The sequence below is a fragment of the Prionailurus bengalensis genome, chromosome B4, assembly GCF_016509475.1.
Source record: "Prionailurus bengalensis isolate Pbe53 chromosome B4, Fcat_Pben_1.1_paternal_pri, whole genome shotgun sequence".
Classification (NCBI taxonomy): domain Eukaryota; kingdom Metazoa; phylum Chordata; class Mammalia; order Carnivora; family Felidae; genus Prionailurus; species Prionailurus bengalensis.
The window spans coordinates 132,986,551-133,125,623 of NC_057358.1; the positions used below are offsets into that span (position 1 = coordinate 132,986,551).

General features: G+C 57.8%; 1 protein-coding gene across 1 annotated transcript; it reads left to right on the forward strand.

Annotated features, from left to right (window-relative positions):
* Positions 1–2,926: 2,926 nt before the first annotated feature.
* CACNA1I (calcium voltage-gated channel subunit alpha1 I) lies at positions 2,927–118,650 on the forward strand. The gene is made up of 37 exons (XM_043562660.1): positions 2,927–3,127; positions 13,368–13,627; positions 33,199–33,310; positions 34,998–35,131; positions 52,206–52,303; positions 65,244–65,403; positions 71,318–71,633; positions 73,206–73,298; positions 76,632–76,944; positions 79,525–79,946; positions 87,623–87,774; positions 88,431–88,616; positions 88,902–89,019; positions 89,752–89,907; positions 90,377–90,470; positions 91,238–91,440; positions 92,105–92,575; positions 92,882–92,982; positions 93,718–93,841; positions 94,125–94,193; positions 94,725–94,909; positions 95,337–95,463; positions 96,768–96,893; positions 99,318–99,407; positions 99,972–100,164; positions 100,742–100,893; positions 102,627–102,736; positions 103,387–103,520; positions 104,407–104,477; positions 107,503–107,581; positions 108,206–108,327; positions 108,834–109,172; positions 109,442–109,588; positions 109,964–110,086; positions 111,907–112,072; positions 113,590–113,789; positions 114,736–118,650. Exons 2-37 carry the CDS (start codon positions 13,389–13,391, stop codon positions 115,363–115,365), a joined length of 6,555 nt encoding a protein of 2,184 aa, XP_043418595.1. The 5' UTR covers positions 2,927–3,127; positions 13,368–13,388; the 3' UTR covers positions 115,366–118,650.
* The last annotated feature ends 20,423 nt before the right edge of the window (positions 118,651–139,073 follow it).

Sequence of the window (139,073 nt, forward strand, 5' to 3'; positions counted from 1 at the left end):
CTCCGGGCCAGGGTGCATCTCACCTCCTGGTAGGCCCCCGTTCCCAGGGCATGGCAGGGCCTAATGACTGTGTGCGGCTGCTGCAGCCTTCTGCAAATACCAGGCACAATATAAATAGCAATAATGAATAAATGAAGCTCCCGCAGCCAGCGAGGGCCTCTGGGAGGGACTGCCGCAGCCTTGCCTCTTGCTGAGACCTGGAGTTGCAACCCCATCCCCCAGTAGGTTCAAGGGTCGCCCCGTATCCCCACTTCTTCTATGACCCTCTGCGGCCTCCCTGTGCACAGAGCCCACCCCTGTGCTTAGGGCAGAAGAAAGGAAGAATGGGTAATGAAAGCATAAAGTATTGAGGGTGGACATAAACAGTACCTCTCGCCAGTGTGGATGCTTGAGGGTGGCTGGGGAGGGGGTAATTAGTCCTGCTGGGATGGGGAATGCACTAGAACCGTGGAGGGAGGCAAATTTCTGCTTACGTATGAAAAAGAACTTTGAATGATCAGAGATGCTCAGAGGGCAAAACAGCAGCCCAGAGGAGTGGTGAGGTCGGCGTCACCCCAGGGATGCAAGCAGGGGCCGGGCGGCCGCTTTGGAGCCGAAAAGACCCAGTGCTGAGAATTCGCTATCTGGTGGCTTCTCAAGGTCCTGTCCAGTCTTTTTTTTTTTTTTTTTTTTTTTTTTTTTTTTTTACAGTGTCTCTATATTTTATTTTATTTTATTTTATTTATTTATTTATTTATTTATTTATTTATTTATTTATTTATTTATGAAATTTATTGACAAATTGGTTTCCATACAACACCCAGTGCTCATCCCAAAACTGTCCAGTCTTTTGAACTTCATGAAAATGTTGCCAGAGGACACCGGAGAGAAAGTGAGCAGTGTCTGGTGGCTTCTCCCTGACTTCCTGTCTGATTGCTGTCACTCTCCTGGGCCTGGGGCTTTCCAGCTGAGCCCGCAGCCGGTCAGGGCATGGAGTGCCTGCCCCAGCCACCTTATTTCTGCCTTCATGCCTTGGCTTATGTCCTGTCTTCCTCCTCGAGGCCATTTCTCCACCCATCACCTCTCCTCTTATCTCAATCCCACAGGAGCATTTAAAGCGAGGTGCGGGCCTCTTGCCTCTGGTGAGCCCGTCCGTTGAAAACTCCTGATCTGAAGCCCGCTCCCTTCTGAAATAAACCCCCTCCACAAATGGACACCTGGTGGCCGGCTTACTTCATATCTCGAGATACCTCCTAGCCTAGGTGTGCTTACATGACCTTTCATTGTGGTCTGGTGACAAAGGTTTGTCTTGTCTCCCTGGACAGATTTTTTTTTTAAATTTAATGTTTATTTATTTTTGAGAGAGAGAGAGACAGAACATGAGCAGGGGAGGGGCAGAGAGACAGACAGAGAGAGAGAGGGAGACACAGAATCTGAAGCAGCTCCAGGCTCTGAGTTGTCAGCACAGAGCCGGACGCGGGACTTGAACTCTTGAACCACGGGATCGTGACCTGAGCCGAAGGCGGATGCTTAAGCGACTGAGCCACCCAGGTGCCCCTCCCTGGACAGATTTAAGGGTAGGAAGGGTTGAATATTTGTTGAGCACCTACTATTTGCCAGGCACGATGGTGCTAAGCCCTTTCTAGACTGTTCTCATTCTGCAAGGTGTGAACTTTTATTTCCATTTCACAGATGAGGAATCTGAGGCTCAGAGACTTTAAAGGACTTGCCCAGGGTCCTCAGGCTGGAAGCCACAGAACCAGGATCAAACATGAGTGCTCCTTCCTCCACAGCTCTGCCCATCTGCAGAGCAGATGGCCCCAGAACAGACCTCAGTATCCGCAACCATCCCCAGGCTCAGCCCAGTGCAGGAACCATCTCCCCTCCCTGAGCCCCCATTTTCCAAGGAGAGGAGGTAGGGGTGGAGAGGGCTGAGTTGAGAGCCTCTCATTCCTCAGGCTCCTGTGGCCCAGGCTGCCCAGGGGAAGTGGAGAGGCTAGGGGCATTGGTAGCTGGAGAAAGAAGCGTCTGTTCTACTTCGGAGCCCTCTCAGAAGCCTTCCTGGAGGCGGTGGCCTTTCAGTCAAGCCCTGAAGGTTGGAAGGAAGCACGGATGTGGATGAGAAGCGGGAAGCTGGCCGGGCAGAGGAGCCACCTTTGGAGTTGAATCGTCGCCTGCTCCACCATTTAAGAACCGGTGGCTTCAGATGGGCAGCGCCTCTCTTGGGCGGTGGGGGCGCCCCTCTCCCCCAATCTCCCAGTATCTCGGTGAGAATCCGAAGTGTTACGTGGCCAAGCAGGCACCTGGGACACGAGGGTGGTCAGTAATGGGGTCCCTCCCTTTTTACGCATGACGCAGCCCCCATGATAGGACCCTCCCCCCAGGCACGACCCCGAATTTTAAGGGGGTGGCCGCCAGGCTCGGGGCGTCCTGCCCCTCCGGGGAGGGGTGGGAGCTCACCGAGCCGCCGCCGGGAGTCTGTCTGTCGCCTCCACGCCTCCCCCCTCCAGCGTCCCGCGCCTGCAGCTTTCCCCGAAGACATTTGGTGTCAGTATAAGGACGGCTTTGCCTCGCACGCGGCGCGGCTCGGTCTCGCCGCCGCCGCACGTCCCCGCACCGCCGGGCGCTCGGGCTCCTCCGCAGCCCCCGCCGCGCGCAGACCCCGCGCCTGGAGCCCGGGGCCGGGGGCGCGAGCCGAGCCGAAGCGGGCGAGGGACGAGCCCGGACCCCGCGCCGCCGCCGCCGCCGCCGCCGCGATCCTCCCCGGGCACTTGCCCGCCGCTCGGTCCCCGCGGCGCCCCCGCCCCCGGCCCCGGCCCCGGGGCGCCGCGCTCTCGCCCGCCCCGCCGCCCGCCGCGCGCTCCAACTCCGGCGCGGTCCGCCGCTCGTCCGCGCTGCCGGCTCTTCGCCGCCCCTCCCGCCGCGCGCCGTCTCCTCCCGCCATGGCCCGGGCCCCGGGGCCCGCCGCCCACCGCCCGCCGCCCCTCGCGCCCCAGGGGCTCAGCTGATCCTGAATTGGCGGGGTGGGGGGGGGGAGCGGCTGGCGGGGCCGGGGGTCCCCCTCGAATTCCGGCTTCGGGGGGGCACGCGGCGTCCCCGCGCCTCTAACCTGGACGACCCCCCGCTGCCCTGCCAAGTCCATGCCAAGGTAGGTGGCGGTGGGGGGAAGGGAGGGAGGGCTCCGCTCCGAGGCCAGTTTCTTGGCGCGTCGGGTGCTTTCTTTACTGAGGCGTTTGTTTATTTCTGGGGACCGGTCCCCCCCCCCCATCCCCGGACACACGCGTGCCCATCAGGTCGGCCCCCATCCCGTGCTTTTGGGCAGGTGCCTTGGGAGGAAGGACGGGAAACTTTGACCGGTTCCTTCTCCAAGGCCACGAAAGTTCTCTCGGTGCCAATGCTGAAGCCGGCTGAGCCAGCGCTGCAGAAATTTATTCAACAAGTCAGGCTGCCGGCCGCGGGGTTGGGGGTGGGGGGTGGCGGCGGTCTGTGTCTGTCTGTCCCGCGGCCCCTCGGTCGCTGCGGCTCTGCAACCAGCTGGACCAGAGCTGGTGTCAGTGTCCAGAGGGCTGAGCTGGGAGTATTGGCAGAGGGAGAGGAGCAGGAGGGGGATTGAGTGGGGGAATCCCAGGCAGGCGTTAACTTTCCTGGAGGCCAAGGTGGTAGTGGGCCCCCTCCCAGGGCAGCACCCCCCCAGGGGGCTACTCAAGGCTTCATTGCATGAAGCCAGGCCAGGGGTTGGAGCGGGGACTCTTGGGGGTAAAAGGAATCCTCAGCAGGTTGGGGCTGGTTATATAATGAGTGTTTATGATGATTGGGTTTTAATTGTCTGCTGGCTGGTGTGTGTGGAGGATGTGGGGGCCAAGAGGCCTTGGCAGGGGGTGGGAAGGCCTCCTGGGGGGGCATGATGCCTGGGGGAGGGGGCTTTCGGATGGGCCCAGGCTGAGGCATCATCACAACACAGCTTGTGTCTTTCTCTTCCTTCAGGGTCCTGGGGGTTCTGAGCTGTGGGTTAGATTGGCATGTGGGGAGACCCCTGAGCTAGATTCTGGCCCTGGGAGTCTGGGTTCTGGGTCTAGGTGTGTGTGTGTGTGTGTGTGTGTGTGTGTGTGAGAGAGAGAGAGAGAGAGAGAGAGAGAGAGAGAGAGAGATTGAGAGAGAGCGAGAAAGCTTGCTTGCGTCTCTTGCCTCTATGGTGTGATGGGGTCTGACACGCCATGTGAGGAATGTCCTAAGGCTGGAGTGCTCAGGGTGGCCTGAGCAGGGACCCAGTCTATCCTTCCGTCTCCCACCGCCCTGAGGATTTGCCGGGCAGATAACGGCCACCACCTGGGAGCTAGGATGCCGTGCAGACGGGGATGTGGTGTCCATGGGCTGGGCCCGTGGGAAAGGGTCTGGCTGAGGAGATCAGGCCTGCTTCCCAAGACTGCAGTCCTCGTGCCCTGCTCACGCTGTCAGGTCACCTCTTGGATCAGTATTTCCCCTCAGCACCAAGGACTGGCTCTGGAAACTCTTGTCCACCCTTCAGGATAAACTTTTTGTTCAGACTCCAGGACCTGGGCTGGGCTGGGGACAGGGTGGGGAGTCTAGCTACCTCCCTTGCTGCCTCTACCGTCAAGGCTGAGCCAGAGGGAGGGGGTGCCCGTGGGTGACAGGGTAGGGCGACACTGAGTGGGGACCAATTCTGAGGCTGCAGTGGGGGGGGGGGGTGGGGAGGAAAGGGAGGAGGGAGGAGCACGACCTGGGGGGGTGGGGCTGAGCTGGTCTGACACCAAATTCATGAAGCCCCGTGCGCCCTGGCGGTGCTGCCCTCCCTCCCCAGCTGCTCAGAGCAACCCGGCCCTGCCCCTGGGCACCAGGAGGGTCAGCTCTGGGGAGGGGCTGCAGGCCTGGCAGAGGTACCACCCCCCCAATCCCTTTCCTGTCCACCTCATTCGGGGTGCTTCTGAGAGGGTGTCTTCTAGGCCCACCAGGGGGCATCACGCAGCAGTTCCTGAGTCCCTGTGCCCTGACTCCCCTTGACCTTGGGTGCGGAGGTGGGGGCAGAGGTTGCTGTGAGAACGGCTCTCCTCTCACTGTCGCCGGCGCCAGATGGCCTCCCCCGGACAGCCCACGGCCAAGCCGTCTTAGGGACCGCTGTGATCGTAGCTCCTCCGTGTCCTGGACCCAGCGCCACACCCTCAGCGCTGGGCGTCGCTACCTGTGACTCTCCCCGTCCCCTTCGTCATGCCCCCTGCGCTGCCGTTTCTGCCACCCTCACCTCGCACCCCAGGTGGGACTCCCCTGGGCCTCAGCCCTCCCAGGAAAGTCTGTTTCTGGATACCACTCGGCTCTCCCCCACCCTGGAAGGGCTCCCGCCCCCAGGCGGCTTCTGAGTGCTTTCCAAGGTAACAAACAGGCTCTTGTGAGGCTCCCCTCCGCTGCCTTGTTCTCTGAGTGCCCAGCCCCCAGCTCAGGGTGCTCAAACGCCACGTCTGGAAAGATGGGATGCCAGGCTGGGTGTGGGGGTCCAGGGAGACCCCACCGGGCTGCACGGTCCTCCTTCCCTCCTCTCCATCTCTTGTCCTCCTTCCTGTTTCCTTTCTCCCCCACTGTTTCCTCCCTCCCCCACTGCTCCTTTCAGACCCCTTCCCTCCCTCCACTTCTTTTCTGCAGAATGTTTTCTTCCACACACATGTTCCCAAGATCTGCTCTTGCCTTGTGCCCTCAACCCTTGCGCCCACCGTCCAGGGAGGTGTGGGTGTGTGGTCTGTGTTCATGCTCCGTGATCCGTGGTCTATGGATCTCGGTAACTGCGTGTGTGTGTGGGTCTGTGGGGCTGTAGGTCCATGGGTCCGAGGATCCGTAAACCTGTGGGTGTATGTGTCTGTGAATCTGTGGATATGTGGATTTTTGGACTCGTGGGTCTGTAGGTCCGTGGGCCTGTGGATCCTGATATCCAGGAAGATGTGGGCTGAGTCTCTCTTCCTCACGGCTGCCAGTGTAAGGCAGGAAGAAAACAAATCGGATTTCCTTTTCTCTCTTGTATTTATTAAGCACCTACTATGTGCCAAACCCTGTTCTGGTTACTGGGGGACCTAGCAGTGAACAAAAGGGAGCAGACAAAACCTGCCCTCTTGGAGCTTCTGTGCCCCTGAGAGGGGGCCTGGGGCCTCCCCTGTGCCAGGTGCTGTGTGGGCATATGGCTACAGGGCCTGGTTTTCTCTTGTGCCCTTGGAGGGGAGAACGAGGCTGTGTTTGGTACGTAGGCGGTGCAGATTGTGGAGGGCTTGAAAGCACAAGGTGTTTGGATGTCCTTGAACAAGTGTGGGGGGCTTCAGAGGCTCGTTGGGCAGGAGAGGATAAGAGGGAAGTAGTTTCTCCAGGTTGGAGGCCATGGTCTTTTGGGGCTGGAATTTGGCACAGACCTGAACCTGCCTCACGGACCTTCTCCCTTCATCGCAGATGCCCTGCCTCTGCCAGCTCCCGCTTTTCCTGCACTCTGGCCATGATGGTCTCACTGATGATGCATTTGTTAAAGTTTATTTATTTTGAGAGAGAGAGAGAGAGAGAGCGAGAGCACACGCAGTGGAGGGGCAGAGAGAGAGGGAGAAAGAGAATCCCAAGCAGGCTCCACGCTGTCAGTGCAGAGCCCGACGTGGGGCTCGACCTCACGAACCGTGAGATCACGACAAGATCAAGAGTTGGACGCTTAATCGACCGAGCCACCCAGGCGTCTCCACTGATGGTGATGCATTTTAAGAAGAATGTCAGGCTTTTCTCTCTCCTTGCCACTGACTGCTGACCCTGATGAGCAGTGAGGGCCATAGGCAGCTCTCTGTCGGTCCAGGGACTTAGGCCTCCTCCCCGGATCACTCGGCTCTTGTCCTCGGGTGGGGGCGGGCACGAAGGGGGAGAGACACGAGCAAGTTCACAGTCATGGGGTTGGCCCAGAGGGGCAAGGCACTTAGCATCACGGGGGAATCAGCTTCTTGTACAAGTGGGACAGTACCTATCACCTTAAAGGGTTTTTGTGGGGCTTAGGAGTGTCTCTGCTGTGCCTAGCGTGGGGCCACACGCTGTCCTCCTTCCCCATTTGCTGTCCCTTTAGTGAGGTAGAGAAGGAATCACGTTTTGCAGTTTATACAAGAGGAAATGAAGCTTGGGGAGACTGTGTGTTGTAACAAGAGTAGAGCTGGGACCCGAGCCTGGGTCCTGAGACTCCTGATCTAGTGCTCTTCCTACTAGAACAGCCTCCCTGTCTCCAGGGACCACATTCACCCTCGTTTTTTTAGCTGAAGTAAGACCCAAGGCCCTAATTACTGCAGAAGGAGTAAAAAATGATCAGCAGAGTCGCCTGCTGGGAAATGTTCAAACACACGGATGGAGATTCAAATACAGCTTCACTTGCTGGCACTTGCCATAAGGCTGATAGCTGACAAACAAGTGACAGTGTCTAGTGACAGACGTGTGGACAGGTAGTGGGGGGGGGGGCGTTGGCGGGCTGCCATGTCCTGTCCACTGCCTGGCCTGCCTGGATGACCTTTTACTGGTAACATGGATTTGGGCCTTCCAGATCCAAATCCTAGCTCTTTCACTCAGTAGCTCTTGACCCTGGGGACATCCCTTAAACTCTGTGCCTCAGTTTCCTTACTAGCTAGTGGAGAGAACAAAAACACTTACCTCGCTGGATCGTAACCGGGTGCCTGGCATACAGTAAGTGCTCAACAAACAACGTTGGCTACGACTCTTGTTAGCTGCCCACGGGAGGGCGGTCTGATTCAGTTCATTGAACGCCACAGAGCTAAGAGGCCCAGCTGTTGATTTTGGTGACGGGACCAACATGATTGCGGCGTGCGCAGGCTCAGCTGGCCAGACCAGAGCAAGTTCCGTGTCAGGTCGTGCACTTGGGGGCCATCCTGGAGCCATTCGTCTTTAGGCTAGAGGAGACTTGCCTTGGCCGCGGTTCCCCTGAAGAAGATCTGAGGAGACCAGTGGACCACATGCGCCAGAGATGCCCCCGTCTGACTGGGTTGCCAGTCAGGCTCTGGGGCTCCCAGGCTGCATCGAGAGAGGGCCCCACTGCAGGATCAGGCAGGTGCCCTCTCTGCTCTACTCTGGGTTTTTTGGTTCGGCCCTTGCAGGGGAAAGTGGGCAGACATAAGTCTGACGGGGGATGGGTCCCAAGGAGCAGATGATCTGGAAATTGTCGCCCAGGGAGTGGTTGAGGGAGCTGGTGACAAGAGGCCTGGGGCAGATGAGGCTCCGGGGTGGGCGGGCTGTCGTCTCTCATCTGCAGGGCTGTGGTGCGGAAGAAGGAGCAGACAGAGGTTCCAGGGGCTCTGGGATGTTGGCTGGAAGATTCTGGGAGGCAGCCTCGCAGGGACTTTTCTACAGGCCTCCAGATGGAGGCTCTGCATCGGCGCGCGCGCGTGCTCGTGTGTGAGTGTGTGTCTGTGTGAATCCGGTGAGTGTGTGAAGTCCACGTTTGGGTTGGTGTGAGTAAACGCTAAGCGTGTGTGAGTAAATGCTGTGCGTGAGTGTGAGAGTACATGCCTGGTTGTGCACGGCTGTGTGTGTGTGCGAATGTTGCGCGTGTGGTCTTTGGGCTGCTGAGCATGTGGTGACCGACTAGGCCCCTTTGGGGTTCCCGCTCTTTTCAGGGACTCGCCGTGTGGGGGTCTGGGGCCCATACGAGTCTAAATCCAGGCACTGCGTCCCTGGGGCTCGTAAGTCCCAGGGTTCTGGAATTGCACGGCCGAGGGCTCGAACAAGCACGGGAGACTGTTGCGGGGCCCCTGTGGGCCGGCCCAGTGTCCAGTGGTGTGGCCGGGGGCTCCCGTGTGCCGCCCCAGTGCATCCCCCGTCCTTCTCGCAGTCGTGCCACGGGACTGTTGTCACCCTCATTTTACAGCTGGGTCACCGAGGGCCACTGCCGGGCTGAGCGGTGCCACGGTGGATTGGTGTCCGAGCGGGGACTCCAGCCTGGGTCCTGGCTTCCAGCCCGTGCTCTGAAACATCTTGCTAGAGAATCTGAGGTTATTGTAGTTAATACCTTGGGCCCCGAAGGTTCTGGGTGATTCTAAGATACTCTGAGTCTGAGATTCCTAGATTCTAGTATTCCCAGAATGAAGTCGCTGCTTATTCTTTTAGCTGCGACATCAGCTGATGTGTGTGGTTGTCGATAAAGGGGTAAACAAATGGTCTGCCTGTGTGTGCCTGTGAATACACAAACACACGCATGCATACGTACACACACACACACACGTGCACGCGGCCTGGGGTGACCAGGCTAGGCCTCAAGGCTTTTTCCACCAGGGCTCTGAGCTCTGTAGATACAAGGCCTCTCCCCAGCATGCTCCAAGGGCTCTGGAGTGCCAGTTGGAAGACGCTGGGAGGCAGGCTTCCCCATGGACTTGGGAAGACTTGGAGGGTCTGTCTACACTGGGGGTCTTGGTTGCAGCAGCAGGTATATCGGCACTGTCTGGTGACTCAGGTGGGAGCGAGGACCTGGTCCCAGGCTGCTTTTCCCTGTCCCAGGGTGGTGTCCGTTATGGTTCGGTGCTTGGGCTGTGGAGCGGCAGACCTGAACTGGGACCCCGACTCTGCCTTGTACCAGCCGAGTGACCAGGGGCGCCGCTTGACTTCTCTGGGCCCCGGTTTCTTTCTCCATAAAGAAGAAATATGGGTGGTCTCTGCCGTCCGTCAAGGGGCGTCGTAGAAATCGACATAAACGATGCACAGAAAGCCCCTTGCTCGTTGCCTGGCGCAGAAGCAGGCTCAGAGCCTCCGTGATGCTGTGGTGGTGATGGTGGGATGGTGGCGATGGCAGAGAGAGGACTGGGGCGGCAGCCCCTGGGGATGGCACAGCTGGCCTCATGCATGCTTGGACACCCACCTTCACGGGGCTTAGAGAGCCTTCCCGTCCACATCACGTGAGGCCTGCTGAGGCAGGCAGGAGGAGGGCTGATCTTTACAGAAAGGCCGAGGCCCCGAGAGGCTGGTGGAGTCGCGAGTGGGGGTGGGTGTGTGTGTTCCAGACACAGTGGACTTCTTCTCTTGCCACTGTGCTTGCCCACAGAGGCCAGTCCAGTTACCGTACCGCTGCCTGGCGGGCCTACCCTGGGAGTACTTTGAGGGAGGAGTCTCAGGATATGGAGGCAGCCCGAGCTCTGGGGCCAGAGGGACTGGAGTTTGAATCCACCAGGGTTGTCACCGGAAGCCAGTTCTGTCATGTCTGTGAGGCTCAGTCCGCGGACAGGTTGGAGCTCGGAGGCGGGGTGGGGGCGGAGGGGGACAGCTGCCAAACCCTCAAGAGCTTCTAGCAATAGGCGAATAGGCAGCCGGGGACAGGAGCAGACCTTCAGGCACAGGGCAGAAGGGACTGGGACTATACGGAGCAGGTCACAGGGTGGCACCCTGAATGGGCACTGGAGAGCAGGTCAGAGGGTGGAGGCTGGGTGGGCACTGGAGAGCAGGTCAGAGGGTGGAGGCTGGGTGGGCATTGGGAGTGGGTCAGAGGGTGGAGGCTGGGTGGGCATTGGGAGTGGGTTGGGGGTGACAGGTCAGAGGGTAGAGGCTGGTGGGCCCTGGAGAGCAGGTCAGAGGGTAGAGGCTGGGTGGGCATTGGGAGTGGGTTGGGGGTGACAGGTCAGAGGGCAGAGGCTGGTGGGCCCTGGAGAGCAGGTCAGAGGGTGGAGGCTGGGTGGGCATTGGGAGTGGGTTGGGGGTGATGGCCTTGAGAGTAGTGGTCTCTGGGAGTCCCATGGTGAGGTGGGAGAGGTGTGAGGAAAAAAGACTGTGACAGTGTGACAGTCTTAAGCAGGACCAAGTGAGGCAAAAAGCAAGTCAGGACAAAGTGGACAGAGCTGAGAGCGAGGAGGTGGGAGGGGGGAGTCACATGTGGTTCCCGAGGCCACGGCGGCTCTTTGCACCTATGTGGTTGTGGGAGGGGTTTGGGCGGTGCTGGGTAGGGTGGCATCGGGGCCGGAGCACGGCCAGGCTTTTCTGCCTCTAAAATATGTCTCAAATCCACCGCTCTCTTCCCACCTTCACCAGCATCCCAGGCCAGGCCAGTGCATCCTTCCTGCCTCTTCTTGGCCCTCCCTGCCCCACCCCTGCTCTTCCACTCTCCCTTCGGCCCTCAGAGGGATGGCTTAAAAACACAGACCTGAGCACACTACTCCCTGCGTACAACCCTCCGTGGCTTCCTGTTGCACTTGGAATAGAACGCAAGCTCCTTGCCTGGGCTCACAGTGGGTCCCTGCCAAACACTCAATTTCATCCCCCCCCCGCCCCCCCGCCCTCGGCTGGGCCACACTGGCCTCATTTCTCTTCCCTAAACACACTGAGCTCATTCCAGCCTCCCAGCCTCTGCACATGCTGTTCCTTCTACCTGGACTGCTCGTCCCACAGATCACACGCCCGCACGCCGGTGCCTTCCGGTTCCTGTTTTTAATCTTCGATGTCTCTTCCCTTAGGCAAAGCACTTTCCCCACTCCCACCTTCTCCCCCCCCCCCCGTGTGTTTACTTCCCCGCACATTCTATTCATTTATTCAACGAGTATTTACTGAGCACCTAGTATGTTCCAGGCACTGTTCTAGGTACTGGGTGGGGCGGGGGTGGGGGAAGGATACAGCAGTGAACGAGACAGACTGTGGTGCCGGGTGCTCTTACAGCCTTCTTTCAGGTTGGGCAGACAGGCACTAAATCATAAAGTTATAAATTCATAAATGATACGGTATGTTTGGTGGCGATAAGAGCTCTGGAGCCCAGAGGGAGAGAAATTAATGGACTCGTGTGTCTCCTTTGCTGAAGTGTCTGCGGAATGGAGGCTGGTGCCAGATCTGGCTTACTCACTGGCAGGGCTGCAGAGCCTGTGAGGTGCCTGCACGTAGTAGGTGCTCGGGAAACATTTATTGGACAGATCCGTGCATCGTCAGGACCTGGGGGACAGGGGATGGGAGTTGGAGGAGAGGGTGTTCTAGGGACAGGGAACCGTGTGAGCAGAGGTCTGGAGGAGGCAGCCGGTGCTCTAGGACCCGAGGAGGGAGGTCCGATGTGGCAGAAGCAAGGGGCCAGCAGGGGGTGGTGGGCGCTGTGGTGGGCAGACCTGGAGCCACCCCTTGGGGGGATGTTTTTCAGCCCAGTGGTTGACACGTGGCAGGCCGGGTTGCCTGAAAGCTTATGTAAGGCCCATGGCTGTTTTCCTGGAACTAAGAGCAGAGCCTGGAGCTTGGGAGAAGACTCTGCCTCCCTGACCAGCCGGGCAAAGGGCCGGGAGGTGCCAACTCCCGCCTGTTGCCCCTGGGAGCCAGAGAAATGTCCAAACGCATCAGCCGTGAGCAGCTCAGCGGCCGTGGTCAGTAGTCCGGTGAGCACCACGAGCTCAGTTAGGCTCCAGCTCCCACTGCCCAGCCCGGCACCGTCAGGGTCCTGGGGCCCGGGAGACCCCAGTGCACGAGGATTCAGGGACTGGTGGCCTCTCAGAGCAGGTGGTGAGGGGGCAAGCCTGTTCTTCCTCCTTCGCCATTGGCCAAGCAAGGCCATGGTCAGTCATGGCTAAATCTGGAGCACGGGTGCTGGGACTCTGGCGTCTCAGCGTGCCTGCTTCCACACTTGGGTCCGCGTGTAGCCTTGTGTGCCCTTCCTTCTCTGGGTCTCAGTTCCTCCGTCTGCACGGTAGTGCCCCTGGGTTGTTGTCGACGTCAGACGAGACCACGACGTGGGAGTGCCCCTGAGCCGACGTCGGGAGCGGCTATGTAATTTGCAGACCTCATTGCAGAACGAAAAGGCGGGGGCTCCCGGCCAACCATTATTAAGAATTTCAACTCGGTGACAGCGGAGCATTAAACCAAGAGCCCTTCTGAGCTCCCCTGTACGTCTCAGGGGAGGTGTCGTTGCCTCAGGGAAGCCTGCCCTGATTCCCTCCCGGCTTGCCCAACTCCCTTGGTGTCTGGCCCTGTAACACTCCAGCCTGTCCTTAGTCAACACGTGTCATCCTGGCACTAATGTCTGACTTTTCACCAACATCCCTTTTTTCCTGGCAGATTTTCTTTGTTTTCGACGATGCCATAAGTCTATAGCTCTAGTCTCATAAAAAGCCCCACAAAAACCCCAACAGTATCGCAATTACATTCGAGGAAGGTTTTATTCTTCTTACTTTCCATCGCCCCAAACTGGGGCTGAGCAAAGTTGACCAGACTTGTCTCAGGACCACTCACTGGGAGTGGATTCTGACTTGGGTGCATCTGGGCCCTCAGCTTTTTCCTAATCCTCGTGGCAGAGTGAGGACAAGGGGCCTACGGACCTGAGGCTGCTCTGTCTGGGCTGCGTCCCCCGTGAGGGAAGGCGGGGTGGGGAGTGGGTGCCAGGCACCCCCTGCCACTTGCCACGTCTCTTCCTCCCCCAGGGCTCCTGGTTCGGCGCCAACATGGCCGAGAGCTCCTCGCCGCCCTCCTCGTCTGCCGCAGCCGCAGCCCCAGCAGCTGAGCTGGGAGTCACAGAGCAGCCGGGGCCCCAGAGCCCCCCTCCCTCCCCTCCAGGCCTGGAGGAGCCCCTGGATGGAGCCGATCCTGAAGTCCCTCACCCGGACCTGGCACCTGTTGCCTTCTTCTGCCTACGACAGACCACCAGCCCCCGGAACTGGTGCATCAAGATGGTGTGTAACCCATATCCTTTGTGTGACGGGGCCGAGCTGTTCCCTGATGGGGCCCTGCCTGCCACACCTTCCTCTGGATAGGAGGCCGTGGTGGTGGTGAGCGAGCTCAGATGGCGGGTCTGGGGGAATGTCGGGGGAGGGCGGACCGATGAGGACCTGGCGTCCTGCTGATGCGAACGTTCTGGAAGTCGTTGATGACCTGGGGGTTGGTTCAGTGCCCGGCTGGCTCAGAGAGTCGTCCGGTGTGAGCCCCGGGTCTACGCTGGGACTGGGGAGGCCGTGTTAAGTGAGACCCTGGCCCATGGCTCAGCTCCCGGTGACTGAGCCATGTGGTTGATGGAGGCCACATGATGCGAGTCCGAAGGGGACCCTGTGGGCGTGGACCCCGAGGCAGCAGAAGGCACTTGCTGCCCCTGGTCTGCCCGTGTGGCCCCTGTTATGACCGTTTGCTATTTCCCACTGCCCTGGAGGAGTAGAGCAAAGTCCTCCCCCAGCCCACCAGGGGCCACCTTTCTGCTCCCCCTGCGTTCTTCTAGGCCTCAGGGCCTTCCCACGTGCTCCTCCTTGTGAAACGCTTTTCCCTTCCCTCTCCACCTGGCACAATCCTTCACTGCGTCCTTCCGACCGTGGCTTAAGTGTCACCCGCTCAGGGCAGTGTGCCCCGATTCCCCCTTGGCCTCTCCGTTTGTTGTCACTCTCTAGTTGTGGCATTCCGAAGCTACCGTCTGCCTCCTCCAGGGAACCGTCAGGTGAGCGGCTCACGGACCGGGCGTGTCTTGTTTGCCGCTGGACCCCAGCACCCAGCGCCCAGCACGGTGCCTGGCGCGCCACGGGCTCGCTCTCCTTCGGTGTTCGCCGGGCGCGTTTTGGCGGCGTCTGAGCTGGGTCTCCAGTAATGAGCGGCGTTGGGTGGACAGGGTGGTGGGGAGGAGGCTACCTCAGGAACAAAGGCCAGGAGAAGAGAGGGACGAGGGAGTGAGGGACAGTGGGGAGAGAGGAGGCGGAGGGGGGAGAGGGAGGCTTGCAGGGGGCTGAGTGAGGAGCTGGCCTGTGGTCTCAGGGCAGCGGGACCAGGGCGAGTTTACAGCAGGGTGTGATAGGGAGACATCAGTGTGTTAGAAGAATGGCTCGGTGCCGTGTGGAAATGGGTCGTGGGGTGAGCCCAGGAGGAGGAGGAGGCTTTGGAACCCAGACATGGTGGCCTCTGGCTTTTGGGGCCCACCAAGCAGCACAGAATCTCTGCCAGGGCTTGAGGCCACCCAGGGTAGGGTCTGAGCCCAGCTCTGGACACCTGGGATACCCGGGATGCAGGCTGGGGTGACGAGGGGGCCCCCAGAAAGGCTGGGGGAGGCAGCCATGCTGAGCCCAGGACTGCTGGCCTCCCTGCTGTGTCAGGGGCTGGGTGATGACCTTGGAAGCCCGAGGCTCTCTGCTGGCGTGGGTGGAGTGTGGATCCGGGTGCCCCTAGCAGGGCGGAGGGCCAAAAGCCTTCACGGTCCTTCTGTGGGACAGCTCAGGAGGTCTCAGCCATGTTTAGAGGGTCTATTCAATAACTCTGTTCACCCAGTGCTCTCTGACATCAGCCCTGGGATCGTGGAGGACAGAGAAACATAGCTAGCTGGTCTGCCCTGAGGAGCTCCCGGGGGCAGGGGACACAGGCACCATCCATGGGAACACTTTTAGTACAGTATGTTGGGGGAACCTTAGGAGCCTGCAGCATGTAAGCTGGGGGGTGGCCAGGCCAGGAAAAGGGGGACCACAGGAGCTTTGGGCCTTTGAGGGAGAGAAAGGCTCCCTGGAAGACTGGGGAGACAGTGGAATCGTGTCACAGGGACCTTGCCTGGGTGGGACAGAGGTTGATTCTGGCTCTGCCATTGGCTGCTGTGTGACCTCGGGAAAGTTGCTGTACCTTTCTGAGCCTCATAGGGTCCAGACAGTTAAGACTGGGCTGGGCTGGGCTGGGCTGGAGGCATGGCTCAGATTAACTTGGCCTGGGAGTGTGACCTAAAAACAAGGGTCTGGATGACACGGCCTTCTCTAGCTCTGGGAACCGCCTGGGGTGCCAGTCATAGTTGCCCACACCCTTGACCTCAGGCCGTGATCACTGAGCAGCCCACAGAGACCCTTCCAGGTTGCCACATTTCTGGCCTGTCGGGCAGACAGAGCCCCTGGGGTCCTCTGGCCTTTGTCCTCACCAACGCCCTGGGCTCCACACTGTGTACCTGTGGGAGGCTGGGGTTGGGAGCGCCAATGAGGCCAGCCTCGGGAGGGGAGGGGAGGGGAGGGAAGGAGACCTGCCCCTGGGCAGAGCTGGGCTTGGTCCCCTGTCTCAGGGAGAGCCCTGGGTCCCAGCGTGTGGAAGCCGCGTGGGGGAGGAGGGCTGTCAGATTCAGCCCCCTCCTTGGGGAGGGACTCCCCGACACTGGGAGCTGCTCAGGGCACATTGGGCTCCCCGGGCCCCGTGACAGAGCTTCTGAGGCTGGGTCGAAAGATGAAGGGTCTCTGCCTGAACCGGCTGCCTCGCTTCCGAGTTCCCTCCTAGACCAAAGATCTGATGACTCTGCACTGGAGCAGCTTCAGAAGTGTCAGGTTCTGGGACTCTCCTACTGGAAGCTTCTGTGATTAAGTCTAAGCGTTCAGAGTTTAGATTTAAGGCTCAGGGCCATTAACATTCTAAGCCTCTGCCATTCAAAGCCTGTAAAGTTCCGTGTTTCAAAGAGGGCACGAGTCTGAGATTTGGTGGCTGTGGGTGCCCGTCATATGTGTTTGGAAGTCTGAGGACCTGAGATTCTAGGCTTTGTGAACACGATGGTTCGGTGCTAAGATTTCATAGCCTGAATCGGATCGGTGGGAGAGAGGCTGAGGCAGGTTTTTGCAAGTGCAGGCCCACATGACCTTGGTGTCCACAGGGGCGCTGGAGCAGAGACTTGACGGGGGCGGGGGGTGGTGGTGCTCAGGCTGGGCTTTAGGGTCCTGGTGTGTGTGTGGGGGGGTGTCTTTGATCAGGTGATGCAGGCTCTTGGATTCTTCCCTGGCCAGAAACCTCCCTTCCTCCCCTCCTCCTTGGGAGAGAGCTCAGGGAGGGGGCAGTGCTTAACCAGGGGGCTCCTCAGTGGGGACACCGTTGGCATCTTGGGTGTGACAGCATTTTGTGGTCCAGGCTGTCTGGCAAATTACAGGACATTTGGTGTTTTTGTCCCTAAATATTAGTAGGTAGTGCCCCCCAATCATTGTGACATCCATAAATGATCGTCCACACTTCCAGACTCTGCACGGCTCTGCTTCCCATCAAGAATCCAAAGGAATGATGGACGTGTAGGCCTCAGGGTCAGGCTGGCGGGAGCAGCTATCAGGCCCGGCGGGCCAGGGTCGGGGCAGGGCAGGCTGGCAGGGTCTGCCCAGAAAGACTGTCCCCAGTGCTGACGTCCGTGGTTCATGAGGGGCCCTGGCTCAGAGCCAGCTGCCCTGTGGAACCTGGTGCTCCCTGACTCAGCCCCTCACCCAGCCCAGAGCTCGGCCCTGAGTCACCACCTGACTCACTGGAGAGTCAGAAGGCTGCCGGGACCCTCCCTGAGCTGGCGAGCCGGGGTGGGAAAGGGCCGCTCACCCAAATGTCAGCACCACCGTCTGCCTGGCCTGGGCCTCGAGCGTGCACCGTCGGCCAGGGTTTCAGCCGGGAGGTCTCTGGGTCTGAAATGTCAGGGGATTGATTGCGCGGCTTGACTCATGGGTAGCTGGCATGTGGAAAATGCTGGGGCCCTGAGTCAGACAGACCCAGGGGCTCCTGCCACCTCTGATTTGCTGTGTGACCATGGGCCAGTTTTTCCCACCTCTATGAGCCCTGTTTTCCCACCGTCAAATGGGGGTAGTACCCTCCCCCCCTTCACAGCAGTGCACGATGACCTATGTGCAAATGGAGTTCTGCAGACTAGAAAAACTGCCACATGTGTAGGGGCGCCCGGGTGGCTCAGTCGGTTAAGCGTCCGACTTCGGCTCAGGTCATGATCTAACGGTTTGTGAGTTCAAGCCCCACGTTGGGTTCTGTGCTGACAGCTCAGAGCCTGGAGCCTGCTTCGGATTCTGCGTCTCCCTCTCTCTCTGCTCCTCCTGCACTCATGCTCTGTCTCTCTCTCTCTCCCTCTCTCTCCTTCAAAAATAAATAAAACCATTAAAAAAGAGAAAAAGATAAACTGCCACACATGTGGTTATCACTCTTCCTATCCGAGCTCAGAGGCGAACAGGGCCCTCACGTATCACCGGGCAAGCGCTCTGCTTGCCTCCGCAAGATGTTAGGCATCGAGCCCTTCGGTGGAACATACGCCTCCAGAGGACATTGTTTCCAGGGAAAATCAGACTCGATCTCTGTCATTTAGGTAAGTTTGTGCCAGTCACGCTGCCGGTAGTCACGGCCTCGTCCATGTGAGCGCTGCTGGTCAGCATAGCCCCCTCTTGCCGGGCGCCTCTGGGAGCAGGACCCATCAGCTGGAAACCCACCGATTTTCTACCCTGGATGAGACTGTGAGAACCCTTCTTCAGCCAGGATGTAGTAGAGCTGGGATGAAAACCTCGATTTCTCTGAATCCCCAGCCTCAGCATTTATTCAGGACGCAGCGGCCACCTGCAGAGTCTGGAGAAGTGCCCGGTCCTCCTCCCAGGGCAGGGAGGTTTGCTTCACAGTGGGGAGGGTCTCCCTGGGTTTCAGCATCTACATTCGGAGGGCGCCTCTGGGGCCTGCCTGGGGCCATCCCCCGGAGGGCTGTGCAGCCCCCTTCCCTTTGGACACACTCTGGGGCCGCTGCCTCCCCCGCCCCAGCACTAAGCCAGCGCCTCTGCTGCGGTGCAAAGCAGCCATGCATGGTGGGAAGCCAGTCGGCTGTGAAGGCCGCCTCTCTGCAGGGTGGCGGGGGGGGGGTAGGGCGCCAGCCCGGGCTGGGAGGACAGAGATGCCAGCTGCCGGTGACCTTGGATATGTCACCCCCCACCCCCACCCCGTGCTGGCCCTCGGTCTCCCTGTCTGCAGGATGGGAGGGTTGGACGATGAGGTTGGAAAGGGACTGGTGGGGAACCCCCTTCCGGCCCTGCTCAGGGAGCATCTCAGTGGTGTCTGTATGGACCACGAGGAGCCGTGTTCCTTGTGAGCGGGTTCCCTCGCTCTGTGCTTGTGGCTGGGGTCCTGGCTCTCATCTGTGCCCCCGGCCCCCTTCTGTCTGCTTCTGGGCTCCCGCCTGGCTCCAGCCTTCTGCTTGCTCTTGCTTGGAGGTCCACCTGGTCGAGACCCCAGCTGTGCAGACCCTCTGACTTTGCCAGTCACTGGGCAGGAAGGGGGCAGGGCCCACGGTCTCATCACAGCTCAAGCCTCGTGCTGTTCATTGTGGGGGTTCGGCACGTTTCTTGGAGGTGCACGGGCTCTCGTTCATCTTTCACCCATTCGTGAGACCATTCGACAAGCCTCTACCGAGAGCGTGCCATGCCCCAGGCGTGCACAGAGGACAGCTATGACCGTTTTGGGCGGGGGAAGGTGCCTCTGGCTCCCTGGGAGAGACGTCAGTCGGGAGCCCATCCAGAGCGGGCACCTGCGGGGTGGCGATGAGGAATGACAGTGGCCCAGCGTGCTGGCGGGGAGAGACCGGCCTTGGGGTTGGTGTTGGGAGAGGGCTCAGGTGACCCCAGGGACCGTGGCTTGCGTGAGTGTGAAGGAAGAGCAGCTCTTGGCTTCCTGGCCAAGAGGCCTTTGCCTTTTCTGAGCCTTTGTTCGCTCATCTGTGACCTGAGGCTGCGGCAGCCCCTGGCTGGGAATGTCAGGGGGTCCGGTGGGAATTCAGGGCAAGCACTGGCTGGGCTCCTACAGCATTAAGGGCCGAGCGGCAGCTGTGAGCACACTGGGGCCAGTGGGGTAGCTGTGGGGAGCCATCTGGGGTGGCTCAGGACAAGGGTCCTGCAGGCGGTGGCACCTGGGCCCCAAGTCTTTGATGACCTGAGAAACCTATGGGCCGGGCTACTAGGGAGAGAGACTGTCGGTGATGGGACGTGCTGGCTCCTGCGGGTGGGAGGGCCTGAAGGCTGGACAGTGGGAGGAGGAGAAAGCCTGGGGAGCCCCAAATGTGGTAGAGGAGAAGAGGGGGTGTCACCTGCAGGAAGACTCCCCCCCATCGCCCTGCTATGCCTGGTCTTTGGGCCATCCCCTGTCTCTGAGCATGCTACCTCTCCGTTCTGCTGCACCAGATAGGGCCTCTGGCCACTGGATAAAGGCCTGGAGGAAACTTCTGAAGGTTTTAAACTGTCAGGAAGTCCTCCCGTAATCTAACCTCCATCTCTTCTGTCCTGACCCCTTTCCCTATGGCTGGGCTGTTGGGAACATCTGGGGTTGAGTTTTTCCATCTCCTTCTGTCTAAACAGACGACTGCTGGGATCTCACCCCTCCTGCCCCACTGACAAGGTGGCAGGCCCTCCCTCCCCTCCCCTGCATGGCGAAGAGAGCACCGGCCGGGAGTTGTGCAACCATGGGCGATCAGCTCTGCCCTGACCCGGTCTCTTCCCACTACCTCAGCTTCTCTTCAGGGGCTCCTGGGGCTCCCTTGTGTGGAAGGGGGTTTGTCATCTGTAGAGAGCTGCGTGCCCAGGGAGGGCTGTTGTCTCCCTCCCTCCCTGCCTCCTTTTATTTGTTTACTCATTCCTTCCTCGCTCAAGAACCTTCCATGGCTCCCGATCACCCCCAGAACAGTCTCACTTAGCCTGGATTTGAGTCCTTGCGCGGTCCACCTGGGCTGTCCTCCAGCTACCTTTCTGCTGCTTCCCTTCGTGCTTTCTGTTCTGGAGCCCCAAACAAGTGCTGATGTTCTCTGACACCCCCTGCCTCCTTGCCTTTGCTTATGCTGGGTCTGCCCCCTGAGATGCCCTCTCCATGCCTCCGTGGCCACAAATCCCACCAGTCCCCCCGGCCCAGCTTCCTGGCCACCACCTGCGGGAAGTGTTCCTGGATCTCCAGCTTTCTTCCTCTCTTGACCCTCCAGCTCTTTTTTTTCCTTTTAATGTTTATTTATTTTTGAGAGAGAGACCCAGCATGAGCGGGGGAGGGGCAGAGAGAGAGGGAGACCCAGAATCCGAAGCAGGCTCCAGGCTCTGAGCTGTCAGCACCGAGCCCGACGCGGGGCTCGAACTCAGGAACTGTGAGATCATGACCTGAGCCGAAGCTGGACGCTTAACCGACTGAGCCGCCCAGGTGCCCTGACCCTCCAGCTCTTTATCAGTCCTTCTTTGTGCTACAGCTTTCCTCTCCGCCTCAGGGGGATGGTCTGTGGCTTGCTTTGTCTCCTCCATCTTGCCCAGCGCGGGCCTGGCACTGATGGGCTTGTGCCTCACCTTCTAGTTCATACGGTACTGTCCCGCCCCGCCATGGCCTCTCAGGTTCTCTCAGCACCTCCTGTGAGGTGGCAGGGCCAGGAGTTTGCTAGCCCCATTCTACAGCTGGGGAGACTGAGGCCCAAGAAAAAAGGGAGGCTGACTTGCCCAAGGGCACATGTTGAGTAATCAGAAAGCCAGGGCAGACTGGAGCCCAGCACTCTAGACTCTGAGGCCAATGCTGCACCTGCCTGGCCGGCTTATGGCTGGGGAAGGGGTTCTTTACGGGAGGGTATCCCCTCTTCCTGCAGCCCCGGGCTAATGGGAATGCCTGGGCGGGTGGCCCCTGTTGCTGGAAGGAGCAACACATATCTGGGAAATGGCCCGTTGCCCTCCATCTGGTATAGAGAGGGTTGGCTTTTCTCAGATGCAAAAGTCAGCATCAAGCTGTGCCCTAGGGACGCTTCTGGTGGCCAGACTGGATGCGGTGCTCTCGGTTGGTCAGCAGGGTGGGCTGGACTCTGGTACCATCACGTGGCCATTTCTGTGTGCAACCAGAGCTGCAGGTGAGGAAGCTGCCCCCGATCCGTCCTGGGGGGCCTTGGTGAAGCCTGCCTGGAGGAGGGGGCATTTGGCCTGGGTCTTGCTGCGTGAGTAGGAGTTTTCCCGAAGAACAGTTGAGGGATAGTGTTCCAGGCAGAGAGAAGAGTATAAAGAACAGTGACTGGAATCATACCCCTGTGATGCAAAGTGGGATAAAGGCTGGGCAGAGGGACCCTCAGGGAGCCGTGGCCACCGGGAGGAGGATGGAGTGGCCGGTCGGTCAGGCCTGCATGGGATGCCGCAGGAGCTGTTTGATGAAGGAGGAGACCCCCAAGCCAGGGCAAGAGAGTCTCTGATGGGTGAGAGGTGGAGGGCGTGGGGGTGGCATCCCAGCTGAGGAAAGTGCCTAGTCAGATGCCCGAGCTGAGCTGGGGTCACCCCGGATGTTTTGTTAACAGCATGGCGTGTGCACTGGGTGAGGGCAGGAGTGAGAGCTGAGCATCGAAGGACATTTGGGGTCCGGATCTGGAGGGCACAGGGAGACACTGCCCCGGGAGGGCACTGGCGTTCACTAAGGACCACCCGTGCGCGGGGAGCATTTCATCTTCCCCGGCAGCTCAGGCGGCTCTAGAGAGGCCCATTTGTCAGGGGGGCCCAGAGAGGTGGAGTGCTTGTCCAGGGCGGCAGTGGCCCCGTGGGGCTTGGGCCGGAGCCCAGGACGTGTGCAGCCCTGTGAGACCTGACTGTAAGGCTAGTGGTAATTGATAGCGAGCAGGAGAATTAGAAAGAGGGCTGGTTGGCTAATGAAGTGTCAGCCCCCTCCTGGGGCATTTAAAACATGATTGGATTTGGATTCGTCCATCTTGCCTGGGTGTCTGTGTCAGGAGCCAGCTTTGACCCGCCACCTCCCTCAGACTGTCCTGTTGGGAGACAAACGGCCCCGTTTGTTTCTCTCCGAGAGAAATCGATCCGTCTTTTTAATCAGCCGGAATGTCTTTCCGCCAGTCTCTCTCTGGCTCTCCTGTGGGGCTGCCTTCCACCTTTCTGGCCCCGTCTGCCCTGTGGAGCTGTGCTCTGGTCTCCCTTTTCTCTCCCCAAGTGCAGATCCTGACGCTGGTGCTTACTGCTGAGTACCAGTACCACCTGACGCTGGTGCTTACTGCTGGTGATGCTGAGCAAACAGCTCGACCTCTCTGGATGGCAGTTTCTTTCTATATGAGAAAGCAGGAGGAGGAGGCGTGGCTGACTGTGAGGTGCTATATGGGAATGGGAGGGCTTGGAGCGCTATGGGAGGGCTGGGGGTGGGGGTGGGGGCGGCGGGTAGAGGTGCAGACAGCAGGGTGTTCAAGGTCTGCACCTGGCTTCTCCCACAGAGCTGGGGCGGTGGGGAGGCTCTCACCTGCACCTCTGTGTCAAGTGAGGAGATGACTGAGGATTGACTGTCCCCCGAGGTCCAGTCTGGGGTCTGCCGAGTGCGAGCTTCGTGACCTCAGGCAGGTCACTCCTTCTATCTGGGTCTCAGTTTCCTCATCCATCAAATAGTGGTGTGGGGGAGGTTAGGCTGTATCGGTGATTTTCAGGGACGATTTTGCCCCCAGAGGACATTTGGCAATGTCTGGAGGCCTTTGGGGCTGTCACAACTTGGGGAGGGTGTGCTACTGGTTTCTAGTGGGTAAAAACTTACGACACACAGGACAGTTGCCCACGACAAAGAACAATCAGGTCCTAAACGTCAGTAGTGCCCAGGCTGAGAAACCCTGGCCCAGGTGGTCCCTGGGGTCTTGGGGAGCTCTGAAAGTGTGGGCACAGCAGGGAAGGGGGTGTAGAGTGAGAGAGGGAATCTCTGAAGGGGGAAGAGAGGACAGTGCTGAGTCCCAACCTGAAGGGTTCCTGTGGTCATGTAAACTTGGGGTCGAATTTTGGAGCTGCCATTTACTAGAGTGTCCTATTTCCAACCACCTCCCATACACCCACCTGTCCTTGTCCCCACTCATTGTTCTTTACTCCATCCATCCATCCATCCACCCATCCATCTATCCATCCATCCATCCATCCATCTTTCCATCTCTTCCTCCATTCATCTGCCCATTGACCCATCCACCTTCCTTAACCTTTACATTCATGCACTTACCCCCCCACCCCCGTCACCTTCACAACCATCTACCCATTCAATCATCCATTGACCCAAAGGCCCCACCCCATGCTCCTGTCTGTCCATCTATCAGCCCATTTACTCACTGATCCATTCCCTTCTTTGGCGGATACTTGTTGATCAACACACTTCCCCCAATCTCTCATCCACCTGTTACCTGCTCAACGCCCAGTCAAGCCCTCTTCTTGTACCATATGTAAGGCCTTTTGTATCTGACTTATTCTCCTCACCTTCTCCTAGACTGTGAGTAACTTGAGGACAGGCTCCATGATCCATTAGTGCCTGCCTCTTCTTTAGGCCTTGGCCCTCAGCCCTGCACATAGTAGATGCGCAGCAAAGCTTTCAATGAAGTGCATCCTAGCAAGCAAGGTTGGAGGTGGAGGTTGTGTGGACAGAGAGGAGGCTGGCCAAGAGCACTTAGACAATGGGCCTTGGATGCCAAGCCAAGGAGTTTGGAAACTCTCTGGAAGGCCGTGGGGAGCCGTGGAAGGCTTTTGGTTTTGGAGGAACCCACTGGCTGCATGTAGAGGCTTTGCAGAAAAGGCAAGGCTGAAGGAAGAGACTGTTCAGAGTGAGGAGTGGGGAGTGCAGCCTGCCTGGGGCAGTGGGGGTGCAGATTTGTGGGTGGAGGGGAGAGATTTAGGTGGTGAAATGGACAGGTCTCTGAAAGGGACAATGGGATGAGCGGGAGGGAGCCTCTGGAGGGTCCTCATCTGGACAACTTCCAGCACTGGTGGTGGCTGGGGGACCTCATTCATTGGGGGAGGGAAGTGCAGAGAACTTGGCAGTCTGGGAGAATATGACCTACCCCATTATGATGGATTTGAGGTTCCTAGAGACAACCTAGGGCACGTCTGGGAGGTCTGTTGGTCAGGAATGGAGTGAGCCTGGGGCTGGGACAGATTGCAGACCTGGTCAGCTTGCTGACCACCAGAGTTGAGGCCTTGCGAGGGGGTGTGGGATCAAGGAGAGGAGAGGGGAGACCAGAGGCTGGGGAGCCTGAGAAAGGCCAACATATGAGGGTCGGAGCCCATGAAGTAGGAGAAGGCCCAGGTGTCCCCAGGGCCCGAGGGGGAGAGAGTTTCTAGAACAAGATCTTAGCCTGGGGTTCTTTTCTTCTCTTTTTTTATTATTTTAGGAAAGAGGTGGGGGTGGAGAGAGAGAACGAGGTGGGGAGAGGGGCACAAAGAGAGAGAGAGAGAATCTTAAGCAGGCTCTGCACTTAGCTCGGAGCCTGACTGAGGGCTTGATCCCATGACCTTGGGATCATGACCTGAGCCGAAATAAAAGAGTTGACGCTTACCCAGTGGAGACATCCAGGCGCCCCTGGGGTTCTTGAACCTGGATGGGGTCAAGTCGCACGTTTGTTTTCACTGATGTCAGACCGAAATGGAGCCTTTCTATTATGAACGGAGGTAACAAAGCACGGTGTGATTACTGGCAGTTTCTGTGGCTCACTAGTAGCAATCGCTGATGTCTCCCTGTCCCATTGTGGTGCTTGTGGACTTCATCACTGCTTTACCGTCACAGTATCAGACCTGCCACTGGCCCTGGCTCTTCATTGTGTTGATAATGAATCTGGAGTGGTTCTCCTTCCTCCTGAGTTTGTTTGTTTGTTTTTTTTTTTGAATGTGTTGACAACTCTTTTAACATAACTGGCTTCCTTCCTTTCTAATTCTGGGCATTAGGAAAACGTATGCATTAAAAACATTATCCTGAGAAGGGGCTCATGAACTTCCCCAGGGGGTACGGAGAAGCCAAGAGCTATGTTTGCAGGAGAGCCCATCGGGTGTGCCCAGGGCTGCGGGCCAGATGGGCGAGGAGGAGGGTGTGCACGCGTGTCAGCATGTGCAGGTGCTGGAAGGGCTGCGGGGCTCTGTGGGAGTGCATACGTGAATGTGTGTGTGTGTGTGTGTGTGTGTGTGTGTGTGGTCGCTGGCAGGCAGGGGAGATGTGTGGCGGAGGACTGGTCCCCAGGAGGCCGAGGGAGAGTGTCATCACCCTCTGTCCAGCCCTCACCCTCTGTCTGTGTCCCCGCCAAGTGTCTGCTTGTGGTTTCTGGAGGGCAGGGACCACATCTTCTTCATTTGGGGTTCCCAGACCACTGTGGGCCAACAAAGGGGGTCTCAGCGAGGGGGTGCCGAATAATGGCATAGTGAGTGATGGATGTTAGAAAGGAGAAGGGGGAGTTCAGGGTGGGAAGGGAGGCTACAAATCCCTGCAGCACAGAAATGCCTCCTTAGACTCCTCGATGCCTCCAAGTGATGGGGACCTCACTCTTTTCTGAGGCTGTGGATGCCCCGAGCAGCTGCTCCAGGTAGGGCTCTGGGCACAGAGAGGGATCGATACCCTCTGCCCTTTGGAGAGCACAGCCTGGTTGGGTGAGAAGAAGCCAGAACAGACCACACTCAGTTTGATAGCTGATATAAGTGGGGGACATTCAGGCCATCGTGAAGGCTTGGGGGAGGCATCTCTTCCCCCTGCCTAGGACTCCAGGAGGCTTCCCCGAAGGCACACCTCCTTTGTGGGTGGGATCTTGAGGCTGGGTCAGCCCACAGACAGTGGGGCTCTGGTCCCCAGGGCCTTGCCCTGCCCTCCCCTTTTCTTCGGCAGTGGCTGAAGCCTCCTTGGCTGGAGTTTCTATCCCATGGACTATCCGCCCTGGGGTTTTCTTCCAAGCGAGCAGCCCCTGTTTCCTCACCTCCCCCACTCCGGCTGTCTACACCGGGCACTGAGACTTGCTGGGCCTCTGGGAATCAGAAATGTTGGCCAAATTCAATAGGTTCTCCAATTATGGGGCCTCTAAGACGTGGACCTCATCTCACCCCGCAGGAGTTCTCAGCCCACTGACACCCGGAAGCGTATAAGCAGAATCAATCAGCCCGGGCAGGGCAGTGTGTCACATGGGGAGCTCCCCACTGCTGGAGGCATGTAAGCAGAGAGGCCTAGGACCATCTGCCCAGCAGGTCTGTCCACTTTAAAGAGCAGTTTTCTGTTCCACCTCAACCACCCTATCACCTTGGGCAAGTATCTGGACCTTCATTTTTGCATCTGTAAAGTGGGTGTAATAATGTCTGCCGTGCCTGTATCCCGAGGCTGCAGCGGGCAGGGGAGGAACGAATCCTTAAACAAACAGAAGACAGGATGGTGTGAAATTCAAATCCCTCGGTCTCGGCAAACCTGTCACACCCTCCCTTGCAGGGCTGTGGTGACGTTTCCCGTGGTGGGGAGGAGCGGGGGTCTGGGACAGTGGCCACCCCAGCAGGTGCTTGTGTGGTTTTAATTGTTGCATTTGATTTTTCCTTGTCCCAGTTGCCCTTCATAATTTTTTTGTTGGCCCTTTTATTGAGGTAAGATATACATGCAGTAGAGCTCACAAACTGTCTTGTCCAGCTCAAGGCATTTTTCCGTATAAATACACTACTGTGACCGCACTCGGGCCAACAAGAGCATCTCCTAAAGATGGAGAGAGCCCTGGGAGCTCCCTTGTCCCCCACCCCCAACAGGTGCTCGCCTGAAGTCACCGCGGCTCTGACCTCCCTCACTGCAGGGTTAGCTCTGGCTGATTTTTCACTTTGTAAAATTGAATTCACATACTCTTTGCTCTCGGGTGTCCAGCTGTTACCCGGCATTATGCCCGTGAGCTCCGTCTCTGCTGTCGTGTGTATCAGTAAGCTTGCCCTTTTTCGTTGCTGGGGAGTATTCCATCGAATGGATGTGCCGCGGGCGTTTCTCAGCCTTGGCACTGTTCACAGGTGGGGCTGGATAATTCTTTGTGGCGGGGCCGTCCCGTGCATTCTAGGACGTTCAGCAGCATCCCCGGTCTCTACCCGTTAGATGCCAGTGTCCTGTCTCCCCATATCGTGACAATCAAAAATGTCTCTGCACATGGCCGCATGTCCCCTGGGGGCTGCCTGCCTCATTCTCCTGGTGAGGGACACCTGGCTCGTTCCCAGGTTGGGGCCATCGTGAATAACACAGCTACGAGCATTCTGGTTTTTGTGGACTTCAGTCAGAATTACTCCAGGGTATCCACCCAGGAGCGGCACTCCTGGACCCTAACGTGGGCCTCCGTTTTGCTTTACTAGAGGCCAAGCAGCTTTCCAGAGGATTTTGCTCATAAAGACACGCCCAATGAATAAATTAACGAAGTAGGGAATGGATGTCCTCTTCAAAGCCCAAGGGTCTACAGCATGCTTGACATTCAGAATGGTAACCACACATTGCAGCTGGCTTCCAGAACAGGGATGTGCTCTAGGTACATCCAGGGTGGGAGTAAGCCTCGTTCGTCTCAGTGCACTGATGCACAGGCCATGTATACAACAGGTGCTGCATGGGTGCTTGTGGACCCAGCCTTGTAGAAGCTGGGATCCAGGATCTGGAACCTCAGGCCCCAGCCTTTGGAGACCAGAGTCCTGAGCCTCTGTCCTTGGACTCATTGAGGACCAGTAGGGGAAGGGCCCCCCGCATAGGGGCCTGGCCCATCTTCCCGGCCTCTCTGGCCCAGGGGGGATGCAGCTTCCGGCTTCTTCCTCCACTTGATTTATTTAGACAACTGAGGTGCACCCTGGGAAATGGATCAGATTATAGATTTGACAAAAATAAAAACAAATTTGGCTGGCTCAGCCAGACCCGGCACTCCTGCCCCCACCCACCCTCCCAGAACCCTCCGAATTACTGTCATCCGGGCCTGCAGGATGGAGGGTGGTGGTCACCATGGTAACCGTGCTGGCCTCTGGCTCTGGCTCCCAGAGAAGAGGCCGCCCAGAGGGGCCTGCTGGGGTATCGAGCGCTGCCCCTCCATCCGGTCCCTCTTCTCTCTGGGAAGTGGCAGGTTCGAGGAAGCCCCCAGCCCGGTGGCTTCCCCAGCGACCCTGTCCCTCCAGTTTTCAAGACAGCCGTTGGGTGGAGTTACGACTCTGGTCCTGCTTGATTTCTTACCGACAAGGGGGGGCCTTGAGACCATCAGCCTCCCCTTGCCAGCATCCCCCACCCCATTAGCTCCTCCTGGTGGGATAGTCATCCTTCCCGGCCACGCGAGGGTGGAATGTCATCCTTCCTGACTCCATGACCCAGACCCAGACCGGAGGAGACAATGTAGGCAAGAAGGAAAAAGCAAATATTCCACTGGGCCCATGCCAGTCGAGGGTCTCTCGTGTTCCAGGCTCTGTGCCTGGGGGCAGCAGAACACGGGGCTGAGAACATGGGGGGCGGGGTTAGTCGTCAGCAGGGGGCAGATTCAAATCCTGCCATAACAGCTGTGTGACCCTCAGTGCTTCGGTTTCCTTATCTGTAAAATGTGGATAACAGTAATACCTGCCGGTTTTAGGGAACTTTGCTGTGGGTCTGGGACAACCCTGCATTGCTAGGTCTAAACCCATTGATTTTTTTTTTTTTTAATGTTTAGTTTTGGGAGGGGGCGGGGAGGGGCAGAGACAGAGGGAGAGGCAGAATCCGAAGCAGTTCCAGGCTCTGAGCTGTCAGCACAGAGCCCGACGCGGGGCTCGAACCCACGAAGCGTGTGAGAACACGACCTGAGCTGACGTCGGACCCTCAACCGAATGAGCCACCCAGGCTTTGATTCTTCTTGAAAGGTTGTCAGCGAAGATTCAGCACTTGGGAGGCCAACACGGGTCCGAAGGGCTATGATAGTTCTCTTGTTCTCTCCCCGAGGGGACGGATACTAAATAGTCAGCACAGAGCATCAGCCGGGGATTTCAGTCCTCTGCTGGTGAGGTGGCTTTTCTCCCCGCAAAGCCAAAGAATGGCAGCCCCTGGGACCTGTTACCGGAGAGGCTGGCAAAGCGGGCTTTCACTGCTGCACAGCGCATGACAAGCTCTGGTCCCAGGTCCACAGCTACACAGGCTCTGCATTCCGCGGCATCTGGGCTCCCTGCCTCGTGTGCTTGCTGTCGGGTTTAAATGAGATAGTACGTGCTGTTTGATTGGAAAGCTCCTTGGCAAACAAACACTCCAGAGCACTTGGGAAACGTTTGCCGTTTTTACCATCATCACTGCTGCTAACCCGGGGCCTGGCACACAGCGGATACTCCGTATATGCTCATCAATTCACTGCTGGGCTGTTAGGCCCGGGGTTCCGAGGACCCCGGGAGGCACGGTCAGCAGAGCAGGGGGAACAGGATGGGAGCCAGGACACAAAGTGGGGGCTGGCTGGAGGTGGGGCTGAGTCTCACGCTGGGGCTGGGGTGGTGGTGGGGTGGTTCTACAGCCCCCAAGGACCCTGTGTTTTCTTCTCCCCCAGCTGGGTGGGTGTCTGGGAAGGTTTCGTCTGCCAGGGAAACTCGGTTGGGTCGCCGCTGGTCTGTTCCCCCGTCCCTGTTCCTCAAAGGTGCCCTTGGCTGCCCATCCGGGATCTGTGCTGAGCAGGTGCCACACGGGCAGAGCCTGGACATTTGGGGAAACATGGGGTTTTGACGTTTGTTTGAAATCCAGCCATGGCTCAGGGACCCCCGTGGGTGGGGAGTCTGTTGTCTGAGGGTCCCTTCTGCTCCTGCTCGCTGGGTTGCTAGGATGGCTCTCTGTCTCTCTGTTTCCCGTCTGCATGATGGGGGATTGGATTAGTTGCTTTTTGAGGGCCTTGATGGAGTTGTTCTGTGACAGAGGTTACCCTGACAGGAGTGAGGGTCTGGGCAATGAAGCAGACAAGGCGACAGGGTCCCCACTGCACGATCTCAGGTGCCAGGCAGGCGGCTTTGAGTTTGCTGTTCGAGGCAGTGGGAGCCATCGAAGACTCCCTGCCCTTGTGGAGCCAGCACTCAAGTCTTGGCCTGCCCTATTACCTAGAAATCCTCACCACCCTCTTGGGGCCTCTGTCCTCCTTCGAACTGTCCCAGAACCCCAGAGTCATGTGCTCTCAGAGCTCCCCACTGCTTGTGGCTAATGGTGGAAACATTAGGCATTGGGCCAGGTAGCCCGGAGACCTTGACTCCCTCTGACAATCTCCTTCCCCACGCTGCACGGTCTGGTTCCGCTTCAAGGAGGGCTGGTGCCTTTGATCCCTGAGCCAGTGGGGAGCATGTCACAACTGTGGGCACCAGTGCCAGCTCTGGCCTGACTTCTAAGCCTCCCGGGCTCCTGGAAAGAACCCAGACTCTGCCATCTGGGATTTCCCCGAGTGCCTCGGGGGGAGGGCCGAGACCGTCCACCTCTGAATGTCTGAAGCTGAGCCATCTAGAGGTGAAAGCCACTCCATCTGCCTCACCGAGGGACTCAGTACAGTGGGTAACAGCAGAAGCACCCCCACACAGGGGCTCTGGGCACCACTGAGTCAGGTCACTCGGGCTGCTTACTGGCCTGTTTCCCCATCTGCCCCCCAGCCCGGTGAGCTGTGTTGAGAGTCAGGGCCATGTCCCTAGGGACTTGGCACACGGCAGTTATGGTTACTGCCAAGTTCGTTACCGCGGTACAAGCTAGATCAGGGGGACAGGGAGCACTTCCGGAGAGGAGACTGAGCCACCACCTTGTGAATGGGGAAGGGTGCTTCAAGGGAAGTTTCAAGAAGAAGGGACAGATGGACGGGGCTGTGAAGGATGAGTAGGAGTTTGACCTGGTAGAGACAGTAGGAGGTGGATGCAAAGGGTATGCCTGGGGACAGCAAGAAGTTCAGCGCATGCCGAGGCCAATCGGAGAGAAAGGCAGAATTCACTGAGTTCACAGTGTAGGCAGCCTTGGATGTCAGGCTGAGGACGATGACGGAGCCAGGAGCCACGGAGGGTTTTGAATAGGGAAAGGCGTAATCAGAGCTGTGTTTCAGGCAGATTAACCCGGCAGTGGCAAAATGGTTTGGAGGCAAAGCAAAGCACGCTCGGGTTTTGTCTCTCAGCTCTGCTTCCAGCTGGTGACCTTGGGCAAATCACGTTCCCCTCCGCGGCTCCGCTTCCTCGTCTTGTCGGCGGGCCTGGCGATAGCGCTCAGAGAATTAAACGAGGTGACGCTCAAAGCGCTCTGATGGCGCTGGGCACACCGCGCTGGCCTGGTGATTTGCGTGGGGCAGATTGGAGGGGCAGAGGCCACAGCTGGAGGCTACCGGGGAGGCTGAGTCAGGGCCCAGGTGAGAGACAGTGAGCCTCATTTTCCTCCTCTGGAAAATGGGCCTGCTGACCCCCGTCGCTCAGGGCCCTGATGAGGAAGAGGGGGGGTGGGTTCCAGGCTTCCGGGAGATACCTGCTAAGTGCACTTTGAACTGGAAGCTGGCAGGGAGGGCAGAGGGAGCAGAGGAGGCAGCTGGAAGGAGAGAAAGCATGGCAGGAAAGGGGAAGAAAAAAACCAGGGGGATGAGGGATGTTCACTGGTAATTAGAACGCTTGAACTTCAAAAAGTTAATTAATGATGAAGCTGCTGCTGGAGCAGTGCTCAGGCTAGAAGGGGGCCCTAGCAGTGACTGCAATTAATTACAGGCTGTGGCGGGAGAGTGGCAGCGGGGTGGGGGGTGGGGGAGGAAGGAGCAGGGCTGGGCGAGGAGGGTCTGAAGGGGAGGTGGGAAGGCAGGCGGCATCCCAGGGTGAGCGAGACCCGGGGATGAGAGGGAGGCCGTTGCCAGGGAAACCAGGTCGTCTCCCATCAGGCAAGAGGTGTTCGCCCCCGCTGGGTGGGGTCTGGCCAGTGTGGCTACATCCAGCTTAGAGCAAGGGGCCAGGGTTTTCGTTCGGAGACATTCCAGAATCGCTGGATGTCAGAGCTGGCAGGGCCCACAGAGATTTAACTTATTCGTGTAACGGAGCTCCACCTAGATGCCCGTCACTGTTAGAGGTATGAATGCAAGACCCCTGTCCCCTTGGAATGGAGGTTCCAGCTGTGAATGGAGACAGCAAGCATGCCCACAAAACGACTTTGGGGGCCCTGCCCAAAGCTGGTGGCTGCAGAGTTTCTGCCCCCGGCCTGCCTGTGAAGGCTGAGCTCCACCCTCCTCGGTGCCGAGGCTGGGGAGGACCAACGCTCAGATATTCCAGAAACTGGTGATGAGTTCTAACCCCGCCCCTGGAAGAGGAGAGGACAGGACAGGGGTGTCCGGCCCATCTCAGCCACACTGGACAGGCCCTTTGGCCCCTCCAGTTCCAGGGCTAGTGGTAGATGTGGAGGAGCCATAGGTCAGGGGAGGGGACAGGTGGTCACAGGAGGGAGGCAATGACAGTCAGAGAGAGGTGGTTAGAGGTGGAGAGGCAGGGATAATCCAGAGATGGCCTGCCAGCTGGGCCCTTGTGGACTTCTCCTTTCCTGGTCCTGAGGCGGACGCTCAGGCTGGGGCAAGGAAGTCGGGGAGGGGTCTCTCAAGCAGTAGGGTTGGTAGGGGTCGAGTTCTTTGATGGGTCTGGCACCAGCAGCCGTGTCTGTTGTGAGGTATGCAGACTGGTCTTTGGTCTCCGAGGTCTTTAAAAAAGTGGGCATTGACCCACTCAGAGGAGGCATCTGGAGGGGGAATGGGGTGTATGCGAGCGTTTGTGGTGGGTGGGGGTATTAAGTTCCAGGGTGCATTCAGCCTTCCCGTGGCTACAGTCTTGCCGACCGTTTTTTCCTTGACTCGGTGTGTACATGGTTTGAATGTGTCAGCATGCTGGTGATCCTGCTGAACTGCGTGACACTTGGCATGTACCAGCCCTGCGACGACATGGACTGCCTGTCGGACCGCTGCAAGATCCTGCAGGTGAGGCCGGCCAGCCCTGCCTGGCTTGCTCTGCCCCGCCCCCCCCACGCGGCCCCGCCCCCACCAGCCATGCCCCGCCCACGCACCCCGCCCCTTCCCTGCCATGCCCCGCCCACCCGCCATACCCCACCCTGTCTGTCATGCTCAGTGGCCTGCCCTCCCTTAACTGGCTGTTTTCTTCATCACTCCCAACTGGTCTTACCCATGCCCCTTCTTGATCCTCTTTCCCCTCCGTCCCCTCCGTCCCCTACTCTACATTTTGGAGCCTCTGCCCTACTCTAGGCTCCCATCTTCCCCCATCTAGGTGCCTCCCCAAGCCTTCTCCTGCTCTTCCCCACCCCAGACTGACCATACTGTCCCATGCCAGTAGAGCACAAGTGGCCCTGACACATTGCTCCCCAGTGCTGTTGGGATAAAGGCCAAGTTCCATAACTCTCTCAGTGGCCCTCAGGAGCCGGCCTCCAGTGGCTCCCCTGTTTTCATCTCCGAGGGCCCGGGTGGGGGGCCTTATCTTTGGTACCTGCCATGACTCTATTCGGAACTTGTCTACCTGTAGTGCAGGGTGTTAGGGTTATACCATTTTACAGATGGGTCTGACCATCTGTCATCATTTGTAATCATCATCCCGTGGCCTCTCCCTGGGAAAGCCAGATTCCTCCTGGGAGGAATTCCTCCTGTGTTTCCACAGGACTCAGCAGTTTCGGAGCAGCCCAGGGTCTCAGAATGCCTTGGGGCACTTGTTAAGAATCCAGACCTGGCCCATCCCAAATCTGCAGATTCAGAATCTCTGGGGTGGATCTTGGGTCTGAGTGGGTGACAGGCTCCTCATGCAGCCTCAGGCCCCTGGGTGGGGTTACAAGGGGTTACAAGGGATGAGCCTCAGGCTGACTTCCCGACCAGGTGGTGAGTTCACTAAGGACCCCTTTCTATGTCGGTGACTCCCAGCCTACTTCCCAGCGCACAGTGAGTGGGCTCGTTTGTTGAAGTGAATTGACTACAGCCCTCATTGATCCTGGAAAGAGGAATTCTACCCAGACCGTGTCCTCAGGAAACATATACTCACCTGAGCCCACGCTGAGGGACACATTTGGGGGCTCCTTTCTGAACAGAGCAAGGAGCGCTGAAACCTCTCTGGAGGAAGGTGTCAAGTCTGTTTTGAGAAACCTCCTTCCCCGTGGGCTTTGGAGTCAGATTGATCTGAATGTCAGTTCTGGTTCTGCCACTTACCTTCCGCGTGACCTGGGGCAAGTCGCGGAACCTCCCTGAGTCGGTTTCCTCACCTGTAAGATGGGGCTCTCTGTGGGGTTGCTGTGAGAATTAGAAACGAGAATGAAAGTCAGCTGTCTAGCCCGGTGGTTGGCAGTTATTATTAGGGGGAGCCCTTTGCCCTGCCCTCCTCTGGGTCCCTTGTCAGTGTGCCTGACTTTAGGGAAAAAAGAGTGGGCTGTGTGACCTTGGGCAAGTTTATTCCCCTCTCTGGGCCTTTGTGGCCTCATGTGTGAAATGGCCCCATTGGGCCAGGACCTCTGAGGTTCTCTTCCTGCCCAAGAGGAGACGTGTCCAGGTCTCTTCCAGGCCTCTCGTGTCCATGCCTGGGTCCCCGCCTCATACTGTGGCTCCAACCCTGTGGTCCTGCTCCACAGCCTCATCCTGTCCCTTGCTTCTCGCCTTCCTCCTGCCCCTGCAGGTCTTTGATGACTTTATCTTCGTCTTCTTTGCCATGGAGATGGTGCTGAAAATGGTGGCCCTGGGCATTTTTGGCAAGAAGTGCTACCTTGGGGACACATGGAACCGACTGGACTTCTTCATTGTCATGGCAGGGTAGGTAGCGTACCTCAGACAGCTCTTCGCCTCCGGTGCACACCAGACATAATTGAAATATTCTGTGGGGCTTCTTGGTGACAGTAATGATGCCACATCATGTAGGGCCTTCCCGGACCCCTGGGGTGGGAGGAATGATGGCCCTTTGCCGGATGGCCTGGACAGACACTCCTTCCTCCCCTCTCTGGTAAGTTGTATGTCCTCGGCATCGTCAGCTGGTACTGGGTCTGTTTTACCGCTAACTGTATGACCTTGAGAAGGCTACTTAACCTCTCTAAGCCTCAGTTTCCTCATCTGTGAAGGAGAGACAATAATTACAGCGACAGCAAAGTGAGCGGGCCGATCAGCGTTAGCTATTATTTTTCTTACCCTAGATCGCTCAGCAACTCAGAGACAGAGCACAGACTCGGGAAATATGTGACTCCAAACCATGGTTGCTTCTGTCAGGACACAGGCCGTGGTCAGAGAGAAGCCAGGTTGCAGCTTAGCCCACTTGGGAGCATCTTGGACTCCGCTTTGGGCCTTGTTCCTGCTTTCTTGGGTCAGACCGGGCTGGTGGCTATTTGTGCATTCACCCAGCGGCCAGGGGTTGGATGAGCTCCTACTAAGTGTCAGCACCATCCTAGGTATGGGGTATGAAGGACAGCAAACACAGAATAGGCCTTGTCCTTCCCAACGACTGTCTGGGGAGAGGCATCCAACAGCCGTGCACTGGTCACACACACCGGGATAAGGCCCCTGGGAAGAGCGTTGGGGTTTTCTGAGAGCACCTCTGAGCCGTGTTGGGGGCTTGGGGGCTTCAGGACTTTCCTGAGGAGCCGACACACAAGAGCTGAAGGACAAACAGGTGTTAACCGTGCCCAGTAATGGGTCATAGAGCACAACTGAGAAGCGGGAGAGACAGGAGGAGGAGAGAAGGCTGGAGGCCTGTGCGTGCGTGTCAGTGGAGGTGACAGTGCGTGTATTCGTGTATGTGTGTGTGTCAGCGTGCATGCCTGCGTGCGGCTGTGTGAGATGCCATTGAGAAGGGGCAGGGAAGGAGGGCAGGCACATGGCCGAGATGGGAAGTCAGTGCCACCAAGAATATGCTAGGTGCCACAGGGATGCTCTGAGATGAAACGATTTGTCCACTAGTGTTTTAAAAAATGTTACGCATCGTCTAAACACCCTTCCCTGAGAACAGAATTCAAATGTCACAGCCACCCTGTCACTTATTTAGGTCTTGCTGGCAGCTCTGTGGGGCTCATATGGGTTCTCGTGGACCACGCCACCCCTCTGTCAAGAACTTCATTCTCCTCATTTTGGTCTGGCTGGAGGACCAGAATGCTTAAGGAGGTTTTTTTCTGAAAGACAAGGTGTTTGGACAGCATCATTTTTCAGTCTTGCCTGTCCAAACATAGGTTCCTTTGATCTTCCTGTGTGAAGGATAGTTTTTGTCTGTTCTGGAGTCCTAATTTCTCTCCCCAGAGCCCTGCATGTGGTCCACTCAAATCCACAAGCTAGTATTGCAGGTGAGTCTAGTTCAAGTCTATTTCTTTTTCCCGGCTTTCCCCTGCCGGAAGCTTATAGGGTGTTCTCCTTACCTTCAGAATTCAGACAGTCCACTAGGGCAAGTCTAGGTGTAGGATTGCTCCCTGCAGGGCCTTCTAGAACTGGTATTTTCCTTCCAGTCCGAAAAAAAATTTCTTTTAGGGGTGTCTGAGTGGTCAGTGGGTTGAGGGTCTGACTTCGGCTCAGGTCATGATCTCATGGTTCTTGAGTTCCAGCCCTGCATCGGGCTCTGTGCTGACAGCTCGGAGCCTGGAGCCTGCTTCAGATTCTGTGTCTCCTTCTCTCTCTGCCCCTCCCCTGCACTCTGTCTCTTTCTCTCTCTCTGTCTCAAAAATAAATACACATTAAAAAAATTTAAAAAAGAAAAGAAAAGGGGCGCCTGGGTGGCTCAGTCGGTTGAGCGTCCGATTTCGGTTCCAGTCATGATCTCGCAGTCTGTGAGTTCAAGCCCCACGTTGGGCTCTGTGCTGATGGCTCAGAGCCTGGAGCCTGCTTTGATTCTGTGTCTCCCTCTCTCTCTGACCCTCCCCCGTTAATGTTCTGTCTCTCTCTGTCTCAAAAATAAATAAACAGTAAAAAAAAAAAATTAAAAAGAAAAAGAAAAAAATTTCTTTTATTGTTTCTTTGGTTATTGCCCATTCTTCTCTGCAGCCTCCTGGATTTCCCATTAACTGGATATTTCCCCACTCTATCTTCTCTGCATTCTCTCCCCTTTCTCTCGAAGATTTCCTCTGTACTAGAAGAGAATTCCTTGACTTGTCTTCTGAATCACTAACGGTGTCCTTTCCTCCAGTTACTGCCCCGTCTGGAATTGTTCCTTTCCTCTGCATCTTGTTAATTCCCAAGATCATTTCTCGTTTTGGGTTTCTCATTTTTCAGAGCAGCTGAGACCTGTTCTTGTTTTATGGATGCCATAGTCACTCGACTCTCCTTATGGATATTAATTAGGCTTCTTAACAGTCCTTTCCTGATCGTGAAGTCAAAGTGTAATTTCCAAAGAGTTAAACAAAAAATGACTCGCACACAAATCTTAAAAGGCACGTGATTGGGGCGCCTGGGTGGCGCAGTCGGTTAAGCGTCCGACTTCAGCCAGGTCACGATCTCGTGGTCCGTGAGTTCGAGCCCCGCGTCAGGCTCTGGGCTGATGGCTCGGAGCCTGGAGCCTGTTTCCGATTCTGTGTCTCCCTCTCTCTCTGTCCCTCCCCCGTTCATGCTTTGTCTCTCTCTGTCCCAAAAAAACAAAACAAAACAAAAAAAAACCAGAAAAGGCACGTGATTGACTCATCTCATTAATGAGGAACCAGTAGGATGGTAATCGGCAGAATTAGGAAAATAGGCATTGGAGAGAGAAGGTGGGGATAAGAGAATTAGGTCAGAAGCAAAGCTGGTTAACAGGCTACAGGGTCATAAAGCCATAACTTTGGGGGTTATCCTTTCTAATGCACAGAAATCACTTACGAAAATCTGCAGGTTAACATGTAATTTCACAACAGCAAGACCTTTAGTTAACAGTAAATAGTGACTCAAACAAAGGTATCTTCCCCTGGATCATGAAATAATCCTTAGATGGGTCTGTTAAGTAACGCTCCAAAATGACATTGTGAGAAATATTGCCCTCCCGCTGCCTTATTTCCAAGTTTTAGGACAATTTTTCTTTTCTTTAAAAAAATTTTTTTCCCAATGTTTATTTATTTTTGAGAGACAGAGCGTGAGCGGGAGAGGGGCAGAGAGAGGGGGAGACACAGAATCCGAAGCAGGCTCCAGGCTCCAAGCGGTCAGCACAGAGCCCGATGCGGGGCTCGAACTCACGAACCGTGAGATCATGACCTGAGCCGAAGTCGGACACTTAACTGACGGAGCCACCCAGGCGCCCCAGGACAGTTTTTCTTGACTCGTGTTTCGGGGAAGTCCTTTGTTTTGCTGGTTCCGTTCACTGCCAACTATGAGCACCCCCACCCTGCCCTTTTGACTCGAAGAGTCTCTGTTGCCTACCGCTTCCCCCGTCTGCTCATATTTATAAATTAAGACAACGAAGGTCGAGCACAGTGAGGAGCGCCAAGGTCTGTTTGGTATCTTCTCGTGATCCTTGGGTGAGGTTCACAGGCCAGCCCCCTCCTGGGGGCAAGGGACAGCGGTGCGCATGTGCAGTCCCATAGGGCCCCGTGCCTGGTTTCATGCTCTGTTCTCACCGTTTTGAAATCCTCAACAAGTTCCGAATGAGGCCCTGCATTTACATTTAGCACTGGGACCCACAAATTATGTAGCTGGTCCTGGCTCGGGGGCAGGTTCAATGGGAGACTTCTTTGCTAGGGTCATGAACACATTCAGGTGACTCAGACCTGTCTTATTCTCGAGGTCCTCCTTGTCCTTTGTGCCTAGGGATGGTGTGGGTGCAGAGGGCAGGATGGGAAGCCACGACCTGAGGCTCCAGAGCCCAGCCCCCCAGCCCCAGCCCCAGCCCAGCCTGGGGCTATAAATGTTCTGTTTCCCAAGTAACAAGCCTGACATCCCAAAGACTTTTTCTTCCTTCCTGCTCCTCCCCTTCCCCAAATTACTGCCTCCTTTTTCAAGCTGTGGAGGAGACAGAATCCACGCTGGAAGGTTCCTTGGAGGTCAGAGCCTTCATCTCCATATCCAATCAGCCTCTGCTTGCATGCTGCCGCCGTGGGGAACTCACATGGCAGCCGATCCCAAATAGCGATCTAGCACGCCTGATGTGCTAGAAAATTCTTTCTTTCCCTGAACTGAATTTGTCTTCCTGTAGCTCCCATCTGATGAGAACATTCATTCACTTATTCCTTTACAGAAATTAGCATTTATTGAGCACCTACTGTATGCCAGGCCTTGTGCTGGGCAGTGGGGGCCACGAGATGAACGAGATATGCCATTGTGATCTCATGGTTTAGAAAACAGATATAAACCCAAGAATGCAATATAAATCCTAAATTGGGATCGATGCTGCTGCAAAGAAGTGTAGAGAACCATGCGGTCATGGAGCAGGGACCTGATTTACGCAGGGGTCAGCGTATGCCTTCCTGAAGAAGAGAGGCCTGGGCAGTGAGTAAGAGCTGAACATGGGGCGCCTGGGTGGCGCAGTCGGTTGAGCGTCTGACTTCAGCCAGGTCACAATCTCGCGGTCCGGGAGTTCGAGCCCTGCGTCGGGCTCTGGGCTGATGGCTCGGAGCCTGGAGCCTGTTTCCGATTCTGTGTCTCCCTCTCTCTCTGCCCCTCCCCTGTTCATGCTCTGTCTCTCTCTGTCCCAAAAATAAATAAACGTTGAAAAAAAATTAAAAAAAAAGAGCTGAACAGGCGGAGGATGGGGGAAGGGTATCTTGGGTAGAGGGAACAGCATGCAGAGGGCCTCGGGCTGTTGGGGAAGGGGCGTGAGGGGGGATGTTGGAGCCTAGGGCTCCTGGGGGGGAGGTGGGTGCTGGAAGATGAGGGCAGAGAGGGGGGCAGGGGCCCGATCGCACAGGGGTCCCAGAGCCTGCGGGCAGGGGCATCTCTGTCATGACAGTCCTGCAGAATTTGGAAGGCAGCTCCTTTCCCCCTCGAGTCTCACTTTCCTTCATGTGAAATGTGCCCAACACCTGCCACCATTTGTCAAAGAACAGGTGAGGCAGCTTCACCTGCTGGCATCATACCAGGCTGTCGTGGTGCCCGGGGGTGGGGGTGGGGGAGCAGGTCCTCAACCTCCCAGCGATGACTCATGGGGCGGAGAGAATGGGCTGCCCTTGTCCCAGTGCCATGTGGTGACCCGTTGAGCGGCTGTGCTCCCTGCCACCCCCTGGTTGTGTTCACTTTCCGAGCCAGGTCTCTCTCACCCGGGAACTAAAAACAGGTTTTTGTTTTTGTTTTTTTAAGTTTGTTTATTTGTTTATTTTGAGAGAGAGCACGCGCGCGTGTGCACGAGAGCAGGGGAGGGGCACAGAGAAAGAGAGAGAACCCCAAGCGATGGTGCAGAGCCGGAGGCAGGGCTCGTTGCCCCCACTGCGAGATCATGACCTGAGCCGAAGTCAAGAGTCGGACGCTCAACCAACTGAACCACCCGGGCACCCCACAGTTGACCTTTTTTTAACCCAAGTACCAAACTTTGCATTTATTGCTATTACTTTTATCTTGCAATGATCTCTTGGAGTCCTGATTCGGTTGCTCCTTATATTTGCTTCCTGTGCTTGGTCAGCCCTGGGCAGCGGGGTCCTGTAGCACCTCGCTGGAGACTCTTTCAGCGTGAGAAACCTCCAGTAACCATTGGATAAAGTTTAACCCTCCTCACCGTCTTATTTAAACTACGCTCTTCTGCTTCTGTCCATTAGGAGGTCGTGAAATATTCAATGGCGTTTTGTTGAACTTGAGAGATCGTCTATCTCCCTTGGTGTATTATGCTGGTAATTTTGCCTCCTCCCCTGACATGAGTGGCCACTGCCAGCTGTGGGGAAGGGCCTGAGCACTTCTGTTAAAGGCTTCCCCGAGAATTCTGATGATGATTCTCTTAGGTGAAGCAGGGCCAGAGGACTGGGCCACAGCGACCTCTCTGAGGCTGAGCCAGAGCCTTGCCAAGGGCACGGCTGGGTGGCTGATGTGGGCCCCGCCTTGCATGAGTGCAGGGAACAGGAGCCGCCTTGAGCCTGAAAGCCCTTGAAAGCTTCTAACTATGACGGCCTCTCTCCCAGAGAGAGCCTCGGTGTGGAAAATGGAGCCGCTAAGGGATGAGGAGGAACGCACCAGGAAGGGGCGACCTCCCCACTCCTCAGACACGTGCACAGCCTTGCGCCCCTTCTCAGTGTTCCTCAAAATTCAAGGGGCAACAGGATCTCTGGGAGTACATGTTAAAATGCAGATTCCTGCGGGACGCCTGGGTGGCTCAGTCGCTTAAGCCTCCAGCTTCAGCTCCGGTCACGATCTCGCAGTCCATGAGTTTGAGCCCCGTGTCGGGTTCTGTGCTGACAGCTCAGAGCCTGGAGCCCGCTTCGGATTCTGTGCCTCCCTCTCTCTCTGCCCCTCCCCCGCTCATGCTCTGTCTTTCTCTCTCTAAAATATATAAACATTAAAAAAATTCACATTCCTGGGCCTCACCCTGGGGATCCAGACCCAGGAATATGGGGGGCCTAGGAATTCGCATTTTGGCTAAATGCCCAGGTGGCCCTGAGGCAGGTGCTCTCGTTATGTGACCCTCAAGATGCTCTTGATTGGACACCCTCCAGGTGGAGAGGACAGTTCCCAGTTCTGGGAGCCATAGGAAGGGGAAGAAGCACAAGAGAGCCAGGATCTGAAATAATTCTCATGACAAGTAGACGTACTTCATGAACAGGACCATGAGGACTCCCCCTCAGAATTTCTGTCATCAGTAAAAACACCAACACAAATAGCAATAATGTCAGTCATTCAGCACCTCAGCCAGGGAGTGAGGAGAGGCTGGCTCGGAGTCTATCATACCCTGGGAACCTCTTCTCTTGAGTGAGTGAGCACAGCACGGGGAACAGCTTCCCCACCCTGACTTTTACGGGCCCTTGGGAAACAAAACGTCAATAAGAATTGTTCCTCAACCCCGGACTAGAGCTTTCTAAAAAGAGCAGGCAGGCGCGTCCCCTCTGCAGTTGCTCGCTGAGAGTTCCTTTTGTCCAAAGTGCCTGTCGGTGGTTCTGTAGAAAGCAAAGGGAATGGAATCCTTCTAGACTTCATCCAGGGGTGTGAGAAAAAATAAAAGCATCTGCTGTTTGCTGAGTACTCACTGGGGGCCCAAGCTGTGCATGATCTGGTTTACTCTTCACACTAGCTCTCTGAGCAGCAGAGTGTGGTCAGTTCCATTTCGCAGATGAGGCACGGTAACAGGGAGTGACCTCCTCAAGGTCGCAAGCTGGTAAGGGGAAGAGCCAGGAGGTGAACCCAGGGAGCTTGGCTCCACGGGCTGGGATTGAGTCCTGGCTCTGCGTGGCTTGCCGGGATGCATTTGACTGCACGTAGCAGAAAAGTCGACCAGCCGTGGCTTGAGCAAGTCCTGGGGTGTTTTTTCCAACGTGACACGAAGTTCTGAGGTCGGTGGGTGCTGATGGCGGCTCTGTGATGTGGGGGCTGACGTCCGTGATTTTCCGGGCCTTTCTTTCATGGGCGCAAGGCAGCTGCTGAGGCTGTGAACCTCGTGTCTGCGCTGAAGGAGGGAAGGGTGAAGGGAGACAAGGCTATGTCGGCCACGCCTGTCCACTTGGATCAGGAAGATAACATTTTCTTCCCTAGATCTTTCCCCCGTGCAGGCATGCTTGATCAGAACCGGGTCTCGTGGCCATCCTTCGCTGCGGGGGAAGCTAGGAAAATAGAAAACATCGCTGAATTTGGCTCAGGCAACCAAGAATTGTTCCCTGGGGCCGGGCAGGATTGGAAGAAGAGAGAAAGCACATTATGTGGGCAACTTTCAGAGCATACCGCATTCCTCAACTAGGGCCCGAGTTTCTTTGTTTGCTCTTGGCTCTAAAGTCAAATACCAACCCCATGCAAGCTGTGCAGAGGCCTGTCCCCGCTAGCAGATCGGGCTGTGGTTATGGGTGTCAGAATGTCATCATTGTGTCTGTTCCCTCCTCCATGACTCTATGCGCATCATCTGTGAGTCAGGGAAGCAGTCCATGTGTCGGCAGGGCCAGGGCACATCTTTACATCCTGATTTATCCTGGGCTCTACAGGTCTGTCTGCTCCCAGCACTGGGTGCTCTGAGGGCAAGGCTGAGGCTGACTCATCATCGCGGAGTCCCCAGAGCCTGGCTCTGGGCCAGCGTGGAGGGGGAGTCTCCATGACATGTTTGTTTGGAATCTGTCGTGCCCAGGCACCGTGGAGCTGGGGGCGAGGGTATCCGGGGCCACTTTTGTGAAGCTGAACTGGCGTCGGGTAGGCGTGGATCTGAGAAGATTCCAGTGGGAACCTCGGGGTGGATGGTTTTCTTATTTGCTTGTGGAGTAGAGTGGACGAGAGCCATGATCACCACGCAGGTTCGTTTCCATGGAAACAGGATGCTACATGCTATGAGGGGTGAGGGGTAGAGAGATTCTCTGGCTACCGGCTGACAAGCCAGACGCCAGTCAGTCATGAATCAGGAAGGGTTCTGTCAGTTATATGGGGCAGGAACCTGCCGATCCTGGTTTAAGGGAGTTTATCATTTCCTTTACTCAAAGCCCAGGGGTCTCTGGCTTCAGGGCCCATTTGATCCAGAATCCTGGAAGATGTCACTAGACAGTGTGTCCTCCCATCCTACGGCTCTGCTCGTTATTCTGTGCCGACATATATCCCGGCAGCCTTCCTCCTGGGTTGCGGGTGGCAGAGGTCAGCCCAGGGCTCACAGCCTACTCTCTTGGGAGTCACTGGAAAGACCCCTGCCCTTTCACAGCCACTCCCCAATGAGTGCGGAACGTAGCTTCCGTGGCTTGGATTGGCTGGCGTGGGTCATGTGCTCATCCCTGAGCCAATCATTGCGGCCGGAACGGGGCTGTGCTCTGATTGGCCAGACCTAGGTCTGGGCGTACCCCTGGCGTGAATGCGAGTTTAGGGTCTTCCGTGGCGTGTGGCCCGAGGTTGGAGAGGTTAGATGTGCAAAATGCGGGGCCTGTTACCGTAAGAGCAGAGGAGAGCAGAGAAGGGAGACGGGCAGGAGCAGAAATCGGCACTGGTCACTAATTTTCCAGAACTAATATTTACTGACGGTGCTGTGCTCTCTTACATCCTCACAATCCCGAGAAATTGATGATGGTGGTTAGGGGCGTGGTGGTGGTGGTGAACCCCCGGTTGCAGATATGGGCGTGGAGGTTCAGAGAGATCAGCAGCCTGTCCCACGTCACACAGCTTACATGGGCCAGATCTGGCATGTGCTCACCTACGGCCGGCCCCAGAACCCACGCTGACTCACAGCATGAGGAGTTTTACGTTTTCAGAGGCCAAAATATTCCAGTTGGTCCGCCCCTGGGGACCTGGACAACGTCACCAGCCCTCAGAAGGCCGCCGGGTGAGTCCTCTGAGAGGGACATGTACCCCCCAAACTCTGGTAGAGCCCAGTGTCTCTTCCCAGCAGCCGTGTCCACCTGTCACGGTGCCCAGACAGGTGTAGCTGTGCTAAATTTCATGAAGCAGACGTCATGAGGCGTATTTGGGACCTATACTTAAACGTGATGTGTTATTGTTTATCTGAACTTCAAATCGACTGAGAATCCTGTGTTTATCTGACACCTTCACCCAGAGATGAAGTCACTGGAGTGTTGTCACCTGAGTGGAGCCTTGTCAAGCGAAGACCTGGGGTCTCCTGCTGCTGCAGTCCCCAGAGTTGCCCTGAATCCCACCCTCCTGGGGTGTCTCTGCAGCCTTTCCTCTGACTTTGTGGCCCCAGATCTTTCCTTTTGTTCTGAACTCGGCCCGAGTTGGTTTCAGAGCATCAGTTTCTTTTTTTTTTTTTTTTTTAATTTTTTTTCAACGTTTATTTATTTTTGGGACAGAGAGAGACAGAGCATGAACGGGGGAGGGGCAGAGAGAGAGGGAGACATAGAATCGGAAACAGGCTCCAGGCTCTGAGCCATCAGCCCAGAGCCCGACGCGGGGTTCGAACTCCCGGACCGCGAGATCGTGACCTGGCTGAAGTCGGACGCTTAACCGACTGCGCCACCCAGGCGCCCCAGAGCATCAGTTTCTTTAACAGTCAAATGGGCTTAATAACCCCTGTACTTCTGGTTCCATAGGATGTGTGTGAGGATTTATGGGTGACGGTGACCCATAAATCAGAAAGTGCTGGTCAAGGTCAAGGGCTAATGTTATCGCTCCTCAATTCCCTCTTTCCGGTATCTCCTCCCTCCCTGCCTCCGCTGAACACCTACTATGTGCTAGGTGGTGGGGTTGTGGCGTAGGCCGGCCGTCGAGTTACCCACTAGTACAAGCCTGAATCATCACAGAGCTGCCTCCTGACAGATGAGCTGCCATTTCCGGCATCTCAGTTTCCTTCCCATTAGCTACATCCTAAATTACATTTTAAGAAAGCCCCCGTGGGTCCCTTCCAAAGATTGAGGAAACACCCTATTTTTATCAGCGGCACACAGAAACCATCTTCTGGGAGGGGTTATTTCCTGGAAAGACATTACGTCTCAGTCATTTCATGTTGCTTCTTGTCAGCTCCAAGCCTTTTTTTTTTTTCTTTTTTTTCTTTTTTCTGATCTTGTCCCTCAAGTTATTCGTTTGACAAGCTGGTATAGAGAGCCCGCCTCTAAGCCGGGCCCTGGGCTGGACACTGGGGACGCAGCTGGGACTCCGATCCAGCCCCTGCCCCGAGGAACAGGGACACATCAGAGCGCACCTCAGAGCCAGAGGTGCCCTGACTGACGCAGGGTGGGACGCAAGGCGGGCGAGCCCAATTCTGCCCAGGGGTGGGATCTGGAAGGCACGGGAAGGTGCACCAGGTAGAAAGACTGGCAAACGCCTGGCAAGAGCAATGTTGCACTCTGGGAACACGCGATGTTCAGGTGTTCCTGGAATGCAGGCCACGTGGTGGACGGCGCTGGGGTCCTGCCAAAGCTTCCGGAGGCCCGTGCTGCCCGGGCTTTCTCAGGCAGGAGGTGGGATTCAGGGGGTGCGGTTTGAGCAGGCACATGCGATTCGTGGGCAAGCGCGAGCTGAGGCAGCACATGAGGCTGTGATATAATAGCGGCTGACTCTTCTTTGACTCCTACGTGGGCCAGGCCCTGTTCTCAGCACCGAATCCGCGTAGGAACCCATTTCCTGCTCCTCACGGCCCTGGGAGGTCGGTTCAGTGACTTGCCCAGGGTCACACGGTATGCTAGCGGCAGAGCTGGGGACGGGATCCAGGCTCCGCGCTTTAACCACTGGGTAAGCCTGCCCACAGGGATGCTGGCCCTATTCCATGTCCTGCCATGTGTGTTGTGCTCACCGGCCGCCTGACCAGCTGAGGAGGGTGTCGCGAGCCAGAAGGCGGCTGGCCTGATGCCTGCTGAGCCGGAGGGTAGGCCGGGCAGGGCTTCCGGATCCCCTGCCCTCTGGCTGTGTGAGCTGGGTTCTTTGGGAGCCTCAGCTGATGGGCCATAATGGGCCATAATCCCCCCACGAGAAGGTATGTGAAGTGCCCCACACGTGTGAATGCTGAGGAAAACCTTGTCAATCAGCCAGGACGCTGAGTTCCCAGTGACAGAAACCCAAGGCAAACGGGGCCCAAGCCCCAAAGGGAGTGTATTGGCTGACAGAACCGGAAAAAGCAGAGGGCAGATCTGGGATTCAGATCGAGAGAGTGCTCGAACCATATGGTCAGGATCCTGCCTCTCTCCAGCTCTGGACTCAGCCGCCTTTTGTGTTGGTATTCTGAGGCCACCACGGAGGCAAGATGGCCGTTAGGGCCTTAGGGTTTCCAGGCGGCGGCTTAGCCAAGGAGAGCCCTCTTCCCTATAGTCCCAGCTCAAGGGCTGGCCTGCCGCCCATCGCCCACCTGGGGTCACATGCCCATCCCGAACTGATCACAGTGGCTGGGGGCGGGGCGGGGGGGAGGGGGAGATCCTGTGCAGTGGTTGACCAGGCCGGAGGCTCTGGGCCTCTCTTGGGAGGCAGGGGATCCGGGAGTGGGGGAGGGAGGGCGCCTCAGCAGGAATAAGTAAGGGTGTGCCAGCCCGCTCTGGCATGGCCACCCCTGAGCCCCTCTCCTCAAGGACAGCCCTGGAACTGGGTTCAGCTACTCCCCTCCTGGGGTGATGTCAGGACAAAAGTGTTCGCTTTAAAGCTAAATTACTTACCTAATTAGGCGCTTGGGAGCTGGCAGGAGGTAGTGGGGGTTTTTGTTGATTTTTTTTTTTTTTTTAGACTTTTAGCACCGAAGCTGCGTGATAAAGTAACTGTGTAATTAGAAATTAATTTCTCACTCTCGTAAGTGATGTCTTACTTGGGGCCCGAAGGAAGTCAGCCCAATGGCTATTCACCCATAGAGCGACCCCTCTTCACCTTCTTTTTTGGGGGGGGGTCCCCCACAGCTGTCATCCAGGGTGGGAGGCGGTAGCTTCTTCTGTCACAGGTGGTGCTCATGCTAAGTAGATCCCTGAGTGCCTACTGGGTGCTGTGTGGGGCTGGTGCGGGGGTGCGTCTGAGGGGGGGTGCGTGGCCAGCATTCAACCTGTCTGTGGGAATGCTGCAGTGCCCCTCCCCCGCCTCCCTGCTGTCTCGGGTCCCGTTCTGAGGCCCGCTCCACAGTCTCTCAGGGGGTCCCGATTGTGGCCCCATTCTCCACAGCAGTAGCCGGCTCACCAACAGCCCCTCATTGGCTTTTCTCAGTTTCCACTCCCTCGACACACTCCCCGGGATCACCTCCTGAGTTCTTGGCTCAGGATCTGCTTCCGGGGAACCCATGTTAGGCAGGAGATGTGAACAGACTGTGGAGTAAGCCAGAGCAGACGGGGTGAATTCAGCCTTTGGTGCAGGGAAGGGCTGAGCAGAGGCTCCGTGGAGGAGACGGTCTTGAAGGGAGGCTGAGAGCAAGGGGAAGGGGCACCGAGCAAAGGAAAGGGGGGCAAGAATGGCGTGTATTTGGGGAGCTTGATGGGCCGCAGATGTGCAGAGGAGGAGCAGGGGTTGGGGGAGGGGAAGGCCAGACCGGAGGGCCTTGTAGGCCTTGGTCAGGGGCTTAGACTTTGTTCTGATGTCAGTGGGGAGCCATGGAGGGTTTAAGTTGGGGAGGGACACGGGTAGATTTGAGTTTTAGGAAGTTTTGGCTGACTGAAGAAGGAGTGTGGGAGGAAGAAGCAGGAGACAGAACAGTCAGGAGGCTGCTCAAGCTGTCAGGAGAAAGGGATGGTGATGGGACTAGGGCAGGGGTCAGGGAGCTGTGAGCAGACTGTCCCGAGTTGGGGCACAGCGTTACTGTCAGGACAGCACAGTTCCCAGGGCATAGAATTAAACCCACAGTTCTACCCTTGCAACTCTGCGCATCTCTCCCCATCCTTGTCCGGTGTCCCCCTTTCTATCCTCTTTCTCTCAAAGAAGAGTGAGAACTATTAGATTCTTCACTGTGCACCTACTATGTGTTCTTTATCACTGGATGCGTTTATACCCTGTCTTGTTTCCCAGACGGGGGATGCAGGTGCAATATTACACCCCCCAGGTAGATATATAGAAGAGAGAGTTAGAATCTCAGAGAAATGTTTAGGCAATTGGATTTCCCGGAAGGATCCACCGTACCAAGATCTCTCCTGCTGCCAAGGACTCAGTAACTCGTCACCTTTCCCCTTTCGACTTGACTGCCAGGAAGCTCAGAGCTACGATCCTAACACTAAATTCTCTAAGAAATTTCTCATGGGAGCTTTTCAGTGGAGACTGAAGGCTGCAAGTTGAGGTCTCCGGGGAGTTTTTGCAGTAGGCTGCAGAAGGTGAGATGTGTTCCCACACTGAAGGCCTGGAGGGTCAGGTCGGGTCAGGGGCGAAGGGGAGGGGCTGGGCCTGCCAGGCAGTGGCTGCTTCAGTCCACCTCAGAGATGGGCGTGAGTCTCATCAGCTTCCCATGAGCGGGTTGGCATCGGAGAGGTGCTCAGACCCTAAAGCTTCTGACTCTGGGTAATCGTGGGCCTTGGAAACACTCAGTTACATCCCGCGCCTCGCTCGCAACCCAGGGGCCAGTCCCCTCCTTGTTTTAGAGAAACGCAAAGGGGAGGCGAACCTGATTTCTCACCATGGGGCTTATTCATCTGTATCTGTAGATATTTCCCATCCTCGCCCTGGCCTGTTGCCTGTCCCCTGTCCCCTGTCGGGGGTGGGGGGTGGGGGCAGGCCACGGTGGGCCTGCCTCACTTAATTAAGAGTCAGTAGTTCCTGGCATAGGTTCTGCCTGGGGGGACACGGAACCAGGACAGCGGGGCAAGGTGTGGAATCCTGGTCCAGGGGAGGGTGAGGCAGGGTGCGGTGGGATCCAAGTAAAGGGGGGGCTCGAACGGGTTAACGCAGGTGAGGAACGAGAACTGCCTGGCAAGCGGCAGGCCCTCAAAAACCATGTGTTTTCTTTGTCTAGCCACCCCTCTACGAGGCATGTATTTGTTTTTATTGCGAGACTTCATGGGGATGGGGACAAATCCTGGGCTGTCACCTGCCAGAGCTCAGCAGGTGTGCCCTGGGGCTCCCAAAACAAAGGATCCCGAGGGGGCTCAATCTGGCAGAGGCTGGGATCCCCCACCCCAGCACACCCCAGCAAAGCATAAACTGAGCTCTGGGGGTCTCGCTCTCCCCAGGGCCTGGTGCTGCCCCCCCCCCCCCCTTGGCAGGATGGAGGGAGCCAGGGCGGAAGGAAGAGGGCTGGTGGTGGTGGGGCACAGGGCGTGGGGGGGGGGGGTGGCTGGAGCTGGGCGGCGGGGGGGGGGGCTCTCCTAGGCCTGGGGTGTGAGGGTGCGTGTGCGCCCGTGCCAGTGTGAGCGCCTGTTTGTGTGCTGTGTGTGCCGCCCCCACGGTGCCTCCGTCACACGCGTCTCCCTGGCTGCCTGGAGAGCTCTTTCTACAAAATATGAAAATGACAGTTGGCTCACCCACACACGGAATCCTCTTGTAGCTCCGCTCCCTCGGCCTCCTTCTCACATCACCCTCTCTCCTCATCCGCTGCCCCTGGGCCACCCTCAACCTGCAGCTCCCTCTCTGCCAGGCTGTCGCTCCTGGCACCCCTCTTTCCTCCCCCTCCCCCTCCCCCTCCTCCCCCTCCTCCTCCTCCCACTTCTGCCTCTTCCCCTCCCCCTCCTCCCCTCCTCCACCTCCTCCTCCCTTCCTTGGGGACCCCAGGTCGTCTCCAGTTCTAGTTCTCTGTCACTTTTTTGTCACGCCCCCTCTCCGAAACTGGGCTCTGGCGGGAGTGTGTGTGGATCAGGGTGTCCGAGGAGTGAGTGTGTGTGTGTGTGTGTGTGTGTGTGTGTGCGCGCGCCGACGGTTGTGTGCAGGTGTGTGTGGCTCTGCGTGAGAGAGAGCCAGCATGGGAGCCAGAGCCTGTGCCCCAGAAAGCTGGGGGATGGATGGAGGCATTTCAGGCAAAGAAGCTTTCACTCAATTATTCTTCAAGCAGCGGGAGGGGGCGGCGGCTCCACAACAATTGGACAGGTTTGCACTGACGGCGGTGACAGGTGGAGCCGGCCGCAGTGCTGGAGGGAGCCCCGGGGTGGATGATGGGGGGGAGGGGGGACGGGGAGGAAGGGTCTGGTGAGCTGGACACCTGGGGTCAGGCCGAGGCCGTAGGCCCCAGGAGCCTGTCTTTCACTGGAGAAAAGTGGGGGCAGGTAGCAACTGAGCGGGTAGGATCTGGTGGAAGTCAGGAGACCGCAGAGGGGACCTCAGAGATCTGCCTTCTGTGGAGATCTGGGAAGACTTCCTGGAGGAGGCCGACTGTCTCTAAGGAGCTTCAGGGCTGGTCGAGTGTAGAGAGGGAGGGCAGGGCCGTCTGATGAGGTCCTGAAGGAGAGAACTCAGGCAGTGGCCAGGGCCCTAGTGTCATCCTTGCTGCCTTTGAGTCTCTCCCTGGTGCGAGTGGGTACTCCCGAGGGTTGGGGCCAGGTCTTGTGAGTCACTTGGGTCTGTGGTGCCTAGACTGGCTTGGTTCATCGTGGACTCGGGTGTGGAAAAACTTCCAGGACTCCAGGGGCATCTGCCCGGAACCTTGAAGCGTGAGTAAGGTTTCGGTGGACAGAGAGGCGAGAGGTAGCATTCCAGGCAGAAGGGACAATGGGTGCCAAGGCCTGGACTGGGGCACGCAGTGAGCCTTGAAGCTGGAGCCTGGGTGCCTTGCGGGGAGCATGCCCAGGAGAGAGTGAGCTTTCCCTGCAAGCGAAGTACAGCGTGCCTGTCACATCCCAGGAGATGTGGCCTGTGACACCTGGCCTGGTGTGAGCCCGCAGTTGGGCTCAGAGGCCAGGAGAACAGAGAGGGAGGGGGGCAGGTGTGGCCTGAGCCTGGCTTGAGCCTCTGCCCAGGTGCTGGGTGACGTGGGACATGTGACGTCACCTCTCTCCAGCTCCTCTCCTCATCTGTAAATCTGGGCATCTGACCCAGGCTTGCTGGGGGCCTGAGGGCCAAGGGAGATATAAAGCAAGATATAAGCTCTAGGCCTCTGCCCATAGTGTGGGTTTCCGGTCACCACCTGGGGTCAGCCGGGGGTCTCCCAGCTCCTTGGTTCTCCTCTGCTGACCTTCCTTGTTTCAGATTAGAGGCTGCTGGGAAAGCAGGGGCAAGAGGCACCTGGCACAGGGCTGGGCCCTCAGTGGGGACCCAAGTTCTCCGCTCTTCCATTCACTCTGCCCTCCACCGCATCCATGGCACCCCCAGGACAGTCGGAGGCAGAGACAGCCGGTTCCACTTAGGAGGAGACAGTCCAGGCCACACAGCTGACTGGGGCATAGCCAGGATTCTGAGCCCTTTCCTTATGTCTCCCTTCCAGGCAGCTGCGGGCACGGGTGGGTGTGCATGGGTGGCTAGATGGCCGTGGAATAGTCCATGGCCCTGAGTGTCCCTCCTGCTCCATCCCTCACTCTCCCCCCTTTCTCTGCAGGATGGTCGAGTACTCTCTGGACCTCCAGAACATCAACCTGTCGGCCATCCGCACCGTGCGTGTCCTGAGGCCCCTCAAAGCCATCAACCGTGTGCCCAGTGAGTTGGTCCCCCCTCCCCGCTCCCCATCAGCCACTCCTGCACTAAGAAAAGACTCACCTGCACCTTCCGGTGCCTGTGCTGGGTACAGGGGTCCTTCAGCGACTGGACAGATGTGGGTCCTCCTCCCACCAGGCTCATGGGCCAGTATTTGGGCCTGAAGATGCTGGAGAGTGGTCCTGACACCTCTGAGGCCCAAAAGAACTCAGATTGCAGCATTCTGGGGAGTCTGGCTTTTTAGGGACAAGGTTCCTCATGGGGGGGGGGGTGGCTATCAAGGTGGACACATGTGTGAAAAGAAGCTGCTTAGTTTGAGAGTATCGGGCAGCATTTCAGTGAGGAGGGGATCCCAGCTCGTGCTGATTTAGAACTCAAGCCCCATCACCCCCCACCGCGTGTCTGCTGACCCACGCGAGGACCCAGCCCTCCATCCATCTGTCTGCCTGCCTAGTGCCGGAAGGTTATGTTATAACAACAAGCCCCGACATCTACCCAGATTCATAGTTTTCAAAGCTTTTCATCTCCATGATTTCTCTTGAGCCTTATAATCTGTCTGTGAGGGAGGTGGGCCATTCACAGGAAAACAGAGATAAAGAGACCAAGACTTGGAGACACGAGGTAACTTGCTCAAGAGGCCTCCTGACTCCCTGAACTGTGTTCTTTCTGCTACCCTGAGTTAGGAATAGGATGGGGGATGGGGAAGGAGAGGGGGAGGGGAGTACCTGGCCTGCATGGGGTTTCAGCCGTCAGGGAAGGACAGGGACTTTTATGAGACCTGCCTACCTCCTGTGTGGTATTTGACATACGGATGCCTAACTCAGAGCCTCTCAACTCGCCGTGTAAGGCTCAGAGCGGCTTGCATGGTGTCACCGCAATTCAGTGGCAGGACAGGGTTCTGCATGGAGTTCTGTCCGTCCTGAGCCCAACTCTTTCCTTGGTTCTATCCAAACGCTTGCTTCTCTTCCTTGTCTGAGCCTCAGTTTCCCCATCTGCAGAAGAGGGGAGGGCCCCTAGCACCTCTTCCTCCTCCACGGTCAGAGTGGTCCTTACTCCCCCAATTCTCAACCCTGGGGCCTTGGGGCTTTGTCACCTGCCCTATCCAGCCGACCTCTCCCCAGACAGGCTGGGGCTGGCCTGATTGTCGGCAGGCCTGGTAGCGCAGGGGAGGCCATGCTCCAGGGTATTTGTGGAGCAAGGTGGCCAGGAGGGTGGCCAGACTATGGCTTTGTTCTGAGACGGGCAGGCCGGCTCCGGTTGGGCAAAGTCCGAAGGGAGCCTGGGGGCTCTTGGCGTCTCAAGGTCGCACATACAGGGTCATCTCCCCACACATATGTTGACCTGCTGGGAAATCCCAGGGGGCCCTGAGGGCTACCACAAAGGTCCTGAGGGAGGGGTTGGGAGGCAGGGGCGGGGGTAGGGGTGAGTGATGAGAACCAAAGCTATCGGCGACGGGGGGAGGAGCGGTTCAGTGGTACCACGTCGGTCGCTTCCCCCTGCCCTGGGAGACTCTTGGGGGCAGGGGAGGGACATCCGGCGAGGTCACCCTAAGCGCCAGCTTCTCTCAACCCCTTCCACCCCCACCAATCCTGCGAGGCTCCTAGTTCAAAGCCATCTTTAGCCCATTTAGCAGATGAGGAAAATGAGGTCCAGAGAGGGCCGTGACCAGTCCAAGGTCACACGGCAGGGAACTTGGAGCCCGAGTTTCTAACGGGCACACCTTCTGCAGTGTGTGTTCCTCTCCCTCATGTCCCACCCCCTTCTCCGAGGAAGCTGGCCGCAAGGCGGACTTCATTCACAGGGCGCCCGCAGCGACCCCTGGTGTGTTCGAGTCGCTCGGTAGATATGTATGAAGTGGACACACTGGGCGAGGGTGGGATCTGACGGCCCCGGAACAGCGATGTGACGGGACATTTGAGAAGAGAAGGTTTACGAGAGGAGGGGACAGGATGCGGGTCTCCAAGGGGGAGTTTCTGTACATCCGGGTGTGCATGCACGTGGGTATGAGGGTCTCTGTGACCACAGGCGACCACGTGTGTGCACGTGTGTGTGCGCACGTGAGGTGGGTGGCGCCTGTGTCTCTCCCTGGGCCCCCTTCCTCCCTCTCTCACTGCCCCGAGTGAGGAGCTCATTAGGCGGCTCCTGGCTGTGGAGGTCACTTCTGGGTCCCCAGCACCAGCCTGCCTGGTTCTCTGGAGAAGGACGGCGATGGGCCCCTTGCTCCCGGAGACTCCAGTTTTGGAGGCTGCGTGGCCTGGAGCACCCAGAGAGGAGTTCGGCCTCTTCCCGTGGGGCCTCCTGCCTGCTAACGGGCGAGACTGGGAGGCCCGGGCCCCGTCGATGGGGAATGTGTTTCCTGCTCAGAGCTGACTGCGCCTCGCAGCTGGCAAAGAATGGCTCAGACCCCGGCGTGGGGGAGCGTTGGGGGCACAGACCCTCCGGGATCCAAACCATACCCGATGCGTCCGTCCCCTCCCCCCACTTAGAAACCACCCTGCGCTCCCCTGGGAAAGAGACCTTAAGATGAATTCACACTGATGAGGAATTTAATTAACAGGAGCCTCAGGCTGTTAGAGCGGGGTTGGGTGGTTCATCCCTTCCTTTACAGGAGGGACAGCTTTGCCCTCTGCCCCGAGTCGCCAGCGAACGGGTGGCATGGGGGGGGGGTGGCACAGGTTCTTACAAGTGCCTTCTAGAGAGATTCGGTTGCTTGCCTCCTTTTTCTCTAGATGTTGCCCTGAAACATTCCAAGTCCTCCTCTTTGTCTTTAGAGTTTCTTCGGCCCCCGGGGGCGCCCTCTTTTCAACCATGGCCTGTGGCTTTCAGCTTGGCCACTAGGTGGCAGCCTAGGGAGTTGGCGCTAGTGAAATTATGGGCTATTAATTGCAAAACCGTGGAGAGCGGGGTGGCTACTTGCAATTTAAAAAGGACAGCAACGGCTGCAAAAGCCTCCGCATGATCCGCCAGGAGGACTTAGTTGGGTTGTCAGGGAATGCAAGTGCTGGTTGTTGGCTCTGCTGGGAGCCTGCTGTGTGACCTGGGAAGTGTCCGTCCCCCCTCCCCCGCCCCCCCCTCGTGTCTCTGGACCTCAGTTTCTCTACTCTTGCACAAAGCAAGAGGAGGGACTGGATTAATGTGTAGTTCTTGACTTTGCCCAGGACGGATGGGGCACCTGGGAGTCATGGTGCTCTTGACAAACCTTGGCCCTCCACCTGGCCCCACAGGTCTGGGTCCAGGCCGGTGCTCTGCCTTTGATGGCTAAAGGGAAGCGGGGCATGGAGGAGAAGGTTGGGGAGGGAGGGAGGGAGAGAGGAAAGCACCAGATTGCGAGTCAGGAGGCTGGGTTCTGGTTCCTTGCTGTGGCCTTCATAAATCACTATCCTTTTCTGGGCCTTGGCAAGATGGGGCTGGATCATCTCTAAAAGTGCGCCATCCGGGCAATCAGGCAACTCCAGGCCTCGCTCCGGGCCTCACTCCTCACTCGGCCTGCACACCCCTTAGGCCTGCACACCCCTTAAGCATGTTGTGGTGCCTCCCAAAGCCCATTGGCCATGCCATGCCATTTAAATATGAAAAGTGCCCTTTTTTCTCCAGTAAGAAACCAGCCTAGTCACTGCTAGGCCCTGAGCCCACTGAGTCTGAGTTGCTGGCCCACATCTAGAGTCGACCAGCCTGCGCCTCAGCCCCGGCTGTGGAGAGGGGTGCGAGGGAGGCCGGGAGGCTTGTGGGAAGCTGCTGGGGACACTGAGCCTGGCCTGGGCCACTGCCCACCCTCAGAGCTCACCCAGCTCACAGTCCCGGGTTCAGCAATAACCCACCCCTGTGCAGGGGCCTCTGGGCTGGGCCTGGGGTGGCGGTGATGCAGAGAGGCAGGAAATGTGCTCCCAGGGCGGGGCCCACAGACAGGGAGGCAAGGCCGGCAGAGCTATGGGGGGAGGCCACCGGCAGGTCCCAGCTGGGGCACCAGGAGCTGAAGCTCTGCTCCACACGCGCAGGCCCAGGTTCTAGCCCCAGGCCTTCCACTTGCCCATTGTGGGGCCTTGGGCCCCCATGCTCCTCTCCAGGCCTCCATTTTCCAACAGAAAGATGGGGTTAATAATACCAATTTCTATACGGTTTTGTAAGAATGAAATGCCATCATGTGTGTAAAGAGCTTAGCATAGAACTTTGGGTGCAGTAAGTGGTCAGTAGGCGTTACTCTTGTGAGAAGGTACTAGAACACTGAGGACAGGGCGGGGGCATCAGGGCATCTTTGCGGAGGCTGATTTGGGGAGACGATCACCAAGCACACAGAGGGTTGGAGAGGGCATTTTTGGCAGACCGACCTGCACGTGCAGAAGGTGGAAATGTTGGGTGGGCAGGGGGCCGTGTGTCAGGGGAAGGCGGGAAGGGAGCTTTCCACATCTTCTAGGGATTTACTAATAATGATAAATGGCTGAAACGGGCAAGTTCGCCACGGTGCTTTGCCTGGCTGTATCATCTTGTTTCGTAACAGCTCTAGGATGTTGGTGCCATTACGATGCCCACTTACAGATGTGGAAACCGAGGCAGAGAGTGATTGAGTGAAGTGCCCAAGGCCACATAGCGGTGGGGGAAGGGGGGGTCTGAGGTCGGACTTGAACCCGTGTTCTCACGACCCCAGAGCTTTTTGCTCCTTTCTACAGCCTTCTCCTCCCTGTGACTTGTAGCATCCCAGACAGCCACACCATCTGCAGGGCATCAGGAAAGTCCCTGCCCACCTCCAGGGTCAAAGCAGAAGTGATGCCCTCGGGGCCCTTTCTGAACACCTTCCGCTGTCAAGAGCACAGAGCTCCTGTGGCACTGGGCTCTGTGCGACCTGACGGGGACAAGTCTAGGCAGGAGGCAGGGGTGCAGAGCGGTTCATACAGAACATTCCTGCCAGTCTTCAAAGCTTGGTCCTGCATTAATTAGCTTCGGGACCTGGGGAAAGGTTCCTCTCTTGCTCCGGTCCCCTGTCTGCACAATGAGGATGCACGTAGCACCTCCACGTGAGTTAGTCTGCACCCCAGGAGTACAGCAGGTGCCCAGTGAACCGGCCCATCCCAGCTTCTCACACAGAGGGAGGAGGGTCCCAGTGTTGGGGCTACAGATCACAGCATCCACAGCAGTTAGACTAGGGTTTGCATCTGGGATCTTGGAGCAGTGGCTCCGCCTCTCAGGCCTCAGTTTCCCCACCCATAAAATGGGGTCCCAGCCCTCCCTTGCTAGACCAGGGCAGCAAAATGTCCGCACAACACTGGCTCCTGGTAAGGTACCCGTGCCGTATACTGATTGCGTGGGATCCTGGTGGGATTAATCTTGCTGAGAGTCATAGAGAATCTTAGACTCGTCAAGCCTCAGAATCCTAGACTCTTGGTTTCAGAGATCCTCAGAGCCCCGGTTTCAGAATGAGAGGTGTTCGAATGATCTGGTCTTACAGGCACGTTTTCAATTGCCCGTCAGGCCGAGGGGCCCTGAATTCACGGCTGGGCACCATGCCCCTCACCCCAGGCCTGCTCTGGCCCTTTCCGCCCAGGTTCATGCCCGGCTGGGCTGTGGTTAGGCCAGCCATTCTGAGCATGGGTGAAGGAGGCCCCAGGATTTCTTCTTGGATTCTGCTTTGCGGGGCATCTGTCGGAAAGGAAGCTGGGAGACTCACTTTGAAACAGAGTTTGCGTGAAAATCTGGGCAGTTTCGCTTGAAGTGTGTGTTTCCTTGGGTCTTGGGGGCAGCTGGAGGAGGCTTCCACCCCAGGCCACACCTTGGACTTCAGGGCTGTCTGTCCTTGGTGCCCACAGGGGCTCCCAAGCCACCCTGCAGAGAAAGGCCTGGCAGCCCCCAGGGGGAAGGGAGGGAGGGGAGGAGTGGGGGAGAGAGGAGGGGAGATGGGTGCAGGGCCTGATTTCCCCAGGGCTGCTGCCTTCTTGGAAGAGAGGGAGGTAGGTGGGAAAACACGAGGCCAGAACACCTAGTGAGACCCTGACCTGGGAACAGGAAGAGACGCCAGGTGTGTGAAAGGGGAAATGCTAGGGGGGTGAGGGCAGGGTGAGAGCTGTTCTGCCCCTCCCCTGCAATCAAGTTCAAGTTCTACTCTACAAATCAGGAGGGAGCAATTCCTGCACAGGATACCAGGTCAAGGGAGTGGGCTACTATTCATTCATTCATTCATTCATTCATTCATCCAAAGTAGCATTCACTAAGGGGCCATGGAGAGTAGACATAGCCCATTCTCTGCAGGCAGATACCCTAGTCAGGACCTATGGGCCAGTGGGACACATGCTCTAATGGAGGCAGCAGGGACTGAGGGGAAGGATCACTAATATTTACTTTGAGGAGGTTTTATAGAGGAGAGGGGAACAGGACATTTGAAGAATGAGTGGGAGTTCTTTGGGCCACAGTGGGTTCGGGGACCTTCTGTGGGACAGGGGCTAGGACCACCCTGGGGCGTGAGCACGGGGATAGAGGGTTAGGGGCGCACACTCCTTGGCTGGCATCTGTTCCCAACTCAGGAGGGGGCACCGAGGCCCCTCATCAGCTCCCAGGCCCCTCCTCCGTTGGACTGGGGCCAGCAGCTGTGTCCTCAGCAGCACGGCCTTATGCTGCCCGGCTGGGCCTCCCTGGCACCCACTGTGCCCCTGATTAGTTGGCCTTGGCAATGGCAGGAACAGCAGACGGCCTCTCCCGTTCGCTCAGCACCCTCCCCTGACCTAGCCAGGCCTCCGAGAGGGGGTCGCCCCTGGGCCAGCCACAGCCTCGGCCCCCTTTGCCCTCAGCCTGGCACCCTTTCTCCTGGCTGCGGGCTGCACCCCTGGTGGAGGCTGGCGCAGATCGGGTTCTTTCTACTTGAGCTGGTCTGGCAGAGTGGCTGCGCTAATCTGGGCTGACAGCTCTTGTCTGCAGACAGCACCCCGGACCTCCAGGGGAGATGTGTCTCAGGAAGCCCGCCCCCCACCTCCTTCCAGGTCCCCCGCTGCCACCCCCTCTTGGCTGACTGCTGCCCAGCTTCTCCTGAGCAGAGGGTCTGGTCTAGGGGTGTCCGGTGAAAAGGGGTGAAAAGGTTGAGCAGCTTCCATCAGTTTGCCCACTGTCCGTCTCCCTCTAGCTCCCAACTTTATTTATATTTATTTATTTATTTATTTATTTATTTATTTATTTAATGTTTATTTATTTTTGAGACAGAGAGAGACAGAGCATGAACGGGGGAGGTTCAGACAGAGAGGGAGACACAGAATCTGAAACAGGCTCCAGGCTCTGAGCAGTCAGCACAGAGCCCGACGCGGGGCTCGAACTCACGGACCGTGAGATCATGACCCGAGCCGAAGTCGGACGCTTAACCGACTGAGCCACCCAGGCGCCCCATCCAGCTCCCAACTTTAAATGCCATCCAGAGACTCTCTCTACCCTGATGCACCCACATGATACTTCTAGGCTACATTCCTCTCCCCTGAAACCCAGGCCCCACGAGCCTATGAAATGGCTTCACATGGACGTGTACCAGGCGCTCCAAGAGTCCTGTCCCCCGCGACGGCTGCTCTGTGGCTCTGTCCTCAGGCTGCAGACCTTGGAGGTGCCCTGCCTCCTCTCTTCCTCCAACCCCTGCCAACATCCCATCAATCTCTCGACCTTCAAAATAGCTCCAGAGTTTAGCCACGTCCCCTACCTCCACTGTCATCGTCATCTGGACCCAGCCAGATGTGGATTATCAGAGGGGCAGGTGAGCGATGGCCTGGCGAGGCCGGGCGGGATGGGAACAGATGGACGGGAGGCTCAGTGCCCCCGAGAGTCACTCAGGAAGCCTGGCAGGGAGGGCACGAGCAGGGCCACAGCTCTCTTGCCCCTCCCCCTGCCCCCACCCAGCGCTCCCCATTTCTGTTCCAGGGGAGGGCAGGGCTGTCCTCAGGAGGCAACAGCCATATGGCCACCGAGCCCACAGGCCTGGCCCCCCTTCCTGAGCTGTGTGTGCACAGGCCGGGGGTCACATGTGGGCGATTATACACCATCCTGCAGGCTGTCTGCTTATGGGTCGCCTTCTCCCACCCCGGGCGGCCATAGTCCACCTGCCCCCGCAGCTGGGGTGATCTTTCAAACCCTCCTCAGCTATGTCTGTCTTCTGCGCGTGACGCTCGGTGGAACAGGGGCCGGAGTTCTCACACCTGCGGGGCAGTCCCATTTCCGCCACCTCTCATTCGCTTCCCTCCGGCCATGCTGGCCTCCTGGGTGGGTGTTCCTTGATTCATCCCCACCTCTGGGTCTTTGCCCTGGCTGTTCCACCTGCCTAGAGAGCTCTTCCCAGAGGGGCACGCAGCTGACTCCCTTACCTCCTGTGAGTCTGTGCCCTGTATCGTCTTGCGAGCGAGGCCTTTCGGGCCCCCAGGTTGTACCTGTCCTACCCCTGGCCCAGCCTGGCACCCCCCCCCGTCCCTTTCCGCTCCTCCACTTGCTGTTTTCGTTAACACCATCCAACAAATGAGGAGATGTACTTATTTATTTAGTATGTGTGTGGTTTTGTCTCTCCCTACCCGTATCTAGAATGTCCACCTCCTGGGAGCAGGGGACTTGGTCCGTTTATTCACTTGTTTGTTTTAACCGATGCACCCCTAGAACCTAGAACAGCGCCTGGCACGTAGTAGGTCCTCACTAAATATTGGTCGAATGGATCCATCCACCCATCCGCCACTCCTTCGTGGCCATCCTCGGGGGCCACTCTGCCAGGCCCCGGGCTAGATCGGAGGATGCGGAACACCCCTTCTGGGCCTCCTGCTTAGGATGCGGTCAGTTTGGGCAGAGCCATGAGCTGACGAAGGCCGACAGCGTAATAAGTGCTGTGATGGAGGGAGGGCAGGGCAGTGGGCAGCTCACTGCAGGGCTACCAGCCCAGCCCAGGGGCCAGAAAAGAGGACCAGTCAGCCGAGGTCTAAGAAAGGAAGGGAGATGACCTTGTGAGTGTGTGTGAGGGCTTTCCGGGGGGCTGGAAGGGGGTCAGCCTGGCTAGGTCACACCGGCATGGGGTGCTGCTGGTCCTGGGGAGTGGACCTAGCATTGCACCCCCCCGCCCGCCCAACAGGGTACTAGTAATAGGAATCCTGGAGGTGGTGATGGGGGAGGGTGCTGTCGGTGGGGGCAGTGTGTGTGTGAGGGTGAAGAGTAGGGATGCTGGGGGCGTCTGCCAGTCCGGCTGGAGCCGCAGGGTTAGATGTGGGGTGGTGAGCAGAGGGAGGTGCGGCTGGGGAGACAGGCTGGGGCCTGTGCGTAGGGGCTTGGGGATGGGCTAAGAATTTGTACCTTCCCCACGGGGGTGGAGGGACTGCTGGCGGCTTCTGGCTCTGGGGGCTCCTCCTCTGAGGTCCCGTCCCAGCCTCGAGAGGCTGACCGGATGGGAACCACTGTCTTCTGTAGATGAGGCCACTGGGGCCCTGCGGGGGCAAGGCCGGCCTCAGGGCTGCCCCACCAGGAGTGGCACCCAGGCGTCCCGTCCTGGGCTGGTGCTCTGGGCACTCACCAAAGCACTGGATGTCCTGGGGACTCTGGGGTCCTCTTTCCCCTCTCGCCCGGGGAAGCAGGGCCTTCAGCCACACTCATGGGGTTGCCAGGGAGTCTGGTCCTGGCCTCTACCCCAGGCCGAAGGCCCGAGGCATCACACTAAGAAAGCAAAACCAGATAAGTTCATCTTGAGCGATGGTGAGTGAACACCTGGGGGAACTGGAGGCAGGAAGGCTTCACTGGTGTGGGGTGGAAATCAGAGACCGCCTGGAGGAGGGCTGGGCTGGGGATAGGTGTGCTTCGACTTGAGTAGGAAGGATGGTCTGAGGCAGACATCTCTGTCTTTGCCTTTCTTGGTCTTTGTCTCCATCTCTGTCCTCTGTCTCCATTTCTTTCTCTGCCTCTCCTCTCTGCCTCCACCTTCTGAGCCCAGTGCCGGGGGAACTGAGGGCAGAGAGGAACCATCCGAGGACGTGCCTTAGCTAATTACTTGACTGCAGGCATAAAAGGAGGATTAGCTGGGGTCTCGCGGGGTCCTCCCTGACTCCCTAATCCTGTGGCCCCTTTTCCCTGGCACGGAAAGATGGATTCGTTCTGAGTCCCTAATTAGCTAATTATGCCTTGGCTCAGTGGCCCTGGGACTCCCTGGGCCCAAGGGAGGGCCGTGGAGTGAGCTGGGGCCTGGCTTGGCAGAGGGAGGAGGGGAAGGGGGACGGACGGGCTGCCATTCAGGGAAGCCAGCCAGGCAGGTTTTGAGGAGCCTTTCAGAATTTCAATATCCTGGAGAACAAGGGAAATGTAATTAATCGAGCAACAAAGGCTGGGGGGTGGGGGGGGCAGCCATGGAGCAGTCAGGCTGGGGTGGCTCAGAGCCACCTGCTCCCTCAAGGCCTTTCTGACCCAACCCCTTCTCACATGGCTGCTTGCGTCCTGCCGCTGTCCCATCCTCTAGGACTGCCCTGTCCAAGGGCTCGGCCTGCTTAGAATCTGCTCATGGCCTTCCCTGACCAGTCCCCTAGCCCAGGGCCCCTCGCTCCTTAGATCCCGCTTTGCGGCCACCCCCAAGCATGGCCTCGATGCGCTCTCTGAACGGTCATACCTTTGTGCGTTTGCCACAAGCTCCTGTCATCCTGCAGGGCCCAGCTCAAGTCAGTCCCTCCAGGAAGGTGCCCGGATTTGGATGGATCGCAAGGGTGCTTGGTCTATTTCCTTGTTTCCCTTCCCAACGCTCCCTGGGCTATCCCTATTGAGGGTGAGGGTGGGGGTGGGGTATTCAGCCCTCAGTCACCCTGGCCTGCTCTCAACTCGCAGGCTGCCAGGGAGACCCATTGCCTTCTCCGGGAGGAGGCTGACCTAGTTTTGTGGGGAGGGAGGACGGGGCAGGCATTAATTATCGATTGGAAATCACTCCACACGGAGCTCGTGATGCAAATCCGAAATAACTACCCTCGTTAACAACCACCTTAGCATCACCCCTGGAATAAATAAAAATCTGAATAGGGCCACTGTTCTCCTTGTCACCATCTTTTCATCCTCCCTTCTCCAATCTTCCATTCTTTCCTCATGACTCATCACGTATTCAACAAATGTTGGCTGAGGCTTTGTTCTGGGCTAGGAACTGCCGGGTTCTGAGAATGCTGACTGGACACAGGTCCTGCTCCCAGGAGCTTACAGCCCAATGGAAGAGGAAGGGGTAAACAAATAATAATACACTAGCGCTAGAAGGCTACGTAGTGAATGGGGCCTCCGAGATTGTGCGGTATGCAACTTGCACAACTGTGCAAGTCACCCTAGGTCAGAGGCGCTGAGATTGCCCAGAGCAGAAGAGAGAGGGATGGACTCTACCTGGGATGGAATGTGAAAGGGTAGGGGAAGTCTTTACAGAGGGAAAATAGAGCTTCAGCTGGGCTGTGGTGGTTGAATAGGGGTTCACCAGGCATAAGAGAGATGGAAGAGTGTTCCAGAAAGCATGAGTAAAAGCATGGAGGTGTGAAATCCCATAATATGTTTAGGGAACTTCAAATAATTTGGTACTGCTAACCATAGGATGCAAATTGGTGAGAGGGTGTGTGTGTGTGTGTGTGTGTGTGTGTGTGTGTGAGAGAGAGAGAGAGAGAGAGAAAGAGAGAGAGAGAGAGAGAGAGAGAGAGAGAGAGAGAGAGATCTGAAGCTAGAGAGGTAGGTAGAGTCAGATCTCACAGGAGCTTGGAAGGTATGTGCTCAAGAGTGACCCATCACTCCTGACCCTCTTTGGGACCGCAGACACTGGTGTGGATCTTCTCCCAAGAAAAATTCATGGTATTGTACCTGCACATTTTACAGCAATTTCATAAGGTTCACCTCCTGCAGTCCTTCCAGGCTGTTGTCAAGAATTGTCCCTGTTGTGTCCTGGGCTCTGTTTTTCCTGGGCTGGCTTCAATTGTAGGCGGGTGCTGCCCTGCTGAGGCAAGATGGGCCCAGCAGCTCCGGCCTTAAGTCGGCCCAGCTGGCAACCTCTGCTCAAAGAGAGCATTTCCCCCTGTAGTTCCAGCTGAAGTCTCAGGGTTGACCCTCATTGGTCCTGGCTGGGGTCACATGCCTATTCTGGACCAATCACTGGGGCTAGAGGAACGGGATGTGCTGATTGGTCAGGCCCATGTCATGTGATCTCCACGGCAGCCCAGGCAAACCATGGGGACTAGAGTGGGGGAGTGGGGATGTTTTCTTAGGGCTGGGAAAGGTGGCTGGGCCAAACCAGGGAGGTGACCCATCTGCCTGGGGTTTGTGCTCCTGTGGATTCTGCATTGACTGGGGTGTCCAGAGCTCCATTCGTGGAGTCAAGGGGGCAGACGGAGGGGTGGGGGGTGCCAGGGGTTGGGACTGAGCCTGTGGAAAGGGAGAGGGCATGTGGATGGGTCAGCCCAGGGCAGGAGGGGCCAAAGGGAAGGATAGGGAAGTAGACGTGAAGGGTGGTAAGAGTGGGATGGGGCTGGAGGTGGAGTGCGTTCCCCCATTTGCTCTGTGGGGTGGGAGCGTCAGGAGAGTTGGGTGCGGCTCTTGAGCTGGGGAGCCTTTGCAGGGTGGCTGCTGTCTTCTTGGGCCCCTTTGCTGAGGACCTTCTCTTCTAAGAGGGGAAGGGACTGGCTCAAGGTCTCTGAAGGACATCAGATTTGTGCATTACCCAGAAGAGAGTTTGGCACATAAACAGTGCCCCGTAAACACCTGCTTTTTCATCCAGAATCTGGTGAAAGAGTGGTGGGGCCCAGAGCCATTTCTGCGGCCTCTGGGCAGAGGGGCAGACATCAAGGAGAAGGTCTGCTTAATGGCCCCTGAGCAGGCTGGGAGCCCCAAGGAGCCCCTGCCCGCTGTCCCCACCTCTCCTCTCCGTGCCCTTGTCTCTGTTTCTCTAACCCTGCTCTCTCTCTGTCCTCCTGGGACTTCTGCTCCCAAGGCTGACGGTCTCTCTACCCTCCCCCACTCACAGGTATGCGGATCCTGGTGAACCTGCTCCTGGACACGCTGCCCATGCTGGGGAATGTCCTCCTGCTCTGCTTCTTCGTCTTCTTCATCTTCGGCATCATCGGCGTGCAGCTCTGGGCGGGCCTGCTGCGTAACCGCTGCTTCCTGGAGGAGAACTTCACCATGTGAGTGCCGCCCCCACCACCCGGGTGGCTGCCAGCCAGCCAGCTTTGCCTGGGGCGGCAGGGGTGCTGGATGTTTTAGGACGGGGAGGGTCTCCCCGTGGAGCACCTGGTCCCAACCCTTACTCCCAGGAGTGGAGAGAAGCCAAGGAATGTGCTCAGGTGCGCTGGTGGTGGGTCTCCCGTGAGTGGCTGGACACTAAAAGGAGCACAAAAGGCCACTGAGCTCTCAAAATGGGTATCACAGAGTCCCGGGCTCAAATAGGCCCTCAGGTGCCGATTCAGCTCCTAGTGACTCTTCATGCACAGTTTTAACTTACTCGGTAATTGGGAATGGGGCCAGCAGAGTGGAAGCGGCCAACTGGGGGCTCGAACAGGAGGGAAAAGGACAGCTGAGACCCAAGCAGACGTGATGCCAACAGGGAATAAGAAGGCAGAAACCCTCAAAGGCAGACACCGAACCTGGCCCAATTCCAGCACAGACATCCCTCTTGGTGACTCCCAGTCATCCAGGAAAGGTCAACTCACAGTCGGCCCGTTTGCCTCGATAAGCGGGTGGGTGGGCTCCCCACCCCAGAGAGGTGATTGTCGAAAGCCGTCTCCACAGAAGTCCAGCTCTGGCTCTTGGAGGAGTCGGGTTGAGTTGCCTGGGAGAGTTGACATCTGTGGAATTTCCGCGGTGAGGGAGGAGCGGCGTGTTCGGGCGTGCGTACCCGCATGGATGCGTCTGGACGGGAGGATGCTGACACGTTGCTGCGCCTCGGCGGGCTCCTGCCCTGTGCCAGGCCCCGGGGGGACCGAACCAGCCTCTCGCTCGAGAGCAGCACTCGAGTGTCAGCTCTTGCCAAGCCCGTGCTTAGTGCTCAGGACACAACAGAAGGCAGAGTTCCTGCCCTTGGGGAACTGGTCACAGGTGCCTCCACCGAGGGGCTCTCGTGGACGGAGGACGACTGCGGGAGGCTTGGGACCCCCTCCAGGGTGGGCTCAGCTTTCTCTCACATGTCCTGTCAATTGTGGAGAGGAAGCTAACCCCGAGAGCCGGGGTGAGGACGGGGGAGGGGACCGGTTCACCCTCCCAGTGCCCCCATTGCCGCGGGGACCAGAGAAGGGGCACCCTTGTGGGAAGGATCCCGTGGGCACGTGGGGGCCTACTCTTGTGTCAGTCACTTGGAAGAGGTGGGCCCCACAGCAGCAGGAAGCGGGGGGCACCCACTTCTCCCGGGCTGGTCTTCAAAGATGGAGGTGTGTGGGTATGAGCTCTCGGCTTTGGGGGTTCAGGACAGTTCCAGACCCCTCTCTCCCACACGGGTCTTTCCCTAGGTCATTCCGTGGCCGCCTCCTCATTGTCCCGCCTCAGCCCCAAGGTCACCACCTGCTGGAGGCCTTCCCTCACCACCCCCTTACTCCCAGACACTCTGTTGCATTAACCTGCTTGATTTCCTCCTGAAGTTACACTGGTGAGTTCACTTACTTGGTTGTTGGGTGTCTCTAGACTGGTGTATTTACCTGGTTAACAATGATGAGGTGCTCCAGCGCAACAGGTGTGACTGAGGTAATGCTTAAATCTGACCCCTTGTGGAGACTGGGAGGCAGAGGCCAAGAGAGGGGTATCTTGCTCCAGGGCAAGGTTGGCAACATCAGAGCCGGTGTGAGAACCCAGGTTCCCCTGCCTGCAGCGCCTGCCTCCGGTGAGGGTGCTCAGAGCACCCCTTCAGTCTCATGAGCCCTTGGGGAGACCCCACACGGTCTGTTTGAGGGTTCTGGGGCACAGAGTCAGGACAGTACTGCCCAGCTAGGAAGTGGCAGGGTCCGGAATCTGAACCCAGGACTGATGTCCTCTGCAAGGCGTCTGGTCCCTTCTCCCAGATTCCGTCTGAAGTGTTAGCTACACACACGGCCGTTCGCGTCCCAGACAGACTTTAAATATGCGAACTGCTTTGACAATGTGTTTTGAGGGCGTTTTACACCAGGGTTTCTTATTCCACGGATAAAAGGCAGTTCATCTAGCCAGCCCCTGTTGATGGACGTTGCGTGGTTTCCAAGTTTTTGTTCTGCCCGTACGGGGCTGCAGGACGCATCCTGTACACGTGTGATCCTTATATACACGTGGGATCAATGGCTAGACTCATCATCGCCGGTCAAAGTGTATGTGTATATACACACACACACATATATTTTAAAGTTTATTTATTTATTTTGAGAGAGAGGTTGCGTGTGTGCAAGTGCCCGCATGAGTGGGGGAAGGACAGAGAGAGAGAGGGAGGGAGGGTGAGAGAATCCCAAGCAGGCTCCATGTTGGCAGCCCAGAGCCCAGCTTGAGGCTTGATCCCATGAACCATGAGATCACGACCCAAGCCTAAACCAAGAGTCGGACGCTTAACTGAGAGCCTCCCAGGCACCCCAAAGTGTATGTATATTTTTATGCTTCTTTCTTAAAGATACAAATTGCATTTAGCGGTGGACACAACTAAAGTGTAGAGCTTAATGATGTTTTACGTGGGTTCACACCAGTGTAAAGCTACCCAGAGAAACTTAGGGGGCCTAGGGAGGCTCCCTCCTGCCCCTTGCCGGTTCCTGTCCCCCTCACCCCAAAGCGGCCACTATTCTGACCTCTATCGCCATAGATTTGTTTTGCCTGTTCTTGAGGTTTCTTTAAATGCAGTCATACAGGATGCTACCTTTTGTGTCTGCTTCTTTGGCTCAGTGTAATGTGTCTTTGCGATTCACCCACGTTCTTGTGGGTTTTATTTCTTTTTCATTGCTGTGGGTATATATTGAGCAAATATACGACTACTTATTTTTTTTTTTTTTTCATTCTACTGTTGACTTGGGTTGTTCCTGTTTTTTCTTTTTTTCTTTTTTTTTTTCTTTTTTGGCTCTTATGACTCATGCGTATTCTCATACATATCTTTGGTGGATATAGCCATCCTTTCTTTTGGGTAAATACCCAGGAGTGGAATTGTTAAGGGTGCACATACGTTTAGCTTTAGTAGATTTTGTCAAATGGCTTTCCAAGATGGTTGCGTTCAATGTCTGCTAGCAAAGTCTGAGAGCTCTGGTGGCCCAGCATCCTCAGCGACATTTGGTAACGTCAGTCCTTTTCACTGTCACTCTTCCAGGGAGAGCGCAGTGGTACCTTATTGTGGTTTTAATTTGTTTTGCCCTGATGACTAGTGACAGTTGGCACTTTTCACGTGTATCCTCTTATGAAGTGTCTGTTACAGTCTTTTGCTGTTTTTAGATTGGGTGGTCTTTCTTTTTATTGTAAATTTGCAGTGGTTCTTTGTATTCTCGATTTGAGTCCTTTGGTGGATAGATATGTTGAGTCCTTTGGTGGATAGATAGATATGTCTCTTAACGGTGCTGTTGGACGATGAAGCCCTTAGTTGTAATGAAGTCCAGATTAGCAGTCGCTTTTTCAGTATTGCTTTTTGTGTCCAGTTTAATCTTTTCTTAGCCCAAGGTGATGCAAATATCCTCCAGTGTTTTCTTTTAGAAGCTTTCCTGTTTTATCTTTCACATTTAGGTCTGTATTCCGTCTCTTAGTGTGATATGTACAGATTCCCTTTTTGTACAGGTATTCAGTTGTCCCAGCAGCATTGGTTGAGAAGTCCACCCTTTTTCCACTGAATTGCAGGGGTGCCTTTATTACTGCCAGGCGGCCATTTGTATTTGGGTCGGATGTGTTGGCGGATGCCGCTAAATTGCCCCCCAAAAAGTTTATATCAATTTACACTCCCACCAACAGTGTATGCGCATGTGTGTTTGTGCTCACTCTTTTCCGCACTCAGTACCATCGGCCTGGAATATTTGCCATTTGGATGGGTGTAAAATGATCTCGGTGTGAGTTTTGTATGCATTTTCCTGTTATCAGTCAAGTGAGTGTCTCTTCCTGTATATTGGTACGTTGGCTTCCCCCCATCCCCCGCCAAGCATCTTGGCCATTTTTATTTCTTCTGTGAAATTTTTCTCTTTTCTTCTCTTTTCTTTTCTCTTTTCTTTTCTTTTGTCCTTTTACCCCTAGTGGGGGCACAGGTGGTTTTGAGTGACAGGTGGTTTTAACATAGTCTAGATGTCTTCTATTTGTTTTATATATTGCCAATACTTATCCCAGGGCAGTGGCAATCTCTAGCCTGTTTTTGTAAATAAAGTTTTATTGGAACACGGCCATACCCACTTGTTTACCTATTTCCTATGACTGTTTCGCATTTCAAGAGTGCAGTTGAGTAATTGGCGCAGAGACCATATGGCCCTATCTGGCCCTTTACAGACAAAGTTTGCCTACCTCTACTTTTTATTTATTTATTTATTTATTTATTTATTTATTTATTTAGTTTGTCTTTTTACTTAGTATGCTCTCTTTTGTCTCATAGAAGTTTTACATTTTTATATAGTCAGTCTTGAACTTTGCCTTTGTAGAATTTGGATTTGTAGATTTTATCCAGGAAAGCCTTACATGTATATCTTTTTTTTCCTCAAGTATTTCTTTTAAGTTTATTTATTTTGTTTGAGAGAGAGAACAAGAGAAAGAGAGGAGGCAGAGAGAGAGGGAAAGAGAATGAATCCCAAGCAGACTCTGTACGGGCAACGCAGAGCCCGATGCGGGACTCAAACTCATGAAATGTGACATCGTGACCTGAGCCCGAAACCAAGAGTCAGACACTTAACTGACTGAGGCACCCAGGTATCCCAGGCCTTATATATCTTGAGTTAACGGAAATATTTCCTGTTCTCTTGTAATATTTTTGTGATTATGTTTGTTGCATTTATGATTTTTAATCCACCAGAAGTTTATTATTTTAAATCTTGTAATATATTTTGCTTAACCTAATATATCCAAAAGATTACTATTTTCAATGTGCAATCAATAGAAATAATTAATAATGAGATTATTTACATTCTTTTTTTTTTTTCTTTTGATACCAAGTCTTCAAGAAGTTTATTTTTGTATATGGTGTGAGGTAGGGATCTATTCTTTTTCCAGATAACAGTTGTCTCAGAAGCATTTATTGTTTAATTCTTCTTCTCCCCATGGATCTGAAAAGGTGTTTCTGTAATAGACTAAGTTCTGTTTTATGTATGGGTTTGTCCCTGTGCTCTGTGGTGTTCCATGAATCTTTCTGTTCCTCTTGCAATACTATACACTCTAGTAATAATTGTAGTTGTATTTTGCTCTCTCTTGTAAGACTGGACTCCACTCCTCTTGCTCCTTTTAAAAAAACTGTCTTGCCTATTCTTCCATCCAGATAAATCCTAGAACCATCTGTCCAGGTTCCACAGACACAAACAAATTGGGATTTTGATTGGGTTGCAATGACTCATTGTTTAACCTCACAGGATGGGTAGGGCAGAGATTGTCATCTCTGTCTTACAGATGAGGAAATTGAGGTCTGGAGAGAGGAAGTTAACAGCCCAAGGTTACATAGATGGGAAGGGGTGGGGCAGGCAGAGGATCAGATCCTCATCTGTTGGATCAGTAGAATTCAACGTTTGTTGATTAAACATGTACTCTGTGCTGAACAAACAGTGTATGGGGACTGGGGAGCCTGAGACCCCGTCCTTGTCCTAAAAGAGCTTCAGGCTCCAAGAGAAGTTGGGTACACATGCCCTAGGAGCAATGCGGGCGTGTGCAGGGCACAGTCTGGCCACAGCGGGTCAGGGACTAGCCCTGCTCCATCCTGGGGAGGCCCCCTTAGGGAAGAGACCCTAGAACTGACTGCAGTGGGTCAGTGGGAGATTTTTTGACCATGGGGAAGGGCGTCCCAGGTGGGGGAACAACATAGGCCAAGGTCTAGAGGCAGTGACAGGACCTGTTGGGACAGTTCTGTCATACTACGTGGCCTTTCCCCTTCCTGCTCCTCCTAGTGGTGACCCCTCCCCTTCTCTTCTTTTCCCCCCCGCCATCACCCGTGCACAGACAAGGGGATGTGGCCCTGCCCCCCTACTACCAGCCAGAGGAGGACGACGAGATGCCCTTCATCTGCTCCCTTTCGGGGGACAATGGCATCATGGGCTGCCACGAGATCCCCCCACTCAAGGAGCAGGGCCGTGAGTGCTGCCTGTCCAAGGATGATGTCTACGACTTCGCGGCGGGGCGCCAGGACCTCAATGCCAGCGGGCTCTGCGTCAACTGGAACCGCTACTATAATGTGTGCCGCACGGGCAGCGCCAACCCCCACAAGGGTGCCATCAATTTCGACAACATCGGCTACGCCTGGATCGTCATCTTCCAGGTGAGGCCGCTCAGGCCTGGCACCAGCGCACAGGCTGGGGCCCGGGAGACCGGAGTGGGGTGGGGTGAGGGGCGGGGGGAACAGCTGCTTCTGGCAGGGAGGGCTCTGTGCTAGGTGTTGGCCGCCTGTTTCATTGAAATCTGCCCGATTTGCTGGCGCGATGGGCGTTATCGTGCCCCTATTATAGACAGAGCGACTGAGGTTCGAGAGAAAGGAAGTAAGCTATTTGATGGATCACATGCTGGTTAGTGGAGAGTCAGGATTTTAACCCAGGGCCGGGTGCCCCCAAAGCCTGTGCTCTTTGTGGAACCCCAGGTTGCCTGGGGACCGATGGATCCCGGCAGTGAGGTACAGACCTAGAGGGGAGAGACCAGACTCGCGCCCGTTAGAGGGGCTGACCAGGCAAGGCCTGCACACAGGACGTGGGGGAAAAGACATTCCTGGTGGAGGTGACCACCTGAGCCAAGGCCCGAGTGCAGGGAAGGTTCAAGGTGAGCACCAAGGAGCTGTCTGTCTGTCTGGGTAGAATCTCTCGGACGTTTTTCGTTGATCAGTCAGTAAGAAATACGTTTTACTCAGTGCACACATATACACACACTCACAGTTACCTTTACTGTGTGCCTTGCGCGGCCCCACTGCGCTGCAGACGACCGGGGTGGGCCGTGTTGAGGAAACGAGGGCTCTAAGACTGGGTACCGCTTCCTGCCTCTGTGCCTCAGTTTTTCACCTTTAACGTGGGGGTAATAACAGCCCCCTCTCACCCTGAGTGGCTGAGAAGAAGAAGCTAGATGACGGGAGCCGAACAGTCAGCCAAGTGTGGAGTGAGTGCTTGGTAAAGGTCACCTTCCCGCTGCCCTCGGAAGGAAGAACAGGGCTGGAGCGGGGGGTGGTGGCTGAGAAGCCCCGAGAAGAGGGGAGGGCCTTATCAAAGCGGCCGCTCTGTGTGCTTTGCTCTGGGGAGCATCGAGATCACAGAATTCAGAGCCGCAAGGCGTGATGTGATGTGATCACAGCCCAGCAGCTGTGTTTTGAGACCCTCAGCCCCCAGGGGTGTGAATGGGTTGCCTGGGAGAGGGCAGTTGCTAGGGAGCGCCCAGCGTTTGCTTTGCCCGAGGCTGCTCTGCCTCCCTCTCTGGGAAGGAGAACACAGTCACACCATCATAGCCACACCCCTGGGCTCAGCTGAGCTGTACCCTAGGCCCAGCTGGTGAGCTGGAGTTGGAGTCCAGGGCCCCCTGCTTCCAGCCCTCCTGCCTTGGTGAGGGAGACTGGAGAGGGGCAGGCTCTGGAGCAAGAGGGACCAGGCTCAGGTCTGGCTCCCCGCCTTCCTGGCTGTGTGACAGAGGGCAAATACTGTAACCTCTCTGAACCTCAGTTTCCTCACCTGTGTATGGGGGACGAGGATGGCCGTCCCATGGAGCCTTGTGGAGAGTTCGAGAGAGAATGTGTGCCCAGCAGTCTGGCACACAGTGGGGCCTCTGTCTGGGGCGCTGCGTTGGTCGCCTGTCTTTCCTGAGGGTGCCGCCTTTCCTGTCTCAGGCTCACCGGTCCTCTGCTCTGTTCTGGCTGCAGGTGATTACCCTGGAAGGCTGGGTGGAGATCATGTACTATGTGATGGATGCTCACTCCTTCTACAACTTCATCTACTTTATCCTGCTTATCATAGTACGTGTCAGGGTAGCTGGGGCTCTCTGGGGAAGCTCACGGACCCAGGGACCAGGGATGGGGCTGGGGGGTTCCCAGGGAGCCCCTCAGAGCCAAGAGAGCTGAGTGGGAGGGAGCAGGAGGGGCAGGGTTTCTTTTTTTAAATTTTATTTTAAGCCATCCATACACCCAACACGGGGCTCGAACTCACAGTCCTGAGACCAAGAGTCGGGTGCTTCACTGACTGAACCAGCCAAGCCATTTTTAAATGCCTCCGAGCAGCGGGTGACTGAAGGGACTCATCAGCGCGGCTGCGGGAAGCATCCATCACTCTCGATTGCCTTCATTGCTCATTTCTGGGCGTTTAAGACCATCGAGTCGCTCCTGCTCATGTTTCTCTGCCTCGTAGTCTCTGGGAATACATTCTTCTCACGACTGTAGCTAGGTGCAGCCCCAGGATGGGAGCTTGTCTAGGGCTCCAGCTTGTTCCTCTTTTCCCGTGGTGGGAAGGGGAGATACTCTGAAACAGAAGCCCGGGGCTGCTTCCCCACAGGGCTCCCTGAAATTCTCGGATGCAGGGGGCGGGGGTGGCTTAGGGGGTGGAGGCGGGGCTCTGTCTGCCTCACGGAGCAGGGTCCTTCTGGGAAGCCCCTCCTGCCTCCCTCCACAGTCCGCCCAGAGCGAGCTTATCCACCTCGTCATGCCTGACCGCGGCTTCAGCCACAGCACAATCCCCCAAATGTCAAGGTGATTCTCTCCTGGGCGAGTCAGTGCTGGCTCACTCCCTACTGCTGTGAGGCTGGATTCTCTGGTGTCCCGATGGTGGGAGAGGGCATGCTTGGCTCTCTGGGACAGCACCTTTTCCTGAGCTGGTGGGACCTTGACCTGAGGGTTCAGGACAAGCTGGCAAGTGACCCGAGACGTACCTGCTGTTGGTTTTGCTCTGATGCCTTCCTGGGGGACGCAGGGGCCTTGGACCTGTAAAGAGACCCCCAGATAAAAAGAAGGGGGTTGAGACTTTGTTCAGCATTGCCCTTCATCCATTGGTTTGTTCATTCCCCAGCACCATCAGGGAGACCTGCCCTGCTCCAGGCCCTGAGCCGAACACTGGGCACTGAGCAGTGAGGTGGGCCCGGCCTTGTCCTCGAGGAGCTCACAGTCTTGGGCGGGGGGCGGGAAGATGGGCTACGCTTGACATTGACCAGACAGCATATTAGGAGCCACAGCAGAAGGAATCCTGAGAGGTTGAGGGAGCCCAAAGGAGTTTTCTAATCTAGCTTGGAGGAGGAAGAGGGGAGTGGGAGACTTCCTGGAGGAGGTGATTACCGGAACTGAGCCTTAAAGGCTGAGGGCAGGCAGCCAGGGGGAGAGCCTCTTGGGCAGGGGGCAACTTGCAGAGACCTTGACATGGACAGAGTCCTGATTGGAGGCACTTCGAACCACTGGGGTTGCTGGAGGAGCCTTGAATTCCAGAGAAGCACTGGAGAATGTGGTCTGCCCCTCCTGATAGAGTTAGGGGTGGGGATGTCAAGTTGGTAACTCCCAGCGTGACACGAGCCACGTCTGTTAGCTCCCCCGAGTCCCGTGGGGGATGGTGACGGCACCTAGGCTTATGGGTTCTCAGGAGGATTAGATGAGACAGAGTCTGAGGCCTGCATGACCCCTGGCACACAGTAAGCCTCAATAAATGTGCCCTGCCACTTTTACTGCTGGTATTTTTGGGCCCCAGGTGGCTCTGTCACAAGAGAAAGGGTACTGGCAGGGGGCTGAGGATGTTGAACTTTTCTGGGTGCTGGGAAGGGTCCGGAGAGCAAAGCCTGAACCACCGGGCCCTCACAATCCTGGCCATGCAGGGCCACCTACCCATTCTGTTCCTCAGGTGAGGATCCTGAGCTCCAGAGAGGTGAGAGGTCCTCAGCCCTCAGACTCTGGTGCCCAGCGCTCCCTCTGGTTGGAAACGTGTTAAGCTTGTCTTGCCTGAGCCTTGGGTTTTACAGACGGGGAAACGGAGGTCCAGAAGGAAGGGGGGAGCTGCCTGGGTCACAGGGGCAGTGGCTGTAGAGGCAGGCTGTCTAGAAGCCTGATAGGTGTGAGCTCCCAGAGGGAAGGGTCTGCACCCTCTCCTTCTTGGTGACCCGTCACAGGGGCCCGATGCGCAGCAGATCTCCAGGAGACGCTGGCGGAAGATAGAACCGAGAGGGCCAATGAGGGGCATCTTTGTACCTGGGGATTTTCTCAGGGTCCTCCAGCCAGGAAGCCCTCCCCTCAGCCCTCGATAACCCCAGAAGCCCAGCTCCCTCTTTGTGACGTGGGGACAGGAGGGGAGGGTGAATCAGTGGCTGGGACTGTGGCCTGCGTGAACTGCCTTGCCTGGCAGGTAGCCCGGAGGAGGATGAATAGCTGGTAGGTGGACCCTCCTTGCTGGTAGGGCCACTGATCTCTTTCAAGGGCTTAGCGAATGCCAGAGGAGGGGTCTGCCCTCTGGCAACTAGGACCTACCTGTGCCCTCTGCGGCCTGTGGAGGCCACTGGAACTGGACCCTGCATCATGAGTTGGTGGGATTCTTAGTACTGACTGAGTAGTCTCCCCCACCACCTCCATCCAAGCACAGATAAAGCCACACAAGTAAACCCTGTCTGAAGGAAGTTTCTCTTTTGTCTGGATGCCCAACTGAGGCCAAAGTGGAGGCCAGAGAGAGGGTAGGGCTGGGGTGGGACTCAGGGCCTGGATAGTCTGAGAGGGTGTGGGCCTCCCTCCCTGGCCTCAGCACTGACGTCCCTGGCCGGGGTCCGAGGGCCTGGGGGATCGGGCTTCAAAGCGGGTCCCAGTGGGGCCTGGGGAGCTGCCTGGGCCACCACTGTCCTGGGGCCCTGGCCTCCTGTCGGAGCAAGGCCTCAGCAGTCTTTTCCTGTCCCTATCTGTGCCCGTGCCTCTCCGTCTCTCTGGGCCCTCCACCCTCTGCCCCTCTCTCTCCCCGCCTCCTCGCACCCATCACCCTGTGTCTCCCACGCCCTCCGCTTCTGCACTCTCTGAGCCTCCGTCCCTCCCTCTCGGTGTTTCTCCTCATCGTCTCTCTGTCCTTCCTGCCGGCTCTGGCTGTCTGTCTCCTGGCTCTGTCCTGTCCCTGCTCCGTGCCTCGGATTTGTCCCTGCCCCTCTTCCTCCTGTCCTCCTTTCTGCCTCGGTACCCCTCTGCTTCTCACCCCACCTCTGTCACCGCGTCACCACCTCTGCCTCCCCGTTTTCTCTTTCTCTCTATCCCTTCATTCTCCTCTCCCCCACGTCTGCCTCCCCCCACCAATCTGTCCCCTCTGTTCCTGTCCCTGTCCCTGTCCTCTCCTCCCGTTGGTCACAGGTGGGCTCCTTCTTCATGATCAACCTGTGCCTCGTTGTCATAGCGACCCAGTTCTCGGAGACCAAGCAGCGGGAGCACCGGCTGATGCTGGAGCAGCGGCAGCGCTACCTGTCCTCCAGCACGGTGGCCAGCTACGCGGAGCCCGGCGACTGTTACGAGGAGATCTTCCAGTACGTCTGTCACATCTTGCGCAAGGCCAGGAGGCGTGCCCTGGGCCTCTACCAGGCCCTGCAGAGCCGGCGCCGGGCCCCGGGCCCGGGGGCGTCCCCCTCCGCCAAGCCCGGGCCCCGCGCCAAGGAGCCCAGGCATTACAGTAAGTGGTCCCGCCTGCCGCCGCCTCCGGGGTGCCCCGCTCAGGCCTCGTGTGCCTCCAGCGGGGGATTCTGGGGACCCCGCGACGGCACCGCTGGCGAACGCGCCCCCCTGTCTCCTCGGCACAGGCAGAGCCGTCCGGCAGGTTGAGAACCCGGGTCTTCCCTCGGGAGCTCCGGTCCGTGCCCCTTGCTCCCTCCCTGCTTTCCTGACCCCCTGCCGGTACCCCCTGCCTGGGCTGGCCTCGGGCTGGGGGCACCCAGCACCCCGAGCCCTGCAGGATCCCCTTCCGACCCCAGTGGGGTCACACGTGGACCCAGGCTCCGCCCGGGATTCACACTTGAAAGAAACGGACGGTTGTCTATCCTGTCTGGTAAAACGCTAACGCCCCACTCCTCTCAGCCTGCCTCACGCCCCACGTGGCTTCCTGCTGCCACCACGTGCTAGCACGCCAGAGCAGTGACGACCAGCCACCTGGGATAAGGGGGCTGTGGCCACCGTGCCGAGGCATGGTGTGTCGGGGGCCAGAGATCTTCTGTCTCTGGGCCGTTAGGCTCAGAAGGGGCTCTCCATTCACTCCCTCGTCTGTTCTAGAAAACAGTCCTGAGAAGAGGGCAGAGTGAGTTATATTATCCCGTTTTCAGATGGGAAAACCAAGGTTCAGATAGGTGAAGGGAGTCACCTGGGGTCACGCAGCGTGTCCGTGACAAAATCCGCATCAGGGACATCAGAGCTGGGTTTGCTGGGCCTGCGTCCAGAGGGAAATGAACGCTCCCGCTCAGCTCCCCGGAGAAGGCCAGTGCGCCCCAGGAGAGGAGTCCCGCCCCCCAGCTGGTGCCAAGACGGAAGTCAGCAGGGTCCCAGCCCCGGAGCAGGTGCACAGCGTGTGACCTGGACAGCCTGAGCCCCTCTGTGGGCCTCAGTCTCCTGCTCCGTCAGGTCGAGGATGAGGCTCACGGGCAGGGGGAGTCAGCCACCCCCGGGCCCTGCCCCTGCAGCTCTCAAGCCCTGAGATTCTTGGGAGGCAAGCCAGAGAGAGAACTGATGCTCGAAGCTGCCGCCCACCCCTCCTCGGGCGCCAGCCGTCCAGGCGTGGTCTTGCGGGAGGCTCCAGGTGGCCCGTGGGCTGGCCCAGCACGTGGACGGGGCAGCTGGGGTCTGCCTGCAGGGTCCCTGGATGACGCGGGCTTCTTGCTGCTGCCCCCACCCTCTCCGGGGAAGCTGTGTGGAAAGAAGTCCAGGGGGCTCTCTGGAGGGGGACCTTGCCCCCTGCCCCTGGGCCTCAGTACCTTCCCGCTTCCCTGGGAAACAAGTTTCAGGGGGCCCAGCCCCAGGCACGAGTGGGGCTGAGGTGGGCCTTACTGAAGTGGGATTGACCCCGGGCTTCTGCCTGCCCACGCCGGCTCCCAGGGGATGAATGAATCAGAAGGCCTCGTCCGGGGCTTCAGGAGATATTGGGAGGCAAATCTGGAAAGGGAGGGTAGGCATTACATGTTTTTCATTCCCTTTAATTATTATTATTCTTAAATGTTTATTTAGTTATTTTGAGAGAGAGAAAGAGAACACGCATGTGGGAGGGACAGGGTAGGGTGGGTACAGAGAGAGAGAGAACCCCAAGCAGGCTCCGCACTGTGCCCCCATGGGGCTTGATCCCATGAACCCTGAGACCATAACCTGGGCAGAAACCAGGACTCAGATGCCAGACGCCTGAGCCACCCAGGCACCCTCCCTTTAATATTACTAATAGCTTTTCTTTGCTCGCACCAGGAAAACGTGTATTTTAGGACAGTACAGGTGAACATAAAGAAGAGACCAAACCACCCAGGAAGAACCTCTCTGACACCTCCTTGAAATGGTTAAAGATGGGCAGAACTGTGGTCTAAGACTGGTTCAGGCTTCTTAAACTCTCCCTGGGGCAGCACAGGGGGTGAACACTTCTGCCCCCCACTCCCTGCTGTGCCTCCCGTCAGCCCCTCCTGCCTGCTTCCCCTGGAGCCACCCCGACTCTCAGGGGGCCTCTAGAGCAAGGGTTTGGCTCCTGCCCAGGGCTCCTGCCTCCCTCCCTCCCCGGGACACAAGCCCCACATACAGGCGGGAGGAGAATTGAAGATGGAGAGGTCACCTTGGCTCTCTCTAAGGGGCGTCCGTCCGCCACATCAAGCTGACTCTTTTAGAAGCTCTTTTAGAAACTCTTTCTCAGCCATTTCCCCAAGTCCAATGTGAGCAAGCAGGACCGTGGGAGGGCTGGGCCTCGGGCCAGGAGATGATGTAGCCAGGACAGGCGACGAACACACGTGCCCCAGGTACTGTTCTAGGCACGCCGACACATCCACAGTAGAACCCTCCCCACGGCCCTCGCTTGTCACAGGGGCCAGCCAAGCCCAGGGAGGTAAAGCCAATCCCCCAGGAACTACAAGCCACTCGACCTCCTCACCCAGACAGAACCTGAGCCACAGGAACTTGAAGCACACATGTGTCCCAGGGTTAGCTTGACCCCTGGGGTGGGCAGGTCCTGCCCCCTCGGAGCCCCTCAAGCCTGTGTAACCTGAGGCGCCGACCCTGCCTTGTGTTTGCTTCGCAGAGCTGTGCCCTCGACACAGTCCCCTGGACCCGATGCCCCACACACCGGTGCAGCCCATCTCTGCCATGCTGGCCTCCGATCCTGCCAGCTGTCCCCGCTGCCAGCACGAGGGGAGCCGGCGGCCCTCGGGCCCGGGCAGCACCGACTCGGGCCAGGAGGGCTCGGGCTCTGGTGGCTCAGGTGGTGACTCGGAGGAGGTGGATGGGGACGGGGCCCGGAGCAGCGAGGATGGGACCTCCTCAGGCCTGGAGAAGGAGGACGAGGAGGAACAGGCGGACGGGGCGGCCCGGCTGTGCGGGGATGTGTGGCGGGAGACCCGAGCCAAGCTTCGAGGCATCGTGGACAGCAAGTACTTCAACCGGGGCATCATGATGGCCATCTTGGTTAACACCGTCAGCATGGGCATCGAACACCATGAGCAGGCCAGTGGGGGCGGGCGCTGGGTGCGGGGGCGGGCATGGGCGCGGGGGGAGGGCTGGACGCCTAGGCCCAAGCCGGCCCCACGCAGCCCGGGCTGTTGAACATCCCCTGGGTGTCTGTCTCCCACCTGACCGGGGCCGGGTCCGATTCTGCCTTGTGGCCTCAGTGCCCAGCCCTGGGCCCGGCCCAGAGGAGAGGGAAGCTCCAGGTGTGTGCCTGGTGGGTGAGTGAGCGAGGGAGGCGGAGCTGGTACTGGGGCCCGCCGGGTTGAGATCCAACTCCCGTCTCCTGAGTGGCGCGGCCTGGACACCAGGCACCCACAGCCCCTTCCCCTGTCCGCTGCCAAACCTGACTTCCGGTCATCGCCTTTCCCGCGAGCCCTCCTGTCCATTCTCCCCCAAACAGCTGGCGTGGTCTTTCCCGAGGCCGGGCTTTCCCCTCTCCCCAACCTGCCGCAGCTCCCCATTGCCCTCGGCACAAAACACAGACCTTTCCTCTGACAGCCAAGGTCCCTCTGTGGCAGTGCCTTCAGCAGGTTGGGCGTCCTCCTGTCCCTGATGTCCCCACATAGTCCACCCTCCACGCAGCCCGGCGGCACTGAGGGTGGCCCCAGGGTTGCCCTGCAAAGACTGTCCCCTGTCTCCCTCCTCGGCCAACCCTGTGGTTTCTTCTGTCCTCAGCACGGGGTGCGTGGAGTGCAGAGTGGGTGTTGGCTGAGTTCATGGTGTGTCCCAGGCCCCCTGGGCCATTGGGGTTCAGAGACATGGCCCCAAGGGAGATGGCAGGAGCACAGGGAGGATGTGTAAGAGATAAGAGGCTACTTGTAGGGACACAGGAAGGAGGGCTGTGGGGGGTTAGCACACATGTGCCCAGCAAATAGGTCATACCGTGGGTGACGGCCTGTGTGACAAGTCCATTCCTGGCTCCATTCGAAAAACACCGTTTTCTGACTCACCTAGCCCCTGGGTGGGTTTCCTCCGTTGACCTGACCCCTACCCCGTGAGGGCACCCCGCTTGGCAGCTAGTGACCCTGAGGCCTAGGGAGGGGATGTCACTGATCCAAGGTCCCACAGACAATCAGGGGTCAGGTTTGAACCCACATCTTTCTTTCTTTTTTTTTTTTTAACATTTATTTATTTTTGAGAGACAGAGAGAGGCAGAGCATGAGCAGGGGAGGGGGAGAGAGAGAGAGAGACAGAATCTGAAGCAGGCTCCAGGCTCTGAGCTGTTTGTTAGCACAGAGTCTGACGCGGGGCTCGAGCTCATGAACCGTGAGACCATGATCTGAGCTGAAGTCGGACGCTCAACCGACTGAGCCACCCAGGTGCCCCACCCACATCTTTCTTTAACATTTATTTATTTTTGAGTGGGTGAGAGAGAGTGCGCAAGCTTGAGCAGGGGAGGGACAGAGAGAGAGGGAGACACAGAATCCGAGGCAGGCTTCAGGCTCCGAGCTGTCAGCACAGAGCCCGAAGCGGGGCTTGAACCCACAGAGCCATGAGATCACGACCTGAAGCGAAGTCGGACGGTCAACCGAGTGAGCCACCCAGGCGCCCCTGAACCCACATCCTTCTGTGGCGAGACTGACACCCCCACGGGGTTCAGAATGTGGCACCTCCCTTTGCTTTCCTGCCGCCCGCTTTCTGCTGAGGCCCTCCACCCGCCCACTGCGCCCCGCGATGGGCCACACTCTCATTTCCCTCTTCATTAGCTCTCCAAGCGCTGGCTCCATTCAATTTCCTTAAATGCGGCCCCTGGGGCTGCAGCGACACTCTGTTTGGAGCTGCTGGTTTGCCAGCCATTCCGGCTTAATTAAAAAGGTCTCTGGGGAAGACTGGGGGGAAGGCTGTCTGCAGGGTAAAGCTGGTGAGAGAGGCAGCCCAGGCCTCCTGGCTTAGGGCTCAGGCTCCTGGCCTTTCCTGGCCTAGGCTTGCCGGTGGGGTGGGGGCAGAAGCCTGGCTGGGCCAGCGGTCCCGGAGGGGGGTGTCGTGGGGAAACAGTGATGTTGGGGTCCTGGCTCTAATTTCTGAGCGGCTTGTCACAGTGCTGCCTGGGCACGGTTCCCGCCAGGGGCTTGTGGGAACTGGCTTGCGAGAGCCAATTTTCTGTCACTCGGGAACTTCGAAAGCCTGATTTTAAACAGTTGGTAGCTTGGAATTGGCCATGGTGGGAGTCTTTACACCACAGAAATTGGCATATGCCACAGATCAGGGCCACTTTTCAGAGGCCTGTTTGCCAGGGTTCTGTGGGCCGCGGCCCCTCCGCCTCCCCACCAGCCCGATCTCAGGGCCTCCCTGCCTGGCCTGTACCCTGCTCGCCCCCTGCTGCCCCTGCCTGGCCTCCTTCCCTGGTTCTGCCACTGACCAGCAGGCGGCCTCGGGCAAGTCACTTGGCCTCCCTCAGCCAGCAGCTCCGTCTGTAACCGGGCACACGGACCCTCTGCACAGAGGGGCTGGGAGGGTTAAATGCGTTAAGAAGCCCAGCACGTAGTAGGTGCTCACTAATTTGCAATTATTTATGAGTCTTCTGTTTGAACCTCACATCACCACCCTTGGGGTGAATTTACCTCCTGTTGTCTGGAGCCTCAAAAAATTAATGAATTTGAAAAAAAAGTGAGGGGGAGGGAGAATTTTTTAAAATGTTCTTTTTAAAGCAGCCTGGAGTGGCAGCCATTGTTCTGCTGAGCGCCGCGTGGGGCCTGCTCGGGGCCTGCTGGTATTTTTGCCCCACTCCTCTCTGCTCCCAGACGTGGCTTGGCGGGAAACGATCCGCCTCCGTGTTTATTTTGAGCAGCCCCGTCTGAGGTGGTGCCTGCAGAGAGAGGTGGCCCAGGGCCCCTGGGAGGCCGGGAGAGTGGGGAGGAGGAGAAGGAGAAGATGGGTGAACGCGCACAGCCCCTTTCCTGCAGGGGTGGAGACCGTGGAGGGGAGGCATCGCAGGGGCCTGGCAGGGAGACTGGTGCGGCCATGGGGACAGTAGGTAGTGACAGTGGGGCACAGCCTGGGCATTGCTCTCATTGCTCCCTGCCTCTGTGGTCTCAGGTGCTCAAACGAGAGGTGAGACTGCAGGTGTCTCCGGCCAAAGTGGCCATTGCTACCCAGATCACAAGGGGTTCCAACGTCTCTAGGTTCCTCATGGTCAAAGATGCTGTTCCTTGCAGGGACTGGCCTGGGAGGCGGTGACAGGTAAAAGTGGGGGGGGTCATCCAGGCAGGGGCCTGCTTGTGACCCATGAGGTGGTCAGACGGGGCTGAGGTCTGCTCTTTGGCTGAGGCTACGCGACAAGCAGGCGGATGGGGTCAGATTCCTCCATCATTACTCATTGTCATGTGTTGCCACATTTCTTCCCCTTGTGATCCTCATGGCTGCCCGATGCGGCAGGCAAGGCGAGTGTCTCATATCCATTGAGCAGATGGGGAAACTGAGGCATGCCCAGGTGATATGGTGAGCAACTGAGAGAGCAGGGCTCCAGGATGCCAAGGTGGAGGTGGAGGTTCCACAAAGCAGACAGGAGGCAGTGGGGGAGGTCTGGGTGGGGAAGCCTTGCTCCCGGGAGCAGTCCCTATGGCCCCCTTCTCCCTCCCCTGGCACTCACCTCTCCAGGCGCGTGACTCCTCCCAAGGCGGGCAAGGCTGTCCTCGGTCCCATTCCATCCTGGAACTCAAGGAGGTCACTGAGTTGGACAACAAGAAACAGAGGGCTTGGCTGGATGGGCAGCAGGGATGGGGTGCAGGAAGCCCCCCGGGGCCGGCTGGGGCATGTCCACTGGCCCCGGCTCACAGGAGAGTGCACTCAAGGCCTCCAGACCAGTGGATGGGTCAAAGCAGTCTTTATTTTCCCTTCTGCAGCCCCCACATCATTGCTGACCCAGGTCTGGGAGGACTCTGGGAAGAGGAGGACGGGCTGGCTTAGTGCCCAGCATTCCAGCTCTGTGGGTGCTTAGGGGAGAGAACCAACATGGGCTGCAGTCAGGGAAGCCTTCCCAAAGGCAGTGGCACGGGCAATGGCTCCTGAAGGTTGACTACGAGTTCATCAGTGAGACAGAGGAGAGACAGGTACAGGGACCAGGAGCTCAGGCATTCCCCCAAAGGACCCTGAACCCTCAAGGAGGATGTGCACAAAGGGCAGGAGACAGCCCGGGAGGCTGGTGAGGGGGCTGTCCATCCACAAAGTGCCTCAAGGCAGTGGAGAGCCAAGGAAGGCTTCTAAACAGGGCAGCGACATGTCTGTACTGAACTGGATCGTCAAGTCAGAAGAGCGGGGCAGGTGATGCCGTCACAGCCATGGGGATGGGGACAGGCCAGAGGGAGAATACCTGTGATTCAGGTTGAGATGTGACTCCGCCACTGCCTGGCCCTGGTCCTGGGCAGTCACTTCCCTCTGAGCCTGTTTCCCCCTCTACAAAATGGGGATACTATAGGGTAACGTTTGAGATTTAGATGAGATAATTCATGGAAGGTGCTTAGCACCGACTGGCACGTGGGAGATGCTTAACACCGGCTGCCATTATCATCATGGGATGGTACCGGGCTCCAGGGGTTCCTGCGGACAGCTTAGGGACTCCTGCCCACCAGGGCCCTTACGCACCCCTGCAGAAATGGCCAGCCTTGTGCCTCCAAGCCTGGCATGGGGCCAGAAGGAGTGGGCCCCTGCCCCTCTCCCTCCACTTTGGGCCTCCAGGATGTAGTCCCTCCTTACCTGCCCTCGCTCCTCCTGCCTCCAGCTCAGCGTGGTGTTCTGCCCTTTTTCACCCCGTTCCACTGGGGTCTTGGCCACCTCCAGATGCCTCTCTGCAGCCTCTGCCTGGTGGTCTGTCTGCCTGCTGTCTCCCACTTTTCCTGGCTCCTGCACCGACGCCCGCAATGTCATGATCCTGGTCCCTTATTCTGTTTTTATCTGTGTTTTTCTTTCTGCCTCATGTCTCCACACCCCACCTTTGCCTCTCAGTCGCTGTATCTATATTTGTCTGTCCGTCTGTCTGTCCATCTCCGTCGTGGCTTCCCCCCCCCCCACCCCATCCCTCTTCACATACCCTCCCACCTCGGTCTCACGATACAGAATAGCCTGCGTTCATCTGTCTGTCTCCCGCTCGCTGTCTCTCTCCCAGAAAAATGCCTGCGGGAGTGATGGATGGTCCATTAGAGAAAGATTAACAGGTGTGCACTTGACTAGAGAAACAGCTGCTGCAAGTGGGGGGGGAGGGGCGGGCGCGCCGGTGACCTTTCCGGAGAGCGGTGGCCTCCCCAGCACTCGTGGGCGGGAGTGTGTGTGTGCAGCGCGTGTGGCCCCGAGCTGAGTGGCCACCATTATGGACTGTCAGCGGCCACACCTCTCATCCCCGCTGATCTCGTGGTGGCAGGGTGGGAAATTGGTGGCTTGGCTCGGCCGGGGATGCCGGGCCCCAGCCCCTCCCCACCCCCCACCCCCCCCCATCTCAGGGTCCCACTTCCCTTTCAGGACCATTTTGTGAGTCAAATGTAATTACAGATGGAAACGGGGCCTTCTTTTATCTGGGCTTGAGAGGACTTGGCAGTTTTATTGGGTTTCCCGGCACGAGGTGGAAGGGCGGTTCTTTTTTTCTCTTCTCCTTTTAACCCAAATGGAATCACAGTCAGGCCCCGAAGGTGCCCTGTCGCCTGGTGGAGGGGCTGGGCTGGGGCTGGGGGTGCTGATGGTTGGCAGCTCTCCCCCTCCCCCCAATCTTGCGCTGGCCGGTGCCTCTGCCCAGATACTTTCTCTTCTCCTCCCTCTCACTGGGTTCCCCCTCTCAGCTTTGAGGGCTCTGCTGAGATGTCACTTCTTCCAGGAAGGTGCCCCTGCAGGCACCTGACTGCAGGATTACGGTTCCCTCAAAGCTCCCTCACCTTTCTCTGTTTTTAGCACCTACGGCTGTTTGTCAGCTCGGGGGGGTTGGGCTTTGCCAGTGGAACCTGCGCTTCTTGGGGGCAGGGAGGATGCCCTGATGCATTCACCACTGGCCATCGTGGGTAGCACGCCCAGCCCACCGTGCTCAGCTCACCTGTAGAACGCATGCAACAATGAACTAGCGGAGGAGAGGACGGATGAGTTCAGGTGGAGTTTCTGTTGTGTGTGATGGAGAGCAGTTTGGAGTCTGATTTTGTGGCTCTGCTGCCTCCTGGCCGGGTGGCTCAGGGCGAGTCAGTTCACCTCCCCGAGCCTCAGTGTCCTTATCTGAAAAATGGAGGCACCAGCAGATTGTTGGAGGCGTCCGTAATTGTGCCGGATGTCAAGCTCAGTGCGCATGCTCAGGCCTAAAAAATGGCCCTTCCCCTCTCTGTGATTCAGGCTTGTTGGTGAACAGAAACCCGGCATGTTCACAGTCCTAGAGAGAGAAGGGAGGCGCTGGAGCCCCGTATGGCTCTTAGCGGGGAGCCCTGGAATGAATATCATCTTACTCCACCCCCTCGTTTTATGGATGAGAAAACTGAGGTTGGGGGGGAATGTCCCTTGAACCCTGTCTCCTAGTCATGGCCTGTAGTGTGGTCTGTTTTGGATTCCAGGGTTGCTCAGATGGTTCTGTTTATACGGGTGTCTCTTGCTGCTAAAAATCAGGAGGGAAACAGCTCCAGGGTCAGAAGGTGCTAGTCTCTTTCTGATCAGCCGGTGACTTTAACCCTTGTCCTCTCTGGGCTCTAGTGTCTTCCCCTGAGAAGTGTGTGAAGCCAGCCCCCTGGACGAGGGTGCTCGCAGACATTAAAGAGTTGGGTGGCACACAGTAGGCGCATGGTCTCTGTCTGCCCTTCTCAGGGCACAGTGGTCTCCAGCCACCCACGATCCTGAGGTGGCCATTGCTGGGGAAGGGGAGAGTGGGGAGGGCTCCGTCGGGAGGTCTGCACAGGCAGAGGTTAATGGTGGGAGCCTTGGAGGCAGGCTGCCTGAGTTCAGGTACTGGCTCTGTCCCTTACCTGCCCCACAGCCGAAGGCAGGGGCTGGCCTTCTCCGAACCTGCTTCTTCATCTGCAAAATGGGCTCTTATGGGATTAAGTGACACGACGCCTGTAAAGTTCAAAAAAACAGGTCCTGTGTGTGGTAAGTGCTTCCTAAGTGGGATAGGGTCATGGGCAAACAGGGAGTTTCTGGCGTCTACTGGCCTTCTTGTCTTGCTCTGCATCAGCTTCCAAGACTCCTTCCTCCCTCCCTCCCTCCTTCCTTCCTTCCTTCCATGTTTATTTACTTTCGAGAGAGAGAGTGTGTGTGAGCAGGGGAGGGACAGAGAGAGAGGGAGACACAGAATCTGAAGCAGGCTCCAGGCTCTGAGCTGTCAGCACAGAGCCCAATGCGGGGCTTGAACTCATGAACCACGAGATCATGACCTGAGCTGAAGTCAGACGCTCAACCGAGTGAGCCACCCAGGCGCCCCTTCCAAGCCTGCTTTCTTATAGGTCCCCTCAGTGTGCAGTACCAGCATCGTTTCCAAATGTGTGGAAGGCCAGCCCCGTGGGGTCCCCCCATGTCAGTGGACTCTTAATGACAGCAGAGGTGCAGCAGAGTTGTGAGGCTCTCAAGGCTGTTGCGGTCCAGCGAAGACATTGACCTGCCAGCTCACTCAGCCTCCCCGCCTCCCTGGGGGTCCTGCAGCCGATGAGCATCCACAGAGGATCCATGGCTGTGCTCTGCCCTGACCGGGGTCCCCGTTCCCTGTCCCTGTGCCCCCACAGCCTGAGGAGCTGACCAACATCCTAGAGATCTGTAACGTCGTCTTCACCAGCATGTTCGCCCTGGAGATGCTCCTGAAGCTGGCCGCCTTCGGGCTCTTCGACTACCTGCGCAACCCCTACAACATCTTCGACAGCATCATCGTCATCATCAGGTGCTGCCCCTGCTGCCAGCGGGCTGGAGGCCCGGAAGCAGAGTGGGGAGGGGGGCGGGGAAATCTAGTGCCCTGTCCCCCGCCGGTAAACAAAGCATGTCCGGGCACAAAGGAAATCAATTGCGCAGAAACCCAGTTCTCGAATATTTACAAATTTGTCCTCCAGTAACATACGGGCTTCTAGATTAATGCATTAAGTAGCAAGATCCAGCAGCAGGTCTTGGGACTACCGTCATCCCAAAGAAAGGATGGGTATAAATAGTATTTGGGAATATGTCCATCAGCTGTTGTAAGATATAAAAACAGCGGTTTTGATCGGTCAAAAAGCCATAAAGATTGCTCATTCTCTGTGGCTTGTTTTCATTCATGATCTAAAGAATGGTAAATCTCGTGGAGAGGTCAGTGGCCTTCGTAGACCTCCTGAATCCTAGCCAGGGACTGCTCATGGGGGGTGTCCGTGGACTCCAGGTCAAGAGCCCCTGGTTTGAGCATGCCCTGGAGCAGCGACGGCCCGTGAAACGTTATTTGTGGGATGAATGAATGAATGGATGTTCTCCATCTCTCTGCCCCCCCACTGGCCTCCCCTTGCCCTCCTCTCCCTCTGCTCTGCCCTCCGTTGAACGCTCCTGCCTCTCTCCCCTGCTGCCTCCTCCCAGCATCTGGGAGATTGTGGGGCAGGCGGACGGCGGCCTGTCGGTGCTGCGGACCTTCCGGCTGCTGCGGGTGCTCAAGCTGGTGCGTTTCATGCCCGCTTTGCGGCGCCAGCTGGTGGTGCTCATGAAGACCATGGACAACGTGGCCACCTTCTGCATGCTGCTCATGCTCTTCATCTTCATCTTCAGGTGAGCCCTGCCCACCCTGGGGAGGGCCGGAGCCTGGGGCGGGACTGGGGGTGGGTGGGGGGGGGACATGGCTGCTTGAGCTTCTCCAGGCGCCACCCTGGACCTGGCTGCGAGTCCTGACGCCATCACTGAATCCCCTATGGCTCTGAGCGAGGACTTGCCCTCTGAGCCTCAGCGTTGGCTTCTGTAGAACGGAACCAGCGCTGCCCCTGCCATCTTACCCGGCCGTTCTGAGAACGACACAAGGTGGGTGGGTCCCTTGAGCCACCCCCATTCCTCCCCCAGCATCCTCGGGATGCACATCTTTGGCTGCAAATTCAGCCTCCGCACGGACACAGGAGACACGGTCCCCGACAGGAAGAACTTTGACTCCCTGCTGTGGGCCATCGTCACAGTGTTCCAGGTGAGCAGCAGCACGTGTTCACGTATGTCAGGGGAAGGGGTTTCTCCCAGGATCGCCACTTGGCTTGCTTTTCAGAGGTGCCCCTCGGAGAATCCAGACAAGGGGGGTAGCTCGCCAGGGAGGCCCCTCAACTCCGGGCTCCGGCAGGCAGGTGTGGGTGTGGGGTCAGGCTGGCACTGCATTGGCTCTGGGAGCTGACTGGCCACCTGGTGCCTGTCTCTGCCCCTCCACCCCCGCCCCAAGACCTGGGTGCATTGGGATTCTTCCCTGAGGCTATTTTCTCGCCATGGTTAAATGAGTGTGCACGGGTCTGGGGGGCAGAAGAAAGAAGGGTGGGCTCATGAAGGGGCCGGGGGGGGGCACGAGCAGATAGCAGATAGAACAGAGAGGATAGGGCTGTGGGAGCAGCCAGGAAGGAGCACCCATCAGCAGGGAGTGAGAATCAGGGTAGGAGGTGGGTTGTGGGCCAGCGGGGTGGGGGGCGGGGAGGCAGTGGGCAGCGCAGTGTGTGAGTGAGGGGCACGGGCTGTGCCAGGTGGGCACACTGCCAGCTGGGGCCGTGTTACGTGAGGTCCCTGGGTGTGCTGGGGCACGTGTGAGAGGGTGCTGTAGGTGCGCACGGGCTGCAGGGTGCCTTCAGGCTCCTCCACCCGCTGGATGCCTTCTGCCCTTGGGCTGGGCCGGGGCCTGGGGGTACCCCAGGGCTGACCTGTGCTCCCCTTTCCCCCACAGATCCTCACCCAGGAGGACTGGAACGTTGTCCTCTACAATGGCATGGCCTCCACCTCCCCCTGGGCCTCCCTCTACTTCGTTGCCCTCATGACCTTTGGCAACTACGTGCTCTTCAACCTCCTGGTGGCCATCTTGGTGGAGGGTTTCCAGGCAGAGGTGAGTGCGGCCCTGGCGGAGGAAGCACCCGCATGGGGCCTGGACCAGGCTGGGTGGGGGAGGGGTCTGGATGGGGGAGGGCTGCAAGTCAGACATCTAGCAGGGAACACTTTCCGAAGGAGGGGGTTGTCATTAGGTGGTGAGCTTCCGGTCACAGGAAGCATGCAAGTGGAGGCTGCAACGGGATCCTTGTCTCTCCCTCGGAGGTGCAGGACAAGGTCTCTCCATCTCTGAAATTCTAGAGCCCCCGAGATCTGGATCCTGCCTCCTCCTTTCTCTGAGGTTTAGGGGTTACTTGCAGTCAGGCGGGTGTGGGCTTATGGCCTTGGTCTTCGTTAGCTTCTCACTTTCCTTTTCTGAGGCTCTGTTTCCCTGTCTGTAAAATGGGCATCAAAGACCCATTGAAAAATTCAGGAGGGAGGGAAGGGCTGAGCCAACGTGCCTTCCAACAAGAGGGATGGTCTCCCAGGGTGATGCCAATCGCTCCTACTCGGACGAGGACCAGAGCTCATCCAACATGGAGGAGTTCGACAAGCTTCAGGAGGGCCTGGATAGCGGCGGAGGTAAACAGGTCTCCACTGTCACCTGGGGGACCCGGACCCTTCCCCAGAGAGATCCAGGGGGGCTCAGGGCTCAGCATCAGCTTTCCCCTTAAGCCCAGGCTCCAGGACCGCTAATTCTCTGTGGTTTGTTTACATTCATAATGGAAGGAAACAGGCAAATCCCCCAAAAGAAGTCAGTGACATTCATAACCCTCCTGAGTTCTAGCCACAGAGGTAGGTGCACTTCACCCTCACCCCTCCATGGTGTGGCCTGTTGGGAAGAGACAGCCAGCCTCAGGCCCCAGGACTCCTGGCTTCTGGTCCTGTTTGGCCCCATAGGGCAGCTTGGAACAAGCCTCCCCAACCCATGGCCAGTGTCCTCCTTGAAAACCGGGCTGTACCATTTTCGCCTTGCTTCCTAAAGTGGGCCCAGGAGTGAGGTTTCTATGATGGGTGAACACAGCCTGGCCCTGAATACAGGAGGCAGGGGATCCACTCACCCAAAAAGAAAGCTGACACGATGAACGCTGAGTAATGTGTAGACATGTTGAATCACTACCTTGTACATCTGGAGCTAATATAACACTGTATGTCAACTATGCTGAATTAAAATTAAAAACTTAATAAAAAAAAGAAAGCTGAGAGCTGTGCAGGAAGGGTCCAACGGGGAAGGTGGGGGAGGTCTCCCCAGAAAAACTCTCTATTTCTGTTCCCATCTATGTCTGTCTCATGAATTCTTTTGTTCTTATTCTATTTGCCCCTCTTTCCGTCTCCATCTCACCCTCCAGATCCCAAGATCTGCCCAATCCCCATGACCCCTAATGGGCACCTGGACCCCAGTCTCCCACTGGGTGGACATCTGGGCCCCCCCGGGGCTGCGGCACCCGCCCCCCGCCTCTCGCTGCAGCCGGACCCCGTCCTGGTGGCCCTGGGCTCCCGCAAGAGCAGCGTCATGTCACTGGGGAGGATGAGCTGTGACCAACGCTCCCTGGTGAGTCCCTGAGGGGTGCTCTGGGTGGGTGCTTCCTGCTGGGGTGTATGGGGAGGGACCCTGGGGAGAAGTGCCTGTCAGTCTAGCCTCAGGCTGGTGCCCAGGTGTCGGGGACCAGACTCTCCAGCTAGAACCAGGCAGGGACCATATGTGTTGCATTCTTGAGTGCCTAGTGCCAGACTAGGGCCTGGCAACAAAGAATGAATGAATGAATGAATGAATGAATGAATGAATAGTGCCAGTGCGTCCCGTGCGGAGAACTGGGTTTTTATCGTGGCCACACTGCAGACGGCAAAGAGCTGGGCTTTGGGGTCAGACATACGAGAGTTCAAATCTAGCCTCTGCCACTTTCAAGCTGTGCGGCCATGAGCAAGCCCTCTCTGAACCTGTTTCCTTACCTGTAAAGTGGGGAGACTACCTTAACGTGCTCTGGCTTCCTCAAGGGAAGTGAGGTGGCAGGAGGAGATGTAACCACACCCTAGAGGCGCCCACACATCCATGGATGCAGATGGAGTGACAGCCGGGCAGGGAGAGGACCCCTGGGGTCTATCCTGTTCTGTCACCCACCAGCCAGGCCTCAGCGGGTGTGCAGGCTGCCTCCAGTCACAACAGTGGGTCACGTGTGTGTGGCGGGTGCGCTGACCCGAGCCCGGCTTCCTTCCAGTCCAGCTCCCGGAGCTCCTACTACGGGCCGTGGGGCCGCAGCGGGGCCTGGGCCAGCCGCCGCTCCAGCTGGAACAGCCTCAAGCACAAGCCGCAGTCGGCCGAGCACGAGTCCCTGCTCTCGGCGGAGCGCGGTGGCGGTCCCCGGGCCTGCGAGGGCCCCAGGGACGAGGGCCCGCCGCGGGCTGCGCCGCTGCACGCTCCGCACGCCCACCACGTGCACCACGGTCCCCACCCGGCGCACCGGCACCGCCACCACCGCCGGACGCTGTCCCTCGACACCAGAGACTCGATGGACCTGGCCGAGCTGGTGCCCGCCGTGGGCGCCCACCCCCGGGCGACCTGGAGGGCGGTGGGGCCGGCCCCCGGGCACGAGGACTGCAATGGCAGGATGCCCAGCATCGCCAAGGATGTCTTCACCAAAATGGACGACCGCCGGGATCGCGGGGAGGACGAGGAGGAGATGGACTACGTGAGCGGGGCGCGGGGCCTAGGGGTGGGGCCCGGGGCCAGAGTCCAGGGGTACAGGGGCGGGGCTAGAGTGGGAGGGGACTCAAGGAGGGAGGGCAGGGGGCGGGGCCGGAACTGCCCACCCCAGCGACCCGCCCCGCTGGTAGAGGAGACCTCTTAGCCTTCCCTGGGAGGAGCGAGGGTTCTGTTCTCCTGGGAGAAGCCGCAGGTCGGCCGGCGGCCCCAGTTTGGGATTTGACCGGGGTGGGCGGAGATGCGCAGCTCTGCGCAGCGCCGACCGTCTGCACTCCCATCTTGGCCTTGCCAGACCCTGTGCTTCCGCGTCCGCAAGATGATCGACGTCTATAAGCCTGACTGGTGCGAGGTCCGCGAGGACTGGTCTGTCTACCTCTTCTCCCCTGAGAACAGGTGGGCGAGGCCAGGCTCGGTGTGAAGTTAGAGTAGGGGGTTGGCGTGTCCGGGAGGGAGAGATACTTGCCAAGCCAGGCAAGGCTCCTGGTAGCGGGTCTTCCATAGTCCAGAGGACCTTCCTGGCCCAGTGGTGGAAGGTCTGCAGGGCTGGGGGAGGGTCTAGGTGTTCATGCAGGGGCGGGGGGTGGGGGCTCCCTGGGCATCCCTAGTCCAGGCCATTCCTGTGCTGACACCAGGTTGGACAAATCCTCATGTAGCCTGGGGTGCTCACATCTGGAGGGGGCATCAGTAGGCCTCCTGGAGGAGGAGGCCTTTGTGCTGGGTTTTGGAGGCTATGTAGATAGCGTTCCAGTAGGTGAAGCAGGGGTTGTGAGGAGGTGGAAGCTGGTCCAGGCGGAGGGAGCAGCCTGAGGGAAGGCCTAGGGGCAGAAGCTGGGGGCATCAGGCAATGTGTGTCCAAATGGCTGGAGGTCCAGGCTCAGAGCTTTGAACCGGTGTTTGGAAGGCCTTGAGTGCCAGGGCAAGATGGATGGCCTTTATCCTGTGGTGCCATGTGCTCAGGGGAGGCAGCTCCGAGTGGGCACCTGAACAGACCTGAAGTCACCACCTGTTGTGTGGCCCGAGAAGAGAGATGTCTGCTCCTCATGGCCATCCTGGTCCCCATGTGTGTCTGGGCCCTCTGGGGCAAGGGGCACACTGACACTCATGTGGCACCCTGCCCACCCTGCCCAGGTTCCGAGTCCTGTGTCAGACCATCATTGCCCACAAGCTCTTCGACTATGTGGTCCTGGCCTTCATCTTTCTCAACTGCATCACCATCGCCCTGGAGAGGCCCCAGATCGAGGCCGGCAGCACCGTGAGTGGCCGAAGCCTTCGGGCAGGGCGAGGGACAAAGCGGAAGAGCAGGCCGCCAGGGCCTGCTATGGGACACTGTGAGGGGCTGAGGGGGCTAGGAGAGCTCAGCCAGGCCCCACACCAGGCGCCGTGGAGGGAGGTGTGGCGGGAGCTTGCCGCTGGAGACGGGACGCCTCCTGAGACCCAGGTAGCAGCACGGTGCCCCTTGGCTGAAGGCAAGAGGCGGACCAGGGGACTGAGCAGTTTGGGGAGCCCCCGGGCCCACAATATCTCCCTTCTTTCAGGAACGTATCTTCCTCACTGTGTCGAACTACATCTTCACAGCCATCTTCGTGGGCGAGATGACGCTGAAGGTAGCCCCCAGCTTCACTGGGGACCCTCTCCCACCGCCAGCATGGGGGCTCTTGGCTCTGGGCAAACCCCTTAGAAAGCTTGTCACTCACTTGTCCCTCAACCGCATTCCACAGAGGGTGTGGGAGGCCCACCCCTGCTAGGTGCCAGCCCCTAGGTTGGGCTCCAGGGACCCGGAGGGGGTCACTCTCCAGGAGCTCATATCCTGAGGGAAAGGCGAATGCAGGGGAACATTTACAGTGTCACCGAGATACTTGCTGGAGGTGTGGAGTGCAGGGGAAGGATCCCTTTCCGGATGCTGCCCAGAGCACTTGGCTTTGAATCGAATTGGGTTTGCCAGATATGCGGCGAGTAGGCAATGGGGTGGCTCGCCGGGCCTGTGTTTCAGGGGGGCAGCCGGGTACCTGACCCCTGCCAGACCATCCGCCCAGCCCTCTGCCTGTCTGCGTCCCGCCCCCTCACTGAGGCTGGCTACACCGCCCCGCCCCCCAGTCGCGAAGTCGGGCTGACTCCGCCCATCGCCCCGCCCCCAGGTTGTCTCGCTGGGCCTGTACTTTGGCGAGCAGGCGTACTTGCGTAGTAGCTGGAACGTGCTGGATGGCTTTCTGGTCTTCGTGTCAATCATTGACATAGTGGTGTCTGTGGCCTCAGCCGGGGGAGCCAAGATCCTAGGGGTCCTTCGAGTCCTGCGGCTCCTGCGCACCCTACGGCCCCTGCGGTGAGGATGTGCCCGTGGATGGGGGAATCCCCGCACGTTCTGGTGAAGCGCCCGGGGTCTAAGTGGACCTCTCACCCTAGCCCTCCTTACCCACTCATTCCTCTGATAGCACGTGCCAGATTAGCGGGGACAGGGACCAGGCTGTTGAAGCTGTTCTTGGGGGTGGAGTCTGGAAACCCTAGCGGAGAGGGGTGCTGAAGAGGCAGGGCTGAAGGTGGCCCCCAGGACTGCTACCCACTTTCTGTGTGTCCCTGGGTGGCTCGCTGCCATTTCTGGCCCTCAGTCTCCAGATGATGGTGTGGCATGGACCCCAGGGGGACAGGGGTAGGGCATAGTGCCTTCCTGTGCATATAGATCTGGGGTCTGAGGTTCTCTACCCTGGTGACTCTGGGCACAGTGGGTGCTGTCTGCCCCTTTCTGCCTCCAGTGTCATCAGCCGAGCGCCTGGTCTGAAGCTGGTGGTGGAGACGCTCATCTCTTCCCTCAAGCCCATTGGCAACATCGTCCTCATCTGCTGTGCCTTCTTCATCATCTTTGGCATCCTGGGGGTGCAGGTGAGGGGTGCTCAGGCTGGGCAGGCGTTGGGGTGAAGTTCGTGGTCGGGGAAGGGGCTCCATATTCCTGCTCAACTCTCCCGACCTTGTGTTGACCAGCCTGGGGGCTCAGGTGGTCCTGGTAGAGCATCCCCGTCCCTGCCAGTGGTGAGCTCTCAGTCCAGGGAGGGAGGCAGACACAGACCTAAACATCTGAGTGCAAAGAAGCCTGGGTAAATGGGATCACAGGGGTCCAAGCTACACAGAAACATAGGGCTGCTGGGAGCAAGAGGAAAAGCATCCAGAAGGCAGTGGCCTTGGCATTGGGCCTTGAAGGAAAAGTGATCCCGCAGATCATGGTGGGTGGAAGGTATTTCGGGGGAGGGTGGGCATATGCGTCGAGGTGAGCTCAGGAGCTCTGGCTGGCATAGAGACATGAGCCAGATGGTGGGCTGGGCCAAGGTGGGAAAGACCTGGAACAGCAGCTGAGGAGCTGGGGCCAGTTTCTCTGGGGCAGAGACTTTGGAGAGTCTCGGACACAGGCAGGGCCTTGAGCTAACTCGGATTTTGGCTTGGAGCTCAGGAGGAGGACGGGACCTTAGGGCTGGACAGGGAGGAGGAGTGAGGCAGATTGTAAAAGTGTGTGACAGGGGAACGGCCAGAATGACCTGGGCCCTCTGGGGTCTGAGCTGCTGCTGAGACCTTCCTCTTCCTTGCGCCGAGGCCGCCAGGCTCCTCACCTGGTCCTGGGTTTGGGGCTGTGGCTGCAGAGGATTTCTGGGCACAGGTGTGCTTTGGGGTTGCTAAGAGATCTGTAACGGCCACCTGGGCAGGAGGGGTGTGGTGTGGACTCCATGTGGACAGTGACACCGCCCCTTCCAGGCAGAGCGCCTGGGTCCCTAGAGAGGGTCCCTTTACTTCTGTCTCTCACCCTTGGGGATACGCAGACAACTTTCTCCTGTTGAGTGTCTGCCCGCATCCCCGGGACTGAAGTGAGGTCTGAGAAAGAGCCCAGAAGTCAGACAGACCAGGGTGGGAACCTTGGCTCTGCTACTTTCTAAACCTCCTAGGACTTTGGGGAAATTACCTAACACTGCTGGGCCTCAGTCTGCGCATCTGTGAGATGGGCTGAGAGTAGCCCTCCCTCGTGTTGGGGGACTCGGTGAGGTGGTGTGGTCGGGTGCCTGGCCCACGTCGTGCACAGAGGGAGTGACCCTGCGGGACAGGTTCCTCTTCTGATTTGCAGCCCCCTGACCCCCACTCCGGGAGCTTCGGCAGACCCGTCACTAACCCTGTGGTCCTCCCCCCTCCCCCCCCGGCCCCAGCTCTTCAAGGGCAAGTTCTACCACTGTCTGGGTGTGGACACCCGCAACATCACCAACCGCTCTGACTGCGTGGCTGCCAACTATCGCTGGGTCCACCACAAGTACAACTTTGACAACCTGGGCCAGGTGAGCGCCACCTGCGTACCCCCTGCCCTGACCCGCCCCTCCAGTGGGTGGGGGTGCCGGCTCTTCAGTGCCAACGGCCCTGGGATCACAGATCGGGCTCTGGTCCTGCTCTGCCAGGACCGACCCTGTGCCTTCTCCTTTCCAGGCCTCAGTTTTCTCTTCTGCAAAATGGGTGGGGGGTGGAACTCACCTCACAGGTAACATGAAGCTTAGAGATCCTGAGTGCAGAGTGTCCTGGAAGTCCCTGGCGCTTAGTAGGTGCTTCAGTGGACATTGGTTTCTGGCCCCCACCCCCCACCCAGGGGACCCGGACAAGAGTTTTAGAGACAGCCAGACCTGGATGTAAGTCTCAGCTCTGTGCCTCTTGTTGTGGGTGTAGGCTCTCTGAGCCTCAGTTTCCTCATCTGTAAAATGGGAATGTGATGGCCTACCAGGCAGGCAGTGGTGACAAAGTGTAGCAAAGCCCCTGGCCCAGGGTCGGGGCAGAGGGGGGTTCCTCTTCCGGCACCCATCTACTTTGCTCTCCACCTCAGTGGGCTGGCAGGCCCCCTGCCCAATTCCTGCCTTGCCCTTCGTCTCCTCTCCTGGGGGCTTGCCAGGCTTGACCCATTGAGTAGTGCCCCGCTGAGAACCTCCACCTGGCTGCCTCCAAAGAGCCTCATGTTTCCCCCCACAATTACTGTTTCTTGAGGGCCCACCCAGGTGGCTAGGGATGATCAGATGGGGCGTGCCTTCCCCGGGTCACACAAGGAGGAAGCAGGATCGAGGTCTTTGTGACCCAGGGGACCCTCTGGCTGGCCGGATGCCTTTGAAACTCTCACCTCACGTGACGAGGGATCCCTCTCCATCTGCCCCCTGGGAGGGGCCGTGGGGCCACTGAGAAGCAGTGAGTGGGCAGGGAAAGAGGGTCAGGAACCGGGACACAGGAGCTCCCCCCATTCCCTCCAGATTTCCCAGAAGCAGTCAGTGCCTTTCAAGTTGTTAACAACTCAATGGTTGATAAAACAGAGGTTTTTAAATCCAGGAAGCCAAGGGAAGGCCTGTGAGGGCATTTTATGAGGTTGTCCGTGACTCCCTGACCTCAGCGCCAGGCCCCAGCCTGCTCCCAGCATCCCTAGTCCTTTCCCACTCTGGGCATGCTCGATGCCAGGCTGAAACCCCTGGACCTGGAAGTAAGGTGTTCTCAGCGTGCAGAGCCATTGGGAGGAGTCACAGCATGGCCCAGAGCCTTCGACTCCTTGCTGGCCCGTCACCGGCTGTGTGCCCTCAGGCAGGTTCCAGCGTCTGTGGCTCGGTGTCCTCATCTGGGGGAAGTGACAACCGGTCTGTGATTCTCAGTTCCAGGCTCTGCACTTCAGGCCTCTGTGATCTAAGAGCTCACGGGAACACTTGCCCCTTGGCCTGTGAGGGCTTCACGCGTCTCCCGGGCAAGGAGGGCTCCCTGTGTGTCCCTTGCTCTGACCTCTTCCCGGGCCTGAGCCCTTTCCAGGCAGCTCTCTGCCCCATTCCCACCTGGTGGGAAGAGGATGAGTCTGTGCCCGGGTGGATGCACAGTGCAGGGCAGGAGACCCACTCCCCAGCCCTGGGGCCTGGACTGCAACAAATGAACGAGTGTTCTGGAAGCACGGGGGATCTTCAGCGGCAGGGTGTGCGACCTCTGGTCAAGCCCTCTGGTCAAGCTCTGGTGGTCTGGTATCAGCGTCCTTGGGCTTTGCAAGAATGGCACTGGTACCGTCCAGCTCAGAAAAACTTTACTGAGCACCTACTGTGTGTGAGGCTCTGTGCTGTTGCTCTGGGACCGGCCCGCAGTCCTGTGAAGGGGACACGAGCCTGCTTTGGCCTGCCGTCCGCGCAGGAGCCTTGGCTGCTGTCTCCTGGGCATTGCTTCCATTTAAAGGCTCACATTAGTGGGGGTAATCACCGCCATTTATAGACAAGGAAGCCGGGGCCCAGAGAAGTTGAAGAACTTGCCCCAAGTCACCCAGCCAGTGAGTGGCAGAGCTTGGGCTGTGCCCCAGCCTCCTGTTTCCAGGGGCTGGAGGCAAGCTTGGGGTGATGGTGGCAGGGGGCCCTTGTGTTTGTGAGGAACCTTGCGGTGTGAAGTCCCGGCTGCCCCTCCCAGCAGACCTGGCAGGCAGGCACTTAAGTATTAGTGGCGTTCTGTGGGTGGGGAAAAGGGCACATGGGTTCTCTTGAATTAATTTCGGAACTGAACCCAGGACTCCTGGTCTAGCCCTCATTCATCTGCACCAGTGCCTGCCGGGTAGATGGCAGGCACATAGTAGATCCTCAGGAAGGGTTTGTTGGCATCCTCGGGGAAGGCCTCTTTGTCTCTGTGCCTCCTGGAGGATGGGGCAGGAGCCGCCTGAGCTGTCTGCACCTACCCCCCCCCCCCCCACTCCCTCCCCTTCCCGTGTCTTCCAGGCCCTGATGTCCCTCTTTGTCCTGGCCTCCAAGGATGGCTGGGTGAACATCATGTACAACGGACTGGATGCCGTCGCTGTGGACCAGCAGGTGCGTGTGGGCTAGGGCCGGGGGCGGCGGGGGGAGAGGGATGCGGTGTCCTTGGGGCCCAGCTGTCTGAAACTGGAATCGGCAGAACCCACGGCCCCGCCGCGGCCCAGCCTACACCATCCTCGCCCGGGTCGTCCACCGTCAGGCTGCTCTTGGGCAGCGGAAGTCATTGTTCCGTTTGCTTCAGCAAATCCCCCTGCCATGCAAGGGTAGCGCTCCCAGCCGGCTTGTGCGCGGAGGGTCAGGGCCTTGTGCGGGTAGAACCAAGGGCAGGAGGAGGAAGAGGGGGGCTGCAGCAGCAGGCAGGGGCAGGCCTGAGGTGTGTTTGGGGAACTGAGCATCGAGGGCAGGAGGTGGTGGAGGGTGTAAGTAGGGCAGCGAGGTCGGGAGGCCCCCCTGCGCGAGCCAGGGCAGGGGCCGGAGTCTCGCCCGAGGCCGGTGGGAGTCCGTGAGGGTGTCGGAGCCAGGGTCTGCTTGCGGGGGCTTCCCGAGCCTCTGCAAAGCGCCGCGCCCTGCGCCCCGCGCCGCCCCATCGCCTGCCTCAGCCCCGTCTGCTCCCCGCAGCCGGTGCCCAACCACAACCCCTGGATGCTGCTCTACTTCATCTCCTTCCTGCTCATCGTCAGCTTCTTCGTGCTCAACATGTTCGTGGGCGTCGTGGTGGAGAACTTCCACAAGTGCCGGCAGCACCAGGAGGCCGAGGAGGCGCGGCGGCGCGAGGAGAAGCGGCTGCGGCGCCTGGAGAAGAAGCGCCGGAGTGAGTGGGTGGCCGCACAGGGCGGGCCGGCCCGGGCCCAGGCCTCCTCCGCCTGTGCCCCTGGTCCCTCCGGTGCGGCGGCCGAGGCCTGGGTCTCACCCTGGGAGCAGGAAGGGAACAGAGGGTAGACTCTGTGCCCCTGGCCCTGCCCCTCCTTTCCGCATCCGCCTGTTTGGGTGACCCCGTCCCCTGTCGGTGTCCACCCGGAGTCCACCGGCGACTCCCCAGTGGCTCAGCCCAGCAGAGGGCAGAGGCCCGGACGCCTAGCCCTGAGCTGTGGGACCCCTGCAGCAGCAGACCCGGAGCCCTTGTGTGCCCCGTGGGCATGTTTGGGGTAGATAGGGACGGTCACTGTCCCGCCCTCCTCGCTGCCTTCCCCTACCTCCTACCCCTTTGCCTTGTGGCCCCCTGGCTGGGCGGAGGAGACCTGAGTCTGACTCTCAAGTCCCGGGGTGTTCTCATGTCTGTCCCCTTGCTTCCTCCCTCCTCTTTGCTGTTCCCTCTTGTGCTCTGTTTCCCTACCTGGGCCCCAACCCTCTGTGGTCTGTGCCACTCCGCCCCCCGCATCCCCCCGCAGAGGCCCAGCGTCTGCCCTACTATGCCACCTATTGTCCCACCCGCCTGCTCATCCACTCCATGTGTACCAGCCACTACCTGGACATCTTCATCACCTTCATCATCTGCCTCAATGTGGTCACCATGTCCCTGGAGCACTACAACCAGCCCACGGTGAGCCCCAACCCCAGCCCCAGCCTGAGGTCACATGGGAGGGTTGGGTCCTCAGTAGGACCCAGGGCCACGGTGAGGCAGAAGGGTCTGAGCAGCAACCCCATTCCGGGCCCTGTGCCCAGGGCGCTCATGGCCTGGTGGGACAAATGAGAGAAAAGGAAATGTCACTTGTTCCTGGGGAGCGGGGAGGTGACATTTGGGCCCTGCCTTGAACATGGGTACCAGTGACAGTGGTGTATTCAGTGTGTCTGCAAAACACACTACAGACATGAACTTTAATGTTCACAGCGGCCCAAGATGGGGGAGGGGCCTTTCTCTCTTTCATCTCATTTTGTAGATGAAGAAACTGAGGCTCAGAAAAAAGTGCTACCCAAATAACTCAGCCTGTAAGTACTAGAGCCAGAATTAGAACTTAGGTTTGCATTCAGGGCCTACTCTGTGGCCTCCACTACTACATGGGCATATGGAGCCTGGGGGAGGGGCCTTCCAGGTGGCAGGACCATCGGAGGCAAACACTGGCATGGGAGAGGTTGCCCAGTTCCCAACTAGTTACCAGCAGTGTTTGTGAGCGCCACATGAGGAGCACGTAAGGGCAAGTGCATTTTAAAAGCCTCACCTTGGGGCGCCTGGGTGGCGCAGTCGGTTAAGCGTCCGACTTCAGCCAGGTCACGATCTCGCGGTCCGTGAGTTCGAGCCCCGCGTCAGGCTCTGGGCTGATGGCTCAGAGCCTGGAGCCTGTTTCCGATTCTGTGTCTCCCTCTCTCTCTGCCCCTCCCCCGTTCATGTTCTGTCTCTCTCTGTCCCACAAATAAATGTTGAAAAAAAAATTAAAAAAAAAAATAAAAATAAAAGCTTCACCTTACTGGAGCTGGACGGATGAAGGGTGAAGCGAAACTTCCATGTGAGAAATTCATATCTTACTTTAAATGACAGGAAAGGTATATTATAAGTGCAGGAGAAAGGAAGGCAGCCATTGGCAGAATGAAGAGCAATTGTAGAACTTCCAAATTAACATGAAGAAATAGAATAATAATACCAAGTATTTCTTATGGGCCCAGCACTGGACTATTACCTCATTTAATTTGCACGGTAACTTTTTGAGGTAGGTACTATTATCATCCCTTGTTTGCAGATTTGGAACCTAAATCCCAGAAAGATCAAGTGACTTGTCCAAGGTCACACAGTAAATAGGTAATATGTGCCAGGCCAGGATTCATATCTAAGCAGTCTGGTTCTTAACCATGACCCTTAACCATTATCTCATACTGTCTCCAAAGAAGGGTAATTGGACCAGACCAGCAGAAATCAGAAAGAAGAAACAGCAATGTAAAATAAATAGTCCACATTAATTAAAGTGGAGGGAATAAAAGGAGATATATAAACCATTTCACTAAATGTGAGTGGACTAAATTCTCTCCTTAAAAGGCAGAGACTTTATTTTTAAGTTAATTGATTTATTTTGAGAAAGAAGCATGAGTGGGGGAGGGGCAGAGAGAGAGAGCCAGAATCCCAAGCTGGTTCCGTCCGAGCTGTCAGTACATGGAGCCTGACTTGGGGCTCGATCTCACAAACTGCGAGATTATGACCTGAGCCGAAATCAAGAGTCCGATGTTTAACCAACTGAGCCACCCAGGCGCCCCAAGGCAGAGAGGCTTTCCGAGTGGAAGAAGGTAGTGGCAGATCATGGGGTTTGGATCATGCTTCTCTTTGCCCCCTCCCCCTGCCCCCCATAGTCCCTGGAGACAGCCCTCAAGTATTGCAACTACATGTTCACCACTGTGTTTGTGCTGGAGGCTGTGCTGAAGCTGGTGGCTTTTGGGCTGAGGCGCTTCTTCAAGGACCGGTGAGTGGCTTGGCTGGGCCGGGGTGGCAGCACTGAGTAGGCTGCAGGATGGGGGAGCAGTCCTGACCCCTGGGGAAGCCTGGAGCAGCCAGAGGAGGGGAACCAATCAGTGTCTGGGCACTGATGGCCGGCGGCCCCCGGGTGCTGCCTACAGCCCTGAACAGGAAGCGATTATGGTTCTTCCTGATGGTTGCAGGACATTCTCCCAAGTCTCTTCAGCTCATCTCTCATGGGTTCTCCGCAGCCTACAGGCAGAGCAGGGCATACCTCACACTAGTCATTCTTTTCAGAGGGAACAAATGAGGTTCATAGAAGTTGATGGATTAGCCCAAGGCCGCACGGAGGAAGCATCTGGCTCAAGACTCAGATCTAGAAGTCATAGCTCATTCCTCCTCCCCGGCAGGAGGCCAGAGCTGTTTATTTAGCCTGGTCAGCCTCTGGCTTGAGGGATTGGAGGTTGTGGGGGGCAGAGAGGGAGCCAGACCCAGTGGGGTCTGGTGGGGCTAGTAGGGAGGGTGGCCACACATCCCCGTGGGCCACAGCAGGAGGGTGGAGAGCTGGGAAGTTCTTCCTCCCAACCCAGGCATCTCTAAACCAGAGCGCCCCTCACCCTGCCTCCCACTCCTGCCTTCCTCTGCCCGGCTGAGCAGGTGGAACCAGCTGGACCTGGCCATTGTGCTGCTGTCGGTCATGGGCATCACGCTGGAGGAGATTGAGATCAACGCGGCACTGCCCATCAACCCCACCATCATCCGCATCATGCGGGTTCTGCGCATCGCTCGGGGTGAGGGGCGAGGGTGATGGGGTGGGGATGGGTGGGGGCAGGCTGGGACTCCCAGGAGTTGGTTGGGGACAGGCAGGGGGTGGGGCGTGGGTGGGTAATGGGCTGCGGAGCAGGGAGAAGAAGGGCAGCCAGGGGGAGCACACACCAGACACACACTTGCCCCTGTGTGTACACATGCATCCTTGTCCACAGACCGCTCACTGCACCCGCACCTCCTCATAACACCGTGACCCGTGCAGACCAGTCTCAGGCTGGGATGAAAGGAACCCGGGGCAGCTGGGAAGGTTCCGGGATGCAGTTCTAGTTCCTCGTGGGCATGTGTCCAGCACTGGCTGGGACCCCCAGGCCTCTATGCTTCTTAAAACCCTGGCTTCCCCCTGCGGCCCCCGCACCTCACCCCAAGGCTGTCCCTCCACTTCTTTCAAAACCCTCCTGCCTCAGCCCTGGCCCAGGTGCCTCTTGCTTTTCCACCTGCCACAGCTTGTGGCCTCCAGGGTCCGAGGTGGGGAGGGGCGCAGAGAAATTCAGCACCTCACACCGGAGCCCTCTTTAGCCAGAGGGAAGGGAGAAATGTGGGCGCCCACTGGTTGCTTTTATCTCACCTCGGTGAATTTCGTGCTCGCTGACACACTTTGTTCCCACCGCGCGTGCCCTCCTTCTCCTGGGACGTTTTCACACCGACGTCCACGCCTTGTGCCCACGTGTCTTTGTGCACCCCTCGTTCAGCGGCACCCACGTTCTTCCAGCGTGGCGCCACAGAGCCGTCCCCTTTGCTCACGTGCGCCTCCGCTTTTCACTTTGCTGCCTCATTTACACACGTACACACGTGCACACGCACATCGCCACTGGCCGGGGCTGAGTGGGCCGGGCTGGGTCTCGCCCGCAGTGCTGAAGCTGTTGAAGATGGCCACGGGGATGCGGGCCCTGCTGGACACCGTGGTGCAAGCTCTGCCCCAGGTAAGAGCCACTCCTCCTGGCAGCCCGCCTGGCTCTCACTGGTGTCACTCCGGCCTCCACTTCCTTCTCCTCCAACCCGCCCGGAGCCCTGGCAGAATCTTGTCTCCCGAGAGGCAGTGTGAGGCAGGGGCTGTGGGAGATGGAAAGGTCCCTTCTGCCCCTGTCTTCCTGACTTCAGGTGCTCGCCAAGGCCTGCTCTGTTCTTGGCGCTGAGCTGGGCTCTCAGGAGCCATATTTTGCCTTCGGGAGTGGGAAGGACAGACTACCGGGAAGGACAGATGCCGCAGGGCAATGTAGGGAGGCCTACAAAGAGGTGGGAGAGAGGGATGGGGGTCCTGATGCTCCCTGGGGGAAGTCAGGGAAGGCGTCAGGGGACTTTGAGCTTGACCTTATAGAGTGGCTTGGCAGAAGGAGGTGGTGATGTGAATGGGGGGGGGTTCAGATAGGACATGTTTGGGGGGGACATCGTGCGACCTTGACCTGGGTGGAAACCCTAGGATGGAGGCAAGTTCCCCCACCCGCATCCCATTGCTCAGGGGAAGGGAGAGAGGATCAGGGCCACTCGTCCCCTCCCCCCCCCTCCCCGTCCCTCCCCTCAGGGTGACCTGCTCTGAGGTGAGCCTCAGGCACATTCATTTATTCGCTGTGACTCATCTAGTCTTCAGGAATTTTAGGCGTTTTAAAGGGCACGAATACTGCGCGATAAGAATGAGGGTGAAAGATTAGCCACCCTGGGAAGGTGGGGGAAGAGCTGACTCTCTCAGGGACCTGGGCTGTGGGTGCTAGCGAGTTCCATTCTCGTTTGGTGTGAGCATCCCAGCAGCCTGCTTACAAAGGGACAGCCGCACGGGTCGTCGCGTCGGGTCTGGCTGGAAAGCAAGCGGCGTGTGCACTCAAAGAGACGTGGTTTTTCTTGACAGGAAATGTCTTCAGAGGGGGTTGGCACATGGGAGGTGGGGGTGAGCTGGGCTTGGTGGGGGGTGTGCAGACAGGAGGTGGGTTGGAGCCCAGACTCAAGCCACCTTGCCTCGTATCAAGGCCTAGTCCTCTGTGAGACCAGGGGCACGAGACTTAACTTCTCACGTCTCGGTTTCTTTGCCTGTGAAGTGGGAATAATAACAGTGCTTATCTCGAGGGGTGTTGTGTGAAACAATCAATTAAAGCTCATCAAGCAGGGCTCAGGACTTGGGTTATAGGAGGCGCCCTGTAAGATTCCCTAGGGATGGGGGTGGGGAGCGAGAGGCCCCAGCCTCCCTGGCTTCCTTAGGCCTTCCTCCTCCGCCTTTCCGATGCCCTGACCCCTAGGCAATCCTGAGCTTGCACAGGGCACACGGAGATGCCCAGGAGGACCCAGCTTCAAGTAGGAAACATAATAGTCGTTAGAATTACATCAGCACCTTAATCCCCCATAATCTGTTAGCTGACCTTTCCTCCTCCATTCTATATAAAGTGGTAAGAAAATGACACTTCCCGCCAAGCCCCGCCCGAGGCAGAGGGAGGAGGCAACAAGGCAGGCTTCTCGGAGGAGGTGACTTGTGACCTGGGCTTTGAGGGGTGGGGCAGAGGCATTTACCAGGCAAAGGCAGAGGGACAGTTCTCCCTGCAGAGGGAACAACAGACTGTGCAGATGGCATCTGATTTCTGTGTGGCTGGAGTCTGGGGTTGGAAGGTTAGGCCGGGAAAGGGCCCACAGGGCTAGGTCGCAAAGGGCTTCGATGCCAGGACAGCAAACTTGGACTTCACCCTGTGGGCGGTGGGCTTCACGAGAGGTTCTGGACAAGGGAGGCCTCAGGCAGAGCTGCCTTTTAGAAGGTTGCTCTACTGACCGTGAGGCGAGTGGGTTGCAGGAGAGGCTGGGGGCAGGGAGGCCAGTGAGAAGGCTGCCGCAGCCGTGCAAGCACAGGGAGAGGCTGGAGGCGGAGGGAGGGCTTGATGGGGAAGGTGACGTCCGTCCTGGTTCAGAAGCGCGGCTCACCTGGGCCTGCGTAGGGAGGGAGGCTGACCCGAGGGCCAGGGCCGTGCCCAGTGCCTTGCTTTGTAGCTGCTTAAGAAGTGCTCGTACCGTTAATGAGTAGGGCATCTTTTAATTAGTCGGACACAATTGGCAGGCTTGTAGAGCAGCTCAGAAGGAAATCCTCCTCTGGAGCAGAGGAACGATAGGAGTTTGTGGCTAACGTGGTTTACCCTGTAGCAATCGACGCAAACCCCCTTCTGATTCTGTTCGTGCAGGCCTTCTGAGCGCTCTAGGAGGTATTCCATTTCCAGGGCAAGAGTATGTTCAAGCCTTGTCTTAACCATTGGCTGAGTTAAAGGCGGTCTCCGGTGTATGGATAGATTTGAAATAGGTTTGTCATCTGGGACGTTTTGTTCCCACAGGAGCTGTGGGATGGGGGTGGCTGGGTTTTGCAGGAAGCTTCTGGGGCTCACAATCCTGCACGACTCCTGTGTGCGCTTCTCTCCACGGCCAGGCCCCGTGCTGGCCTGAGGCGGCAGATGCGACTTAATCCAGCCATGTCCCTGCTCTCAAGGACTTCTCAGACCAGCAGAGGACAGGGACAGGGGTCCCCCGGTTACACGCACACTGTCAGACTGGAGGGACCCAGGAGGGCTTCGGGGAGGAGGCAGCCTGTTGCTGAGACTTCCCTGCCTCCCTCTCTGCCTTCAGGCAGGGGACACAGGTGTGTGGAGGGGCAGCTGTGAGCCTGCGGTCAGCCTGCTGGGTTTGGATCCCAGTCCTGCCACTTACTAGCTGTGTGACCTTGGGCAAGTCACTTCACCACTCAGTACGACTCTGTCTTAAGAATGGAGTAAAACGTAGCTCACGGATGGTCGTGTGGAGTGAACGAGCCGATGAATGCGAGGCGCTTGAACCAGCCGCCCACGGGAAAGGCTGCACAGCGTTTTGTTACTATTCTGTGCCCCGTGTGGGACCCGGCCTCCCCCGGGGAGGTCACTGCGGGGTGGCAGACATGGGCACTGGAGCCTGACCCTCAGGCTGGCCCCGCCCCGCCTGCTCTCCCCACAGGTGGGCAACCTGGGCCTTCTCTTCATGCTGCTTTTCTTTATCTACGCCGCCCTCGGCGTGGAGCTCTTCGGAAAGCTGGGTGAGTGACTCCGGAAGCAGACCTGGGCTGGGCGGGGGGGGTGGCATGGGGTGGAACAGGCCTGGAGGAGGGCCTTGGCAGGGTGGGGAGGCCTGAGACACCCGCAGAGCGTCACATCAGGGTCTCGGTGGTGGGGAGATGCCCCATCCTGAGGTGACCCTCGGCCGTCTACACCCTCCCCCGGGGACGGGTAGCAGCTTTTGAGAGATGCTAGCCTGGATCCACCTGTATCCTCCAGGCCTCTGCAGCAGACCCCTGACTTGGAGAACAGAGCGGGCAGGGCCCAGGCCGAGGGCAACATAGTCCATGCCGACCCAGCCCTGCACAGGGCTGGTTTCAGAAAGCGATGCTCCCTTGGGGGCTGGCCCTCACCCCTGTATCCTCTCTCTGAGGACCTGATATATGAGTGGGGGAAGGGGGCGGGGAGCCAGGCTCACCGGAGTCTGAGTGCCAGCTTGTGTGAGCCCTCCCTGAGCCTCAGTTTCTCCATCTGCGGGCGGGGCACGGTCCACACGCGCTTCTGAGGATCGGGGATTCCGAGACGGGGCCGGGAGGCCCGGGTGCAGGGTGGGCCAGGCAGGGGACTCTGCAGTGAGACGGGGCTGACCTCCTCTCTTCCCTCAGTCTGCAATGATGAGAACCCATGCGAGGGCATGAGCCGGCATGCTACCTTCGAGAACTTCGGCATGGCCTTCCTCACACTCTTCCAGGTCTCGACCGGCGATAACTGGAATGGGATCATGAAGGTACCCGTGGGGAGAGAGAAACCAGTCTGGGTTCTGGGAGCAAGGCTCCTGACAGCGCTCGCTCCTGGGACCCCTGCCTGCCCAGCGCCCCACTGTACACGGGAGGGGAGTGCTGGGCACCGGGAGGCAGAGGGACCTGCCTGGGGCTCTAAAGCTCAGCGAGGTGGCGATGAGCCCAGGATGCGTTCTGTCAGCTCCTAACTGCCACTCCGGGATCGGTGCTCCGCGTCTAGGGGACACGACTCTGCCCGAGGCCAGGGCTTGGGGCCCATAGCCCGGGGCTGGGGCTGCAGGCCTCGCTCCTCCTGGGTCCAGGCCCTGGAGCTGCTCCTCACCTGGCAGAGACTCTCTGGCTGTGGCCCCAGTCTGGCCTGGACTGGGCAGGGAGGGGCTCGTGGAGGGCGGGGATGGGGCCCCAGGTCCTCACCGGCCCCTCACCCGGCGCAGGAGGGAGGGGATGGGGCCCCGGCTCCTCACCGGCCCTCACTGACCCTCACCCGCCGCAGGACACGCTGCGGGACTGCACCCACGATGAGCGCAGCTGCCTGAGCAGCCTGCAGTTTGTGTCACCGCTGTACTTCGTCAGCTTCGTGCTCACGGCCCAGTTCGTGCTCATCAACGTGGTGGTGGCCGTGCTCATGAAGCACCTGGACGACAGCAACAAGGAGGCCCAGGAGGACGCCGAGATGGACGCCGAGCTGGAGCTCGAGATGGCCCACGGCCTGGGTCCCAGCCCGCGGCCGCCCACCAGCTCCCCGGGGGCGCCTGGCCGAGGCCCGGGCGGGCCGGGCGGCGGAGGTGACGCCGAGGGCCGCCTGTGCCGGCGCTGCTACTCTCCGGCCCAGGTGGGCAGGGGTGGAGAGGGCACGAGGGTCGCCGAGGGCGGCACTGCGGGGCTGGAGGGGCAGCTGGGCCTCCGAGGCCTCAGGCAGAGACCTCGGTCGTTTGGGCCCTGGCCTGCTCTGCCCCGCCGAAGGGGCGACCCTGTGACGAGGGGGTCGGGCCCAGGCCACGGGCGCAGAGAACCGGGAGGGCGGCCGAGCCTCGCCCACCCCACAGTCCCCGGACCCGGCCGATAATCCCGCCTGTCCCCACCCCGTCCCCGTCCGCCTAGGAGAACCTGTGGCTGGACAGCGTCTCTTTAATCATCAAGGACTCCTTGGAGGGGGAGCTGACCATCATCGACAACCTGTCCGGTTCCATCTTCCATCACTACTCCTCGCCGGCCGGCTGCGAGAAGTGTCACCACGACAAGCAAGAGGTGAGGGCAGCCTCGGAGGGAGCTGGCGCCTGGCGGTGGGGGCCAGCCCGAGGGAACAGCCTGGGCCCACTTGGCCAACGCCGGCCAGCTTCGAGGGGCACTGGGTCTGGGGGCAAGTGGGCCAGCTGCAGCATTCGCAGCCCACGGCAACAAGCCCGCCCTTGGGCCCAGCCCAGGCCTGGCACGCTGCCGGTTGTGATGCCATCGCGTTGACCCCCACCCCCTGCCCGGACCGGGCTCCCTGAGCGTGGTGGCGTAGCGCCCACGCTCAGCAGGTCTCTGCACCCCTAACCACCTGCCCGTGTCTTTCCGGAGGACCGCACCTGCCCCATCCCTGCCCCAGGGACGCACTGAGGCCGCCGCCCCTCCCCACAGGTGCAGCTGGCCGAGACGGAGGCCTTCTCCCTGAACTCAGACAAGTCCTCCTCCATCCTGCTGGGTGATGACCTGAGTCTGGAGGGCCCCACGGCCTGCCCACTCGGCCCCAAAGACAGCAGGGTGAGTGGCCCCGCGGGGCCTCTGCCTGGCAGTCCAGGACACTGCTGCTTCCCAGTGCACCATTTACGCTGCACCTGCTGTGTGGTGGGCCCCCATCTCTGGTGGGTCAGATGAGGGCAGTGGGACTCAGAGAGGTGGAGTGATTTATCTGAAGTCACACAGCAACAGGCCCAGCTAGGGCCCCAGTCATGGCAGTCAGTGGCCTCAGCCACTGCTCGTTTCTTTGGATATTTTTTATTTTTATTTATTTATTTTTTACATTTATTTATTTTTGAGAGACAGAGAGAGAGAGAGAGAGCACAAGTGAGGGAGGGGCAGAGAGAGGAGGAGACACAGAATCCGAAGCAGGCTCCGGGCTCCGAGGTGTCAGCACAGAGCCCCATGCAGAGGTCGAACTCACTAACCGGGAGATCATGACCTGAGCCGAAGTCGGACGCTCAACCGACTGAGCCACCCAGGCGCCCCTATTTGGATATTTGTTATTCATTTAATGGGAGTTGTTCCAAGCAGGACAAACCCATGGGGCGTAGGGGCTCAAGGCTGCAGAGAACGGAGGGGAGTGGGACCAGATGAAAGCGCCTACTGTGTGTCAGACGCTTACACTCAGGTTTTGTCTCCCGATTCTTGGTATTGGGGATTGGCCCCGTTTCGCACTTGAGTAAATGGGGGCTCCAAGGAGTGAGGCGGCTTGCGCACCCCACACAGCTGCAACGGCAGAACAGGGAGGCCAGCCCTGGGGCCGGTACCCAGCTTCTGCCCCTGAGATCGGCGGTCCGAGGAGGCCTGGAGAGCCGGAAGGGCCACTGGGTTCATCTTGCAGACTCAGGCGGGAGGGGTCTGCTGCTGGGCTTGTGACCTCGAGGCTGGGATGTAAGAGAATTGTGGAGGGGGAGGGGCACTGCCTGGCCTGAGGTAGGGGTGCAGTGGCCCTGCCCGTGAGAGCTCTTTCCCCTAGGCCCCCAGGGCAGACTGGGTTTGGCACCACTGTCCCCAGGGCCATCGTCCATCAGCTCCACCTTCTAGTTCCCTCCCTCCCTGCGCCCTCCCTCCCCTCCCTAACAGCTGACAACTCCTGCAGCCCCCACAGCCACCCAGCCCCTTCCTGCATCTCCCCGCACCCCTGTGCTTCTCCCCTACACAGGATGTCAGGGTCACCATTTCTGGGGCCTGGTTGGCCTTTGGTGGGTGTAGTCTGGTTTTGTTCTGGACTCATAGAGGAAGTCATGGGGGGTCCATCTGCCTTGGAAGGGGGCACTGAGGCAGCTCTGGAGGAGCTTGCTGGGTGGGGGTCACCTTGCCTGCAAGGCTGAGGAAAGGCCTAGGGAGTGCCGGAAGGACTGCCAGGCAGCTTCCGGGCGCCACAGCCAGGAAGGAGGGTTTACTCTGTCATTTATGGATGTGGAAGCGAAGGGACCTGTCCGAGAGATCGTGCTCACAGGGAGGCCCCGCAGTGCTCCACCTGTCTTCTGATCCCTTCACCAACCTGCACTTGACTTCTACACGGGGCCCAGGTCTGTACCAGGCACTCGGCTACAGAGACAAGGAAGACCCTTGGGGTCTCGAGGTCAAGAAAGGAGTGAGGGAGCAGGAAACTGCATCCTGCTTGGAACACCAGAGAGGGCTTCCTGGAAGTGGGGCCCTTTCACCGGGTCTTAGAAGATGACGATTGTGGGCAGGTGGAAGAGGCGAGAAGGCCATCTCGGGCAGTGGGAGCGGCCCGAGCATCGGGCCATGGAGCAGGGGCGTAAAGGCATCTGGGGCGGGCTCGGCCTCTGTCCCCTTCTCCACCACCCTGACCCGTCTCCCTCCCTTTCCTGTAGGGTGAGCCGGATGCCCCTGAGCCCATGCACGGAGGAGAGGGGGGCGAATGCTTCTTCCCCTTGTCCAACACGGCCGTCTCGTCGGATCCTGAGAACTTCCCGTGGGAGAGGGAGACTGTCCCATCCAACCCCGTCCGGTCCTGGCTGAAACATGAGAGCGACCGAGGTGAGGGTGGGGACCCCACCAGCTCCCCGCGGCCCCAGTCTCCGGCGACTGCTTCAGAGGGGCTGGCTGAGTGCTTTCCTTAGTGTCTTTGCCCAGCCTATTACATTGAGTCCAGCAAGAACCGGATGGGTACTTGACAATAAAAGATGGGACTCTCAGGTCTGAGGTAACCATGACAAAAGATCAATAATACAGAGAGGTGAGTTAGCAGTTATACCAGAAGCCCAGGAGATTCATGGTGAGCTCCTAGGAGCTGTGGTGAAAAGGGAAACAGGTCACACAAAGCTCTCATTAAACAGAAGGAAAATTATCCAAAATGACGCCAAATTATCATAGTGATTTTATAGAGCTGAAATTGAGAGGTGTTTGTCCCACAGATCTCACAGAAGGAGATGTTGAACAACAGAAAGCCTCATGGCCTCAGTAGCCCTTTTGTAGAATGTCCTGAAATGTATCCTTCGGCCCCGCCTTCAGCATCCTGTGTTTGTGCTTTGAGCTTCTGGCTGGGCTGTGGGCACGAGGAGAGGACCGAGTTCATCTGTCCATCGTTCGGGTTCACCTTCACCTCTAGTCCCCTTGGAGGGTGATGGGAATCTGGTTCCCCAGCACTGGCTGGGGAAGAGGGCAGAGAGAGGAGCTCAGCAGAAGAGAGACTCCCAAGACCCTGGGCCCACCCCAAGTACTTTTCTGGAAGGCCTGGCATGGAGTGCCTTCTGGGAGCTGGGGGTGGAGTGACTTTTCCAAGGACTCTCCCTAAAACCAACCTTGGTGGTTGAGGTACCAAGACCCCAGACCCCAGGCTTCCTGGACCAGAAGTCAGGGCACAGGACCCAAGAGCCATTCTGATGGAATGAAATCCCATCCCCTTTAGTTAATCATTCATTTGTGTGTTCCTTAAATAATAAGATGATATAGAATAGGAACCCCTCCTCCCCTGGCTGGGGGCATTCAAGCTGTCTAGCCATCTTGGCTCTGCCCCAGGTCTGCCCCAGCCCTCCTCTCACCCTCTCCTTGCCCCTCTCCATCCCCAGCAGAGCAGACCAGACAGGTCCAGCAGCATTCCGTCTGCTCTGCCCATCCAGTGCAGTGCCCACCCTGCCCGCCCTCCCAGAGGGGTCCCCAGGTTTGGCTCTCAGAGGGTGTCCAGACCCTCAGAGGGTGGCTGATCATAGCAGGCATGTGCCGTGCACCTGGTCCCGGGCTGGGAGCCCCACAGCTGGCTCTGCTCTTACAGCCTTCTCTCCACCCCTTCAAGTAGGCCTGTGGTCCCTGTTTCGCAGAGGAAGGAAACCAGGGGGCCTGGGGCCTGGGTCCGCTGGCTCTAAAGGCTTGCTTTTGCGCGTGCCAGGAGTCACAGGGGTTTCGCAGTGGAGACACCAACTCTCAGAGAGGGAGACTTACCCACGGTCTCACAGTCATTTTGTTAGGAAGCCCTCTCTGCCTGCGGGCCTAGAACCCAGCGTCCAGGGACCCACCAGCCTGAGCCCTCTCCCCCCCCTCCTCTCCTCCTTCCCCAGCTGCACCCCCGACTCCCTTCTCCCCGGATGCCTCCAGCCCGCTCCTGCCCATGCCTGCGGAGTTCTTCCACCCTGCTGTGTCTGCCAGCCAGAAAGGGCAGGAGAAGGTGGCTGGCGCTGGGACGCTCCCCAAGATTGCCCTGCAGGGCTCCTGGGCATCCCTGCGGTCGCCGAATGTCAACTGCACCCTCCTCCGGCAGGTATGGGCGCCTCCCCGTCTCCAGGGGCTCTCCTGCTGGGGAACATCTGAGTGTGACCTTGATGTCCAGGTGGAGGTGGAGGGGCAGATCTGGGGGATGGGAGGTCTGGCCTGCAGGACCTCCTGTACAGCATTGGCCAGGGCCACCTCCTGGGCAGGCAGAGGGCACAGAGCGGACAGGCTCTGTGGGTGCCGGGGCTCAGGGAGGAGCAGGAGCTGCCCCGGCTCACACAGTATGACAGCAGCCGAGCTGGGCACGGCGCTGGTCCCACCGCTGACCCCAGCTTTGTGCCAGGCTGTGTGCTAGGCTGGGAGGCTGCACGCTGGACTGCTTAGTTTCTGTGTTGCAGGGGTGCGAGAGGGGAGATGGGAAGCCAAAATAAATGCATAAAAAGGACAGTCGATTTGAGAGTGATGCATGCTAGAGAGGATGTTGCATCGGGAAGGGGCTCTGCGGGGAGCATTTCAAGGCTCTGGGAAGGCAGTGTGGGGTGAGCTATGTGGGTGTCTGGGGAAGAGATTTCCAGGCAGCAGGGGCTGGGGCTGGGGGGTGGGGTTAGGGACTGGGGGCAGGCAAGGGGGAGATTGGTGGGAAGGAAGGTCCCAGAGGGGTGGGGTGGGGCCCTGAGGCTACGGTGTGTGACAGTGTGACCGATGTGATTGCATTTGAGTAAAATGACCCTGGTTCCCAGCTGAGGACCGGAGGAGCCCGGTGGGGCAGGGAACCCAGTCGGAGGCCACCGCCAGTGACCTCCTTGAGGACCACCCAGAAGCGCAGATGGGTGGTGGAGGGGAGAGGCTGTGGGGTCCTGGACGTATTCGGGAGGGAGTTCCTGAGGCTCGGGAGGGGCTGAACGTGCCTGTGTCCCTGGGATGGGCAGGCCGCCGGAGGAGGGGCAGGGCTGGGGGACACTGCGCGGCCCCCAGCCCCTGTTGCCTCCCTGCAGGCCACGGGGAGCGACACGTCGTTGGAGGCCAGCCGCAGCAGCTCGGCCGGCAGCCTGCAGACCACGCTGGAGGACAGCCTGACCCTGAGCGACAGTCCCCGGCGCGCCCTGGGGCCCCCGGCCCCCGCACTGGGCCCGCGGGCCGGCCTGTCGCCCGCCGCCCGCCGCCGCCTCAGCCTGCGGGGCCGGGGCCTCTTCACCCTGCGCGGGCTGCGGGCGCACCAGCGCAGCCACAGCAGCGGCGGCTCCACCAGCCCGGGCTGCACCCACCACGACTCCATGGACCCCTCGGACGAGGAGGGCGCGGGCGGCCGGGGCGGCGCGGGCGGCGGGGGCGCGGGCAGCGAGCACTCGGAGACCCTCAGCAGCCTGTCGCTCACGTCCCTCTTCGGGCCGCCGCCCCCGCCGCCGGGGCTCACGCCCGCCCGCAGGTTCAGCAGCACCAGCAGCCTGGCCGCCGGCCCCGGCCGCCCGCGCGCCCCCTCGCGGCCCCGCGGCCTGGCCCGGAGCCCCTCCTGGGCCGCCGACCGCAGCAAGGACGCGCCGGGCCCGGCCCCCTCGCGGCCCGAGCTGCCGCCCGCCCCGGGAGAGCTGCAGCCGGGGGAGGCCGCCAGCAAGAGGAAGAGATGAAGGCTGCAGGGGCCCGGCCGGACGCCCCGTCTCACCTTCTTTACCTCAGGAGCCAGGGGGGCAGGCAGCAATACTTCGGCCACAAGCTGGGGGTCGCGCAGGGGCCGGCCAGCGCCAGGCCGCCGAGAGGGTGGGCTTGAGCAGGGTCTGGGTTAGCCGAGGCTCGGTGGTGGCCCCAGCCGTGGCCCAGCCGTGGTCCTTCCCGTGCATATACATAATATATATATGCATATATAGAGAGAGAGACAGACATATATATTTATTTATTTTTTTTACTGAGAGCTTATGATTTCCAGAAAGTGCTAAAGTTGGGGGGTGCAGGCCGGTGCCCGGACAGGGCCTTTGCCTGATGCTTAGGACCCAGGCCAAACCTACCCCAGGGCAGATGGGGCTGCTGGCATGATAATGGCTGAGCTTTCTGGTGTCTCCCCTGGGTTGGGAGTAGTTTGGGAGAGGCTCTCAGGCCTCTGAAGTTCCCATGGCTGGGGAGACAGGCCCAGAAGAAGAGGTGAAATTCAGGGTGCGTTTTTTTTTCCTTTAAAGAAGAAACGCCGCTAAGATCCTCCCCCCACGTATTTTGGGGTGTCTGTCTTGTTCCTGACTGTCTAGTTGTTGTGAACAGTCTTTTGTAGATGCCCCAGAGCACACTCTTAGTCAACCAGTTAGACGTCTTTCTTTAGGAAAATCAGGGGTGAATAGTTGTAATTTCTTAGCACAGGGGTGGGGGTGGAGGGCAGCTCCAAGGCTGGGCAGGGGGCTCAGCCAGTGGGCACTTCCAGGGGTGGGGGTCTGCCATGGCTTTGCCCCCAGGAAGGCCGAGGGCAGGCACGGAGGCTGCAGGAGAGAGGAAGGGGAAAGGGTATTAAGCAGGCCATGAGATGCTTGGAGGTCAAGAGTACCTGCCTGGTCTGTGCTGGCCAGGGTGCCCTGCGGGCCCCCTGGGCTCAGACAGTCAGTGACAGTTACTTAACTACCTTTTACCCTCCAGGCGGACCTTGGGTCATGGTCATTCTGAGAGGTCCTGCTCCCCGCTGACCCCCTGAGCAGCTCTGCCCCCCTCCTGTGGAGTTCAGGGAGAAGCAGACCTGATAAGATTCTAAGCAGGGGCGGGGGCACCTGCCTAGCCTTAGGACCAGCCCCACTCCCCTGTCCCCACCACTTTCCCAGGCTACAGATCAAGTTTCAAATAGCAGTGCTTCCCAAATGGGTTCACAGATGGGTGTTTTTTTCTTTTATTTGAAGAGTTACGCATTTATTTCAGTATTTATTAGGAAATAAACAGCACATTGGACCCACCATTTCCAGACCTTGCTTAGGTCAAGGCAAAGTTTTCAAAAGCGAATGGATTTAAGGCGACTTTGAAGAAGGACATTGGGAGTGTGGTGGAGGAGGTTGTCTGCAGACAGGCAGAGTCCTGGGGAGGGGGAAGGCTGCAAGTTTGGGGGACACTGCACTTCAGCAATAACCAGGCCCTTCGCCTTTGCGAGATCTCCTCAATGGCTTCTGCTGGGCCCTGCCGAGGGGGCCCCGTTCCCAAACCCTGACCTTAAAGAACTTGCCTTCAGGCCAGGCTGGCGAGTGGTACTGGGCGGTTGGCTGCCTGGATGGGCTCCGGTCCCTCCTGGGCACTTGGGGCCTGGACGCTGCAGCCCAGGGAGGAGGTAATGGGTGGCTCGAGCTTTGCGGTCTGTAAAGCGTTTCCCTTCGGAGATGGCGTGGGGGGTGGCGCAGGGTGAGCCCTGGAGCCTCTGGAGCTTTGCCGTCCTCACCCAGAAGCGCGGACGGTGGGCCGCCATGAGGACGCCAAGGTGACGCCCAAGCAAGGAACCCCCCTCCCAGGATGGCGGCCTCCGGGGTGAGGGGTCGGCCGGGCCCTCCCGCTCAGGGAGCGTGTAGACCCCAGGGGTCTTGTCTGCACCTGCTCCTGCCGGCTCCTCGGCTGGTGGGGGAGGCCGGACCCGCCCCCCAAGCTGCCCGCTCCAGGAGCCTTGTGCCGCCTCCCTTGCCGTGCTGATTGTTTTGTTACGGGGTGCCCCTCCAGGGCAGAAGAGGTCACAGGTAGCTCTGCCTCACCCTCCCTCCCAGCACTGCTCTGGCCCTGAGCGATCGCGGCCAGAGGGGAGACAGCGTGCCTGTCCACATGTTCCTGGACGGGCGTGTGCTGGAACCTGGAAGAGGGACGTGGGACCCGGAAAGGCCGAGTGGAGGACAGACTGGGGTTCGAGGGTTGGCATCCGGTGCTGGTCAGCAGCGTCCAGTTTCTGGGCCCAGGCGTCATCTTCTTTAACCCGCACGGCGGCCCTGAGCCGCATGTGCTGCTGTTCCACACACAGACCGGGGAAGTGGCTTCCTTAGTGTCACCAGGTTAACCTGGTTAACCAGGGTGGCCGGGGCGGGGGGGGGGGGAGGTCACGGGAGATGGCGTTTCTTCCTGGAGTGCTCCAGATGCTATTCCCAGGCGCTTGGCTTTGTTCCTGTGAGCTCCTGTGTACAGGAGTTAGGGTATTAGCCGTGATTGCCTGGCTGGGACAAGCCAAAATGGTTAAGGGTTGGCTGGATGGTCCCTCTGCCCTCCTGATTCTGCGACCTGTTCATCACAAAAGCACAAACTTACCCTAAGTCGCACAGATCTGGCCCCGGGGAGAGCGGAGAACTTGGTGCCGGCACCCCAAGCCATCTGCTCGCGGGGCTCTGTGGAGTGGTGGCTGGCGGGAGCCTCGGCACCCCCACAGATGGACCCAAGACCCGAAGGGGCCGTGGCCTGCCGTGGTCAAACCCTCTTCCTGTCCCCTCCCTGGGCCGCCTTTGCGCCTGGCGGCCCCCTAAAGGATGAAGCGTGCACGGTTTCAGCCCGTTGGCCCGTCCTCCCGCCAGATCCTTCCCCTAGAGCCTTCTGTGTCCAGGGCCACCTCCGGCCCTCTTTGCTGCGCTGTGTAAGGGCTTGGGGTCTTAGAAGCCGCTCTTTAGCCCAGATACACGTACTTTTTTTTTTTTTTTTTTTTTGTCTTTGTGCAATAATCAGTGTTCCTGGTGGAGCCTCAGCTTAGCTGCGGCCTGGAGAGGAGGCGGAGGGCGCCTCCTCCAGGAAGCCCTCAGCCTGGCCCTGCCGCTGTGACTATCGCACTCCCAGTCGCTGTACAGTTTCTATGGTGTGAATGAACTTCCCTCCTGGTTGCTGACGGCGCTGGTCCCTGCTGGCCCAGATGGCCCGGGCATAGAGAAACCAAGTGGCAGCTCCCACCGTGTTGTTTTGAATAAAAACCCAGAAGCCTATTTCAGAAATTTTCTACGTGTCTGTGCTGTTCTTTTTGTAGCAGGGTGGGTGTCGAGCTGGGGGGGTTCCCAGGGGTGGGGTGGTGATAGGTTTCCTCCATCATGTTCAAGCTGTGGGGCTTAGGGTGTCTGGGACCTAGAAAAAATGCCCCCATGGAAAGGTCCTCCCATGGCTGAGGTCTACTGGGCTGGGGAGGGGGCAGAGCCTGGCTCTCCTGCTCTGATTCCGTAGCTAAGATGCTGGGCCTGTGTGGGAGTAATCTACTCACCTTTGGTACTGTTAACTGAATTCATATTATGGATCTTATTAGGACTCTCTCGGCTGCAAGGACAAAAACCCAATTCGAATGAGTGTTAAGCATAAAAGGAAGAGCCAGAGAGAGAGAAAAGGAAAAAGGAGAGGAAACAAAAAAATAAGAAGAAACGACTTAGTGGTTCAAGTAGCTAAAAAGCCCAGAGATGGTGTCGGCTTCAGGTATAGTTGGATCAAGGGCTCCAACTATGTTAATAGGACACAGCCTCTCTTCACCTCTTGGATCAGCTTCCTTCTATGTTTGCTCCCCTCCTCCCCTAGTGGCCAGCAGCAGCCCAGGCTTAGGGCCTGTCTACCCATCCCCAGATGAATGACAGCTTCTCTCCCTGACAGTCTGGCAAAGTCCATGGAATCTCATCAGCTGACTTGGGTATGTGCTATGGAGATGCCATGCTCTGGTTGGCCAAGCCTGAACTCTGGGATCCAGGGGTGGGGGTGACCCACCTGCCTAGGAGCAGGAAAGGACAGACTGCTGTGTACTTGCCGGGAGGAGGGAACACGCCAGGCCTGGGGTGTGGTCCCTGGGATGGGCAACTGTCACAGCTGCCCTCCAAGATGAGGCAAGAGGCCCAGAGAAGTCCGGAGACTGGACATCCACAGGCTGAGAGCAGAACAGCCAAGCTGGTGGCGAGAGGGGCTGCCCATCCCCACCAGCCTTGTCTGGGCCTCTTGTCCCCCGCATGTATCCTTTCTCTCCCTGGGGGCATGGCCGGGGCAGGGACATGGGGGCATTGGGTGTGACCTTCAGGGCAGCACCTCCGTCTCTGAGGCCCTGCCCACTCTGAAGAATGGGGGTGAGCTAAGGCTACCTTTTGTCCTCTCACCCCGTGTCCCCCGTTTTTGCCTTGTGATCCCTTTCCGGTGGCCGCTGCCGCTCTCGGAGATAATAGCGAAATCTGCCACCGTCCAGGTTCCTCCGAGGGAGCCGGACGTGGTGCTCCAGGCTGACTGCCAACCTGCTCAGAGCACTAGGCTCTCCCTGCTCTGGGTGTCTCGAGGCGGGGGCACCCCCGAAAGGCCTTTCTACCTGGGCATCTGCCTCCCTGCAGACGAAGCGGGGGGTGCAGGGAGAGGTGGTGAACCTGAGGCGTATGCACAGGTGCAGCGAGTGTACCTGAGTGCAGGTCCCAACACCTGCTGCGGTGCCCGGATCTGTGAGAGCAGGCCTGGCCCCAGCTCCCGGCTGCCTGCCGTCATCCAGAGAGGGATCTTACCCCCACTTTCTACCTGTCTGAACCCTGGGGCCCTGGACCAGCGGGCTGCCCCTCCTGAGCCTCACCCCTCACCTGTGAGGCCTGGCTTAGCCGCCCAGCTGTGGATCCCGGGCTGAGAGGTCCCCAGGGAACCTTGGCTTCTGTGGACCCCTGGCTTCAGCCCCTCCTCTCCCAGCCCCTTGAGACAGAGCTGCTGGATCCCCCCACCTGGCGCCTCAGACCCCATGTGTCCCAAACCCCGAGATGGCCTTCCCCAATCACCCAGCCCCTCCTGAAAACCAGGATGCTGGCCGCAACTCCTCCCTCTGCCTCTGCCACCATCGACCCATCACCAAGCCGGCCCTTCTGCCTGCCGCGAGCCTCTCCGGATCGCCCACTCTGCTGCCTGCTAAGGCGTCTCAGCACCTGGGGTGCCCCTGCATGGTCACAGACCTCCCAGAGCCAGTATGAGCTCCTCTGATCCACAGCTCCCAGCAGCCAGCACGGGGCTCCCACCAGACAGACCCAGGGGCCCCTTCTCCAGGGCTCCAGGCTGCCGGCGAGAGGAAGTCCTGACCCCTCAGCTGGCACGTCCTCGATCACTGCCTCGTTTCCCCATCCCGCCACTGCCTCCTTGTTCCCGGGACCCTTGTGGTCAGGCCTTTCCAAGGCCTTTCCCTCTGGGGGCCACCCACACGCTGCCCACCCCACACCTCTCCCCCCAGCCCGGGCCTCTCTCTGGCCGCTGCCTTGCCCTGCCGCCTGCCAGAGGGAGGGCCCAGGTCTGGGGCAAGAGAGGCAGGTGGGCGGGGCCCCCGGTCTGACAGACCTCGGCTGACAGATCGGAGGCCTCAGGCAAGCTCTGGCTTCATTCCCTCCGCTAACACTTGTGAGGAAGATAAGCTAGTGGGTCCCGATCCAGCTGGATGCTGGGGCCACAGAGAAGAACCCAGTGCGGCCCTGTCTGTGGTTCCTTCCACACGGGCCCCAGCCACTGTGCCCAAGCCCCACGCATGGCAGGGTGACCAGTGTTGGGGAACACAGGCCCCATGGCAGTAGCCCCTTGGCTGAGTGGGCACCCGGTTTACTCCTTCTGTCCCAACTCTGTCTAAACATGGCCTTGGCCCTGACCACCTGGGCCTGTCCTCAGCGTCCTGTAGGACGAGGCCCACCCTCCAGCGCCTCACCTGTTCCCTTTCTCCCCATTCCCTGGCGAACCCTTACCGTTCTGTTCTAATCTCAAATGTCACTTCTTCCAGGAAGCCTCCCAAGCTGCTCCGTGGCTTTGTCTGCTGCCTGGCTGCGTCCCAGCTCAAAGACAGTGACCATCGTCCCTCCTCCCAGCCCAGAGCTTGGTGCCAGGCTGAGCCTCAGCAAATGTCAGCTACGTGCCTGTGTTTTGGAAGCAGAAGAGATCTCGGAGGCCAGCTAAACCCATCTCTCATTTCTCTACCAGAGGAAGCCGAGGCCCAGAGAGACAGAACGGTGTACTCTGGGTCACACAGGGAGGCAGTGCCAGGGGTGACTGTCACTTGCGTGGCCACGGCCCCCTCTGCAGCTGCTGTGTCCCCGGGGAGCAGGGCCCTGCTTTGTTTTCCTCTCCCTTACCCATTAATAATAGGATTAAGAGCAAGTTGTTGCCAAGGAGAGAGACTGACTTTAAAAAACCGACCCAAGCACACTTTAAGAGAATGAAAAACTTCAGCCATCAGCACTTTTTTTTTAGACCCGAATTCATGAATTTTAACCAAATAGGCACTGGCACGTTAGGTATTAATATATGTGCAATTATGCAAAACCACTATTATGGCTGTAATGAAAATTAGATTCTGACTAGGTGGTGGCGTTCCAGGAGGGAGGCGTCCTCTGGATTCCAGCGCTGTGACCTCCGATCGCTGTTGCCATGGTAACGTGGCTGCCTTGGGACTCTGTGGACAGGAGGCTGGTCCTGCGGGGAAGGGCAGTTGACAAGGCTGGCCTGGCTGGGCTGGTTCGGACTTGCGGACCCCATATCTGGGCCAGGCCAGGGCTGCTCCGATCACCAGGGGGACGTGGTGGCGTGGGCAAGACCAGCCAACCCACAGTGCCCCCAGGCCACCCACATCCTCTGGTTCTCCTTCTTGACTGCCCCTCCAGGGAGGCGTCCCTTCCGTCTTTCCAAAGGTATTTGTTGAGCATATACTACGTGCTAGGCCTATGCCAGCTGCGAGGGTGTAGTGACAGGTCCCTGAACCCGTCAGCCTGCATCTCAGAGTGGGAGACATAAAGAGCCAAGAGACACATGGGTGAGGTCGTTTCAGAGCCTGCCAGTGCCAGGAAGGCTGTGGAGCGGGTGTATGTGTGTGACAGGGAGTGACCAGGGCAGGGGAGGGCCCTTCCATCAGGGTGGTCGGGGACGACCCCTGGGAAGCCAGTCGTTTGAGCCAAGGCTTGAAGGAGGAGAGCGAGCCAGCCACGCAAACACATCAGCAGCCCTTCAAAGTCAGTAGGGTGGCCGGATAAAATAGGGCACACAGTTAAATTTGAATTTCACAATGAAATTTTCCACTGCAAATAATTTTTTAGTGAAAGTGTGCAGTATTGGGGACATTCTTACACTGAAAACACAATCTGTTGCTTATCTGATATCCAAATTTTTATTTGCTAAATCTGGCAAGCCCATCGGAGAGGGGAAGGGGTTGCGGGGGGCCGCGGGTGGTAGAGGTGGGCAGCTCCCTGCCCCGGTGGCCCTGGAAGGCTGCTCGTGGTCTCCCTGCCAGTTTCGACCCTATGTCATTCTGACCCTGAGCCGGGAATGCCCTCTGGTCCTGTCTCTGCCTGCCCCACCCGTGCGAGGGCCCCTGGGTGCTCTGGTCTTCACCCACCCACCAGCTCGGCTTCCCATTGGACTCCCCTCACTCCTGCCTCCTTCACCAGGCTCCTCGATCTTCAGCCTGCAAGCCTCAACTTGGACGTTGCCACCTTGGAAAATTTCCTGTGACTCCAGGCTGTCCCCACTCTTGGCTGATTCTCACTCAACACCTCGCTGTTTTGTTTGGTTTTGTTTTGTTTTAATTAGCCACGTATATTTTTATACTGTGGTAGCATACATCTAAAATTCACCATTGTAACCGTTTTGCAGTTTCCGCTTAAGCGGCGTTACCACTCACGATGTTGTGCAACTATCACCACCATCCATCTCCAAAATTTTTCGTTTTCCCAAACGGAAACGGCCCCCATGAAACAGCAACCCCCCCACCCCTCCCCCACCCTCCATCCCACTTTCTGTCTCCGTGAACTCATCGCCACCAGGGACCTCATGTAAGTGAGATCATATGGGGTTCGTCCTTTAAAAAAAATTTTTTTTTTTAATGTTCATCTTTAAGAGAGAGAGCACACAAGTGGTTTGCACTGATACACCCATCCTGAGGTGGGAGGCAGTGCCTGCTGGGCTGTGCCCTCTTCTGGGAGTCGGGTCTGATCTCCCCCTGCGCAGCTGCCTGGGGACCCCGAGCCAGCTTCTGTGCCCCTGGCTCAGGGCAGGGGACCAGGCTGGCAGCTTCGGGGGTGTCCTTATCGTCAAGCCAAGATGTAAGCACCTGGGGGATGTGGCTTTGAGCTTCTCTGGAAGCAGATGCCAGGTGCTGGAGGGAGGTCTCCCCTGGGTGCTGGAGCTGATGTTTTGGTTGGCTTCATTTCGTTCATTTCGGTTTCTTCCTGCCCTGGTCCTTCAGTCTTCCCTGCCGTTCACTCCTCCCTCTCTGTCTCTCTTTGCCTGTGTCTCTCTGTCCATCTGTCTCTCCGGCTGGTCTGATTTCCCTCCATCTCTGGTTCTCTGCTGCTCTCCTTGGCCATTTCCCTCAGATTTACAATGGAAGAAAGCACACCAGGGACAGAGCCCCCGGTCTGGGCTCACGGTCCCAGGCAGGCCAGGGGCGAGTCACGGCCTGGGCTGGCTTCTGTGCTCTCTGTCCTCATACGGTGAATTTGTGTGCCTGCATTTTTGCCTCCTGTGTCTCCTGGGAAGGTATGGGGTTCTTCCCGCCATCGGCCCACTGAGAGACCATGGCCCAGAGTCACCCTCCCTGGGCAAATGAGGGGACAAGCCTGCCGTGCTGGTGTTGAAAATGATGAGCAGTCTCCTGGTCACATAGAGCCATCAGGACTTGCTGGCTAAAAGTAAACCCAGGTAAGCTACTCACCCCCACCCAGGGCATCCTGATTGGGGTGTTCCCCACAAGCACTTCTTCCTGGGAGGATGGCAGAGGCAAAGGTCAGCTTTGGGTGAGGGAGGAGCATCTTCCTACCCAGGAGGCCAGGCTGAGGGTCACAGACCCAGGTCCGGCACCGTGGTCATCTCCCAGAACCAGATGAGCACCTGGATAAAGTCACCAGGAAGGCTGATCTGGCTGGCGATGGGCAGGCCATGGCGTCCCACAAGAGAGGGCTATAGGCAGCTTCCCAGGTGGTTCGCAATGATCCGGCCTCCCAGTCCGCAGGCCCCTGTGTCACCCCCTCCCTTTGCACACGGGCTGGACCTAGTGACTTCTTTCTAACGAATAGCAAATGTGATGCAAAGTCACTTCTTCAGCCTAATGCTCTCCCATCTGAGCTATTTCAGCCAGGTGGCAGGGGTCACTCCAGGGATGTCACATCTTTTTTTTTTTTATGTTTATTTATCTATTTATTTTGAGGGGGGAGGGGCAGAGAGAGAGAGAGAGAGAGAGAGAAGGAGAGAGAGAGAATCCCAAGCAGTCTCCACAATCAGCGTGGAGCCCGACGCAAGGCTCAATCTCACGAACCACAAAATCTTGAACCGGAGCTGAAATCAAGAGTCAGATGTTTAGCCGACTGACCCACCCAGGCGTCCCCAGGAATGTCACTTCTGGGCCACAAAGAGCTTCTGGCTTTCACCTTGTAGGTCCTCTCTTGCCCCGCCTCACTTGCTTCCTCCAATGAGAACTGGTTACTGTGCGATGAGCCGCCCTATGGAGAGGCCACCTGACAAGGAATTGAAAGATGCCTCCTCCTGCCAACATCCACTGGGGGGGGGGTGCGCCCCAACGCCCTCCTGGGTGAGCTCGGAAGCAAGTCTTGTCAGTAGAGCCCGAAAGCAAGCCTGCAGCCCATGCCGACAAGTCGGTTGCAGCCGTGGGGACCGGAGGACCGAGTTAAGCCTTCAGAAACTGTGAAATCATAAATGTGTTGTTTTAAGCTGCTGAACTTTGCAGTAATTCGTTATGTAGCCATCGGCAGCCGAGACAAGTACATGCTGCCCTGCGTTACGAAATCATGTCTTCTATTATGTGAAATTCTACTACAGGCAAATTACTCTGGGAAAAAGTCGGAAGAGTGGTGGCCTCCTGGGAGCAGAGGCAGGACTGACTGGAAAGGGGCCTGAGAAGTCCTTCCGGGATGACGGCAATGTCTTCTGTTTTAACAGGGATATTTATGCTATGTGGGTACACGCGTTTGTCGAAATTCAGCAAATGGCTTTCAAGATGTGTGCATTTCAGTGTATGTACATTTCACACCCAAAGCAGTAAGTGCTAATGTATTTAGGGGGAACTGGACTGATGTCTTCAGTTTACTTTGAAATGCATCAAAAAATAAGATGGACCGATGGATGAATATTGATAAAGCATGTATTATGAAATGTAAGTGGTAGAATTTTACCGGTGTAGCATATGGGTGTTCACTAAAAATTCTTTTCCCCTTTGCTGTGTGTTTGAAATTTTCATAGCAAAATGTTGGGAACGATCACTCGCTTAGCAAGTACGGAGTGCTCAATGGGAGAAAATTAGAAGGATAGCATTGTGGGGTGCATAGTAACTCTAATCGAGGTTTGTTTTGCGCTAGGCATCTGATGAGGCTCCTTCACGTGCATGATCTCATTTCATTCTTACGGCCAGTGTACAAGAGAGCGACGATGAGTCCAAATTTACAGATGGGGAAACTGAGGCATGGGGAGACACTCCCTCAAGGTTGTGCAGTGAGCAAGCGGCAGAGCTGGGATTTCCCCAGGTCTGAGTGCTCAGAAGGGTTGAACTGTGTCAGCCTGGGGGTGTCATGCCTCTCTGTGCCTCAGTTTCCCAGTCTCCGAAGTAGAGATGCAAACTGCCTTGCGGGTGAAATCAGGTAACCGTGGCTACGTCTTTTGAGGCTCTGTGCAGGCTCCGTGCTGTAGCTGAGAGAAGCTTGTGGACGCTTAGGCACGTGGACTTCACCTCTGCGCCCCCTGCTACCCCCACCAGAACAGGTGCACAGTAGGTGTGGCTGCCGAGGCTGGGAGGTGTGGTCGGCTCAGCCTGCCCTCCCTGAGAGCCTGGACTCTTTTCTTCCGGGTCAGCGGCTCAGACACCTGCCCAGGGCTCCTGGGTGCCTCACTCTCACGTGGTGGGTCCCACATGTAGAGGTGAAGTTGCCTCACCACTGCTGGGCTCTGTGGGCCTCACCTCTACCCCTCCTTTCACAAGGGAGGAGGCTGCTCAGTCCATCAGCAGCCCTGGCCTGAGAGGAAAGCCTTCAGGGCCCTGCTCCTGCAAGTATCAGTGTGACACAGGGAGGACTTCCCTGAGTGCACCAGCACCCACAGATATGCATTTGCACAGGGGCTGGACCCAGGGACGGGATGCTGGCCGAGCACCGCCGGTGTACCCGGGGCTTCTCGGCCGTCACTCTCATGTCAGCCTGGAGAAGTGGGTGTTACTGTTCCCACTTCTGTGGTCAGGGATATGGAGACTCAGAGAGGCAAAGCCACCTGATCAGCCAGCTCTAGGGGCTGTGTTCTTTCTGGCTGGCCCCTCGGGTCCTAAGGAGAATGTAAGTGAAAGACCATCCTCGGGGTGCCTGGGTGGCTCAGCCAGTTAAGCATCTGACTTCAGCTCAGGTCGTGATCTCATAGCTCGTGGGTTCGAGCCCCGCGTCAGGCTCTGTGCTGACAGCTCAGAGCCTGAAGCCTGCTTCGGATTCTGTGTCTCCTGTCTCTCTCTGCCCCTCTTCCACTCACACTCTGTCTCTCAAGAACAAATAAACATTTTTTTAAAAAGTTGAAAAAAACAAAAAAACCCCAAAGACTTTCAGGATCACCACAGGTAGTAAATGAAGCTGGAATTGAAATGCAGAGTCTGAATATGTGTTCTTTCCTCTGGCCAGTGTGCGCATTGCCTGAAATGTATACAATGTTGGTATAATCTCCTGCGTTTGGATTATCTTATAGGGCGTCAAAATTAGCATAAACCAGGGGCGCCTGGGTGGCTCAGTTGGTTAAGCATCCGACTTCAGCTCCGGTCATGATCTCGTGGTTCGCGGGTTCAAGCCCCGCATCAGGTTTTGTGCTGACAGCTCGGAGCCTGGAGTCTGCTTCCGATTCTGTGTCTCCCTCTCTCTCTGCCCCTCCCCCGCTCACACTCTGTCTTTCTCTCAAAAATAAATAAACAGGGGCGCCTGGGTGGCTCAGTCGGTTAAGCGTCCGACTTCAGCTCAGGTCATGATCTCGTGGTTTGTGAGTTCGAGCCCTGCGTCGGGCTCTGGGCTGATGGCTCAGAGCCTGGAGCCTGCTTCCGATTCTGTGTTTCCCTCTCTCTCTGCCCCTCCCCCGTTCATGCTGTGTCTCTCTCTGTCTCAAAAATACATAAACGTTAAAAAATTTTTTTTTAAATAAATAAACATTAAACAATTTTTAAAAATTAGCATAAACTACATAATAATTTAGTAGTTAAGACAAAAATTTGAGGAATAAGAGATTAGGAGAGGGGCGCCTGGGTGGCTCAGTCGGTTGAGCGTCCGACTTCGGCTCAGGTCATGATCTCGCGGTTTGTGAGCTCGAGCCCTGCGTCGGGCTCTGTGTGCGTCTCTCTCTCTCTCTCTCTGCCCCTCCCCCCCCCACTCTGTCTCTCTCTCCTTTGAAAATAAACATTAAAAAAAAATAAAAAGAAAAAAGAAAATAGAGGATCCTTCCCAGATGTCTGTGGGCTTCTAAGTACGGTAAAACCTCGGTTTGCACGCATAATTCATTCCAGAAACATGCTTGTCATCCAAAGCACTTGCGTATCAAAGCGAATTTCAAGAACCATTGGCTCAGTTGTGATCACATGACGTTCGGCGTCGCGTACGACTCGTGTTGCGGGACATCGCTCGTTTATCAAGTTAACATCTATTAGAGATGTTTGCTCGGCTTGGGTAACACTAAGCCACTCGCGGTCCAAGGTTTTACTGTGTCCTTCACAGCTAATTAACGGACTGACCTGTGTTCACAGCTTTCTCACTGCTCTTCAATCCCCAAAACCCAGACGCTCTACTCCAAACCGTGGTCGCCAGAGGACGGGCAATTTTTCTCTGGAGGACAGTGCGGTGACCAGAGTAGGTCCCCACGGAGGTCAGAGGGCTGGTCCAGGCTGAGGGAAATCGGGGGGTGGCAAGGACTCCGTGGGCCCATGTGGCCCCGGGGGCGGTCCCTCGGTGGCAGTGGTTGGAGCAGGTCCGCGATTCCAGCCCGCAGCGCAGGCCTCCTCCTCCCTCTGGGATTCGTGTCCCGTGGATCCTGGGGCAGGACAGGAGGGGAGTCTGAGATGATGGGTTTTTAAGTGGCACTCTGTTTCCCCCAAACCTGGCCTCCTGGGTGGCTAGCCGTGGAGTGAATGCCGGTCGGGCACAATCCACCAGTTTTCTCTTTCCTGCTGCAGATGCGTGTGTGGGTCTCACCCAGAGACCCAGCTGCACAGCACCTTCCCTGAACCTGTCCGTGGCATCAGCCACGCCTGTGACTTTCCTTCTGTCCCCCTCTGGGACGCTCAGAGTTGGCGTCACGTATGAGTCTAACTCCCCTGAGAGACTGACGAAGGACTAAAAGACGGAGACTGTCCGTCAGACCTGTCAGCCTTTGGGAACTGAGAAGCTCTCAAAGCTGGGGTCTGGCGGAGGAGGCCGGGCAGCCTGTGAGAGAGAAGAGTGTGCCTGTCAGTTCCCAGCAGGGACCCTTCCTTGTCCCTGCGGGCTGTGACCCGTCACCATCGAGGGAAGGGGCCCAGATGCCTGTCCTCTGCCCTGCCGTGTCGCTGTAGACCCTGACCTGGGAACGTCGCCAGCTGCCAGCCCTCGTTCCTGGAGGAGACTTGGCGGCGATTACAGGCTCGAGGCCTCTTGAGGACATGTTTGCACGGCGGGTGGCCCGAGCACGCCAGCAGCTGCCAAGCAAGGTGCCATCTGGGGAGCTGAGGTTTTCCAGCAGAGGGCAGGCCTCGAAGTGCTGTCTGCTGGGGCCCCTCCCTGCCAGGGGAGCCGGGGTCCCCCTAGAGTCCCACTTGCTGCACCCAGAGTGGGGCTCACTTTGTTCTCTGTCCCCAGTGTGCTGGTTGATGCAGCTGGTACAACCCAGCAGGCCCTGAACGGGCCGGGCCGTTGCCTGAGTCACCACAGCCTCTGCCCTCAGCCCCACTGCAGCTGTCGCGTCCTTGCCTGGGGTCATCTGTGTCTGCGTCTATGTCCTTGACGTCCAGGGCTTCCTTGAGAGCCGGGCCGCACCTAAGTGGTCTGGGGACTGCGGCGGCCAGCACAGGGTTGGGGGAGCGGGACACCCTCCTGCTACAAATCGCCTGAAAATGTAGGATCAGTTACCACAAACTTTATTCAGCGCATAACTTAGTTTGCAAGGAAGGAAGGGAAAGTCCTGAGAGCCGGAAATGATGAGGGAGCTGACACCGGAAACAGAAGCAAACGCTGACCCTCTGGGGGTCCCAAAGCATTTGCCCATAACAGGAGACTCGGAACTTGAGTTTTAACCGCAACACGGGGAAGCGAAGACATTTTATCATGAGCTCTCGAAAGATTGAGAGTCAGAAGGGAGACCCTCCCCTCAAGCTGGAACCTTCAAAGTGGTATGCTCAGCATGTGGCTAACCTACAAAGACCAAGCTGCCGGCCAAGAAAGACAACAAGGACACCCCTTTGTCCCGGCATCTGCAACGTAGGAGATTTTACAGACGTTCCTTCCTGGGAATGTGTCAACTCAGATTGACCTTCACTGGGGATTGGGATCCAGATTTGTAAACTGAGTGGTCCAGAAAACCCCAAGCCAATTAGTGACATAAAGTGGTGTTGGGTTGGCCGGGCCGGGGCACACGGCTGGAGCGTCCCTCCACCCTCTTCTGGGTCCTCCTGGGTCCCCGAAGCACAGCATCAGGCTCATGGTCTCAAATCGCAAAACACAGGAGCAGACAATCCACGATGAGTCATAGTCAGCAGAAACCACGCATGCAAAACTAGATCAAAAGATTTCAGATGTTTGATCAGAACAGAATAAAAATAAGCAAGTTAAAAATGTTTAAAGAAAGAAGGATTGAGAACACAGACAAGGGGGGGAGGGAAGACTATAAAAGTTATCAGAGAGAGACGAGAAAGAGCCAAGTAGAACTTCTAGAGATGAAAAAATGGCACAACGGAGACATGAAACTCGACGGATGGACCGGGTCCCTAGCAGCAAATAGACCTAGTTCCGGAGGGAAAATTAGGGATGACAAGATGGGGCGGAAGCAATGACCAGGATGCGTAAAACAGGACAGAAGAAAATGACACAGGAAATATGAAACGGAGGACAGGAGGTGGGAGCGTTAGGGCAAAAAGAAATGGAACCTCTCTATTTGGAGTTCCAGAAAGAGAAGAGAATGGACGAGAGTCATTGTTCAAAGAGGTAATGGCTGAGAATTTCCTCGCATTGATAAAACATGTGAATTTCAGTCCGGGAAGCATAATAAATCCCAAGCAAGGGATAAAGAAAAAATCCCACAGTTGGACCCATCGCGGGGATGCAGGCCAGCGCTTGACGAGAAGCCGGAGGGAAGAGACAAAACCACCCCTGAACGGCAGGTGCCTGACAGCACAGAGGCTAGATCTGGAAAGTCGTATCGCCAAATATGAAAATAAACGGAGCAGATCCTCGATCTGCATCAAGGAAAAATATCTTTCAAGAATGAGAAGAAGACACCGTTAGACAAAGGCAGGCGGGTGCACAGTTCTCGCAGCCCCTCACGAGAGCCCCTCCTAAAGCACAGTGATGCCTGGAGGAAGGGGGTTCCCAGAGGCAAGAGTGGGGGTGAGGATGGTGGGCAAACGGGGAGCGACTTTATAGAGCAATTCTGGTAACGTCCAACCTGGAGGATAAAACGGGTAAAATGTCCATAAGATCCTGGTATTTCCCGTCTTTGGATGCTCGTTGAAGAAATACCAAATATCTCATTCTTTCACAAATGTTTCTGCTTTGCCTGCTCCCCAGATGCACACTGTCAAACTGCGGAATGATAGAGCCATTCTGTGGGTCTCCTGTACCCCAGCCCAGTTGTTCTCACCGAATCATCACCTGGAGGGCTTGTAACCTGCCGGGGGGCCAGGCCCCACCCCAGAGTGACTGATGCAGCCTGAGAACCTGCATTTCCAACAAGTTCCCAGGCATTGCTTGTACTAGACCAAAGGCAGAGGACCTCTGCTCTAGCCTAATGGTCCCCAAGTCTCTCCAGCCTGTGGCAGGGTTAATAACCCTTACTCCTCCAGGAAGCCTTCCGGCATACACACTTTATCAAGCAAGGACTGTATTTTCATCCGTACCTGCTCAGAATAGAGCAGACGTTAAATCAATTTTAGTTGAATACTTAACTTTGTGAATTTTTTTTTAATGTTTATTTATTTTGGAGACAGAGAGAGACAGAACGTGAACGGGGGAGGGCCAGAGAGAGAGGGAGACACAGAATCCGAAACAGGCTCCGGGCTCTGAGCTGTCAGCACAGAGCCCGACGCGGGGCTCGAACTCACGGACCGCGAGATCATGACCTGAGCCGAAGTTGGACGCTTAACCGACTGAGCCACCCAGGCACCCCTTAACTTTGTGAATCTTAAAAAAAATCCCTCCATCAAGAAATTACTGACACACACACACACACACACACCTTTTCTCTTCACCAGAGTTAACACATCTCCTGTACTCTTAGGAAGCCTTCCTGAGCGCTGGCCGTGTGCCAGGCCTGGCCCTGGACCGTAGGTGATCCCACTGCCCCTTGAGTGGGCTAAGTAGGGTTCCCCAGGGGCTACAGTCCAGGTGCTTTTTTCTAAATATGGGGTCTTTGGCCCTGGGATGTTTCTAACTCCCCCTCCTCCTCAGACCCCCAGTGCACCCTGCTCCACTGTCCACACTGAAGGCCGTGCCCCTGAGGGGTTGGTTTAGGGTCCTGAGACAGTCCTTCCTGCCCCTCCTCTCCGCTGAAGCCGTCAGTTGCCTGGCAGGGGGATTAAGCGGAACGCCACGGGCAATTGATCCCAACAAGCTTAAGACGTCCCGTTCCAGGAGAAGGCCCTGGTGACAGGAGCGGCTGCCGGCTGGCGGGACTCCTGCCCGAGCAGCTGCGAGCCCCTCGCCCGTCAGTGGGGAGGGAGGACGGTGCTGGGCACGTTGGGAGCACAATGCACCCCCACCCCCCCACCCCGCGAGGGGCTGGAGTTTCTGGCGCTGCCCTGAGAAGTGCCCAGAGGATTCAGGGGTTGGGGGACAGCAGGGGAGCCTGGGGGTGCCCACGTGGCTGATTTATGAGGCCGGATTAAGAAGACGGATGGCCTGTCCCTTAGCCAAGAAATAAGTTGCTCTGCCAACCTCTGAAGGGCACAACCGTGGAGGAGGAGAACGTGCAGCCCGAGGTTCACGGCAGTAAGGAGGAGTGATGGGTTGAAGCAGCTGAGTATCAGGAAAGATACCTTGGCTGTGAAATCTGTTAAGGCTGGAAGCCAGCTCTGGCAGGAAGCGCCGGGCCTGCTTTCTTGGACGCGGAGAACTGACTGGCCGGGGTGTGGGAGGCACACGTGGGAGACGCGCTCGGCCCTGGGGAGGCTAATCGGATTCAGCCCGAGACCGTTTCTCTGAAGTCATAATTGGCAGTGCGATTGCCCTGCTCTCTCTGGGCCACCTCATCCCCATCGGGGCAGGGAGGGTTCCAGCCGGGGCATCAGGGGGCTGCCGGGGCCAGGAGCAGCCAGGAGGGGGGTGCCCAGAGAGGGACACTGGTCTGATGGAGGTGAGCCGCAGTGCAGCTCGGGCCTCGCTCTCCCCTGGGGGCAGCGGTTTGTTCTCCTGACATCCGGGGTGGGGGGGGTGGGGGACGGGCAGGCACCACAGCAGGTGCACAGCAGGGCGGGCCTTCCAACAACCTGCCCACCAAGCAGGTTGGTTCCAGAGCCCAGCTGTTTAGGGTCCCTGGCATTTTAGGAGACTGACCTGCGGGGTCGGGGGAAGCACTGGGAAGGCCGACCTCGCCACCCGGCCACGTTCCTGAAAGCACGTCCAGAGATCTCACCCCAGCGCCCCGGGGAAGCACGCTGCACCTTGGAACTTTCCTGAACTAATCACCAGGCTTCACAGGAACTCGGATCCCTGGGCGGCAGATGCCGTCCCCACGCGGGGTCACTTGCTGAGTAACCGGACGGCGTGTGCCAAGGAGAGCTTCCTCGCTGGAGGAAGCAGCCCGTGACTCAGGCTCTGACTCAGTGCCCAGCCGGAGCGGGCACAGGCTGTGCCCGCTCGGGGGCGCCAGGGAGGAGGTGCGGGGACTTGGGGAGCGCGGCCCGCAGGGCCCTCCTCCCACCGGCCAGCCTCAGGCATGGCCTCCTGAGCCTTTGCTGTTTCACTTGGTTTTCATGAAGCCCCGGGAAGCAGGGACTGGTTCTCCCCATTTTGCCACGAGAAGGCCGAGTGTTCGGGGAGCTAAAGTTACGTAAAACACTTGGTCCACGTTAGCCCTTAGTGGGTGTTCTTATATGCCGCCTGCCTTCTGAGCACCGGCATGGGCTGTTTCCCTGGGTCCCGCTCAGGCCACTGGGCTGAAAAACACAAATGTCCTCACGCAAATGTCCTTCTCCGGGGAAGGTCTTTACGGGCCCCTGGCGCAACTCGCTTTGACCGCCGTCTCCCCGGACAGTCTGATCTGGCCTCCTGGACGCGGTCTGGGGTGTCCTGCCCACCTCCAGGCCCCTCCCAGACCAGCACCTGGTGCCTGCGCCCCTCCCCTCGCTGCCCTCCCCTCCTCTTCCTGGCCTTCTGCTTCAGAACAACCTTGCTGTTGTCTTCGCAACTTTCTTGCTGGCTGAGAGCGGCTTTTGGAACGCGAACCATTCATTTGTGGGATTTTTTTATTCACCCGTGAAAATTTGCGTTCAACAACAGGGAACAGGGAGTAAGACAGAACTGCAAGTGTGAAGTCCGCCCCCAGAGCAGGTCCCCCGCAGGAGCAGCGGCCGGTCTCAGCCCCGGGCTCCTGGGGCAAGCTCGGGCTCCCCAGAGTCCTGCGCGGATCTGGGGTTAAAGCGCCCAGCTGCAGAGGGGATGGGCACGCTAAGCGGCCCCGCACCCGGTAGATTTGTATTCAGGCAAGGCTCTGGGAGGAAGTAATAAAAAATGGGAGGCGGGGGGAGCCTGACACGTCCAAACAAGATTTCTCATTAGTTTGAAAGATGGTCTAGGACCTAGGTCTATAATCAAAAGGATGGATTGTGTCCTGATTAAGTTGTCTGGAACTTGGAAATAGCTCACAGCTTCTGTCCTGACCTTCACAGAGGTCCCCAAAGACACGAGGCTGGAGTCCAAAGTGACTCTGTCCAGTGTGAGGTGGCGTTAAGATCCCTCATTAGCCAGGGCGCCTGGGGGGCTCAGTCGGTTAAGCGTCCGACTTCGGCCCAGGTCATGATCTCACAGTTCGTGAGTTCGAGCCCCGCGTCGGGCTCTGTGCTGATGGCTCAGAGCTTGGAGCCTGCTTCGGATTCTGTCTCCTTCTCTCTTTCTCTCTGTCCTTCCCCCACTCACGCTCTGTCTCTCTCTCCTTCAAAAATAAACATTAGGAAAAAAAAAAAAGTTCCCCCATTAGCCTCACCCAGCCAATTCCAGGCCCCTGGCCTTCCCAGCCCCTGGAAAGGACCGGAAGGACGGGAAGGTGCCAGGTGGAGGGGCCAGGGTGCCGCAGGGCCCGTGGCCAGTGTTGGGCCTGGCTTCTCCCTGGGCCTCAGGGTCCCCGCTGGGGGACAGCGATCATCATCCTGCCCGTGGAGTGGCCCTGAGGATTCTCTGTGAGATCAGGCCGCTGCTCTCAGCGGACCCCCCACTTCCTCTCTTGCCACCATTGGTGAGAGAGGCCGGCTGCCTGCTGAGCAGCTGAGTCCAGGATGCCTGCCTCCTGCAGGTGGGGGCATGGATGCCATCACCCCAGCCAGGCCAGGTGCCCAGTGCTCAGACAGGCCCTGCAGCTTTAATTGGAGCCGAGAGCATCTCTACCTGGATCCTGGGGAGTCGGACCACATTGAACGAGGAGTCATTTCTCAGCCCAGATGCGTCTTCCTCCCGGAGAAAGGTCTTGAAGTGCCTAATAAACCGTTCAAAAGCAGCTCAGTGTGGCTTTGTCAGTGACACCAGCTACATAAAAATGATAAGGGCCATTTATCTTCTGTCTTTAGAACCTGAAAGCAAGATTCTGAGGACTGAGGCTATATGTTAATAGAATTCCTGTTACCTGGAGCTCACTGGCAGCACCCTACCTTCCAGAAGCAAGGCCTCTGGGGACAGCCTGGAGCCATCATTAGCGAATGCTCCACAAGCTCTTCAATCAGTGACCAGGTTTAATAGCTGTGAGGGCCTCTCCCTCCCCAGGGCTCTCTGAGTGTAATAGCCTGCCTTGTTGCCTGCCTGCCGTCCCCAGGCCTCGTGCCCTTGACTTTTGTTATTGTTCCACCTGTAGGATGAAGCCCACTTCTGTTCTGGGACCTGCCCAGGCCTCTAGTTCGCTATGCTCAGGCCCTGAGCCAAAGGGAAGTGAGTTTCAAGCCCTGAGGACTTGGCTTCCTGTCTCCTGAATGCCTTCGGTGTCCTTCCTCCCTGACATCGGCTGCCCTCTGCCCACTCTCCCAGCCTTCTCTCTGCTCCCCGTCTCGAAAATTCACACTAGCTACAGTACCTCACACGCTCATGTTCCTCCTTCCACTTTTGCTAATGCCGATCCCTCGGCCTGGGTACCCTCCCCTCCCCAACTCCCTGGGCTTTGCTGGATGAGTGCCTACTGGTTTTACAAGACGTGTCTGTAGCATTTCCTCCTCCAGGAAGCCCTCTTGAAGCTGCAGGACGCTGCCTGCTCTCAGCACACTATGTTTTCTCATTGCTTGTTTTGGATCTGTCCCCCGTGTCCCATCGCCCCAGGAAGCCAGCTGTACCCAAATACCAGCCCATGAGGCTCCCTGACCCTGTCATTCCCGGGGCCCCTTCTCCAGAACAGACACTGACTTCCGTCCAGATGGAGCCTCCAAACTAGCGTGAGAGGTCCATCCTGTACCAGCTGGGACCCTGGGGGAAGGTGGACGGTCTGGAGGGCTCCAGGGACCTGTTCTGCGGCCTCCCCCCTTGGAGACCAGCTGTCTTGAGGGAAGGAGGGGGCAGCCCTGGGCTCTCTGCTCCAGGGAAAGGGGACTGAAGCCCACCTTGGCTAACAGCCCTTCCTCCCAGATCCCCCTTGGTTATGGCTGCTCTCAGAGGTACCTTCTTACCCCCTGGAGAGGACCACTTGTCTCCGAGGGTCACTGTCCCCCAGCAAACCCACCTGAGAGTCACGTCATCTTGGTTCTAGTCACATTTTCTTATCAGGGGCCTGGGAGAGGACCCAGGGGCACCAGCATGCGGGTCCATCTGGAACCCCCTTGGGCAAGTAGCTCCCAGAGCCTCAGAGCCCGTGAAGGGTGAAGACAAGGATCCAGATGGAGTACCTGAGCACAAGGGTCACATATGTGCCTTGAATGGAAGTCTCGCTTCTACTTGTCGTGGCGATGGGCGGGGACGGGGTTGGGAAATAGCCCACTGGGGGAAAACTTTTTTATTTTCCAACTGATACAAGCCGCAGCCACAATGTGTCCCTCCAAGGCACACTGTTCCCTTTTCCCACAATGCAGAGCTTCAGAAGGGTAATAAACCACACCCATTCCCGAGCGAGGCCGGTCTGTCTGTCGTCTCTTCGTCATTACCCCATGGCCTCAAGCTCCCAGCAGAGGACTGCGGTGCAGCCGCAGAGGTGATCTCAGGAGTCAGGGCGCGGCCAGCCCAGCAGCCCTTGGGGGACCCCAGAGCGACACGGTGGGGTGCAGCCTGGTCCTTGCTTGGGTTCCTTCCGTTTCTCAGAAGTGCTGCTGGTGCAACCCCAAACCTCCCCCCTGCCAAGACTCGGAGGGATCCAGGGTGCACACCTAGTTCAGGGAGTTGGGCTGGGGCTTCGACGTAACTTGGTACAAGTGGAGGGAACATGGGATTTGAGTCAGCAACATTGGTGTTGGAAGCCGCCGCAGTGGACTCAGTCAGGACCCAACGTGAGACGTGACCCTGTCATTTCTTGGCAAATGATGGACCCTCTCGGCCTCAGTGTCCTGACTGCAAAGGGACAATGGGCTTAGTGCACCCTCACAGGGTCTGGGTGAGGCCCCTGTAAGGGCATCAGTCAGCATTTGCTGGGTGAGCAGAAGGGGACAGCCGGGTCTCTGTCCCAGGAGCCCACAGCCAGATGAGGGAAGCATCTTCGTCACTGTGTTGGATCGGAAGGAGCAAACCTCTCTTGACCCAGTTTATTTTATTTTACTATTTTTAATTTTTTTTTAATGTTTATTTATTATTGAGAGACAGAGAGACACAGAGTGTGAGCTGGGGAGGGGCAGAGGGAGGGGGAGACACAGAATCCAAAGCAGGCTCCGGGCTCCGAGCTGTCGGCACGGAGCCCGACGTGGGGCTCGAACCCACAAACCGTGAGATCATGTCCTGAGCCGAAGTCGGTCGCCCAACCGACTAAGCCACCAGGCGCCCCTCTTGACCCAGTTTAAATACAGTGAGCTTGTTGTCAGGATGAGGGGGATATCCTGGGACTTAACTGCCAGGAGAGAGGGCATCTCTCCCGGCCTCTCTCTGGGATATTTGCCCTCTGCCCCTCTCTGCGTGCCAGCCCCATGCCCAGGTGACAGGCAGTGCTGGGCCTGCTTTCCCATGACGTAGCCTCGTGGGTAGCTTTCATTCTCAGCCATACCCCCAAACCCCCAGAACCAGAACCATCTGCCAGACGTCTCATCGTCCCCAGATTTCCAGGACAGGAGTCCCATTAGCCCTGGTCTGATTGGGGTGGACAGGGCCTGGTCTTCTGCAACGTAGGGGGGACTCTTTTTACCACCAGGGGCAGAACAAGATGTCTTTGGAAGGTGTGTAGGTGCATCTCCAGTAGAGACAAAGAGACCTGCATCGTCGGCTGTGGGAGCCCACGAGGGGCAGAGGCCTTGTGTATGTGTGTGTGTGTGTGTGTGTCCTAGGGGATCTCACAGAAGAGGAAGATTTAACCCAAGGTCACAAGCTTCCAGGGGCTGGACTAGGCCTTCTGTAGATCCCTACCTCCAGTACAAGGTCCGACTGGAGGAGATCATGAATGAATGAGTGATTGAACCACCATCAAAATATGGGTGGGTTTGGGGCATCTGGGTGGCTCAGTTGGTTGAGCATTTGACTCTTGATTTTGGTTCAGGTCATGATCCAAAGGGATCATGGGATCGAGCCCCACATTGGGCTCCTTGTGGAGCATGGAGCCTGCTTAAGCTTCTCTCTCTCCCTCTGCCCCTCCCCCATTTGCACGAGGGCTCTCTCTCTCTACAAAAATAAATAAGTAAAATAATAATTAAAAAAAAAAAACCAACACGGGTGGGCTTGGTGGTGAGGCCTATATCAGAGCTCACAGGAAGGGTCCGTGGACAGGCCAGGCAGGGCCAAGGGGACCACCCAGCAGGCCGTGGGCTGACCCCACAGGGAGCAGAGAGCCCGGATGAACTTTGACCTAACAATTCACCTCTAGGACTTCATTCCAAGGAATTACTTGCACAAATACACAAAGCTATTTACTACAGCATGGAAGCAACCTAAAT

Bases quoted from the DNA above. Each gene is read 5' to 3' on its own strand.
- CACNA1I (XM_043562660.1), top strand. From the start codon at position 13,389: ATGGCCGAGAGCTCCTCGCCGCCCTCCTCGTCTGCCGCAGCCGCAGCC. The intron at 33,311-34,997 runs GTGAGGCCGGCC...CTGCCCCTGCAG, and splicing joins ACCGCTGCAAGATCCTGCAG to GTCTTTGATGACTTTATCTT. The intron at 73,299-76,631 runs GTACGTGTCAGG...CGTTGGTCACAG, and splicing joins ACTTTATCCTGCTTATCATA to GTGGGCTCCTTCTTCATGAT.